This window comes from Melanerpes formicivorus, unplaced genomic scaffold (genome assembly GCF_026170545.1).
Source record: "Melanerpes formicivorus ecotype bairdi unplaced genomic scaffold, bMelFor1.0.p_v2 SCAF_4, whole genome shotgun sequence".
NCBI classification, from domain to species: domain Eukaryota; kingdom Metazoa; phylum Chordata; class Aves; order Piciformes; family Picidae; genus Melanerpes; species Melanerpes formicivorus.
Window position 1 is genome coordinate 6,173,137 of NW_027142356.1, and position 144,179 is coordinate 6,317,315.

At 44.3% G+C, this 144,179-nt stretch overlaps 1 protein-coding gene and 1 long non-coding RNA gene across 3 annotated transcripts; both read right to left on the bottom strand.

The window, feature by feature from the left end:
- Positions 1-13,289: 13,289 nt before the first annotated feature.
- EMCN (endomucin) lies at positions 13,290-80,823 on the bottom strand. Of its 2 annotated transcripts, none has more exons than XM_068136819.1 (12): positions 80,663-80,823; positions 58,680-58,736; positions 57,032-57,127; positions 56,524-56,637; positions 47,577-47,699; positions 38,799-38,831; positions 34,669-34,740; positions 32,281-32,376; positions 29,948-29,972; positions 28,900-28,961; positions 15,911-15,973; positions 13,290-14,994 (listed from the first exon to the last, which is right to left on the bottom strand). In XM_068136819.1, exons 1-11 carry the CDS (start codon positions 80,721-80,723, stop codon positions 15,915-15,917), a joined length of 798 nt encoding a protein of 265 aa, XP_067992920.1. In that variant the 5' UTR covers positions 80,724-80,823; the 3' UTR covers positions 13,290-14,994; positions 15,911-15,914. The 2 variants fall into 2 exon arrangements, with proteins under 2 accessions (XP_067992920.1, XP_067992919.1); XM_068136818.1 differs by having other exon boundaries at positions 58,680-58,739; positions 80,663-80,822.
- LOC137461256 (uncharacterized) lies at positions 22,434-25,154 on the bottom strand. The gene is made up of 3 exons (XR_010993295.1): positions 23,092-25,154; positions 22,826-22,982; positions 22,434-22,715 (listed from the first exon to the last, which is right to left on the bottom strand). It is a non-coding gene; the product is annotated as an uncharacterized lncRNA (long non-coding RNA).
- Positions 80,824-144,179: the final 63,356 nt, after the last annotated feature.

The window sequence follows — 144,179 nt, forward strand, 5'->3', positions numbered from 1 at the left end:
AGGTTGTCTGGGAGAAGAGACCCACCCCCACCTGTCTACAACCTCCTTTCAGGTAGTTGTAGACAGCAATAAGGTCTCCCCTGAGCCTCCTCTTCTCCAGGCTAAGCAACCCCAGCTCCCTCACCCTCTCCTCACAGGGCTGTGCTCCGAACCCCTCCCCAGCTTTGTTGCCCTTCTCTGGACACCTTCCAGCAACTCAACATCTTTCCTAAACTGAGGGGCCCAGAACTGGACACAGGTCTCCAGGTGTGGCCTAACCAGTTTTGTTTTGTTTTCCCTTGCCTTACAAGCAGAGAGATCTCTTAAGAGAGCACATGCAGGCTACTGTTATTTTTGATTGCAGACCCAAAGCAATGAATGTGCTTACAAATAAATAGTCCTCTGAGCAACACAGGCTAACACTCAAGTTGTGATGCTCATCACATTAGAAGCGGGTTTTCATTCCTTCACAGCTGTGCTACTGCCTGTCTAAACTTGAGGCTTTGATGCAAGTGAAGTGGTAAGGAAAAAAAACCAACCAGAAATTTCATTTTACCTGTAAAAATAAATACAGCCAGCAGCTTCCTCTCCAGGAGCACAAGCAGCAGCAGGGTAGCTGTGCTGGCATAGCGGCTCCCAGGTTCATTGCCAGCATGGCACCCTGGCATGACAAAAGCCTTTCCCATTTTGGAGCCAACTCAGGTATGGCAGTGTGATTCTAGGCTGCTCAGCATGGGAAGCAGGACTGAGAAATCATCCACTGTTGGCTGAGTGTTCAGCACACTCGGCTGGGCTGGGCTGATCACTGGTCCTTCCCACTTTGTACTACCTGTTCAAAACCATGCTTGGTCTTTGCACCCAGGCATCCTCCCAGCCTTGCAGTGGCAAACCAGGGGAGGGTTGTGTTGCCCTGCTGCTTTTCAGCAGCTGAAAAAAACTCCTTTGAGTTGTTTCTCACAATGAGAGAGCACGTGCTGGGCATCCCCATTGTTTGTATTGCAGAGTCTTTTCTAATGCTCTGCTGGAGCAGCTCACAGGCTGGAAATGCACAAACCCACTTGCTGCAACATCTGTCTCCTACAGCTAAACCAGACAGCACTGTTTTTTCAGCCCTGCACAACCTGACAGCACATCAATAGAGAGATGGCTGTCAACCTCCTCATGGTATGTGCCTGCAAAGATGGAGCACTGCCTGGCAGCAGGCACTGTGTGTACCAAAAGGCAAGGATTCTTCCTTCCCCCCCCCCCGCCCCCTTTCTTTTCTTTTTGAGCTCTCATAAAGTAATAAAACAAGAAGGATGTGAGATCACTGAAGGCCAAAGCAGTCTGGGTGCCCTCTGTGCCTTGAAGGCAGTTTGGGGAGGCTGTACAGCTGCTAGCAGGAAGCAATGCTGGGTAAAGTTGGAGCCCCAGCTGTTGTTCCCTGCAGTGTGGTGAAACAAAGGCAAGAAACTGTTAGTTTGCTGAGTATCTAGAAATCTGCTTGGGGGATTTGGTACAGGAAAGAGACCCCAAGTTAACCAGAGGTAATATTACAAAGAACATCACCCTAATGAGGTCACCTCTCAGTCTCCTCCTCTCCAAGCAAAGAGCCCCAGCACCCTCAGGCTCTCCTTGTAAGGAAGGTGTTCCACTCCTTTAATTATCTTTCTGGCTCTGCATGGGATTCACTCTTGTAGCCCCCTGTCCCTCTTGAACTGAGGGGCCCAGAACTGGACACAATACTCTGGATGAGGCCTCCCCAGGGCAGAGTAGAAGGGAAGGAGAACCTCTCTCAACCTACTAACCACATCCCTTCTAATACACTCCAGAATGGCATTGGCCTTCTTGGCCACAAGAGCACATTCCTGGCTCATGATCAACCTTCCATGACCCTCAGGTCCTTTTCCCCTCCAATGCTCTCCAGCAGGTCAGTTCCCAGCCTATACTGATCCATGGGGTCATTCTTTCCCAGGTGCAAGACTCTACATGGTTTCACTGTTTCTCTGGTATGTTTATTACAGCTTGCTGGAAATTGCAAGTCACCTATACTGAACGCAGACTGGTTTTAATTATTATGGGAGATGAATGCAAATGGCACAGGAGCTTTGTGGTATTATCCCATCTCATACTGTCTACTGCCCCAGAAAATGGGGTAGGTGTGTTTGGAGGTGGTGAGAGGCAGTTTGGGAGGGTGATGCAACAAGTTTGTCTGGCAAATATTTCTGATAAGACAGCTGCTAGCAAGTATCACAGTATCACTTAGGTTGGAAAGGACCTCGAGGATCATCGAGTCCAACCTATCAACACAGACCCCATGACTAGACCATGGCACCAAGTGCCACATCCAATCTCCCCTTGAATGCCTCCAGGGTCGATGACTCAACCACCTCCCTGGGACTCGCTCGGTGAAGAACTTCCTCCTCACCTCAAGTCTAAACCTCCCCTGGCGCAGCTTGAGACTGTGTCCTCTTGTTCTGGTGCTGGTTGCCTGGTAGCACCAGCTAAGCTGCAAACACCATGCAGAGTTGAACAAGTTGGAGGGGAAAACAAAACAAAAGGGGAACAGTTAATATTATTCCAATATAGTCCTTTAAAAAGATAACCAGCAGCAGTAACTTCCCTTGATTTCTGTTTCACTTGCAGGAGTTCAGGACTAAAATTTGTTTTCCTGGACATCAAATCTGCAAGCAAAGCAGGAGCAGGGCCTCTGTGAGCCTCAGTGAGCTACTGTCCCTGTCCCAACCACAGACTCGCAGTGTCTTGGCAACGTTTTACACTTCCACCCTCATGTTCTGCTCTGGGTAAATGGGGACAAAGTTACCCATTTTCAGTTAGTAAATACAGACTCTAAGTATTAATGTGCTCATTTGGGAAGTATCTCGTAGAATCACAAAATATTCAGGCTGGAAAAGACCCTCAGGACCACCAAGTCCAACCATTGACCCTACTCTACAAAGTTCCCCCCTAAACCATATCCCCAAGCACCATATCCAAACAACCTTCAAACATATCTAGGGTTGGTGACAACTCCACCTCCCTGGGCAGCACATTCCAATGCCTGATCACTCTTGCTGTGAATTTCCCCCCTCCCCATCCCATCCCTAATGTCCAGGAATCTCAGCCAAAAATAATTTTATCCATAGTAATTAGGGTTTCTTCTTCCCTGAGCACCACCTTCAAACACCTGGAGGGCTCGCTCCAGTAATGATGCCCATTAACTTTTCCTTGTTGTGCTCTATCAGGTATGCTGTTTGTACTCCACACTAATTCCTGCCGCTCTCACCACACATGGGCAAAATAACTGATTTTATATGTCAGACCCAGCTACAGAAAAAAAAAACACACAGAGAATCATAGAATTATCAGGGTTGGAAGGGACCTCAAGCATCATGCAGTTCCAACCCCACTGCCATGGGCAGGGACACCTGATACTAGACGAGGTTGCTCAGAGCCACATGCAGCCTGGCCTTAAAAAACCTCCAGGGATGAGGCTTCCACCATCTCCCTGGGCAACCTGTGCCAATGTCTCACCACCCTCATGGTGAACAACTTCTTCCTAATATCTAATCTGAACCTACCCATTTCTAGGTTTGCTCCATTCCCCTTAGTCCTGACACCCTAAAAAGTCCCTCCCCAGCTTTCTTGTAGGCCCCTTTCAGATACTGGAAGGCCACAATTAGGTCTCCTTGGAGTCTTCTCCAGACTGAACAGCCCCAACTCCCTCAGTCTGTCCTCACAGCACAAGAGCTCCAGCCCTCTGATCATCCTCATGGCCCTTCTCAGGACATGCTCCAGCACCTCCAGATCCCTCCTGTACTAGGGGCTCCAGAACTGGACACAGTACTCCAGGTGGGGTCTCACCAGAGTGGATTAGATGGGGAGAATCACCTCCCTCAACCCGCTGGCTACGCTTCTCTTGATGAGGCCCAGGATGTGATTTGCTTTCTGTGCCTAATGGCTAAAGTTAGTGCATTGCCTTTACAATGCAGCTGAGTCTAATGATCCTGTTCCTAAAATGGGCACAGGTGTTTTCATTTAATGAAAGGAAAAAAAAAGTCTGGAATATTTTTAATCAAGTATTTCTGGATCTAGAAGTGACCTTCATTTTACAAACCACAGTCTCAGAAAGCTGCAGTTTTCCAGACAACTTGGGGTTTTTTGCAAGAAAACAAAGATCTTCCTCCCCTCTTTCCAAACCACACCTGTGCCTTGCAATGATATCTGTTTTGCCTTCTCTCAGACAGGGCTATGATATTAGCCCTGGGTCCCTGGGTGTGGCTCCAGAAAGTACACAGGGCCACATGATTTGATTTTATTTGATCATAGGTAGAATAGCATGGCTCATAAATATATAGCTGCTTGACCCAAGGACACAGAAGCTCCACTGATACTTTGCTGGCAGAATTTATCTTCCTTATATTTTTGGGGTTTAATTTATGACCTGTGTGGGGATGGAAAACTGATGTGTGGGTAAGGCATCACTATACTTCACCCAGTCATAGAACGACTTAGGCTGGAAGAGTCATAGTCATAGTATCATTCAGGGTTGGAAGGGACCACAAGGATCATCTAGTTCCAACCCTCCTGCCATGGGCAGGGACACCCCACACTAGATCAGGCTGCCCAGAGCCTCGTCCAGCCTGGTCTTAAACACCTCCAGGGACGGGGCCTCGACCACCTCCCTGGACAACACATTCCAGGGCTTCACCACTCTCATGGTGAAGAACCTCCTCCTCACATCTAGCCTGAATCTCCCCACCTCCAGCTTCATTCCATTCCCCCTAGTCCTATCACTACCTGAGATCCTGAGAAGTCCCTCCCCAGCCTTCCTGTAGGCCCCCTTCAGATACTGGAAGGCCACAATTAGGTCACCTCGAAGCCTTCTCTTCTCCAGACTGAACAGCCCCAACTCCTTCAGTCTGTCCTCATAGGAGAGGTGCTCCAGCCCTCTGATCATCCTTGTGGCCCTTCTCTGGACACGTTCCAGCACCTCCACATCCCTCTTGTAATAGGGGCTCCAGAACTGGATGCAGTACTCCAGGTGGGGTCTCACCAGGGCTGAGTAGAGGGGGAGGATCACCTCCCTCGACCTGCTAGCCTGCAGGAGAAGTGTGGCTAGCAGGTCGAGGGAGGTGATCCTCCCCCTCGACTCAGAGATCATCTAATCCAACCTCCCTGGCATGGGCAGGGATGCCTCTCAAGTAGACCAAGTCACTCAAGGCCTTGAGCATCTCCAGGAGGTGGGCATCCATAACCTCTCTGGACAATCCATTCCAGTCCTGCCATGTCATGAGGGCCAGTGGTGAGGAAAGCTTCCCAGAGAAAAGCAAGGCTGCATTTCCAATCTAGAAATGACAGAGTTGCAAGTTTCTGTATCCTCCAAACAAGTACCTGGCACATAACCCACCAAGGGCACAATCATTGGCACAGAAAGATGGTTTTATTGAAGTTTTGTAAGGCTATTCTAGAGAGTCGGCACATTTACACTATTTGTTCATCAAAGCCACAACTTATCTTTGCTCCCAGGACACTGCTTGAAGCAGCAGACTGAACCCCATCCTTCCTGCTCAGTTCCCACTTCTGCAGCTCCTTCCATATCACTGCACCTAGGAGAAGGAAACATCTCCTTTGCCATGTCATGCTCCGGCACATGCTACTGCTTCAGGCCAGCAGTTGCAAAGAACTGCTAAATGCATTTAAAAAGAGGTTTAAAAACCAACAATGAGCTTTGAGAAAGCATTTGAAGGTGGCAAGCATCATTCCAGATCGGTGTACACTTGCAGGCCAGAAAGCCAATCACATCCTGGTCTGTATCAAGAGAAGGGTAGGCAGCAGGTGAGGGAAGTGCTTCTCCCCCTCTACTCCACTCTGGTGAGACCCTACCTGAACTGCATCCAGCTCTGGAGCCCCTAGTACAAGACAGATTCGGACATGCTGGAATGTGTCCAGAGAAGAGTCACAAAAATGATCAGAGGGCTAGAGCTCCTCTCCTATGGAGACAGACTGAGAGAGCTAGGGCTATTCAGTCTGGAGAAGAGAAGGCTTTGAGGAGACCTAATTGTGGCCTTCCAGTACCGGAAGGGTGCCTACAAGAAAGCTGGGGAGGGACTTTTTAAGGTGTCAGGTAACAACAGGACTAGAGAGAATGGAGCAAAACTAGAAATGGGTAGATTCAGAATGGATGTTAGGAAGAAGTTCTTCCCCACAAGGGTGATGAGACACTGACACAGGTTGCTCAGGGAGGTGGTTGAAGCCTCATCCCTGGAGCTTTTGAGGGCCAGGCTGGATGTGGCTCTGAGCAACTTGATGTAGTATGAGGTATCCCTGCCCATGGCAGTGGGGTTGGAACTGGATGATCCTTGAGGTCCCTTCCAACCCTGACAATTCTATGATGCTATGTTGTACTGCTTTTGAGGCTGGGCAGAGCGAACAAAGAGTCAAGCTCCAAACCTCACTGCCGAGTTTAAAACACAACTTTTAACTGTATTTCTGCACTGTAGGTGCAGAGCTCGATGGTGGCTGTGCAGAGAAGGCCAGGCGGTGCCGGTGACGAAGAGCTCGTCTCCCTAGCTGGCCGTTTTCATGGCCGTGCGAGGGCAGCAAGTGCAGCCCGGAGGGACGCGGCTGCCTTCCCCCTTGCAACACCGCGAGTTTTCAGAAGAGGGCAAAAGCAGACCGCCCGAAGGAGCGGCTGAAACCGTCACCCCTTCAAAAGAGAAGGGACACAGCTATAAGTTAACAACACATTTTCCCTATTACCTACCATAGTCATTCAGCGAGACACACCTGTTTGGTGTGCCAGGGATCAGCGACTGCCTCAAATACCCTGCAGACCTCCAGCAAACATCTCCTGGCGCCTCGGTGTCTGCTCTCCTGTGGGATGAGCTCCCAGCATCCCTCTGAGAGAGGGGAAGGTGGGTGGTGCATGGGGCCAATTTCTCTAGTGATGGCACCTGCAGGAGATAATTGGGGTGATGAAGGACACATATGCCTTGGTGCCTGCTCTCCCGTGGGGTGAGCTCCTACTTGGCCAAGCACAGTATGGCACAAGAATAGAATCATAGAATTGTTAGGGTTGGAAGGCACCTCAAGGATCATCCAGTTCCAGCCCCACTGCCTTGGGCAGGGACACCTCACACTACATAAGGTTGCTCACAGCCACATCCAGCCTGGCCTTCAAAACCTCCAGGGATGAGGCTTCAACCACCTCCCTGGGCAACCTGTGCCAGTGTCTCATCACCCTCATGGGGAAGAACTTCTTCCTAACATCCATTCTGAATCTACCCATTTCTAGTTTTGCTCCATTCTCTCTAGTCCTATCATTACCTGACACCTTAAAAAGTCCCTCCCCAGCTTTCTTATAGGCCTCCTTCAGATACTGGAAGGCAACAATAAGGTCTCCTCAGAGCCTTCTTTTCTCCAGACTGAATAGCCCAAACTCTCTCAGCCGGCCCTCACAGGAGAGGTGCTCCAGCCCTCTGATCATCCTTGTATCATCAACTTAATCAATATGAAAATATGGCCTGGTCATATCCAGGTCCCATTTTATCTCCATCTCCCAGAGGTCCACACCAAGCTCCTCATGCAGAGTGTTGAGCTTCAGAGAATAAATCACTGTAGTGCAATGGGATTATGTAATTGTTATCCATGTCTGTAATGAAGGCCTGTAGATTTTGGGATGTGAGGGAGGGACCTGAGAAGGGCATGGGAAGCAAGTCCAGGACAGATGAGCTGCCCTAGTAGTCACATAGGGTTTGCTCCCTGGAGATGCTTTTGCACCCAGTCCCACCTTTTTGCCCCCTTGCTGTAAGCAGGAGCTCTGGATAAGAAGCAGGGAGCAGTTAGAATTTTGTCTGTCTCATCTTTCAGATTTGATTTACAAGTCCAAGCAGCCTGGATGCTCAGCATTGTCTGTGCAGAGTGGCTGCAGATGCCTGCAATCATCCCTTGCTGCTCTTTGCTATGCTTCACTGAGGCAAGCCACTAAATCCCGGGGTGAGATGTTGCCCCACAGTAACTTTTTTGATAGTAGCAGCTCTTTGCTGAGCTGCCTGGTATTAAGTCTCCTTTGTAAGGGTATGCATGAGGTTCAGGTAAATAGGACTGAAAGCATTTGAGTGTGATCAGGCTGGCTGGTGTGGGGCACCTGATGTTGCATCCTGACCCACAGCAAACTGTTTATTGTAATCTGAGTCCTGAAGATCAGAGACATTTTTCTCTCTCCTGTGGATTTTTCTCAGGGTGGATGAGAGCAGCAGAGTTCAGCTCTGGCTCTGAACTCCCCCCAGCTACATGGGTTTCATTTGGCATGCTCTTTCTCTCCCTTCCTCCCTCACTTTGCCAGCTAGAGTCAGACAAGGCACTCATATGCATAAAAGCTGTCAAAAGAATAACGTAGAAGTACAGGAGCTAGGAAAGACTTGAAGTGTAGAGCTGGAAGCCCCTGGAGAGCTGTGGGGACTATCCACTCCAGCTGGTTCTCCAGGCTTTTGACTAGTTCATAACCATGGCACATGCAAAAGGCTCAATTATTGCTTCTTAGAAAAACCAAATTATCTCCTGGAGTTGGAGACTGACAGCCACACAGTCTCCGCAGCATTACGCACGGCTGATTTTCTGCTGGCTTATTCTGTGCTGTTCCACACTGCCTTTAATTGCATTGCATTTTAATTGTTCAGCATCATCTGAAATTCAGCCCCAGGGGCAGCGGAGGTGGTGAGAGCTCAACACATCCAATTACTACCCAAAGAGCAAGCAGACAAAAAGTGGAGTGGAGAGGGAAAGAGTGAGACAAATAAGGCACGTTCATTAGAAGAACAGCAATCCTGACCAGGGAAGTGTCCTACTGATGCAGTAAGAAAGCTGAAAGTTCTTAATAATAATAAAGAGCACAATAACACAGTTGCTTTTCTATCAGAAAGCACCACATCTGGTTAAAATTAATGCACCATGCAAAGCATAGATGAAAACCAGCAGAATGCCCTTTGCCTGCACAGGCTTGTCTTCCCTCCTGGTTTTATTCAGTGTTGGGTTTTGTTTTGTTTTTGTGTGGGAGTGAGTTCTGTAGTTGCACTGTTTAGAGTGGGCCCCAAAGGTGGCATTTCTGCTGCAGAAACCCTGCCATGTGAGGTAGTGAGGCATGCTGGCCCACAGGCAGGCTTGGGTTTTGTCTGTGGCCAGCCAGAGCAGCACTGCTCCTTTTATTTCCCCCAAAGATGCCACAGGTTCACATTCCCTAGGGTGGGTGTTGAAGAAAAGGGCCATTCACAGGCTGTCCCATGGCACTGGGAACAATGGCAGTGAAGGGGTGTGGTAGTTTTAGGCTATGCCTTTAAAATTTTTCACAGATCTTGAGCAGTAGAGTAGTAAAATGTAAATAAATCACAGTTGGATGTAAAAAGGAAAATAAAGATAATTCTAAACAATTCCCATTGGAAGAGATAAGGGACTAAAACTAGTTGTACCCAAACAACCTCCCCTCCCCAGCCAGGCTGCCCCCCACCACAGGCTTCAACAGGCTCAGTGGGGTAGCTGGAAATACGCTGCCAGCCAAGGCCAAGAGCAAAGCTCTCCCCCACAAACCATTAGATAACTGTGTGGGTCGTGACTGGAGAGCAGAGAGGGAGCTTTGGCTGTACACTCCCTTATGTAGAGATACACAGGAAAATGGAATAGAATTAACAGATGACGATATCCTGAGATGAGCTGCCCATCCCCCCAGAACTCTCTAGCCTCTGGAGGACTTTTCTTTATGGTTATGCCAATTAACTCTTGATTTCCCCTAACCTACAACAAGGGTCAGAGGTAGAAACTGAGGGAATGAGACAGGTGTGACGCAACCCCCTGCACTTGAATAGCTTGGGCAGAGTGCATCTTCTTTTGTTGCCTCTGGAACATCTACCTGTGGGGACCAAAAGGGGTGGATTAAAATGCTCAATTGTGTGCTGTAGGTGAAAGGAATGAGTTTTGCCACCAGTGGGTGTGCTGAAGCACATCAGAGCCCATGCTGGGGCTGCCTTGATGAGGTGCTTCAGTAGCTCTAACCTCAAATAATGGACTCAACTCTCTGCAGCAACTGGAGTTGTTTAATATCCTGACATTACAGAAGATCCTTCTAGGGAAGAAGCCTCAGCACAATGTTCCAGCCACAGTGTGACAGCCACAGGAGGAAGGGTTACTTGAAGCTGCCTGAAGAACAACTCTGGAGCTGCCTGCCATGGCAGAGGATCCCCATGTCCCAGCAGGACCTTCTTGTTGTCCCTTGGCCACCAGCAGACCGCTTGGGTGTCTTTCTCCTGGCTACCTGCTAAGCCATGGGTAGATAAGATTATAGGAAGATTTGGGTTGGAAGGAATGTTTAAAAGTCATCTTACAGCTGCATTTCAATATCTGAAGGGGACCTAGAGGAAGGCTAGGGAAGGACTGTTTAGAAGTGCTTGTAGCAATAGGACAAAGAACAATGGTTTCAAATTGGAGCAGGGTAGATTTAGGTTGGATGTAATGAAGAATGAGAATGGTAAAATACTGGAACAGGTGAAATACTGAAACAGAATGTGGTTGAGGCCCAGCCCCTGGAGACATTCAAGATCAGACTTGATGTGGCCCTGGGCATCCTGATCTAGTTAGAGGTGTCCCCATTCAGTGCATGGAGGTTGAACAGGATGACCTCTGAGGATGCCTTCCAACTGGATGCAATCTGTGAATCTAGCCCAGCCCTCAAGATGAAGGCAAATAGCTGGACACATCAACAAGCACAGCCAGCACTTTCAGCAACAAAGATGCTGGAGGAGGCAGAGAGGTTTCAGGCCCTGGCCCAGTGCAGCCTCTTCCATGGCTCAGGGGAGAGTGCAGGATGGACTCGGTGGAGCTGAGGAGATCCTTCAGCTGTCTGTGCTGAATACGTTGAACGTATTGGCATGTGATGTCAGCTGCATTCACTGGGGCTAATTAAAACCTGTGTTTTATTGATTGCTCTTGGCCATAAACTGAAAAGCTGCCTCAATTGGGAATCAATAGAGTAATCTTTAAGCTCATTTATTTTATTAGATATAGAATCCTAATTTGAAGACATTGAGGAGCCATAATTAATGGTGCCAGAGAGGCCCTGGGATGTATGCATAAAGCTTCCTGAAGAGAGAGCTTTGTCACAGGCACGGTGCTGTTAGTGCCTGCCTCACTGGAATGCTGCCACAGAGCCAGCAGATGCTTTGGTGGGCAAGGCCTGGGGACTGCTCCAGTGCTGCAGAAATCCAGCATCAACTCAATAGGCAGCACACTGCACTGCTGCCTTGTCAAAAAATTGAAGGGTAGGCTGCAAACCATAAGGCACAGCAGAAAAAGGAGAACTTGGGGTCAACAGAGAGCTGCTGGCAATCAAGGCATCCCAGAGATGCTGCAAACGCCCTCAGCACCCTGAGACAGCAAGACTTAGATTCCTTTCTGCCTTTCTCCACACCTATGTGCACCAGTGTGTGGTGAAATGGTTCATCCCTCTTCAGTGGGCTGCAGTTGCTCTGAAACTATTAAAGCTCTTGGGGGTTTTGGAGGGTGAAACAGCCAAAGGGTACCACTGCTTCCCCTCACAGAGACCTCACCAGTGGGCAATTTGGCTTTCCAACACTGAACAGAAGGCGCACAAAGAGTATTTGTTATCTAAACTCCCTTCATAAACAGCCTGTAAATCATCTTGCTTGCAGACCTTGGGGGCCAGAATGATTCCTATGATATAATAACCAGAAAAAAATGAACAAATGAGTGACTTGTTCATGAGCAGCTCACATGAGGCCCTGTCCTGTTTTCTCATTTCTGGATTTTCTCCCTGTAATTAATGGACAAAGGTTTTTTTTCCCTTTCTGGTAGTTATTCTCTTATGTGAGTCAAATAAGTTGCTTGATGCAGGATCTTAGATTAGGAAGACAATAGGCAATACACTTTTTGTTTGTTTGGTTTGTTTACTTAAGTGCCCACCTGTATTTCTTGGACTGGGTCCAAAATCCCAATGTGAAGTTTTTTCACTGACCAGGATTAGGACTCTGGGAAGAGCTCAGGAAACCTTTTCTATCCTTGAAGAGCGATTTGTCTTCTTTCCCAAGTTGAGCAAGAGATGAGCAGTGCTGAGCACACTTTTCTCCTGGCAAACCTGAGCCCCACAGACTTTCCTGATGGTGACTAACAAGATCCCAAAGAAAGCTTTTGCCAGCCAGTTATGTTCTTTAGTCTTGGGTTGTAAAACGTAGAGCAGAATCCTATGCTTGATCTGAAAACTTGTTTAACCAGTAACTCATGAGCTGAACACTGAAGTGGATGTCATTCCCTTCTGTGGCAAATTATGACACACAGGCTTGAAGAACACTCAATTTGTGTGGGACTGTGCACAGAAGACTTAATCAAATGTTAGTGGAAAGTACTTTGCAAATTAGATCCACTAGGCACCCTCATATAGATAAATCTTGCACATGGAGGACAAATTTGTACTATTGGGTTTGTTTCTTTGGCCATGCCTAGTGACTAGAAAAACTCAAGTGGATCTTTTAGACATATGCTACTCTAGAGCTGTTGAGCCAGACAACTGAAATTGATTTTTCATTTCTTTTTCTTCTACCTGAACCACTGCATGTAACTTCTTTAATAACTGAGTTGTCTCTGCAGTCAGTTCATCACTTCCCATTAATGCTGCTTCCAGCCTCTCCAGCATCACAGAAGAGTGAGGCTTCAATATTCTTCCAAATCCTTTCTCTGCTTTACAGATATCCTTTAAGAAAATCTGTCTTCTCTCCTTCATATAAACACCAGTTGCCTTGTGATGCTCCTCACAGATGGAAATTCATAAGTTTCCCATTACCACAAGCTCTGTTGCCTCAGGGGTTAAGAGGATCACATGTTCTTCATTTCTACTCTCCACTAAACCACCTATTCTGCACCACACACACTCACACAAGCCAGTTGCTCTGAGGTGTGTTTCCCAGCCTTCTGATGACAGCTTGGTCATCTGCCATGGCCCTTTATCACGAAAAGCCTAAACATCTTCCCAGTTTCAGTCTTTTACTTTTCCAGAACCAAGATTTCCAGAGAGTCCTGCTCTCTCACATCAGCCCTTGTACCAAGGAGGAGTTTTCTGTACTCCACTTGCCACCCCCAGCATGCTTTCTGCAGGGTCTCATGCTCCCCTTGCCACCACCACCCCCAGAATATCTAACCTCTGCTTCGAAGCTCACCATAAAGAGTTCAGCTCACTTTGTGCTGCAGGAAGGCAGAGTAATGAGCAACAGTTGCATTAGTTATGGGTAATAAATTGCATTTCTGCAAAAAGAAAAAGGAGAGCCACTTAATAAAGAGGATAACTTTTAATAGGCAGTAACATCCTTTTTCTTGACACTCCATGGTAGTTTCTAAACAAATACAGATATTTATTTCACACTCTCTTTCTGATTTTTTTCCTAACTCCCTTTTGGTGTGACACAACATGCTACAAATACTTTTTTTTTTTTTTCTTTAACTCAACTTGAAAATCCATAATGATTGCTTTTTGTCATAGGAAACATCAGCAAGTCAGGAATCTGAATGGTTGCTGGTGCCAACTGGTGTATTTCAGATGTCCTGACCTTTCCAAAGTAGGCAGCCAAGACTCCTCTGCTCCTGAGCAGCCCAAGTGATCCAGAAATACCTGAATCAACTATGCAAATTCAGCTGCAGCATAGAGGACGCTTGTTGGGTCCCCATCTTTTACAGAGCTTCATCAAGAGTTTCCCTTGGTGCCACTAAGACAGAAGATTCTTTGACCCATCAATGCAGAAATAACGGCGATGGTCAAGCACAATGAAAGCAACGCTCTGGTTTCACGTATAAACACCAACTAACAAACCTGCTCCATCCCTTCCCGTACTGATAGGTAAGCTTTATCACTTAAGAAAAGGAAACTGGAGGAAGAGGTTCCTCAAAACATTGTATCAATAAGTATCAAAACTTAGATCATTGTCCTGGCTCTTGGTTCTGCACTTACACCACCATTCTTTCCATTCACCCACAGAACATCTCTGGCATGCCACCAGGGTCAGTGGATTGAGACTGAGCAGATGCTCACAGTAATATCATTTTCCCAACATTTACAGTTCTAGAAAAGTAGGATACATGCAGGTAGAAGCACTACTTGATATTTCTGAATTGCCAGCTCTGTACAAATGAAGAGAGTCTATAATTAGCACTTGAAACACTCTTTAAACTTCCAGAGTAACCTGCAGGAATCCCATGTACTGCTCAGAACAGAGGGAAGACTGTTCAGCTGCAGAACTGCTTATCTTGCTGATCCCTGCTGTGTGCCCCAGGCTACACCGGAGACATTTATAGCACACCTAATGCAATTAGCCAAGGAACAGGTGAAAAAAACCTGTGTTGCCTGCTACATTACAAGGATCATATCCAGTAATTTACAGAACTTCAAAGAGCCTCAGTGCAAGGAATCTTCCTCCTTTCACAGAATAAAACACACCCGTCGGCGTTTCACCCAGGCATCCATCCCATCCTGTAAACATTTATGACAAGCAAGGTGTGTGTGCTACAGTGAGGAGTCTCGTGGAAATCACTGAATTCCTTTTCAAAGTGGCAGTTTGCCCAGTACTGTTTCAAGGGTCAGGCCCTGCTTGTGTTTTGCTACATACAATTAAGAGAACTCTATCTACCATAAGTTCAACGAAGTGTGCTAACATATTCCTTCCTCTATGTGCAGAAAACGTTTTTAGAAATCACTATTCAAGCATCACCTGATTTCTTCCCCCTTCTCTTCAACCTTCTCCAAAGTTTTCTTGCTTTTGCTATATGTGAAAATAATAAATACATGTGATATGCCAGTTATTAAGCCATCAAAAAATTACATGTCATTCCAGAAGGGCCAGGAAACACTTCAGGTTTAGAAGTCAAGAGCTGGTCATTAACACAAGTGTCCTGCCTATTAAAAAGCTTCAGCTGCTCCACATTTTCTGTGAAACCAACTTTGGTGGGACGGTCCTGCATATTGTGATGAAACAAGCTGCTCCCCATCTGAAACGACAACAGTGCCTAAAGGTTATTATTCCAGGTAAAATCGTTTGGGAACAAAAGAGTAAGCTGAGTAAATCTAATATGGGATAGATGAGAGGGAGTAAATCCATTGTCTAAGACATTGTCTTGCATCTGCACAAACAGAGCTACCTCTGGGTTTCCAGTTTGTCCTTAGTGTTAGCTCAGGAAAGCTCAGTTTGTCTGTCCTGGCAGAAATGAGAATAGGCCAGTGCCTGGTGGTGGAAGTCTGGACTCCATTTCCCCACAAATGAGAGGCAGCTCCATGGGAAGTGGAGACTGTGATGCTTGAGAAAGCTTCATACATGAAAGAAAACACAGCACCTGCATCCCCAACAGTGGGTTTCAGAGGTGCTCTGGTGGTCTCTGCCCTCTCATACAAAAAAATACTGTCCAACATCTGCCAGTTTTTCATGTTAGTCACCAAGGATTTCAAGCCATAATAAACTATCTTGATGAATCCTCATGCTTTTGCATGATGTGGAACAAACTGAGATTTTTCATGAAACAGAATACTTCTGGGTACCAAGTTCTATTTTTCCTAGGTAACTGCCTTTAAAAATCTCTTACTTCTCACACAAAGAAAATTCCCCTAGGGACTTACAAGCAGGAAATGCTGAACAGCTAAAAGCCAAACACTATACCTACAAAGGTCTACCTCTGCATGGTGGCAGCTCTTTCAGCCCCTCAGTTTGTCTGGGGCTCTGACCATGATGGTGTCCTCAAGCTGAGCATTGTTCAAGCAATTGCTCCTCAAGGCTGCTGCCCACCAAAGTCAGGGCTGCTTTTGTTTGCATTTTTAACCCTTTTGTGTAGTTACATGGCACAATACTGAGACTAGCAAGGATTACTGAAATGAACAAACAGTAATGGTACAGGACATGAGCAATAAACTTACTGTTCTATTGCTGAGGTGTGAAGAGTTGCCGAGTTTTATTCTTCACCTGAGATGAGTGCTCTCCTAAGAAAAAGAAAATGTGTCTGCATCAGTTAAACATTCAAAGACAAAAGGATAAATGAGTCTATCAGGAACACATCACCAACCGCTGTACAAACCAGGCACTCTCCTTGGCAGATTTACTTAACCAGCAAAAAGTGTCCACACAATGGACTTTTGCTACTCTCTCTGTGTTTTAAGCCTTATGTCCTGTATGATTTGCTCTCAGATGGTGGGTTATTACCAAAAAGTATTTCCAAGGCAGTTCTCAAGGGGTTAGAAAAGGCATAAGACTTTAATTAATTTGTAACTATGATTAGAACATTAAATTATAAAAAGGAAAAAAAAATACAAGGATAAAATTAATTTTTGCTGAAAACTACTGACAGCAGCTCAGCTCCTCCAAAGAGAGGAACGCTTAACGACTTCAGCCAGGGATAACAGACAAGTCTTACTCCTCCTTCCCTGGAGAAGAACAGCTGCTGCCAGCAGTTATAGGCAAACAACAAGCCTCCAGACAAGGGCATTTTTAGAGCTGTCCTATGTCCAAATGCATGTCCCAGGAACAGCAGTGGGATTGCTTTGTGTCAGAGCTTCATACATGGAGATGAAAAGGGAATGACATCCTCAGACTGGACAGAGCCCCATGGAAACAGGTATGAGGGTAGGAAAACTCAGATGCCTCCAGAAAACTGCCTTCTGCCTCCCTGCTCATCTGCAGGTGAGAAATTAATGCCTGACACATGCACAAGAGGCAAGAAGGTGAAAAGGCAGAGCATATTATAGTAACAGTGAATGTACCTGCAAAAGCTTGCATGTGATCTACACCTAGGGTTGGAAGCTGTAATACAAATTAGGATTATAACATATTCACTGATTAGCCATTTAAATAATTAGCAAATTAAATGGCTGCACCCCTGAAGGAACCAGAAAAGGCTCATCAATAGTTTTTCCTGCAGCTTTTCTTGGCAGCAGAACGGGCTCTTGAATTTAGTGCAGCTTTTTGGATATGAGCAGAACACTTGGTAGGTGAAGGGGCTCAACGGCAAGCCCTGGAAATTGTTCAAGAATCACAGAATGTTAGGGGCTGGAAGGGACCTCGAAATAATAATGTGCTGGAATTCCTGTTCACTTCCCAAGTGCTTAATGTTGGATACAATTATTTCCAAATCATCATCAGATGTCGCTAAGTAAGAGCTTCGGGAGATCTGAGGACGTTGAATTTCAGTTAAAAAAGCCTTCAGCAACTAGTTCAGTAATTCATAATACAATTTTGTAATGCACCATGCAATTTCATTACTTATTTATGTTTATTTTTAGACAAGGAGAGCACAAGCTTCTGGTAGAAAGAAACTAAGCACTTCAACAAGATTTCTACATTTTTGGTAGGTGCAAATTCTTTTTGTTCGATTACAATCTTGCTTTGAAGAAACCAAAATAAAGTGAACCAGTTCGAATATTGTCTAGCTGTGTGTTAATACAAGAATGAGGGCTTCAAGAACTCTCATTTAATATTAGAATTTAGTTTTATTTCTTCCTCTATTACTTCTTCCTTCCGCATGGCTTTTGTTTGGTTTGTTTTCCTTGTTCAATATACAGAGACAGAAGATTTAACGGGGTGTGAAAGGGAGAGATTGTTCGGCAAAGAAGGTGTGGGGGAAATTAATTGAGACACATTAATGTTCAATAATTGAGAAGTTAATATTCAATAGTTGTAATAAACATCAATACTGTGTTATCACTTCCTCTCTCAGCTGGTTGCTCTTTCTGCACTAGAAATGAGGCAGGCTTACATGAAAGACTGAGCTTTGCACATCAGGAAAACAAAATACCTAAGGAGAGGCCCTGGAGCCGGTGTAGCTGCCTGGATAACTTCGTGTTGATGTCAGTAAGTGTGTTGATGTCAGAATATGACATGGGTGAGGCAGTGCTGGCTGCAGGAGCCAGCTGCAGTGGTACCTGCTGACAGTGAAGATCAGGTAAGGAATTTGCCTCACTGCAAATACTGAGCCCACAGACATGCATGTGCCCTGTCTAGATTTCCTGGTGCTACACACATAATACCTGGAAACAATGAACTGCCACAAACTATTGCTGGAATCAATGTCTCCTCCTAATATCAGTGATTGTCTGACAAGGGCTCAATGCAGGCAGGAGTGCTCTGCAGTGCTTTGCCACTGGGATCCCACGAGGGCAGGAGCCTGCAAGAATTCTGAAACCAAATCAAGTTACCTCTATGCCATGGTTGCAAACACGTCTGAAGATATTTGCATTATAGGATCTATAATCACTAGTGACAACTAACCATTCAGGGATAGTGAGTGATTATATACTGGAGAAGAAATGGCTCTGTGTTCAAGACTAACAAGGGTAACACATGGGTTTAGATGCAGGGCTGCAGTATGCCTTGATACTTCAGAGAGGTGTCTAGAACAATTTTGGAGTCTAATGTATGGCTCAGAAGTTTGATGTGCTAAATATCCAGCTGCAACACAAAGGGCAGATTATGAAGAACATTCAGGTTTGTTGTGAGTGAGAAGACATTCCTACTGATCTCAAAATATCCTTAGTTGACAGAAACAAGTTCCAAGACTGCAAAAAACCAAACCAAATCACACCAACCAAACAAAAAAATTTTGCCCACAAACCATCACCCACCCAAACCAATGGACTGGACAGAAATGAAACCCAAACACTTGTGTTTTGTATTTTCACAGAACTGTTAGGGTTGGAAGGGACCCCAAGGATCATCTAGTTCCAACCTCTCTGCCAGGGGCAGGGAGGCCTCACGCTGGATCAGGTTGCCAGAGCCACGTCCAGCCTGGCCTTAAAAATCTCCAGGGATGGGATTTCCACCACTTCCCTGGGCAACCTGTTCCACTGTCTCACCATTTTGCTAGAACAGATGATATTTTAATCAATTATTTCCCACCAAACTGTTTTTCTGAGGAAGAAAATGTGCAGTGCTCAACCAGTCTAGATAGATTACCTGCCTGCTTTGAAGGCTGCTGTCAAGTGACAAAGGATGTAGTTATGCCAAATATACCCACAGGAGCAAAATTGCTGGACAACATGAGTGCAAAATTAGCTTAGTTATGCCTTTAGGGGAGGGTGACACACAAACTCTGGTGTTGTACACTAGGAGATGAAAGGTATCAAGACAGACTTGCACCATCAGTGTCTCACAGTACAGCATTTCACATAAAGCTATCAGCTGACTCAATTTGATAGTTACTGTAGCAATTATTTTCTGATAATGGGTTTGCACATTTGTCTACTTTGATAAGTAAGTGAGGGTTGCAGAAAGGGGGGAGGTGAAGAGAACTGGAAGTATTTGGTGCAGTTAACAAAGCACTGTCAGCTGCAAGTGCAACATGACCTCCTTTACCTGTGGTCCTGCCTTGTGACACCTCTCCTGATGGAGGAGGAGTTGTGGGCTCAGATAGGTTGGCAGAGGGCAGTGAGAAGCCAACCTCATATATATCACGCACTTCTACAAAAACTGAAAGAAATGATGCACAGTTTGAGAAAGAGGCCTTAGGCAGAATATTAGGAAAATGAAATCAGATTGATACTGACATGCAAATTCTGGCTGACATGAAAACTCTCCCATTAAAGCTTTTATTCTCCCTCTCATCCTCCGTTGGTGTGCCTGTTTGTTGATTTGTATTGAAATGGGATTATAGACACAAGGACATAGGCACCATGGAGTCTCTAAACAGTATTGCTACATAACACACACAGATCTGTAGTTTAATTGTCAAACCTACTGCTGCAGGAGGCTGCAGATGCCATGGGGGACAAGACACATTAATGGAAGAAAAAAGCCACTGTGAACTACGAAGCACCAAAGATACAACTTCTGATACAGGACATCCCCAAGCCACAAATTGCTGGACTCCTCCTCTATTTGTTATCCTTCCCTCCACATCTCATGTTAGCCACCCACAGTGACAGGATTTGGGGCTACACAAATCCAGGATCTAAACAGGTACGGCTGGCTCAGATCATAGCTGCTTCTTTGCCTCAATACTTCATAGAACCATGGAACTGTTGAGGTTGGAAGAGACCTTTGAGACCATCAAGTCCAACCACTCACCCAGAACTCACAATCCCAGCACTGCTACTATATCACTGCCACTGAACCACATACCTCAGCACCACATCCAAACCTCTTAAATGCCTCCAGGGATGGAGGCATTTACCACATCCCTGGGCAGCCTGTTCCAGTGTCTGACAATCCTTCCTGGGAAGAAATTGTTCCTAGTATCCTGAACTTCCCCTGACACAACTTAAGGACATTTCTTCTTGTCCTGTCATTTGCTGCACATGTGAAGAGACCAACCCCTACCAGGCTCCAACCACCTAAACCTAAGCAGATGCATATTAGAATTACAGAATCATAGAACTGTTAATGTTGGAAAGCATCTCAAGTATTATACAGTTCCACCCCCCCTGCCATGGGCAGGGACACCTCATACTAGATCAGGTTGCTCAGAGCCACATCTGGCCTGGCCTTAAAAACCTCCAGGGATGAGGCTTCTACCACCTCCCTGGGCAACCTGTTCCAGTGTCTCACCACCCTCATGGGGAAGAACTTCTTCCTAACATCCAATCTGAACCTACCCATTTCTAGTTTTGCTCCATTCCCCCTAGTCCTATCACTACCTGATATCCTGAGAAGTCCCTCCTCAGCTTTCTTGTAGGCCTCCAGAGTGGAATAGAGGGTGAGAATCACCTCCCTTGTCCTGCTGGCCACACTTCTCTTGATGCAGCCCAGGATCTGATTGGCTTTCTGGGCTGTGATTAAAAGAGAAGGTGCTCTAGCAACTCCCACAAGACAGCTGTGGTCTTCCATACACACAGCTTCCCACGTGGCACCCCTCAAACACTCCTGCCAGAGCTCTGTCTGCCATTTCCCCCAGGTAAATTAGCAGTCCAGGCACTGGGTCCAATCCAATCCACACTGCTTGTGTCCTCCTCTAAAGTGTGGCCATGCTTAGAAAGGATGAGGAAAAGGAAGAGGTAATAGGAAAAAGTTTGTATTCATAACTACTGATCCTTCAACATATTTGTTTTAAGTGCATGGGAAGTAGCTTGAGTACACAGATACTGAGGGCTCTGCAAATTTCAATGTTTAGTCAGGGAAGTAACAGTACTTCAGTGAAAACACAAGGCTCTCTTCCTAATTAAAATTTCACTGGTTCTGGATTTGTTTTGATTTGATTTGCCCAGGGAGGTGGTAGAAGCCCCATCCCTGGAGGTTTTTAAGGCCAGGCTGGATGTGGCTCTGAGCAACCTGCTGTAGTGTGAGGTGTCCCTGCTCATGGCAGGGGGGTTGGAACTGTATGATCCTTGAGGTCCCTTCCCTATGATCTTAAGATTTTCCATTCTCACAAATACACTTCTCTCTGACCATAAATGCTGCATCCCGATGCCAATATGTGTGAATAAGTAATGGGCACATAATCAGCTCAAATTACAGACGGTATAAAATCAATTTTGAACCTCACATGAAACATTTCTTTGCCTCATCTTGGTAGAAGACTTCTGTATCAATCTCACTGTAGTCCGTCCGTCCCCCATTTGATTCAGTATCTGAATATATCTATTTTTTTGGAACACATATACACTGCAGAACATGATGATATAAAAGAGAGTTAACACCTCATGTCACTGTGAGTACAGAAAGCCTTTCAGATGGGCAAAGCCCTCCTTGTGTTATTAGGAAGGCTGGAAGAAAAGGGGCTATAAAGAATAATCTTTGACATAAACCCCAGGTTGTACTGCATTGCAGATTGCATTCTCTGTAAGAAAAAATGAGTTGCACTGTAATTTCACTGTAATATCTGCTGCTGAGGAATTGCTCAGAGGCTGCAATCTGTTTTGGAGTGAAGAATTAAAGCAAGTTTTTCATAAAATATGGTTGCAGAAACCTATTTTTTTATGAAACTACTTCTGCAGACACAAAAACCTAAATGTCTGGTTTTACCACACTGAACTAAAAGAAAGAGGAGTGTGTGGCAGATGATGAAGAACAGTACTGAGCAGCACTCAGTTCCTGGATGCACTGCCTAGTTTTGGCGTGGGTCAAGGGGTCCAGAACCAGGGACAGTGCTCCCCTGCCATGTACTTCACCCATGCCACTGCAAACTGCTCCTTTCCACTGTCAGCAGGGCAGAAGGATCTGTACAATTCATCACAGCAGAGAAAGCAGGGAAGGAAGCATTCAGGTGGAGGGTAGGAAGGCAATTGCTGCTTCACAGCCAACAAAGGGCAGATGATGGCTCCTCCAACATAGGAACACCTCAAAAATATTTAGGCTGGAAAGTCAGACGGTGCTCCACAGATGAAAACAACACCTGATCCTCAGCAGTCTCTGACTGCAAGAAACTGCTCTAAAAACCCTTTTAAATTTGCACAGCTCACAAACTGAAACAGAAAAAACAGAAGGAAGCATAAACCATTTGTTTTTTGACTACAGTTTCCCCCAAAATTCTCAGCTGGAAGTGTGTGCAATTGGATGTTTGTGGTGTGAGTGAAGATAAACAATTCAGCCATGAGCTGCAAAAGGCTAAGGAAGTTTATTCTTCAGTTTCTGAGATGTAACTTCAGGCCATTACACAATACAAGGTTTGGGGGAAAAAAAAAAAAAGTATCAGGAAATGAGAAAAAGAAGGAAAGGTGTGGTGGGCAACCAGGTAGTTGACATATCTCTGTGCTGTGAGGAGACCCTTTTCAATGAAGCAGCTTCTAGGCTTTCTTCCTGTAGAGGGGGAAGGAAAAAAAGAAGAAGACACTGAAAGTACAGCTCATAACAGGAAAAAGAAATAATCAATATCACATCCTCACATGAGTAGGAAGACTCTCTCTTACCACTTCTAAGCATGAGGCATGCCAGCAGACTGCTCTTCGCTGACCTTCATTGATTATCTTGCAGGTGAGAGGAGGAGGGAAGAGAATTTTCAGTGACAGAGCATTTCACCTAGAGACCTGGCTTCTTCATCTGCTCCTAGAGGCATCCACCTAAATCCTAGACAAAATGAGAGAGAGATTTAATCTACTGAGGCATGTTTAGTAACCCCATGACTTGCTATATAAACATGCCACCTGGCAGGGGTAAATTCCCCAAACGTTCTTACCTCTGAATGCCACGGTCCATGCTCGGATGTGTTTATCATAGTAGAAATCGAAGATGAATAATCCTCTGCCCCAGCTCCAGGTTTGTTCCACTGTACCACAGCCACATCTACAGCTTGATGTGTGATGCAGGTTTAAACAGCCTCAGCTTTTGGAGGTTGATGGAAAGCAGTGATGGAAGATATTGTCACTCAGACACACTATTTCAATAGACCCCAGGATTTTGCAGGTGCACAGTGGGCTGTCTCATCAGGTGCTGAACTTCATATACATTCCAGTGACTGAGGCAAGATTTTGTGCTGAAATAGAACAATCTTTTTGTTTTCCTTTGTTCTGGGATGATTCTGGTGCTTGGTCACTATGTACAGTACAGCCACCAGCCTCTGATGCTGAAGGATAGGAATTCTTACAGCCTTTATGAAGGCAGGTCGGGAAATTCAGGGAGTTCAGAGGAATGATGTAGGCATATAACTAGGATCATCTTAAAAGTGACTGAAGTTATGGGGTCAAATTAATCCATGCCATGAAATCCCACAAATCTTCAAGGTAGTTAACTCATCTTGTGCAAGGGATGCATCTGAGAAATGTTATTAAAATCTACAGCCAAGTGAAGCAGCAGAAAATAGCTCCAAAGTTGTTATTACTGTTGAACAACAGCAGCTTTGGTAGAGATGTGAAGCATATGAAGAATGATGGTTGCTCTACATCCTCTGTTCACATTATTTGATACTGCATTGCCATCTGAGAGCACCTCTAGATATTTTCTGATCCCTTTTTTTTCTCCAGTGTGAGTACAATATTTCATGTGTCACTGGTTGGTATCTCCCAGGCAACCAGCACCAGAACAAGAGGACACAGTCTCAAGCTGTGCCAGGGGAAGTTTAGGCTGGAGGTGAGGAGAAAGCTCTTCACAGAGAGAGTTGTTAGCCTTTGGAAGGTGCTGCCCAGGGAGGTGGTAGAGTCGCCGTCCCTGGAGGTGTCCAAGAGGGGATTGGACATGGCACTTGGTGCCATGGTTTTGTAGTCATGAGGTCATGAGTGATAGGTTGGACTTGATGATTTTTGAGGTCTTTTCCAACCTTATTGATTCTATGATTCCTCAAACATCCATTTGTCTGGTACATTTTTTCCCAAGCTTTGTTTACTAGCAACGGGGGAATTTTCATTTTTGCCCACAGTGGCTGTCTTGAGAAGTCCTGATGCAGATATGTACTGTGGACCTTTCTCCATCCACCTTCCCTTTGAGATTTTGTTGCTCACAATTTGAGCCACATCAGCATTGACTTTTAATATCCTACCAGCAAATTCAATGCAGAACAGACAACACCCCTACAAGCTGAGTAAGTCACATCCTACCCTATCATCTCAAAAGAGCACACAGTTGTTAGAAAACATGCCCTAATGACTCATCTTATGCTTAGGTGCCAGGATTTTACCTAACAGCTCTGAAACATTATGTTACCTGCACACTCCTATGAGATCTTATATTGAACATTGAACTGGTGGGCTGATACTGTAAAGGCCCTTCATATATTTTACCTGCTCTAGGATGGGTACTCTGGGCAAGGGTCATAAAACTGTCAAGCCTTTACTCAGGCATTGATATTTCTATGGAGCATCATTCATCTGTATGCTGATACATGCCGATCTTACCTCAATTTCTATTCCTCTGCCTTTCTGTTACTGAGGAATTTCTATCCCTCAGCATTTTTCATGTCATCAATAAAGGTCATCAATACCTTTGCTAGTTTTCAGTGAAATAAACAAGAAACCTTGCAGAAAGAGTTAGGTGGGTTTTCAGGACAAGCAATACTTTGTCATTAAGGTCATGGATGATAGTATCGATCTTATAGTCAAGCAAACCCTTCCATCTTATGTTCTTGGGAAACTAATCCCCCACTGACAAGGCAAACTTGCATTTCTGTGGGCTATACTGAATACCAAACAAGAAATACTTCTGCAGGTAGATTTTCTAGAGCTCTGTGTCATCACAAGACCATTTATTCACCCTTTGAAGAGCCACCCTGTATTTGGCTATATAGTCACCATGGAATGGCTGCAGTAAGTCCTGTGTGTGCACATTAGTGTCAAACTCTGGAGATGATTCAGTATCCTGAGCATTTTTATCCAAGCTGAGTGTTCCCCTAAGATGCAAGTACAGGCAGTTATCTTGCATCAGGTGTTGCAGCTCACTGGCAAACGTGCATGGAAAGTTCAAGGTGTTTAGCTTTGTCTGCCTGGTTTTTTACATCACATGAATTGTCAATCATTTGTGCCTTAGAGCTCATAGCCATCAACAGCTCATCTTTCTGAGAAGAGTTTAAAAAATAAAATGAGAATATTAAAGCTCAGTTTACTTAGTGCTCCTGATGACACTGCTGTATTAAAACTCAACTGAACACTGTTCTTTTACTGTATTCTTTCACATTAATTGTAGGTAATTGAAAGAATACTCTTGATTAGGTTTAATTCCTCTGCACTTCTGAAAAAGAAGCCTTTCTTTTGTCCTTTCAATTTATAGTCAGAACCTCATTTTAGAATTCCTAAAATAGGATCCTTCAGAAGTCAATGGACCTCCACAGGTCAGCTCATTCCAGTTCAAGACACATGTCCAAGGCAGATGTGATAAATAGCTCTCTGGACACATACATCTCTTTCAACTATGTGCAGCCAGCTTAGCTTTTTAGGCAGATAAAATATGGTAAGATTAATCTCACCAAAACCTTTGATCAAGATGCATCATAGACAACACAGGGTTTTTCTAGGTTGCTTCCTTCAGCAGTTTATAGGTCATATCCTTTTCTGTTTTGTATATATACTTTTTTAAACACAATTTTAACATAATTATATAAAAACAAAATCTTGGGTTTGGAATAAAAAATGAAAAAGGAATCTGGTTTGTACTTATAATAAAGCCTCATTTGCATAGACATAAAAGCAGAACTTTGTGTATATGCTTTACCACAGGCAGCTGAGCAGCCCATTGATAGTGAAAGGATACTATAGGTCAATCTCTAAAGGTAAGGCTGCTCTTAAGAACTTTCTACTTCTATTCAAAACCTTTTGTAGTTCTGTTAGTATATACAAGCAGAGGCAGATACAACACACTTCCTAGCCAGCTGGACAATGAATTCACCTTTTAATTGAGCTGGGATTTATGTGTCTGAAAAGGAATAAGAAGACCACACATAAAGAAGCTTTACAAAGTGCAACCTTTTTCAGTAGCTGTAAGAAGGACCATGAGTCAGACATTGGTCAAGTTTCAATCTGTGCTGTAAGAAACATTTGTCCCTATGCCTGAGCATTTCTTGAAGCCAGTAAAGGTTATTTAAGCAGGCAGGCATCCTAACATATTCAAAAATACCTGTATGAGTGAAACATATATTTGTAAGGAAACAGGCCCTTCCTTTAACAAATGTCTCTCAAATCCTGGGGGGAAACAGGACTCCCATTTCTGTGAAAGCAGGTTTTATTTTGAAACATGTAAAGAACTCAAGAGAGAGGGGTAGCTAGTTTAAATATGAATTGTATTAATGAGAAGAGGGCAGGAATCTTGTCTTCTAAGTGATCATGACTCATATCTCACAATTATAGCATGCATACATCATACTTCAGTAAAAAAGAGCACCAGGCATCCTCTGGATGGAAGAAACTTGGATACTTGGTCAACTGGTAGCTGACTGACAGGCACCAGACCTCATCTTGAGAAATACAGCAGCGAGCCTGAGTCTCTTCTCATTTCCCTGCTGTAAAAGTACAAATAATTCTGCTGCCAAAGAGGTGACTGTTGTTGAAATCAGTATGAGGGTAAAATCGATCAATCAAAAAAAAAAAAAGTATAAAATCCAGTTTCTGTCTTCTTTCAACTTCCAAAAATACCATGATTTTAAATGAAAACATATGCACAACTCCATAGCCCTTAAGATAAAGCTTAAAGTCCATTCCCAAAGACATATGGATAAGCTAGAGAGGTGGGCCCAGGCGAACTTCATGAGGCTCAAGAAGAGCAAGTGCAGGGTTCTGCACCTGGGCCAGAACAATCCTCACTATCAATTCAGGCTGGGGGATGATGTAATAGGAAACAGCCCTATGGAAAAGGACTTGGGGGTGCTGATGGATGAGAAGCTGGACATGAGGAGGCAGTGTGAGCTTGCAGCCCAGAAGGCAAACCACATCCTGGGCTGCATCAAAAGATGCATTGCCAGCAGATCCAGAGAGGTGATTCTGTCACTTTGCTCTGGTGAGACCTCACCTGGAGTACTGCATCCAGGTCTGGAGCCTTCAATATAGGAAGGACATGGACCTGTTAGGGCTCTGGGGAGATCTAATAGCAGCCTTCCAGTACCTGAAGAGGGCCTACAAGAAGGATGGGGAGAGACTGTTTACAAAGGCCTGTGGTGATAGGACTAGGGGCAATGGCTTCAAACTAGAGAAGAGCAGATTTAGGTGGGATGTTAGGAACAAGTTCTTTGCTACAAGATGGTGGAACACTGGAACAGGTTGCCCAGGTGGGTAGGGCCCTGTCCCTGGAGATATTCAAAGTGAGGCTTGACAGGGCACTGGGCAGCCTGATCTAGTTGAGGATGCCCCTGCCATTCTATGATATGCTAAAAACCCCCATAAAAATTCCCATATCACAAAGCTCTGAAGTGCAGTCACCACAGTGCCACAGCACAGTCATTTAGAGGCCAAACTTTAGACTGCATTTGCTCAGTAGCAATGGGGCAGGATGATTCATCCTGCAAAGGAGTTGGCTTTTCTCCTGTCTTTCTAGTCTCCTAGTATGCTCCATGTGGCAAGGCTTCAGGGACCTGGCATGACTCTGGTTTGTTTGCCAGAGCTATCCCTGTGGGTCTTTTGGATTGCACAAAAGCTTCTGGGAGTTGCAGAGAAGGTTGGAGAGTGCAAATTGTGCCTCTCCAACAAGTAGAGGATGGTCAGATCAAGTTCTGTATTTAGAGGACTTTCTGAGGATTTGGAGGAAAGGGAAGAGCAGCTATCAGGCAGCCTCTGAAATGTCATTAGGGGAAAGACATAGCCAAAAGCCTTATTTGTTTTGTTACCTAAAAATGCATAAAGTTACAGGCTATTTTGCTTGGAGGAGTTCTGCATATTAGATGAGAACAAAGGTGGAACCTACATGGCTGAGGAAACAAATAGCTGGGAATCAGAACGTTCAGAACTTTTTTTCTGCCTCAGTCGTGTTTTGTGTTATTCTGTTTCTTGTACTATCTATAACTGCATTCAACTCTTTGCTTATATTGATGTGATTTTGCTTTCTTTGTTCCTTTAGGGTTTATTACCACATATTTTGTAAGAAACTGGATCAGCAAAGCACAGGTTGGAGGAATTTGCAATGAGAGCAGGATTTTGAATGTAAAGGGTGGCTGGGTTATAGGGCTGATGACACTGCCAACACCAACTCCAGCAGAGCCCTGTTTACATACAGAACTGACTCACAAACCTTTTGGGCCCTGGAATATTACCAGTCCCCAAACCTTCCTGGGTAGGAAAATCTAGCTGATAAATATCATGATCACAGCTGCTCCTGAATACACAGAGGTGTAGATCACTTACCATCAATGATATTAAAAATTGATTCTCCATAAACCAGCCATACCACACACAAAGCACCTGCACTGCATCTCTACAGGCTCCCAGTCTGGGATTTGCACTGTAGAGGAACTGTTTGCAGTGACTTTGACCTGACAGGACCTCAAGATGCTATTGCTATTGGAAATAACACCCTGAAATTGCTCTTCTCTGGGCTCAGCGAGGGAGGCAGATGTATACACAGGGGAAACACTCACCAGTCTCAGGAGAAGTTGTCTTCACAGAAAGAAGTTTGACCCCTTCTTTATCTGACTGGGTCCTGTTGAAGTCAGAAAATATTTAAGCAGTCAGCATGCACATTGGGCAGCCAAACAAAACTGGAGTAGGCATCACCTAAGCCAGTTTGCAGTGGCAGGCTTGAAATGGGCTTTGCATGAGCTCATGTGTAAGTCTTAGGTTGGAAATCACCATATACCAATATCTCTGAAATCCCCTTTCTATTATAGTATGTCATAAATCAAGTGGCATGACTCCAGGTTTGATCTAGTGCTCCACAGAACTACATCTAGAGGAACAGAAGGAGTAATTTTTTTTCTCTGTCAACACAAGGCTTTTAGCCATGTTGAATTGCAAGAAGGATCACTTCACACGTCCAGGGAGTCAGGGCTAGCAAGTAAATCAGCAGTCTAAATGTGGCTTTTGGTCATAAAAACCATAGGGGCCACAGCCACACTCAGTGACATCTAGTACATATCTTCTAATAGATCTCCTCAAACTCCTTATGGCAACACTGTTTTAGCTGAACCTCTGCACATGGACTAGTGGAGAGACCATGGGACAGGGGAAGACAAAATATTGGGGCATATGAGGAAAAGAGTGTGAAAAATAACCTAGAATAAAAACCAAAACCAACCAACCAACCAAACCAAAAATAAAGAAGTGGGAGGTGAAAGAAAAAGAAAATCAGAGAGGCAAAAAAAAAGTTTAAAAAAAAAAGATAAAAGTCTGGGCCAATAGGCCCCATGGCACAACATGAGCTGTTGATTTGTTTCAAAAGGATTCCCTGCAAACCAGTTGTGAGCTGTTGTGTTTCTGTCCATGCTGGAAGGGCTGTTTATGATGGGTAGGGGTGGTGTACAATAGTTGCAAGGGCATCACTTCTCAACAGGGCATTTCTCTTTGGGGTGCCAGCCACTTATTGTGTTTAAACAGAGAAAGATCAAAGAAATCTCATGCGTAATCTGCTGCATTGGCAAGTGCCCCGTGACAGATCTCAAAGCAAGGAAAAAACAGGGTTCAACCTACTGTTCAGTGCCGTTCTCTTGTCTCTCTGGAAGAAGAAACAAAGTTAATATCATTTTGACTGCTGGAACTCACTGAAGTAAACATTTAGACAGAGCTATTGCAGTCGCTAGCAGAAGGCTTCGTTGTGATTTTGCAGCATTGCATTAAGTACATTAACACAAATAACCAGCTTGAATGGTAATTGTTCCTTTTTCTGGCTCCTCTTCTCAAAAGCTCCTCATGACATCTATGAAAGTGAGCTGAAATTGCTGGAATTGAGAATGATATGTGACTTGCATAAGAGCACAACAGAAGCACGTTTCCCCCTGCAGTTTCTCGTTCCCTGGGTAGCTGGCACAGAGGCAAGGAGTGTGCAATAGTTCTTGAGTACATAACAACCGAGCTAAAAGGCACAGGGGTGAGGAGAGTGAGGGAACAAGCTGCCAGGCTGCATGCTCCAGGGAGTTTAACCTGGCATGACATCTGAGAGCAGGGCCTGTCATTTTAGCTGATGAGGAATAGGCTTCTGCCCCAAATGAATCATATCTCAAATGTATTTTATTCTTATGTGCAAGTGTGGGCAGATGGATGGGACCAGGAGGTTACATTGGAGACATGGAGCCAGCTCTAGCCCCATGGCACTGGGCACAGGGCTCTCTGTCCACATGGGAAGTTCACTGGATAGGCCTTAGCAGATCCCATGGGAAGTACCACAGACATCTACTCTTAATTCCAAGTGAATTTGCTAGTGCTGTGTCTGCATGGGTGAGGCTGGTGAGGCAAGGTTCTTCACCTCTTATCTTCCTCTCTTGACTCTGAATATTGAGTAACTCCTTAAGCAATATCACACCTTCCTCTGTTGGTCTGGGTCTGGTTTTTCCACGTCGTTGGCTAAATTGGTTGCGACACACTGTTTGCCTTGGTCTACAGCTTCAAAACCCTGTTGTGATTTTATATGTCCAAGGCCCAGTGATTTCACAGTTGAAGCTCTGCACAGTTCTAACCTATGCCAGCTCAAAGTGAGAGAAAAGCCACAGCCTGGATCCAGATCTGAGTTTTCACTTAGGGGCGAATTACACTTGCCTGTAGCCCACTTGGGCAACTGTTTGAAACATTGTGGCAAATGGAATTTAATGGAATTATGCCCCATTAAGTATTTCATGGGCAGCAGTGAAACAGATACTGGCCCTAGCCACCCTGTCAAAATAACTTTCTGAAAATACTGTTTGCTCAGGGATTTTGCTCCTGTTACCATTTGACAGGGGAACCTTAGCCTAGTCGCTAGACTGAGGGTGGAATGGAATTGCCATTGGGTGTAAAAGAAAAAATAATGCTAAGTTCTATATAATTCATTGGCTTGCTGATGGGGATTTAGAGAAGAGGCATAAACAGTTCTTTCTTTCTTTTCTTCTTCTGTTGCTTCTACTTGCAACTTCTCTCTCTCTTGGTGCCATGGTCATGAGGTCTTGGGGGACAGGTTGGACTTGATGATCTTTGAGGTCTTTTCTAACCTTATTGATTCTATGATTCTGTGGCCTTGACAGGAGATCTCTGCTTTGACTACTGTGTGAAGTAATGGGAAGGAGGGAGGGAGGAGGTGAACAGTCCCCCTGGATCTGTGCAGGGGGGTCTGAGGAGCTTCTGTGTTGTTTGTGAATATGTCTATAGTACATCTATTGTCCATTTTGTACCTATTAATTGCATTTCGTATTTCTAGATTTTAGTTTGCTTGTAAATAGAGCTTTCATTTGCTTCCATCCCAAATTGAGCTGCTCTGGTGATTTATTTTGGGGGTAGTCTTCCAAATTAGCTTGGGGGTGGTGGTGGTGTAATTTCAACCCACCACAGTTCCCATGTAACTGGAAAAAATTACACATCTACAATGTTTATGTGTGTCTTTGTATGCATGTATGTATATATCACTTATTTCCTATAAGAAAGCAGTGATGGGGTTTTGCCTGTGTTTGAATAGCGGTAAAATAAATACAGTCATTTTGTTTAACAATATCTCCGAACTTAGTTTTCACTCTTCCCCCCCACACACACCTGATTGATGGTGTTAGCACAGCTGTTTGTTTTGTAGCTGCAAAAGCATGAACAAAAATCTTTGCTGTGTTATACAGTCTCAAAAAATCAGAGATGTTTTAGCTCTCTCTATTCTTCCTTCCTGATTTTGAAAAATGGGGATGTTACTTTCCTACTTTAGGCAAAATACTTTGAAATACAAGAAGCTTTCCTATCAGGCTGGTGCAACATCTATGGTTAAGGCAAGCTAAAAAGATTGCAGAGATGTTTTAATTACAAAAAGCATACTGATCTTCCCCTGCCCCCATCACAGAAAGTAACCCAAATACCTGGAGTTTTCTTCTGGCACATTCTGTACAAAGCCACCAGAGAGAAGACAGAGAGGGTAATGACTATCAAGGTGATGACAACTGGCAAGATAATGCCTGCAAAAGAAGGAGAACATAATTTTGCCTGCTGCCCCTGGCTCTGTGCACAGGAACTGGCAGGCACAAAAGCAGGAGGTACCTACAGCTCCACTTTGCCAAACATTACCAGTTTCTCTGGCATGAGGTAACGTGCTGCTTCTGCTATTACTCCCACATCTCAGCCCTTCTCTGACACTCGTGCTGCCCTGTGGAGCTGGTTTTGCTCATTATTAGATAGGAGAGTGAGGTTTTAGCACCTGCCCCCATAGGACTGCCATAACCTCAATCAAGATACTCACAATTCACCCCCAGTGTTGATGGCCCCCAAAGGTTTTGTGAAAGGTTTTATGCCTGACACAGACTGTTTCAGGCATAAATTTTTAATCCATGCAATCTATTTCTTTTTCCTCTTTCTTTTTTCTTTGAAAATAAGATTCATCTGAAATTCAGCAACCGAAACGATTATTTCTCTTTTAATGTGGTACACCCAGAAAGACACCAAGGAGTTACATAATTCAGTAACATTCCCCACAGCACTTACAACCAGGGATAGAAAATGCAAGATCTCCTTTTTAAATGAGGACATTTCTTTCCTTTTATTATTTCCCACCATCTGCCATTTCCTGACAGGTGTTTCCCAGCCAAGAAGCAAAAAGGAAAGTATTATGTAACAAAGAGAAGCTTTCCCAGGGAAATATGTAAGCCCATCTTCTCCCCATTTACCTTTTTGGGGGTTTTGGTTTGTTCTGGTTTGTTTTGGTTTTGGCAGCCCCCAGCCACATTCAAATTTAACAGCGGCTCCCTTGCCTCCTGGCCTAAGCCCTGTGTGTGGGGAGGCTGCAGCTGTGTTTCTGCTGCTTTCCTCACCATCAGCCATCATGCCTGCCTGGTGTGCAGAAACAGCATCTTCGATGGCTCTTGATGCAGTTAATATTTAATATTCATGTAGATGTATGTGTGTCTATGGAGCTGGAGGGAGAACCCGAGACAGCTTTACAGTGGAAAAACATCAAACATATTTTGCCAAGCCAGTACTTTGTGTAGGAAATAGCAGATCTGCTGCAATACTCTTGCCTGAGAGTTGCATGATATTACAATAAAGGATTAAGTAATATGCATCATGAAAATATCACAGTACCACAGCTCATTAGAGGTTGAAGGGATCTGCAGAGATCAGCAAGTCCAATCTCCCTGCCAAAGCAGGATCACTCAAGTCTGGATAGGAATGCATCCAGGTGAGTTTTGAAAGTCTCCAGACAAGGAGATTCCACAACTTCTCTGGGCAGCCTGCTCCAGTGCTCTGTTACCCAATCTGTAAAGAAGTTTCTCCTCATCTTGAGGTGAAACATTCTATGTTGAAGTTTGTATTCATCGCTCCTTGTCATTATTGTCCACCACTGAGAAGAGCTTGGCCCCTTCCACTTGAAACCTAGCCCTCGTATTATAAGCATTGATCAGATGTCCTCTCAGACTTCTCAAGACTAAACAGCCCCAGGGTTCTCAGTCTTTAATGCTTTAAGAGTCTGCAGGAGTCTGCCTCCTAGTCCTCCTCTTCCATGACAATATGAACAATATATTCACATAATGCATTCACAACAATATATTCTTATACTGCTATGAGTACACATTACATGAATAACATTTTCACATGTTTCCTTGCATCTTCTCTCACAGGCTAGGACTCTGTTCACTTTGTTGTTGGTGGTTTTGTTTTGTTTTGTTAGGGTTTTTTAAATGTTTTAATTAGTTTTAAAATTATTTTTAGTTTTAGCACTTTGGGAAGAATTGTGCTGCTCTTCAGTAAGAGTGGTGTCAACTTGTTAAGCTCTGCTTGTCTTTGAGAGGAGTTGTATAACAGACAGTTAAACTGGGTTTGTAATAGGGTCTATGTCTGGCCACACTAGGAATAGAATAGAATAGAATAGAATAGAATAGAATAGAATAGAATAGAATAGAATAGAATAGAATAGAATAGAATAGAATAGAATAGAATAGAACAGAACCGAACCAGACCAGGTTGGAAGAGACCTTCAAGATCATCGTGTCCAACCCATCAACCAATCCAACCCACCTAAACAACTAACCCATGGCACCAAGCACCCCATCAAGTCTCCTCCTGAACACCTCCAATGATGGTGACTCCACCACCTCCCCAGGCAGCCCATTCCAATGGGCAATCACTCTCTCTGTATAGAATTTCTTCCTAAATACAGCTGCCCATTTCATTTCTCTGCTACTATGACCTCCTATCAGAAGCCAAACTGATCAACTGAAAGCTCAAAAGCTGGAAAATAAAGTAGGAACACTCACTGGAATAGTGGCTATCACTGCCTGCCACATTTTTGTTTCCAGAACTGCTTCCAGGAATGCCAACATCTCGAGCTGCAAAAGAAATATTGCCTTTCAGGTTAATGTGTCAAACCCAGAAGTTCCCAAACAACTCTTCCCCCAAAACAACTTTTCTGTCTCCATTCTGGAGTCATTTGGTGCTCCACAGCTATAGTTCTTCTCAACAATACTTGGCGAATATGGCAAGAGCAGGGGAAAAACTCATCTAGAGTGGCCTAGAAGAAACAGAGACTTTGCATGAGTGTAGTCTTCCCTAGAATCATCTGCTTGTCCACTTAGTGGTCATGAGCTACAAAACTTCAATTCTAGGAGGCTAAGTTACTGTTCACAATTACAAAGGAACACTTGACAGGCAAATAATCACAGAAGCACAGAATGTTAGGGGCTGGAAGGAACCTTGAAAGATCATCCAGTTCAACCCCCCTGCCAGAGCAGGATCACCTATACCAGATCATACAGGAACACATCCAGGCAGGTCTTGAGTATCTCCAGAGAGGGAGACTCCACAACGCCACTGAGAAGCCTGTTCCACCACCTTCACAGTGAAAAAATGTTTCCTCATGTTTCCATGGAACTTCCTATGCCTCGACTTCCACCCATTGGCTCTTGTCCTGTCATTGGGCATCACCCAGCAGAGTCTGGCTCCATCCTCCCAGCACTCACCATTTACATCTTTATAAACACGTATGAGGACATCCCTTAGTCTCTTATTCTCCAAGCTGAAGGGCCCCAGCTCCCTCAGTCTCTCCTTGTAAGGAAGATGTTCCACTCCCTTAATCGTGTTTGTGGTTCTGCATTGGACTCTTTCAAGCAGTTCCCTGAGGTCCTTCTTGAACCGAGGGGTCAAGAACTGCACACAATATTCCATATGTGGCATCACCAGGGCAGAGTAGAGGGGGAGGAGAACCTCTTGTGGTGGGTTGAGATTCCTCTCCCCAACATTAACTTTGCCAGACCAGATGAATCGAAAGCTCAAAACCCAGGAAAACCAGAAAACAGTTTGCTTCTTCACAGATGAGGTGAAGAAAAGGAATGGGGACTCTCAGTTGACTCATGGCTCTCAGGGTTCGTACACTGTAGATTCCTCATGGATTCTTCCTTTGGGTGCGACGTTGTATCTGTACAACACTCTCAATTTAAACTCTCTCAGCTAAAGTTAGATTTCTTTGTAGAATACACTAAATTTCACCATTTTCTTGCATTACCCAGTAAGTCTGACCAGGACCTTCACCAGAAACCACCCCTCAGACAGGTTTGGCCTCTCCTGAAGGAGAAAATACCCAAACAGTTTTGCCTAACAGATTCTTTTCTCTAACAACAGGAACTCTATCACCTTCTACCTTTTGTAGCAGATCTGAGTGTGCAGGTACAGCTTGATTCACTGAACTGCTACTATTTACCAGCCAGGCTGCTTGTACTACATGCTTCTCCCAGTTTTACAGTATCACAGTATCACAAAGGTTGGAAGAGACCTCGAGGATCATCAAGTCCAACCTGTCACCACAGACCTCATGACTAGACCATGGCACCAAGTGCCATGTCCAATCTCCTCTTGAACACCTCCAGGGAAGATGACTTCACCACCTCCCTGGGCAGCACATTCCAATGACCAATGACTCTCTCCATGAAGAACTTTGTCCTCACCTCGAGCCTAAAGTTCCCCTGGCGCAGCTTGAGACTGTGTCCCCTTGTTCTGGTGCTGGTTGCCTGGGAGAAGAGACCAACCCCTTCCTGGTAGCTGTAGAGGGCAATGAGGTCACCCCTGAGCCTCCTCTTCTCCAGGCTAAACAATCCCAGCTCCCTCAGCCTCTCCTCACAGGGCTTGTGCTCGAGGCTCATCTTGCCCATGATATTGTTTTGTGATATAAAAATGAGCAGAGCAGGGAACAGCCAGGGGCTGGTGTCTCTGCAGGTTTGCTGGATATGCCAGTGTGCTGGATTTTCCAGGTAACTGGGGCACACATGGTCCTGCTTAAAAAATTGATGCGGATTGAGTGGTAGTGCAAAGGGAAAGATTTGTGAGAGCTGTGTTTTTATTTTTGTTCTGCCCCTGTGTAGCTTTGTGAATTCGGAGCAGATTGGTTAGCTTCTCTGCTTCCTTTCCTCTTTTGTTCTTGTTGTTGGTTGGTTTTGTCTTTTTGTTTCCCCCCTCCCCTGCCTTTCATTTGTCTGGCCTGGAACTAAATCTCATGGGGAAAAATGATCACTTACTTTGTGCTTGTGTGATGTCTAAACAATATAGGCACAGCTGAGACAGCCTGATGCTATAGTGTGGGAAACAATCATTGCCTGTGACCCTTATCTCTGAAAAAAATCACTATGTTGCTTTAAAGCAGAAGTTCTCTCTCCCATGGTAACTGTCTGCTGAGGGGTGATAATGTAAGGATGGAAACTGTGAGCCATCATCAAGTGACTGAAATAATTCTTATGACTTCGTAATTCCATGTGATTGCTTTAGATTTCCCATGGAAATACTACTGCCCTTTTCTCTACTTTACCTGATATACTACATGAAATACAGGGCAAACAGGCAATTATCACACCAATGAATTATCCTGGATGCTGGCTGAAAATGTCAAGAAGCAAATTACACTGAAAACCATGACTGTGTATCACTCAGGAGAAAAACTGAGGATTCAAATCATAGAATTGTTAGGGTTGGAAAGGACCTCAAGAATAATCCAGTTCCAACCCCCCCCTCCCCCACAGACAAGGGCACCTCACACCACATCAGGTTGCTCAGAGCCACATCCAGCCTGGCCTTAAAAAACCTCCATGAATGAGGCTTCTACCACCTCCCTGGGCAACCTGTGCCAGTGTCTCACCACCTTCATGGTAAAGAACTTCTTCCTAACATCCAATCTGAATCTACCCACTTCTAGTTTTGTTCCATTCCCCCTAGTCCCATCACTACCTGACACCCTAAAAAGTCCCTCCCCAGCTTTCTTGTAGGCCTCCTTAAGATACTAGAAAGCCACAACAAGGTCTCTTTAGAGCCTTCTCTTCTCCAGACTGAACCTCAACTCTCTCAGTCTGTCCTCATAGGAGAGGTGCTCCAGCCCTCTGATCATCCTCAGGACCTTCCTCTGGACACATTCCAGCACCTCCAGATCCTTCTTGTACTAGGGGCTCCAGAACTGGATGCAGTGTCCTAGGTGGGGTCTCACCAGAGCAGAGTAGAGGGGGAGAATCACTTCTCTCGACCTGCTGGCTATGTTTCTCTTGATGCAGCCCAGGATGTGATTTGCTTTCTGGGCTGCAAGTGCACACTGGTTAATTTCCTAGTTCTCTGTTAAATGACGAAGATGTGAGTAATGTAGGAAAGAAAAGCCCATAGGTTAGCACTTTAACTTCTTGAGACCATCAGTATGAAATATATCAGCTAAAAAGAAGCACTACTGAATGAATAAAATGGATTAGTTACCCACTTCATTCATTAAAGTTTCTCATAAACCAGCGTAGACTACTTTTTCTATATCTGGAAAATGTATCTGGAATGTATTTTCCAGCTATGGAACAATCTGGGATCAGAATAACAATTAATTGGAGTAGTACATCCATGATGGTAAGAGGAGGAACAAGTTTTTGCTGGCAGCAGCAGCAAGAACTGCAGGGACCAGTACAGAAGAGCCTGTTCCCTGGTAAGCCCAGAGAAAGGAAAATAAGACAATACAGGCTCACTAGTGCAGGAAACTCTTGCCTTACTGTGGGACCTGCTGCTTCTAGGCACAGGACGAGGCATGAGAGCCAGTGACAAGAACAAGCTCCTTAGTAAACACTCAGTTTCCCATTGAATCACACAGTACTGGCTTGACCATTTTTGTTTTGTGGTTGGTTTTGTGTGTGTGCTTCCACCCTGTTTTCTTTTCAGTACCTGCTAGTCCAACACAGCATTCAACTGAAATCACAGCAGTTGCTCACTGCCACAAGTTGAGCATCAATCCTCTGCTTCTCTGAACTATGCTTCATCTTCATTCTTCCCCCAGAGTCTCCTTGGTGCCTGAATGTTGCCTTTCCTCAGGCTGCCCCTCTCCCACCCCATGCCAGACCTTTCAGTCAATATGCACCAAGCAAACTGGTGTCACTCTTACCTGTTGATTGTGTTGTAGAACTCATGTGAAGACCTACAATGGAACAAAAGGAACAAGTTTGTTAGTACCTGGTTTAGATCTGTTAGACTCTGTCCAGAATCTTCACGTCACACAGAGTGGCAGACTCTAGCAGTGTGCTCAGTAACACCATGAGAAGTGCTGCCCCCAAACTGACTCTGTTCCCAAGCCCAGAGAGTCTGAGCTGTGAAAATCTGCTGACATCCCTTACAGGTGGGAACAGAATCCAAAGCCCAGCCTATGCTAGGTTGTTACGCTGCTCAAGAAGAGAAAATCCTGAATTGATGCATTCCTAAAAAAATTCCTCCTGCCAAAACCAAATAAGTGCCTGGAAGTGAATAGCTGAAATTTCAGTGACAAAGAAGTGTTTTGATAACAGAAGCTCAAATGCCTAACTGAGCTATGTCTTCAAGTGTCACAAAACCCTTTAAAAATGAATCTTCATTAATTATCTTGGTGCTTTTGGCTAGCATATTGCTGAGCAGCAGGAGTAAGAGACATTGTTAATGAGGAAGAAATGGACCTTGCAGAGTACTGTGCACACTGTTTACTGGCCCAGTACTGTCAACTTCCTCTGCACTTCACAAGTTTTTGGTGCAGAACACCTCCTTTTTTTTTTGTTAGCTTTTTGTTAGTATGCTGCTGCTTTTGTGTGTCTAGACTGTAGCTGTCTTGGAAATTAAGGTGGCTGTGAGTACTTCACATTTGGAAGCTATCCACAGACAGCCATTGCTCCCATAGTGATTCTTATTTTGTTACATTAAATCTCTTCTGTGATCACTCTCAAGTGAAAGGGAGCCAGGCACCTAACTTGTCTGTGTCTTTGAGAAGATCCACCTGCATGAACTGGCAGCAAAACATTTATCTGTACAAGACAAACTACTTCTTGCCCAAGATGAGTGACCTCATCAATGTTTATAAAGATGTAAAGGGTGAGTGCCAAGAGGATGGAGCCAGGCTCTGCTCGGTGGTGCCCAGTGACAGGACAAGGGACAGTGGGTGGAAGTTGAGGCATAGGAAGTTCCATGGAAACATGAGGAAGAATTATTTCACTATGAGGGTGACAGAACCCTGGGACAGGCTGCCCAGGGGAGTTGTGGTGTCTCACTCTCTGGAGATATTCAAAACCCATCTGGATGTGTTCCTGTGTGATCTGGTCTAGGTGATCCTGCTCTGGCAGGGGGGATTGGACTAGATGATCTTTTGAGGTCCCTTCCAGACCCTGAAATTCTGTGGTTCTGTGAGTGACTGGCAGTTCTGCCTGCCTGCTTCTCACACTGGATTACTGATGCTACCAAGGAAAAAAATCCCCTCAGGCCCTATATCCTCAGCTATCAATTATTATTTTGAGGTATAAACAACAGTATTTGGTCACCTTCCTCTAGGCTTGAAGGCACCACTACTGTCCATTTATTGGGTCTCTTCAGTGTACACTGCTGCCACAGCATCTGTAGGAATGTGCTGCATCTGACCCTGTCCTAAGAACTCCCTAGGAGGATGTGGCCCACCAGCACATCCTCCATGTCCCAGCTGAGCCAGGCTGGTGTACAACAGAGGGAGCAGCATGATACCAGCAGTGGCTGTGGGCAGGCATTCAGCCTTTCCCTTGAGTGCCTGCAGTTGCAGCACTGCTCCTCCTCCTTCCTGGGGAATGCAAATCCACTCTCATGGCCTTGCTGCACTACCTGTGCTGAGGGTTGATGCTTTGCAGGAGGACAGCTTCTACCACCAACGCTGTAACGTGAGCGAAGCACATTATTCCACTGCTGGGAATATGCTCTTTGAAAACCATAACGGCTGCTGTTGCTTTCCCTCCTCTAGACACCCAATTAAAAACATGGATCACTTGAACCACTGGGGTGCAAATAACCACTTTTGCTAATGAGAGATATGGCAGAGCTTTAACTGCATTTTAATCACAAGCATGCATGAAAAGAACGTTCGGGTTGGAAAGCAAAGTACTTAAAGTCAGCAGTAAGAGCTTTTCTTGAATATACTGAATATTAGTAATGCCAGGTACTCTGAAGATGCACAGTTATCTCACCCTGGTTTCCTGGGATCCAGAAGAGACTTCCCCCCCCAAGATTTTTATCATCTCATCAATCCATCTGCAAAAAGCAATGTCACCTTGCTCAGAAAGGATCTCTGTGATGATTCATTAGGCAATGCCTATAGCATGTTTGGGCAACATTAACAATGACAGCCAAGCTTTTGGGAAGTTAATAACTTGCCTGCCAACGGAGATTTGGAATGGCACAGAGTACAGAACAGTAGGACACATGCCTGGTGCTAAGGAGTCTTCCAAATATGATATGATTCCTTGTTATTCAAATACTGCCTTTCCTTCAGCCTACAAAGAATAGGATCCCGTGGAGGAAATGCTGTGTGATCACACAGCTACGGTTGAACAAGCAAAGTGTGGAACCCTGTGTGTGCATATTCTTGGAGAAAGGCAGAAGACGTTGTCAAGTCTCACAAGTAGGTCATTGCTGTATAAAGCTTCAAAATTTGTCTCCCTCATTGCTCTATAAAGCTTCAAACTTTGTCTCTATAAAGCTTCAAATTTTGTCACTCAAAGTCTGAAAAGAGCTGAGCTTCCCTAAGATTATAACACAATAATACCTTTTACCTTAAATTCACTCTTGCAAAGTGAACCCCCTTGGCTTGAATTAGAGCACATAAATAAACAGGAAAAGCATGTCAAGCCTGAGACTGACATCCAAGATGTATGCAAGTGATGCTAGGTTCTGCAAACAGGAAGGGCTGGGCAACTGTGGTAGTTTTAGGCTATGCCTTTAATGATGGGGGTGGGGGGGTGGGGTGTCGAAATTTCAGCCCACCACAGCAACCTATGATTCAGTAACCCCAGGCATAAATGCAAACATGGCCAGACCTCACTGCTTTAATAAATCCAGACATCAGAAATAGTCCTAGGTAGGAAACATGACAGCAGCCCCCTGCCCTTTATTTTATGGACTGTAGGAACCTCCTGAGCTTTTGTTATTTTAAAAAAAACCCTGCATACATCTACACACAATTAAACTTCAAGCATCTTTCCCAAGGGTGTCTCACCCAGATTCTGCTAGAACATGAAAAATTAAACAGGAAAAAAAAAAATCTCATGCCCTTCTCTCTCTCTACCTTGCAAGCAAAGTACCAGCTCACCTGTGATTTATCCCTCAGAGATTGCTCAAACCTGCCACACAAACAAGACTGGGCTTATTGAAGTGCTTCAGCAGGTGCTTTCAGTTTGCATTTTCTAAGTAGCCATCCAGTGCCCTTTTAGGTGGGGTCACATTGTGCTGTTCTACAGAAGGGGAAAAGGCAGCATTGCAGTGACTAACATAGTGACTGCAGTTGTTCTAGCTGCCTGTTCAGAGCTCACCACATCCTTTGGGGCTCCTGTGAGTTAGGGGGCAGATGCTCCACATAAAGAATCTGGGAAGATTTCCAGATTCATCATGGAAAGCGAGGAGTGCAACACTGACTGTGCTGAGCCCTTGTTGGGCAGTGAGGAGGACAAGGATGAAAAAAATTGGCACGTGATGGTGGCGTGATTTGAAAATACCTGCCTGAGTCAGTTCAGTGCTGGTTAGAAGCTTGACAGATGGAGAGAGAGACCGAGAACTAACCTCTCCCCACTCTCTGCAACAACCGCTACCTAAGCAGCCCAGATACCCTGTGGTTTGCTGCTTCTGCTTTTGGAGGACAGCCACATGAAACTGTGTTCACTGGCAAAACAAATGAATAAATTCAGCTGATTACTCAGAGGGGATACCACAATATAAATCAAAGCAAAATTAAGAAGTTCTAAAAAATCTTCTTTGCCCTGACTGAGCTATAGATCTGTAATTCATAGAGTCACACAATCAACCAGCTTGGAAAAGACCTCAGAGATAATCAAGTCCAGCCTAACACCTCATGACAACTAAACCATGGCTTCAAGTGCCACATTTTGAACGTGTCCAGAGAAGGGCAACAAGGCTGGTGAGAGGCCTCAAGCACAAGCCCTACGAGGAGAGGCTGAGGGACCTGGGGTTGCTTAGCCTGGAGAGGAGGCGGCTCAGGGGAGACCTTATTGCTGTCTACAACTACCTCAAGAGTGGTTGTAGCCAGGAGGGGGTTGGTCTCTTCTCCTAGGCAACCAGCACCAGAATGAGAGGACACAGTCTCAAGCTGCACCAGGGGAAGTTTAGGCTGGAGGTGAGGAGAAAGTCCTTCACAGAGAGAGTTGTTACCCATTGGAATGTGCTGCCCAGGGAGGTGGTGGAGTCACTGTCCCTGGAGGTGTTCAAGAGGGGACTGGACGTGGCACTTGGTGCCATGGTCTAGTAGGCATGAGGTCTGTGGTGCTAGGTTGGACTTGATGATCTTTGAGGTCTTTTGCAACCTTGTTGATTCTATGATTCTATGATCCAATACTTTTTTGAACACCTCCATGGAGAGTGACTCCACCACCTCCCTGGGCAGCCCATTCCAATGGCCAATTACTCTTTCTGTGAAGAACTTTCTTCTCACCTTGAGCCTAAACTTCCCCTGGAGCAGCTTGACACTGAGCAATAAGGTCTCCCCTGAGCCCCCTGTGTTAACTGAGTCTCTTCTACATTTTCCATCCCCCAGGCAGTTCAGTTTTACTTTCTCTAAGAAGAAGCTGAAGCTATGGTGAGTAATTTTTACCTAATATCACTATCTGGAATTCCTGCACAGTTTGTGTACAAAAAGAGTCAAACCCTTCTTGTCTTACTCATAAGAAGTTTTCTTAGGGAGATGCTCCCCGTGAATCAAGTGAGTAGGATTTTTAATTGGAGGAGTGCAATAAAGATATCAATAGATGCAGCAGGTTGATTCATCTGACAATTTATTATAATAGATCATTTGATCTTAGCACCCTGCTGTTTGAACTTAAGCTCATATTGCTTCATGGGGTTTTTTCTTTGTTCTTTAAGCCACAGAATAAAAAGGCTACAATCCTTGCAATTTCTCAGATGCACTTAGCCATTAAATCTTTAATTTTTCATTAATTAAACAAAAGGAGAAAATTAAATATTAGTAAGCAATCCTCTGTGGAGGTGGAGAATGAGCAGGAGGTATACTATACATGACAACCAGAGTTACACTTAAAGAAGTGTGTGTGTGTGTGTGTGTCAGTGGCACGCATGCACGTTGCTCTCTGTGCTAAAAATGGTCCCTGTCGCTTTCTGTAGCCTGGGTGAGCACTACACAGCCTCTCCTCTGTGGCTGGTGGTTATAATACAGCAATGTTGTTCTCTGATGTTTCCCTGGGTTATTTCCTAGGCTCCCCCACTCATTTCAGTCACTCTCCAGCTCTCTGTAGCATCCTCCCACACCCCAATCTTTTGATATGGCTGATTGGAAGTTTCTCTTCAAAATGTGCCTTTTTGTTTTGCTCCTCATTTTCTGCAGCAAGAAAAGAGATTTTCACCAAAATGGCATTAGGGAGAAAAAAAAAAGAGAGAAAGGAGAAAATGGTCTCAAAACTAAACATATTTTCTTGCATTGGGGTTAGTCAGCAGAACTATTTTGGTTGAGTGTACCAAATAGGAGCATTCTGGTTTGGATCAATTTTACATGAATTAATCTTCCCCTGACCTCCCATGCAGAAGCTGTGGCTTGGGTGACTTCAGCTTGCAAGCTCTTCAAATGCCAGCCCCATTGTCCATACCAGCTTCTGCTTCAGTGAACAAAAGGTATCCAGCCTTGAGTGTGAAATTCAAAGAGCTGGGAAGAAGTAATCTAATGTCAGCAAGAAAGTTGTCATCTCTTCTAGTCTCAGCACAGAATAACAGAAACATTCAGGTTGGAAAAGACCCTCAGGATCACCAAGTCCAACCCAGTACCCTACTCTACAAGGTTCACCCCTAAACCACATCCTCAAGCACCACATCCAAACCACCTCTAAACACATCCAGGCTTGGTGACTCCACCACCTCCCTGGACTGCACATCCCAATGTCTGATCACTCTTGATGGGGAGAAGTTTTTCCTAATGTCCAGTCTAATCCTACCCAGTTGTAGCTTGAGGCCATTCCCTCTTGTTCTATCACCAATTACCTGTGAGAAGAGACCAGCACCAGCCTCTTTATTAGAATAAACCTTTATTAGAATAAACCAAACCAGGTTGGAAGAGACTTTCAAGATCATCGTGTCCAACCCATCAACCAATCCAACCCACCTAAACAGCTAACCCATGGCACCAAGCACCCCATCAAGTCTCCTTCTGAACACCTTCAATGACGGCAACTCCACCACCTCCCCGGGCAACCCATTCCATAGTGCAATCACTCTCTCTGTATAGAACTTCTTCCTAACATCCAACCTGAACCTCCCCTGGTGCAGCCTGAGACGGTGTCCTTTTGTTCTGGTACTGGCTGACTGGGAGAAGAGATCATCATCCGCCTGTCTACAACCTCCCTTCAGGTAGTTGTAGAGAGTGATAAGGTCACCCCTGAGTCTCCTCTTCTCCAGGCTAAGCAACCCCAGCTCCCTCAGCCTCTCCTCGTAGGGCTTGTGTTCCAAACCCCTCACCAACTTTGTTGCTCTTCTCTGGACTCGTTCCAGCAAGTCAACCTCCTTCCTAAACTGAGGGGCCCAGAACTGGGCACAGTACTCGAAGTGTGGCCTAATCAGTGCAGTGTACAGGGGCAGAATGACCTCCCTGCTCCTGCTGGCCACACTGTTCTTGATGCAGGCCAGGATGCCATTGGCCCTCTTGGCTGCCTGGGCACACTGCAGGCTCATGTTCAGCCTACCATCAACCAGCACCCCCAGGTCCCTCTCTGCCTGGCTGCTCTCCAGCCACTCTGACCCCAGCCTGTAGCACTGCATGGGGTTGTTGTGGCCAATGTGCAGAACACGGCACTTGGATGTGTTAAATCTCATGTCCTTTCAGGTAGTCATAGAGAGGCTTCACATTTACATTACTTTTAAAGTTATTAGAGTGCAGCATATGACTTCCCTTGACCCTGAGTGATTGTACACAGAAGAAATCTCTTTGGAGACAACCAAACCATTTTTTTCTTAAAATCTTAAGTGTGCAGAGAGAACAAGGGAACAAGGGTGGTCTAAAGGTGCTCCCCCGTTTGATATAAGCTACCTAATTCATCAGAGTGAGTAGTGGGATTCCTTGCATATTTAAGCTGCAAGAAGGAAACAAGGAGCTGGTGCTGTCAGGAGACAAGAAAGGTGTCAACGTGGAAGTCCTGGTGAGGAAGGAAGTGACTTGGAATGGCATCTTCACAGGAACTCAGAGTACCAGCTATGCCAAGCACCTAGACAGACGCCCCATGGATAGCTGGGACTTTTCTTTCTCAGACAGGCAGTTATACTCCTTGGTAGTCCCCAAGCTGAAGAAGACTTAGTGGTTTCCCAGCAAAGTGAGCTGAGTAAGATGATGACTTTCACAAACAGATCCAAAGAAGGTTGTAAAACTTTCTGGGCAAATTTTAAAGGTAAAAGGAAATCATAAAGACAATGTCAATAGGTAATTCAATACATGTGCTCCATAGCCAAATAAGCATTACAATTTCATTTTACCTGTGTGAGAGAACTTCTAATTAAAAGCTTGCAATTTACTGCCGTGTTGTAGTGTACCAACACCATGGTTTCCATGCCATGTGCATGTCTGCCAAAAGACACAAAACCTAACAGGATAATCACGAAGCTACAGCTCACAATAGAGGTGTTATGGGACACAGACCTATTGAAAGAATTTCAAAGAATCATCTCTAAATCAGTGGCCTTGGATTAAAAATGTAAGAGTCCTGATTTAATTAAAATGCTTATTATTGTCAGGCTTGGTACTATAATACCTTTTCACATGCTTGTAAGCATTTCAGTGTGTACTGGGCACACATTACTCCACTTTTATATCCTGTCCTATCCTCTATGAGGAAAAATCACAGTTCTATGTGCATGCTTATCTCCCACAACATGCTTATGTGCATCCTTATCTCCTCTAACCTCTCTGGAGGTTGTAAAAAGATTATTGTATCTCATGGGGAATGTGAGACATTAATAACAACAACTGGGGTATGCTAGCAAAGTCAGTGTCCTTATTGGATTTACATACCTGTAGCTGAAAATAAGCATTGAGTGAAGACAGAAGAGACCCTGGCAAAACCTGAATAAGTGGTTCTTCAGCCAGCTAGAAGCATAATGTATGACCATTTGTGTGGCCTGGCATCTACATTCACCACAGTGTTTCTCACTGGATAAATGCACCAAGAAAATGCACCCAGAAAAACAATAAGACTGGACTGGAGATGCTAAGGATTAATATCTTATTTGACCTAGCACATGATTGTGTTGTGCTTTGTGCAATGTCATATGGTGATATGCTTTAAGTTGCCCTTCAGATGTATTAACAACTGTTAAAATCATAGCTGTTTTCTCCTTTGTATCCATTGTTTTGCAGCCAGAGAATTTATCTTGATTTATCTTGACGTCTGCTCTGACAGCCAATGCTACACAATGACCACATACAGCATATTTAAGGATTGCTATTATCTTTTGCAATTTATATCTTCCTGTAATGACACTGAGTACCTCAACTGAATGTTTTGAAGTTCACCCATCACTCATAACTTCATAGCAGATGACATGGACACACAGTACCCTGCATGAATAAAGATGTGATCCTCATTCCAGGACAAGGCACAAGAAATGAAGAGGAGATTCAAAATGATTTGCATCTTCTTAACTGTTTGCATAGGAAAATACAGTGTATGTTTTCAAGACATACCTGAGGTTCCAGGAGCAGAAGTGGGGTTTTGTAGAGGGACTGTAGAGGAGAAAGATGGTCTCTCAGTAGATGAAGCATCCAAACTCTCATTGTATGCCAGTTGCGTTCCATTTGCTTGTGTAGCTGGAAATGAGAGAGATGACACACATAGAATTGTTAGGGCTGAAGGGATCTCAAAGATCATCTAGTTCCAACACACACCTGCATAAGCATTGTCTTAGATCCTGGGCCATCCCTCAGACAAACACTTCAACCGTTATAGAAAAGACCTAAGCACAGAAAGTACTACACCTTCTGCTGACTGCTGGTCAGATGGCAAACCATTGCTGTGTAGCTGTCACTACCAGCACAGCTGAGGCATCTTTAAAGCACATCCTGGCATCAGAAAGAGCCTCACGCCTGTGTCAGAAGGCAGCCTAGAACTCTGACTTGGGAGCTCAGGATAACTACACAGTCTTGCAACGAGAGCAATGTGAGCAGAAGAGAGAAGCTTTGTTACTGCCCTCTAACTTTAACCTTCATTAAAAAAAAAAGAAAATAAAAAAGAAAATAATAAAGCAAGCTTCAGCCACAACGATCACAGAATGTGATACCATAACAAGGTTTAGGGATTGTAATTAAGCCTGGAGTTAATTATTTCACTGTGTACACAATAAGATAACCCCCCAAGTTACTGTATGAAAAAATGAAGTGTCTTTTTTTCTGCACTCATAAAGTCAGTAGATCAAGGCTCTCTGTGTCACAAGATTTGCAGCCTAAGGTGACTCCAAGATGATGGCATGGGGGACTGCCTGAGCCCATGGAACTGAAGGGCAAGGAATGACAAGAAAGAATTTAAGCTGTTCCAGCATAGCTGATAAATCCTAGCTCTCTGCTCAAACCTCAGTGTGGCAATAGGCAAGACAGTGCTTACTGAATAAAACATGGAGGTGCCCAAGAGTAACCTTATACTTCCTTTCTGATATAAATCAAAGATGCAGCTGAGCTGTAAACAGTTTTCAGTGCCTCTTCATATGAATTTCAAACACTAGAACTAAAATACCTTTAAAATATGTTTTAGTCAAGTGCAACATGGTGCACACAAAACATATGCATCTCGAGGAATGCTTCATCATACACTTTATTCAGAAACTCTGATTACCAGTTTGGTTACTCAACCCTTTTTTTTCCTCAGGGGAAAAAAAACCCAACACAACCCAACAAAACAACCCAACAAAAACCCCCAAAGCAAAAAAGCTACAAACCAGCAGCCAAAGCTCCCTCTTCTCCAACTGCACACTATTAAGTTGGCCTTTCCCTTCCCCTTTTGTCTATTAAGTGCAATACCTGGAACAGGCAAGCTTCAAAAAATGGATGAAGAAAGAGTGAGATGAAGCCACATGAATCAGGGGATCCATAGAATCTTGGGAACTAAGAAGAGCTGGACAGCCCAGATAGTATCTTTAAAGGTCAAGGCATGGAAGGAAACTACCAAAAATTATGCAAAATATGCTTAAATGCCTAAGACTTTCTCTGAGATTCCAATGAAGAGAAGCATTATTTCACTCTCAGCTCCTTCCAGAAACTTCATCATTTTACCTCTTCAATATGCAAGCCTGCTCTGCAGTAGAGGTGAGTGTAAAAGACCCCTCTACCTCATTTTTGACTCTGCTTTAACACAAGGATCTGAGAATTTCAAAGCCTCCTTCATTCTCATTGTAAAAGCCTTGAATGAATCTTTCAAAGCAAACATTTTTCACTTTTGGTTCTTAGTGCGGTTACTTCAGATTTGAATTTTAAATGTTAAATTTTACTCTGAGATTGATTAAAAGCAAACAAAGAAACAACCAACCCCCCCTAAAAATCCAAACAAAAATCCAACCAAACAACCCCAAACCAAACAAAACCAAAAAACCACAACAAAAAAACCCAAGCAAAACCCAAAGAACCTCCCTCTTCCTTTAAGGTGCAGGGGCTTATAACAGTAACAGCAATCATCTTAAGGTTCCCTTATCACAAGTAAAAGCTTAGTGGGAGAATGTAAAGTAAGGCAGAGTAACAGTAAGTGTTCTTGTGCAGGGACATCTGGATGCAAATACAGGTTGTGAACACTGCAAAACAAGCAGATGTGTGGGAAAGAGGAGGAGGAGGAGGAAGGCAGCCAGTTGCCTTGTAACCCTGCAGAGAGCTGTTTTCCCATGGGGATCACACATCCCAGGTGTCCTATCAGTTCTGGCAGCAGCCCAGCCCCGGGTGTTCCTCTTCTGTTTGGGAGCCATGAGAACAGATTGTTCCTGGGAAGAGGGGCTGTGCACTCGATGGGGGATCAAGAGAGGAGGTATGGTAGGGTTTCCATTTAATTTCTTTAAAATTTAGCCTGGGTGAGATTCTTCCTGCAACTCAGGTAGCACCAGCTATGACTCACACTTTTACCTGGGGTTTGGTGTGAAGCTTGTTGCATTTATTTTGTCAGACTGCAGAACAGGCTCCCCACCCCCTGGTGTCAAGGGGTGAAGTAGATGTGCTATGATGCAAAAGCCTGGGTGCCAGTTTTCACTGCTTCTGAGACGAAAACCACAACCTGGCAGGGAAGGCTCCCTTAATTTCACTGTACTACTGTAAGATTAAATCCTAGCAACCCAATTCTCTGCTGACTTGTGGCTTTGAAGCAGCTTTCAAGCAGCAGCCAAACCTTATGCCTAATGCACAGCACAGGCTCTACCATCAACACATTTAGCAGATTGAACAGCTTCTGTGCCAAAAGCCTATGGGAGCAGAAGCATCCATATTCAGCCCCTGCTCGCGGACACGACGGCGGCGGCGCTGACAACACTGTACGCCCGCTAGAAATCTGCCTCTCTGGTAAATCCCACAACTCATATCCATGCAAGCTTTAATTTAATCTCAACAGGAGGAGACAGCGCAAGCCCTTGCTGTGCAGCTCCCTTGCCTGTGCTCTGCACGGGAGCAGGCGGGGGACTCTGTGCAGGCACACGGTGACTCAGTTCTGCTGTCCCCACTGACACATCGCTGCAGTAATCCATCATGCTTCAGCTCAGCCAGCTGCAGCAGAGATTTCTGCCTGCCTAGCAGGTGGAGGCCTGGGCTGGCAAAGAAAGCAGACAAAAAAACCCAACCCCAAAAACCTCCAGCACAGCAGAGAAGGGCTGCTGCTCCTGCTGCAAAAGCACTCCCATCATTGCTTAATGGGTTTGTTGTCAACAGCTGATTATGAATAAAAATGGTAAAGCAGTGAAGATTGGAAAATAGCTGTCCAAAGGGGGATGATTGCTGCAGCAGGAGCAATCTCTGGTGGTGATGCAGCTCTCCCTGCTGATATTCTGATAAGATAAATGACAGTGTGGTAACACATATTTTTCAAAGGGATAATCAACAACAGGGAACCTGAAGCTTCTCTGTAAAGCTGCTGCCGGAGCTTCAGGTATTTCCTCACTCTTTGTGCTCTGAAAACCCTTCATTTTCTTTAACCAGCTGAAATCTGACACATATCTTCACTTGATCTTAGCGTGATTTTCTACTTAACCTCCGTACAATCCAGATATATTTTGGCTTTTCCCAGGAGTGCTTTAAATTTTCTTTGCAGCAGGCTGTTACATAACTAGCTTTGACATCATAAGATGCCTTAAGTGAGTGGAAAGCACTCTGCGTATACTCTGCTCTGCAGAGAATATAGGCATCTGCTTGTGTGTCAAAACCTCACTCAAGGAAACCACCTAACGGGGCAGCAGGAACATGCACCCAAAGCGTGCTAAAACCCTAGCATGAGGGCTTTGTTGGATGGAAGACTAAGGCTTTTCCCCTGAGCTTGTATCTTTTCCACACACACCCCCCTAGAACTCACCCTGTAACCAATAGCCTGAGAAACCATTTGCATCAATGAATGCATTTGTGGATGCTTTGGAAAATCCCAGTGCAGCAAAATCCATGGAACTTCTCACCCATTCAAAGGAACAGGAGATAACCAAGCAGATCTCACATTTAGTGTTTACTTCCACAGCTGACTGCATCTGCTGGCTGCTGGCTTTACATTTCCTGGTAAGCAGAAAACCTCAAGTGTTTAAAAAACCTGTTTTAAAACACCTCTTTGCCTCACATGTCTCAGCAGCCAACTATAGTCAGTGTTTACCTATAAGATGAGGTAATGACCTGAGGACAGTTCAGGATCTGAGAGTTACTGGAGAGAGTTCAGCAGAGAGCCACTAAGGTAAAGAGAGGACTGGAACATCTACCTTATGAGAAAAGACTGAGAGAGCTGGGGCCATTTAGCCTGGAGAAGACTGAGGGGAGGTCTCATTAATGCCTAGCAAAAGAGCAAATGTATCACAGTATCACTAAGGTTGGAAGAGACCTCGAGGATCATCGAGTCCAACCTGTCTCCACAGACCTCATGACTAGAGGAATGGAGCCAGACTATTCTCAGTGGTGTCCAGTAACAGGACAAGGTGCAGTGGACTCAAACTGGAACACAGGAGGATCCATGTAAACATGAGGAAAAAATTCTTGACTTTGAGAGTGACAGAGCACTGGAACAGGCTGCCCAAAGAAGCTGTGGAGTCTCCATTTCTGGAGACATTCAAAGCCCACCTGGACATGTTCCTGTGTCATTTATTCTGGGTGATGCTGGCCTGCATCAAGAATAGTGTGGCCAGCAGCAGCAGAGAAGTCATTGTGCCCCTGTACTCAGCACTGGTTAGGCCACACCTTGAGTACTATGCTCATTTCTGGGCCACTCAATTTAAGAAGGACATTGAGAGGGGATATGATGTGGCACTTGGTGCCATGGTCCAGTAGTCATGAGGTCTTGGGTGACAGGTTGGACTTGATGATCTTTGAGGTAATTTCCATCCTTATTGATTCTATGATTCTAACAGGGTGGTTGGACTAGATGGATCCAAAGAGGTCCATTCCAACCCCTACCCTGATTCTGTAACTGAGCAATGCATGTTACCATAACCACTCTCTGGTAGCTTTACTGAAGTACAGCTTCCTTCTTAATTATCAGTCCTTTGATAAAAAGAGAAAAAAAAAACCTATCTCCTCCACTCTTTCTTTTTCTCACTTTCAAATAGTTAATGTTTCATTGCACCATGATGTATCACTGTCCAGGAGAGTGGCATGACATAAATAAGAAACACGACAGCCAAAAATCCACTCACAGCTTAGTACCTTGGGCACTGGCCTTGCATCAGATGCTTGTTCCACATCCAAGTGAAGAAGAATATCATCTTTTGTTGCACTTCATTTCATATTCTCTTTGATAACTCCAGGACATGAAATCCTGATTGCAGAAACAATTTGCTGTAGTGTGCCACTATGTAAGTTCTCATTTGGAGGCCTGGACTGCACAAGTGTGGTCAGTGACTGACTAAATGTGAGCTAGTAGGTTTGATCCCTTATATTAATAAATACGACGGTTAAGGAGACAGGTTTAATTATTGGCTTCCAATATTTTAAACAGAGTAGGAAGGCAAAGAGGCAGAGTTGGCCTGCAGAGAAAAGGAGTAGTGAAGACTTTAAAAACGAAATGATAAAATAGTTTGCATGATTTCACAGTGTATGGAACACTGGGGGCTTTTCTTGAATCTATAATAAAAGGTGACAGCAGCCACAGAAATTGCAGCAGAGACAGGAAGCCCTGTCAAATCTCTGCTGTAGGAATGAGATCATTTGCTGAAGCTTTTAGCAGGGACTGAAGCAGAGAAAGCAATGGCTTCCATTACAAGCAGCAGAGACACTTGCTCTTCATTACAAATCAGGTGAGTAAGGCACATTTTGAAGTGTCACAAAGGAACCGCTGATTTCTGCTTCAGACCCAGATGGCCAGCCCAAAGAGGGAGAGAAGTTGCTAGTGAAAGAGTAAACAGCTTTCATCTCTTGTCCATTTTGACAGCAAATGGACCCGTCCTGTGCTTGCTTTGTGAAGTTCCTCAGCCCTGCATGGCCAGTGGGGATGTTGGCAGGGGCAGGGAGGCTGCAGAGAATCTGAATGCACTTCACCATGCCAACACATGGGGTGGAAATGAAGAGATAACTGCAGCCAGAAGCCAGACAATGGTCAAGTGGTCATGGAGTTTTCTTCAGGGCTAGTCACACATCTGCACAGCCTCTGTGTCATCCCCTGCCCCACAACCACTACCTTGTGCCTCGTCCAAAATGGCAAACACTGTTCTGAGGTACATGGCCAGCAGGCTGAGGGAAGTTCTCCTCCCCATCTACTCTGCCTGGGTGAGGCCACTCCTGGAGTATGGTGTCAAACTCTGGGCTCTCCAGCTCAAGAGAGACAGGGAACTAGCAGGAGGAGTCTAACAGAGGGCCACAAAGATGACTGGGAGGACCACCGGTGTGTCTCTCTGACATGGAAAGACTGAGAGATCTGTTTAGCTGGAGAGGCTGTTTAGCTGGAAAAAGAGAAGGCTGAGAGAGGATCTTATCAATATCTGCAGGATGGGGGTCATGAGAATGGGGCTGAACTCTTTTCAGGGGTACTCAGTGATAGGACAAGGGACAATGGGTACAAACCAGAACACAGGAGGTTTCACTTAGGCATAATGAAGAACTTTACTTTCAAGGTGCCCAAGCACTGTAACAGGGCTGCCCAGAGAGGTTGTGGAGTCTCTTTCTCTGGAGACTTTCAAAACCAGCCTGGACACGTTTGTGTGCAACCTGATCAGGGTGAACCTGTGTTAGCAGGGGAGTTGGACTGGATGGTCTCTAGTGGTCCCTTCCAGCACTTACCCTTCCGTGATTCTGTCTTAGTCCTCTGTGCTGAAGCCAAAGCTATGACTTGAAAGGCAGACCAGGATTTTGTCTTTAAGCCCATTAAAACTGTTTTTCACTAGCACATTTTTCCCAAATACTACTTAGTGTTGAAAGAAAATACAAAGTCTTGTAATGCAGAGCAATTCCCAAAGTTTTCTTTAAATTTTCCTTTTTACAATAGGGAATGAGAGGTAGGTAAGCCCTGGTTTTATATTCATTTATCAACCATTTCTATCACAAGGTTTTGGGATTTTTTTTAGCTTAAAGAGAAGATTCTGGGGGGGGGGGGGAAAGCCCCAACAAACCACACCCTGAGCAACTAGGGACTGAACTCTGGATGGTGGGAAGAGAACACAAGAGGAATAGAATGGAAGCACATTGGTGAAAACTTCATGTCCAGGCCCCTTGTACCTGTAGCACCATCATACTCATTTTTTTGGGGGCATCAGTGCACAGCAGCAGCTGGAGCTAAGCTGCACTGGCAGGAATGCCTTTCCTCATTAGCTTTCCTTCCCCTGCGGGAGCTCTACCTGTCACCAATGTTTAGTTCCAGGTAGTTGTGCTGTTCTGGTACCCACAAGCCAGGAACCTCTGCCAAACTGATGCAATGCACCATGCCAGGGGCTTTTGACAGGCCCAGAGGGTCACAAATGCAAACTTGAAAAAATTCTTTGTGGCCTCCAATATCACTTCAGCTGCTTATGCATCAGCCAGGCTACATTCTGTGACTGAAAATACTGGCATTTAAAAGCCAAGACAAGCCCCAAAAGGCTTGGGGCTGGCAATCAGAAAACTCCCTCCACAATGACAGTGGGAAAGCGGCAACAGTGTAAGATGTAATCACCACTGAGTGAAAGGGTGATTACTCTTCTGGTTCATGAAGGGTGGCATAAAAGCAGCAGCATGCAGGCTGCTTCACAGAAGCCTCTTTTCAGACAAAGAAACCAAGGGAAGAGAAGTCAAGTTCCAATCATACATCACAGTTCAGTATGCTCTGCTGGGATTGTTTAGCCTGGAGAAGAGGAGGCTTAGGGGAGACCTTATTGCTCTCTACAACTACCTGAAGGGTGGTTGTGCCCAGGAGGGGGTTGGCCTCTTCTCCCAGGCAACCAGCGCCAGAACAAGAGGACACAGTCTCAAGCTGCACCAGGGGAAGTTCTTCACTGAGAGTGTCATTAGCCATTGGAATGTGCTGCCCAGGGAGGTGGTGGAGTCACCATCCCTGGAGGTGTTCAAGAGGGGACTGGACATGGCACTTGGTGCAATGGTTTAGTTGTCATGAGGTGTTGGGTGACAGATTGGACTTGATGATCTTTGATGTCTTGTCCAACCTTGTTGATTCTATGATTCTATGATAAATATCAGTTCCAGGAACACTGGTCTTCTGTTGATTGTTGAGTTACATATCTAGAGCATTTATTTTTAATTTCTTTTGGAGACAATTAAACAGAAAAATATATGGAGTATTTCAAAGCTCCAGTTCAACAAAAGACTTGCCCACTTACAGTGCCATTCATAGACAAACAAGGCAGTCTGAATTGCATCTTAAGTTTACTGAACTCCTTTAGGATGTTACTGTACTTGTTTAAATTAACCCAGCTACCAGCTGGATGTGTGGAATTTTTAATAAGAAATGATTTTCCTAAAATCAAATCTTCATGCACTGCTCCAACACACACATTGCTCTGAAGAATTATGGGGAACAAAAGTATTTTCTAGGATTTATGCACTGTAATTAGTACTATCTCTCTGCTTTTGTACTGTGACTCATAACAATACAGAGCATAATTACCTGTAGCATTGTAACATATATAAAAACTAAACACCAAAGGGGGGCTGTTCTGACACCACTCTGATCACAGACAATCATTTCTTTGTGATGAAACACTTGTTGGTAAAACCAACCCCAAACCACAGAAGACAATAAAAAAACCCCAAGCCTTTCAAATGCATGTCTCCAAGTCACAGGGAGATTAAGATCCTGTGTAATGGCTGCAGATCACCTCCACTACAAACTAAAATGACAGTACTCTTTGTGCAATATTCCAGGGCAAGATTCATTAAAGGTATGCAATATGGTAGGATGAATAGCTCTGCTTCTCCAAATCCATTACCCATTGCTCCACACTGCTTTACAGAAATGTTGCATACAAGAACTCAGGAATGGCTGAATGAAATGATCACTTACTATGTGTTGGGCTGTCACTTTTCTCTGGTGCTGTAGTTGTCACGTTTGCTGGTGGGTTTGTTGTTGTACCTTGTGTTGTTTTTTGTGTAGCATCAGGTGAAGTAGGTGTGGAGGCTAACAAAAAGAAGATTCAAATCATTTCCTCAGTTTTGTGTATATTCACATACACACACACAAACCACATCTATTTCTCTACTTGCAGCTTAGCTTTAAACTATCAAAATAATACTTAATTTAAATTGAAGATCAACAGAGGCAAGGCTCCCTTCACTGCAGGGAAAGCTGCTCCATGTCCCATAGGTGGGTTATCCTAATGAATAAAAGCTGGGCCTGGCTCAGAGCTGCCTGGAGCCTGACCAGGAGGAGCCTTCTACACACACTTACATGATTTCACCAAAGAGTTCACTCACTACAAAGCAAATTCCTCAGCCAAGAGACACTGCTGCTTAAATTCCTGGGTGTCCACTGGAAAGGCATCAACAACTAGCTCAAAGAAGTGTTCACTTACTGGTTGTGGGGGATTCAGTTGCAGCTCTGACTGTAGTTGGCAGCACCGATGTTTGCAGTGGTGCTGGTGAAGTTGCTGTGTCCACAGATTCTCCTACTGCAGGAAAGGCATTCACATCTTTGTTTAATTTTATCATGCATAAATAAACAGTACACATCTCTAGCTGCCTTCTCTCATGGAAACTTTCTGTTTCAAGTCTGACCCTTACAGAGCTTTCTTACCCACACATATTTAGAGAGCATTCAAAGTGCATATGGTTAGTATCAAGGGAAGGTTTGTAGTGTGGGCAGTCCACTAGTTACCCACTGAAAATGAGCAACTGTACCTTCCAGTCATCCCCTAGAGTTCACCTAGAACAGCAGCACCTCTGAGGTGGACTTGGGAGCTTACTCCACACTCACAGAATGCTTTAATCTCATAGTGGCCTTCTGATGCTTTTCTCATAGGCGTAAATAACAACAGTGCTTTCCCTTCTGTGACCAAAGGCTGCAAGATCATTTTCAATGAAACATTTGAAGAACTCATTCATTGTGAGGTGCATATGAAATGATGTCTTTGAAACAGACATGAAAATCAGGATTTTTGAAGCATAAACAGAACTGCAATACAATTTGAAAAGGGCTAACTATTTTGCTATAATAAAACATAACCTATGTGTACTTCACCTGGCTGCATCTTATTCACCTCCATTACTAGCCATTCGAGTGTACACATCATAATCATCTCAGTGCTTTCAGCTTCAAAACACACTCATTAGTGTCTCTAGTTATCAAAAATAGAATCTCATGTCCAAGTGGTCCTCTCTCCCATGCATCACTTACTAAGTGCAGTAGTCTTCAATATTCAAACTAATACAGGAATAAATATTTAGCTCATATGAATGAAGTATGCTCAATATCAATTTTTTCCTAACTACAAAGCTGCACAATAAAGAGAACTGAGTAAGTCAGTCAAAGATGTAAACCAGAATCACAGGCTTCTGCCATCTGAAGCAGGTATTTTCCCTGTTGAGTCTTCATAGTTTTAGGAATTTAAGTTTTTTATCTTTTATCTGCAGCTTTTGAAACTGCAGGCACTGGTACCACACCCTTATCCCTGAAAGTGAATCTTGACATCAATAGCCTCAAAAAGTTACCAGCAGCATTTCTGCAAATGACAGCATTGTCTCCTATTAACTGAGGATCAGCAATGGCCTATATTGTGTAATTCTTTACTGTCAAGGTCCATGTGCCCTTCCTTCATTCTACACCCATCAAATCAGCTGCTCCCTGCTGCTCCCTTATCCCTTAACTGCTGCTGTTTCTTACATTATTCTCAATCTGGCGACTTCCTGAGCTATGGATCTTAGTTAATTTGTTAATATCTGATCACACTTGAACCACTCCTTGAGAGTACAGAGACTCAGAGAGTTCTAGCCTTTTTCACCTGAAACAAAAAGTGCTGCCTGTTCCAATAAATTCTTTGCTAAGATCTCTCAATCTTTTCTTCTCAACAGAGTTTTATAAGAACAGCAAGGAAATACATTGCTCTACGACAACTTTACATGACAGAATTCACCTAATTTCTCCCAGAAGTTGGAAAAGCTGAAAGCTGAAAAGGCTTAATGGGAGCTTCAGTATACCAGGTAACAGTGAATTTGAACTCTTACCAGGTTTTGACGTTGATGCAAAAGTGGTTGCAGTGACACTACTGGTTGAAATGCCATCTTCTGAAATAAAACAAAGAAAGAATATTACTTCAGCCACCTTTCAGGTCTAGTTAGCACTAAATAGGCAGACAAGGCAGAGGGAAGAAAGGAGCTTGCTCTAAAATCAAATTCAGAAGCCTATTGGCAGAAGCAACCAAATCATGTAACTCTAGTAGCAAGGTTTGCAAGCCATATCCGAGATCTCTTAGTTTTGCCCTCACTGCTCCCCCTCATGGGGAGCATCTGCTACGGCCTGACCCCTTGGGCTGCAGTTCCAGCAAGTATTAGAGCCTCAGTGCCTTAAGCTGAAAAAGAAAACCAACCACAGTAATTTTTCTATCGTTCCTCCTTTCCTTGAGTACAACCACAGCTGCTTTGGGTCTTCAGGGTAGGCAATTAACTGAACTACCTGGATGCAGAGGTAAACACCCATACTCCTGCCTTAGAAGAACAAAAATTGTACTAGTTCCCTGGCTACTGCAAGCACTTCAGGAGAGGTTTTCAGCATCACCCTGATCACTGTATGTGAGGGGAAGGAGAAAACAGGAAAATCATGGCTGGGGAAGCACCAGGTTGACTAATGACGGATTTTGCTCAATGCCCTCAAGGCAGTACTCCAGCTGTTGGGAGTTTACTGCAGTAAATGATGCCACTCTTAAAAATCCTAGTTAAAGTTAGTGGGTGAAAGTCTCCAATAACATAAACCAAACAAACCATGCAAACTCCTACCCACCCGCTCCCCCCCTTCCCCCCAGCCCCTTCCCCCAAACCAAAAGCAAAATAATGTCTAAGGTTTTGGCTTCAAATAAGATTTCAGTCTTATTGCTGGAGTGTTTTTATTTTTTCCACTAAAAAGTTCCACTAAAGAAGTTAGGGTGGAGATAAAGGGGGTGAAAGAACTTCACTGCGTCAGACACAGAGGCACTTCTCAATCATTTTACAGTGCTGTGAGACAACGATGGCTATATCTGGGGAGGAAGAGTTCAGTTCTGTCACTGAATGGGAGAGCAAAATGGCACAGCCTCATCCCCAAGTGCTTTCAGGTTTGGAGTGTGACATCCTGTCATAGTGCATTAACATGCTGTAATACAGACATCACAAAACTGAGCCAGGACAGCATGTTGCTACACTTGTGTGACTCCATTCATTGTAATATCTGCAGGCATACTCTCTTTTTTGGGCTACAGGGCAGAACAGTCAGCTTTGTTCCCTTTGCTCAACGTGCTGTGCACTGATTAACATTTCACAAGCAACACCCAAGGTCTCCTAGAGTCACAGATCTAACCTGGAGAAAAGATAGTGCATAATACATAATTCAGCTGCAGGATCTCTGCAGACACATATTAAGGTCTAGTCAGATGAGCCCTGGCAACTCCTCTTCAAGCAGTGTAAGGTGTTATCAACCCTCTTGGCACATGAGCATTTCTAATGGGTCTCAGGTGTGGTGTTGCCCCTGTCCAGAGAGTTCTTGGGTATCTTTTCTAGCTGTGCTGCTGCCTTCATAATGCCTAGTCACACCACATGCTGGCCCAGTTTAGTATGGGCAGATCCCATACCAAATTAAATCAGTTCCCCACGGGCTTGCTGCTGCCCCAGCCCAACTCCCTAGGACATGTGAATAAGTTAAGCTATGCATACTGCATTTAAAATACTCTTTCTTCTTGCTATTTAGTTATCCAGTCAGAATGATGCTTCACACTTGAAATACTTTGAAAAATAACTTTATCCAAGTAGACCAAACCCCAATCCTATTTCCCTAAACAACAAGCATTTTCCCATCTCTTCATTCTCATTGTGAGCTGCTGACAAAGCTCCCCACAGAATCACACAGAATCACACAGAATCACAGTCACCAAGGTTGGAAGAGACCATCAAGTCCAGCCTGTCACCACAGACCTCATGACTAAACCAGGGCACCAATTGCCACATCAAATCCCCTCTTGAACACCTCCAGGGATGGTGGCTCTACCACCTCCCTGAGCAGCCCATTCCAATGGCTAATGACTCTCTCAGTGAAGAACTTTCTCCTCACCTCAAGCCTAAACTTCCCCTGGTGCAGCTTGATATTGTGTCCTTTTGTTGTGGTGCTGGTTGCTTGAGAGAAGAGACCAACCCCCTCCTGGCTACAACCACCCTTGAGGTAGTTGTAGACAGCAATCAGGTCTCCCCGAGCCTCCTCTTTTCCAGGCTAAACAATCCCAGCTCCCTCAGCCCCTCCTTCCACACTACAAGGCCACAGAACTAAACCACAATGTTGAGTTTTGGGGTTTTTTGTTTGTTAGTTTTTTTCTAACAGTGCCTACATTTCAAATAGTTTGTTCTAACATGTCTCAGTAAATACCATGTCTGTAACACCAGCTAAATGATGGCCAGTCAGCTTGTTCCCTAACTCGCTCTTCCCCTAACTCACCATGAGTCTATGGAAAGTCTATTGCAACCTTTATCCATCCTATGAGGGTGTTCCCTTTAATAACCATCTTGATAGACTGAGATTTCCTCAAAACTGGAAAAAACCAACCCCACAAACCACTGAGATTTTTAAGTCACAGTCTTGGTATGATTCACAATTTGCTGATGTTATCACAAGCTAGAAATAAACTACAGTAAATTTGATTAGCAAAGTAGAAGGAAGTAGAGTCTTATGAATTAATTGTCTTCTTAAAATGGTGGATAATTAAGTGTACTGTAAAGCCAAGCTGAAAGCAAAATGCAAAATTGCTAAAATGCTTAAAACTCACTAGGATTTTGTGAGGAACTGGTTGCTTAAAAGAAGTGATAGAAATGGTGGCTTATTATGCTCCTATTTGCAATGTTGGGTTGTGACTGAGGAGAATCCTGTGGGGAATGAAAGCAAGAGACCAAAACTGACTAAGAAAATAACTTTGGCCCATTAGTGACTGTTACTCGTTAGAGACAGAAAGACTCATTTTTCTGCTCTTCTCAGGTTGGCTGCAGCATCAGATGACAGAATACCAAGTGAAATTTTCATGTTTTCAGGGTTTTGGTAAATTTAGATGCACCTTTAGATGCACCCCACACAAACTTCTCCCATTTTCCATGCTTCCTGGCAATAAACTCAGCCAAAGCATCATAGGATGGGATGTAGCACCCTTGTGTTTGGAGAATACACACAGAGCTAAAAGCTTTAGAATTTTTTAGAATAAACCAAACCAGGTTGGAAGAGGCCTTCAAGATCATCGTGTCCAACCCATCAACCAATCCAACCCACCCAAACAGCTAACCCATGGCACCAAGCACCCTATCAAGTCTCCTCCTAAACACCTCCAATGACGGCGACTCCACCACCTCCTTGGGCAGCCCATTCCAATGGGCAATCACTCTTTCTGTATAGAACTTCTTCCTAACATCCAACCTGAACCTCCCCTGGTGCAGCCTGAGACTGTGTCCTCTTGTTCTGGTACTGGCTGCGTGGGAGAAGAGACCATCATCCGCCTGTCTACAACCTCCCTTCAGGTAGTCGTAGAGAGTGATAAGGTCACCCCTGAGTGTGATGTTCAGATGTGACACTGGACTGAATAAAAAGATAGTGGTAGTAGCAGCAAGATCCAAAAAGAAAGGAAAAAAACCCAACCAACCAAACAACAAAACCCCAAACATATCTGAAAGTGGATAACATGGCAAGAAGAAATCAGAAATGGGAGAAAGATAACAGGACAGGAAGAAGATGAGAGAAGAAAAGTGCACAGGAAGGCACAGAGACAGTAAGACAACAAGGGTGGCAGGGAAAAACGAGGAATTGAGAGGACCTCAAAACCCAGTTAATCCATGGCCACAAGTACAAAACAAAACAAGAGGATCTGTTGTGTTTTGGTTGGGGGGTTGGTTGGTTTGTTCGGGTTTTTTTGTTGCTCAGTTGTGGGTTTTTACAGGTTTACAGAATTTCTCTTTATTGTCTTTTCTGGGTTGAATAGAATAGAATAGAATAGAATAGAATAGAATAGAATAGAATAGAATAGAATAGAATAGAATAGACCAGGTTGGAAGAGACCTTCAAGATCATCGCGTCCAACCTATCATCCAATACCACCTAATCAACTAAACCATGCAACCAAGCACCCTGTCAAGTCTCCTCCTGAACACCTCCAGTGATGGCGACTCCACCACCTCCCTGGGCAGTCCATTCCAATGGGCAATCACTCTTTGTGTGTAAAACTTCCTCCTGACCTCCAGCCTGAACCTCCCCTGGCACAGCCTGAGACTGTGTCCTCTTGTTCTGGTGCTGGCTGCCTGGGAGAAGAGACACAATCATTTGTATTAGGTTTCCAGACATTATTACTAAATGAACAAACTGAAACACTGAACATACTTTCTTTTTTAAAATTCAGGAGTTCTTGGATTCCACCAGGGCTGACCAATGGCCACAGCCGTCCTCAAACTGCAGCTTTTGATGTAGGGTTCAGTCTCCAAGGACTGAGTTTGGAGTGCTCATAATTTCTTCTCTCTCTCATTATTTTTACTTTTACACTGGGAAGACTAAGATAAGCAGGTTCTGACCTTGTGTTAATTAGGTGCCTGCCACTGTGATAATCAAGACAGGAAAAAAGCAGAGCTGACTGCATGATATTACAGCAGTAGTTCTGTTTATACAACACGGGATACTGCAAGGCGCAAACCACTAATTTTGAAACGCCACATGAAACAGCTGATGCAAAAACAAAGGGTGGAAATTCAAAACAAAACCATTTTGAAAGACAACTAGATAGTTCAAAAATAAATACCATGGTATCCCAGTACATTAGAGGTTGGAAGGCATCTCCAGAGGTCATCAAGTCCAACCCTCCTGCCAAAAGCAGGATCGCCCAGGGTAGTCCGCACAGGAATGCACCCAGGTGGGTTTTGAAAGTCTCCAGAGAAGGAGACTCCACAACCTCCCTGGGCAGCCTGTTCCAGTGCTCTGTCACCTTCACTGTAAAGAAGTTTCTCACCATGTTGGGGTGAAATCTTCTATGTCCAAGCTTGTACTTGTTGTTTCTTGTCTCATCATTGCACACCACCAAAAGATTACCCCCCTCCACTTGACACCCACCCCTCAAATATTGATGGACATTGATCAGATCCCCTCTCAGCCTTCTCTTCTCAAGACTAAACAGCCCCAGGTCTGTCGGTTTGTCTTCACAGGGAAAATGCTAAAGTCCCTTAATCATCCTCCTGGCTCTCTGTTGGATTCTCTCCAGCAGGTCTCTGTCTCTCTCGAACTGGGCAGCCCAAAACTGGACACAGTATTCCACGTATGGTCTCCCCAGGGCAGAGCAAAGGGGGAGAAGAACCTCCCTAACCCTGCTGGGCACACTTTTCTTAATCCCATTGGCTCTCTTGGCCAGAAGGGCACATTGCTGTCCCATGCAGAATTTGCTGTCCAGCAGCACTCCAAGGTCTCTCTCTGTGGAACTGCTTTCCAGCCAGGCAGCCCCTAACCTGTGCTGGTGCCTGTATGTATTATATTCATTGCATGAATTACTCAATATAACTGTTGTTTGGTTTGGAATCAATATCTTATTTGGAAAAAACCAAATTATGGAAAAGTCACTATCATTAGAGAATACTGGGTGAGACAGCCTGCTGTTGTAGGTTTAAGAAAATCAAGAGTTAATTGGTATAGCCATAAAGAAAAGTCCTCCAGAGGCTAGAGAATCCCAAGGGGATGTGCAGTGCATCCCAGGATATTGTAATCTGTTATTCTATTCTGTTTTCCTGTATTGCTCTATTTGAGGGAGTGCGCTCTCTATCCTCTCCGGTTGGGATGCATACAAATACCTTATGGTTTGTGGGGGAGAGCTTTGCTCTTGGCCTCGGCTGGCAGTGAATTTCCAGCTATGCCACAGGGCCTATTGAAGCCTGCAGTAGGACTGGGTCTAGTGGGGGGCAGCTTGGCTGTTCTTGGGCCTGCTGAGGCTGAGTGGGGTCAGAGGTTTCTGGAAGGCTCTGGAAGGTTTTGGCCTTGTAGTCCCATTTGTATTCTTTTTACCCAAATGTAGAATAGAATAGAATAGAATAGAATAGACCTTAGAGATCATCACATCCAACCCATCATGCAGCACCACCTAATCAACTAAACCATGTCACCAAGCACCCCATCAAATCTCCTCCTAAACACCTCCAATGATGGTGACTCCACCACCTCCCTGGGCAGCACATTCCAAAGGGCAATCACTCTCTCTATGAAGAATTTCTTCCTAACATCCAGCCTAAACCTCCCCTGGTGCAGCTTGAGGCTGTGTTCTCTTGTTCTGGTGCTGGTTGCCTGGGAGAAGAGACCAACCCCCACTTGTCTACAACCTCCCCTCAGGTAGCTGTAGAGGGCAATAAGGTCTCCCCTGAGTCTCCTCTTCTCCAGGCTAAACAATCCCAACTCCCTCAGCCTCTCCTCATAGGGCTTGTGCTCCAAACCCCTCACCAGCTTTACTGCCCTCCTTTTAAATTTCCAGTCCAGCATGAAGCAGCTTTTATTTTACTCCTTGGGAAAGGGGTAAAAGATCTTTTCTGTCCTTTTGCCCTGGGTAGCTCATGGCTCAAAACCAGTACACCTGTTTGACACTTTTTTCACTTGACCTTGCACTAGGTAGGCACGAGCATATGTTCATATCAAAATCACTCAATTCAGATGAGCACTGGTTAGACCACAGCCGAAGGACTTATCCAGCTTTGGAAGGCTGTTTTGAAGGGTGTGGATGCGTGGAGGGGGGAGTTAATGCAGAATCATAACAATCATTGAGCTCTCAGGAAGGATTGCAAAAGTCACATTTGTTTAGCCCAGAGAGGGAAAGATTAATGGAAGAAATGATATAAAACACTCAAGTAGGTGAAGGGCTGCAACAAAGTGCACTTCATCTGACGTACTGTCCTGTCCGGAGAAAGTTATAGCTGTCCAGAAAAGCTGGTACTGATATTCTTAGAGTTCCCAATAAATAGCTGCTGCCTGACAATGTACACAACCTGTTTACTCATACCTGGGAGCTCTGTTGCCTGTTATGTGTTCGGTTCCATTTATTGCTGCTTCCTCTCTTCATTCTCTCACCTGATTTTTCCCCAGGCCCAGTGCAGTTCTTACACTTCTTTTATTTCAGTTTTCATTCCTCATTTATCTTTGTTTCCCAGTTCATGACCTTCTACCCTAAACCCTGAGATAAGCTGGGTTTTTTGTTTGTGTTTTTTTTTTTGTTCTCTAATATATTTTTGTGTAAATGTTCACACATCCTCCAAAGATAGAAATATGGTTTGCCTAGAGGAGTAGTTCACCCCCTATCAACTGATCGTTGCACAGTCATGCCAAGCACAGAGAGCACAAACAAGTCTTAAGCACTGCTCAAACCCTAGTCAAGCCCTTCAGACAGAATTCAAGTGTACCTGAATACATTAATGTAGGGATCAAACTCAAGGTTTAATTCCTGGTCTGGAAAAAGGCCTTCTACCTGGTCAGGTTTAACATTTAGGTGCTCCTGGGCTTTCCCTTTCAGTAATGTTTTGCAGAGGTCCATGATGCACTTCCAGCCAAAGGGGAAAAGGCAGACTGATACAGACAGAATATGGGAAACTCAGCCTCAGTTTCCTGTGCAGCTTCAGGTTAATATTCTGACAAGATACATAAAGAAGCTTTAAAGTAGCTTCCACCAATGCTTATGGCTGGTTTCTAATGATACAGTGCTGGCCAGTTCTTCAAGGATCTACCTGGCTTCCTGCATGTCTATGGCATCCACCACGTTGTGGTATTGTGCGACCATTAAACAGTGCATGAACTTGTTGCTTTACAACTCTCCTGGGTATATCATCTCAAATAAGATAAATGGCAACACCTGCAGAGTAGAAATAACTCTGTCCTCCGTGGAATGCCTATGTAGTACAATACAGTTTAATTCGTCTAGAAGGAGCTTCTTATTCAGAGGCAGACTGAAAGTACATTTAGATTAGATATTAGGAAGAAATTCTTTACTCTCAGACACCAGAACAAGCTGCCCAGAGAAGTTGTGGATGCCCCTTTCCTGAAAGTGTTCAAGGATGGGTTAAATGGGACTTTGAGCAACATGATTTAGGAGCTGGTGTCACTGCCCATGGCAGGGGCAGGGGAACGAGATGATCTTTCAGGTCCTTTTCTAACCAGACCATTTTGTGACTCTGTGCTTCAGGTCAGCTTGGGCATTTCTGTGCATTTTGCCACGCAGATGTGCCCCATGCCCCATTTTCAAATCAACAGAAGAGGAATAATGGTATGTTCTGATTTTCCAGAGGACTACCAACTGCGGCACACAATGGCACCATGCTCTAGCACTAACGGAGTTGCACAAGAAATAGAGATATTTGTGGGTCAAGATCTCAAATGCATCTGCAGTTTTTAACATTTAGACCTTCCAGAATAATAATAGGATTGACTCTGCAATGTTGACATTTACAACCAATCTCAGCTTTCAACATTGTGCTTTGTCCTGGAGCATGTGTTGAGTGCACAAGCAACCCTCTGAAGACACTGCAGAAAGTTGTTATGTAGGAAAGAGCAAGAAATGGGATTAACTTTAGGTAAGTTTTGTTGTTGTTTCAGTCCTCCCTCTGTATTTCTGCAGTTGATTTCCAATACTACAGCTTCTTCTTCTTCTTTCTTTAATTTATTCCCCCCCCCCCCCCCCCCCGCCCCGATATTCTAATTGCACATACAAGAGCTATCCAATATCAAGGGAAATACATTCCCAGAAAATCTGCATGTTGAAGACAGTGGCGTTTCTAGGAGAAGAGGGATTTATCTACAGTGTTTCAGTAAAGTCTTTAGAGCAGTTATCCCTGCAGTACTTTCAGTTTCAGCTGGAGGATTTCGTTAAGACTGAAATTGTAACATGAAGCTTCCCAAAGCACAAACAACGGTGTTGAACTGTGGTCCCAAGGTTAGCTGCTGACTGGCTAAAAATGACTAACTCACAGCATGGAAATTATCTGGAAAATCAGCAAATACTGGGGAAAAAAAAAAACCAAACAAACATACACCTCAGAGGAGGCATAGATGCTTCCAGATCACAAAAACTTTAGAATAGAATAGAACAGAACACAGCACAACATGTTGGAAGAGAACCTGAAGATCATCACATCCAACCCATCATCCAACACTACCTAATCAACTAAACCATGCAACCAAGCACCCTGTCAAGTCTCCTCCTAAATACCTCCAATGATGGTGACTCCACTACCTCCCTAGGCAGCACATTCCAATGGCCAGTCACTCTCTTTGTGTAGAATTTCTTTCTAACATCCAGTCTGAATCTCCCCTGGAGCAGCTTGAGACTGTGTCCTCTTGTTCTGGTGCTGGTTGCCTGGGAGAAGAGACCAGTCTCCATCTGGCTACAACCTCCCTTCAGGTAGCTGTAGACAGCAAGAAGGTCTCCCCTGAGCTTCCTCTTCTCCAGGCTAAGCAACCCCAGCTGTCTCAGCCTCTCCTCATAGGGCTTGTGTTCCAAACCCCTCGCCAGCTTTGTTGCCCTTCTCTGGACACATTCCAGCAAGTCAACATCTTTCCTAAACTGAGGGGCCCAGAACTGGACACAGTACTGAAGGTGTGGCCTAACCAGTGCAGTGTAGAGGGGATTTACTGTTAGAAGAGGCTTAACTGCTATTTTAACAATATTGCTCAAAATCATCAATTCCTTTCTTCCCATTCAAAAACCTCTAAGATCACAAAGAAAAAAAATAATATTAAAAATCTATACATTGGATAATCCAGAATTAAACCCAAACAAGACCTGCAGTTATTTCATTCCAAAATAATTAATTCCAAAATAATTAAAAAGTACTACCCTTTCTAGTACATTTACTCCCGAGGAACTCATAATTTGATACTTTGAATCTTTCCTCTATAGTCCTATCAGCTAGATTTTAAGTGAGAGTCAAGGTTCTGATGTAATCCAGTGAATGGCTGGAGCTGATAACAGTCTGCACTAAAGAGTGCACTATGGAGGCAGACTGAGAGAGTTGGGGCTGTTCAGTCTGGAGAGGAGAAGGCTCTGAAGAGACCTTATTGTGGCCTTCCAGTATCTGAAAGGGGCCTACAAGAAAGCTGGGGAGAGAATTTTTAGGGTGTCAGGTAGTGATAGGGGGGAATGGAGCAAAACTAGAAGTGTGTAGATTCAGACTGGATATTAGGAAGAAGCTTTTCACCATGAGAGTGGTGAGACACTGGAACAGGTTGCCCAGGGAGGTGGTTGAAGCCTCATTTGTGGAGGTTTTTAAGGCCAGGCTGGATGTGGCTCTCAGCAACCTGATGTAGTGTGAGGTGTCCCGGTCCATAGCAGGGGAGTTTGGAACTAGCTGATCCTTGAGGTCCCTTCAACCCTGACAATTCTGTGATTCTATGTTAAAAAAAGCCATTTGCAAACTTCAGGAGTTTGAAACAAAGGAAAATACACAACCTTTGTGCCTTTGTATTTCTTCAGTGTGCATGGCATGCCTCACACACACACTCAGATATGTTTGCAATAGCATCTGCACACAACTACTCATGCTGTGGGAGCACTTGGTGATAGGAAAGCTGTGTCCCTTATAACAGTCCTGTGCTGGATCACTCCTACTGCAGTATCGTCACGAGCCACAGTTGCAAAGTTTTTTTCTTAATGCAGACTCCTGGATCACAGGATGTTAGGGGCTGGAAGGCACCCCTGGAATCATCAGGTCCAACCCCCCTGCCAGAGCAGGACCATATAATCTAGTGCAGATCTAAATGGGGTTTGAAAGTCTCCTGAGGAGGAGACTCCACAGCCTCTCTGGGCAGCCTTTTCCACTGCTCCGTGACCCTCACAGTAAAGAAGTTCTTCCTCATGTTGAGGTGGAACTTTTTGTGCTGTAGTTTACATCCATTGCCCCTTGTCCTATCACACGGCACAAGTAAGCAGAGGTTGTCCCTTCCTTCCTGACACCTGATTAGATCCCCTCTCAGTCTCCTCTCCAGACTAACCAGCCCCAGGTCTCTCAGCCTTTCCTCATAAGGCAGTGCTCCTGTCCCTCAACCATCCTTGTAACCCTCCATTGGACTCTCTCAGGTATACCCTTGTCCCTCTTGAACTGGATGTGATCTTCCAGGTGGAATCCACTAGGGCAGATGCTAGGAAAGCCTTTTTTAAAATGCTGTCACACAGTAAGAACAAAGTTCCACCTGTCTCATTTAAGGTGAAAGCAAGACAGATGTAGTCAGATACCACAGCTAATGCTGAAACTCATACGGCAGGGAATGAGGCCACATTCTTTGCTGCCTGATGCCAACCAGCTGGAAGCTGGTGCCTCCTTGCTGTCTAGGGAGGTGGGAAACCACCTCCAGTTTGCCAAGCTGTCACCTTTCAGTCACGCCTTTCTTTAGCAGCAAACCAAAAACTGTACTATGCAAGTGGTACATGTCGAGATCTTACTTTTAAGTTCAACTTTCTGCTTCTCCAGAGCCTGTTTGGGAGGCTGATGTCACTAGGTAGAGATGAACTGCTATAAAAGAATGGGGAGAAACACAGGCAGGAGCATGGGGTAAGACACCAAGGCAGGAAGGAGAAGCTCCTGGGCCAGAAGTGCTGAAAGATCCTGAAAACAGGAGGAAGAGGAAGAATTTAAGGAAAGGAGAGTATAAACACAAAGCCCCATAGCTGGAAAGGGAAATAGGGACAGGGCTGCTCCTATGTGGCCTGGGAAAAAATAGCAGCTATTGGGGCAATGTGGGTCTTGGGCTTTGCAGAGGAATTGCTAACTGGGTGGGCTGGAAGCACCCAGCAGCAAGAGTTGAGGAGAGGAAGGAAAGGGAGGGAGCTGCCACAATTTGTCCAGCAGGGAACAGGAGAAGGCAGGAAACGAAGTTCTGATGCCAGCACTGCCCCAGTGCTCCTCCTGCTCCCACAGGCATATGGCTGGCACAGCCCAGCACCAAGCATGAACAGAGAGCTGATGGAAATTACTGATTCCCCAAGGAAACAGTGCTGTTTCCACAAAGCCTGCTCAAATTACCCAGCAAACAACTCCTGCATAGGGAGCCACCACACAGAATACTGGAAAAGCAGCTGAAAAGTCAATGAGGGCTCTCCCTCAACAAAAATCATAATGAGACAAGTTGGGTGAATGCTCCCATGTTTTACTGAGTGTCTGAACATCTCAAGCACAGCATGGTTTGCTCTCTGCATGTATGGACATAGAAATCTGTGCCAGTTTCATAGTTTCTTTTATTGTCTGAGGAGAAATGCAAACTCCCTACCAAGAGCTTTTAATCACAGGCTTTCTCAGTGTGTTTTCTCCTTCTGTGTGAAGTTTGGTGGATATCTTTATCACTGTGTACTACAGAGGGATGAGCACATTGTTTGCACACCATAAAATAATAAATGTGCTCAGCATGCTCATCAGCACTCCAGCCTGCCTTGGACAAAGGCTCCAGGCTCTGCACTTCACTTTATTTAAACCTGCTAAACCTAATTAATAGGTTTTAATTAAGCTCTTTAAACCACCAGATCATCACTCTCTGATGGTGATATATTTGTCTGTCCAAGTGTAAGATAAAAGGTAGGAGTTACTAAGGGTGATTTTATAGTACAAAACACAACACCACCACCCCCCTCTTGTGTTAGTCATCCTAAATCAGTTTGAAAATGTCTTCACTGGATGCAGTTTTTTTATAGAAAGAGCCTTATACATATTGTGCATTGCTGGGTAGAAAAAGATAAAGAAAGAAAGGAGAGCCCCTTCCCTTGCAACAGGAAAGAACAGGAGCGTTGGTGTAAGTCACCTCCACCCAGAAGGCAGAGAGAAAACTACATCCTTCTCCGAGTAACGCTTACAATGCTCTTTCCTTACCATGCTATTTGCAAGTCTATTTTTGTTTCCCAGGAAAGAGCATATTTGGGTAGGGCAGGTATAAAAGAGTCAGAGGGGAAGCTGAGCCCGGGTCAGTCAGTAGCTCTTCTTTGCAACGTGTTGCAGCAGTTAGTGAAATCATGGCTCTGTGTTTGTGGTCCAAACGCATCTCCAGCGACATGAGTAATTGTACCTTTCAGGAAAGGGTCACTGCAGTCTCTGCTATGATGTATTTATTTTTAGCACATCCTGGATCAGCCTAGACACCCATGTCAGCCACACCCGCCCATGCCACTCTGTTCCTGACAAAGCTCTGAAAGCCTCTGGAGCATCAAAAGCCTGTTCCTGTCCAAAAACTTCTGTGGAAACACCGTAAATTGCTTCTATAATTAATGGAATTCCATGCTCAATGCTTTCTCATGTTTTCCATGCTGCTTTAGAACAAAGGTTAAATGGTGTAGAGTATCCCAAAAGGCAAGCCCAAAGTGGAGTAAGGTCTCACTGGAGTTACATTACAGGCAAGGCTGAAGGATATACTTTGAGAAGAACTGATTTCTGTAACTAGAATACATCAAGACCTCCTCGTCTGACAGTGTCTTACCAAGCTGATTGGTATAAATTCAAAATAATGTGAGTCCTCAATCTGATACCTCTGCTAAGCTCAGACATGGAACTGAAATGCTTTTCTCACACGCTTTATGTTCCAAAATGTTCCAATAAAAACAAAAACCAAAGTAGAGCACCAGAAGCAGAGGGGAAAGAGCAAGGACCCACGCTATCAAAGAACAGTGGAACCCTATTGAGGATGCTCAGGTCCCACTCAGTGTGCTGGGAAGTCATGGTGAGCTGGGAGCTGATCATCTCATGCTAGTGAGCAGCTTATAGACATCATTTGTACCTTTACTGGCAAATAGTGTAACTTTATTCCCCATGACAATTACAACTACTGTGAATGAGTTGTTTCATCCCTACTCAAACCCTTCTGCTCTTCTTCCTCGACCATTTCTTCCATAAATAACCAGTCCTTGTTTTCCATTTTGTATCTGAAAACAGCATTTTCTGCCAGTCCTTGGGAACATGGGGTGAAAGCAATTAGAGAGGAAGCAGACAGTGCAATAAAAGAAAGTGTCACTAAGCCAATAAGACAAGTTGTGCACTGGTACATCTAAATTCAACAGCATTAAGAAGCACTAGCCACATGGCTCCATTAGCACAGGGAAATAATGGAAAGGGAAATAATGGATTCCTCTAAAACCATTTACAATAGACAGGTTAAAATGCACAGAGAACAAAAAAAAACAGGTTGTGAATCCTGTACCAGGAGCATTTAATATCTCTGCTGTGTCTTACCTTTGTAGTCACTGGCACACCTTGAAGGATTGGATTGTTTGGTGTAGATCTCCAATAAGACCTTCCTCTTGTTAGACATTGGAAACTAATGAGTTGTTGCCAGTCCAACAGTTTGATGAATGCATTTCACAGAATCACAGAATGTTAGGGGCTAGAAGGGAGCTTGAAAGATCATCCAGTTTGACTCCCCTGCCAGAGCAGGGTCACCTGTACCAGATCACACAGAAACTCACCAGGCAGGTCTTCAATATCTCCAGAGAGGGAGACTCCACAACCCCCCTGGGCAGCCTGTTCTAGTGTTCTGTCACCCTCACAGTGAAATAACTCCTCCTCCTCTTTCCATAGAACTTCCTATGCCCCAGCTTCTACCCATTGCCCCTTGTCCTGTCATTGGGCATTTGCTGACTTCTGAACTGCAGCAAATATATCAATATTTGTCTTAAAAAAACCAAACACCTCCCTAAAGAGAACCTAAAGATGTTCTACTGTAATACCCTTTCCAGGCAGCCAGCTTTTAGTGTTGGCTCTAATTTCCAAGACCTGTGTGTTTTGTGGCAAAGCAGAGTTGAATTCCACAGGCTGGCCAGAAAACTCTTGAATTCAAAGAATTCAGCACTTTTAAGAAAGAGATTTTAATAGTTCTGTGCAGAAATGTGTAACTACAACCAAATAAGAAAAGAAGGCTCTGTGGTGACCTTATTGTGGCTTTCCAGTATCTGAAGGGGGCCTACAAGAAGACTGGGGAGGGACTTCTCAGGATCTCAGGTAGTGATAGGACTAGGGGGAATGGAATGAAGCTGGGGGTGGGGAGATTCAGGCTGGATGTGAGGAGGAGGTTCTTCACCATGAGAGTGGTGAAGCCCTGGAATGGGTTGTCCAGGGAGGTGGTTGAAGCCCTGTCACTGGAGGTGTTTAAGACCAGGCTGGATGAGTCTTGGCCAGCCTGATCTAGTGAGGGCTGTGCTTGCCCATGGCAGGGGGCTTGGAACTAGATGATCCTTGTGGTCCCTTCCAACCCTGACAGTTCTGTGAAAATACTATGATTCTATGAAATAGTGTACAGACCTCAAACATTATTTTTGACATGCCACAGACAACTAATGAGATTTGGACATCTTGATAGGAGTTTCAAAGGGTCTGTAATTCCTTACCACAAAAGAAAATCCCTCTAATTTTCGCATTTGGTGACATGGCAGCAGGAGCATTAGCCATGTATCATGCTCACTCACTCCTGACTACTGGACGTGGCACGGGGAGCTTCAGTGTGAAAAACACTTGAATTCCTCCTTTCTATACAAGAGCAATACTATTTTTTTTCTTCCCTCCACCCATGTCACCTAACAATGTTTGGTGATATTTTTGCTTCCACAGCGTTCAAATGAGTTTGGAGATACTGATATTTACATCGTCTATATTGTTGTGATACATAACTCGTGCTGAGATGAGAAGGGGTAGTTAATCTGTCAAAGAAAGATGATTTCAGACTGCCCTCACACAGGGATGCATGAACATTTAGAAGGTCTTCAACACTGTATTTTAAATAAAACCCTAGACTCAATGATGAGCATGCAAGCCAGTAGGAAAACTAGTGAAAAAATGAAGGAATACATGGGGCTGTGATCACTTCAAATAATTATAATGTAGTAAGAACACATCTCAGCAAATAACTTCTTTTCCAGAGTGAAATAACACGAATCCTTGACCAGGTCCTGGCACTGTTTTCCTCAAGACTAACTAAGAGCCAAAGCTTTTGCCATTCTGATCAGTTGTCGCTTCAACAGCCAAGTCTCTCAAAACCAAATATGATATTAGTCTCCTGCTAAAGATTATGAAAGATGAAATCTGCAGGAAGCATAAACATCTCATTAATATCACCAAGGATTTAACTGATTTAAGCATAAACATTTGATTACATTGATGCTCCTCAAACAGATACTACACTGAGAAATCATGGCACTAAGACAAACTTAATGTGCTTTTTAGAATGATCTTCAAGAAATCTTCACAGAATCACAGTAACATTCAGGTTGGAAATGACCCTCAGGATCACCAAGTCCAACCCAGAAACCTACTCTACAAGGTTCATCCCTAAACCATATCCTCAAGCACCACATCCAAACCACCTCTAAACACATGCAGGCTTGGTGACTCCACCACCTCCCTGGGCAGCACATTCCAAAGCCTGACCACTCTTGATGGGGAATTTTTTTTTCCCCTAATGTCCAGTCTAAACCTACCCAGTCACAGCTTGAGACCCTTCCCTTTTGTTCTATCACTAATTATCTGGGAGAAGAGACCAGCACCAGCCTCTCCACAAAGTCCTTTCAGGTAGTTGTAGAGAGCCAGGAGGTCTCCCCTCAGCCTCCTCTCTTTCAAAGTAACCATCCCCAGCTCCCTCCTTTGCTCTCTGTCAGATTTACTCTCCAGGCCCTTCTCCAGGTTTGTTGCCCTTCTCTGCACTTGCTGCAGTACCTGGAAATGTTATTTGGAAGTAACAGCTGCTACACACACCAGTGTAACATTGTTTCTCTGTTTACAGAATTGCAGAAGAAACCCATTAAAGGGTCTTCCTTGAGTTGTCTCATCAAAGTAACCACAAACACACACCACCCTGCCTGTCCTTCACGAGGAATACAAATAATAAGGACTCTTTTTCCCCATGTGGTTTTGCTGTGGGACCTTACTCATCTTCAGGCTGTGACATTAGCCTAACTACCAAAAGGTTCCAGTTAAACATACTCCCTTCCCCTAGGCTAAAAGTTTCTTAAAGATAACATTTAATTTGTGTTTTTGCAGGTTTGCTTTTGTTTATTTTTGTTCCACACAGGATTCAGATGTGTAAACAATTGGAGATCAAACTCAAGGTCTTTTCCTATTCAGAAAACCAAAACAAGCCTCAGCTGATCTTCTTTCCTAATTTCTAAAGGAGTAAAGATGAATGAGAAATTTAGGCACTAATACAGATAAAAGGGACAGCTAAATAAAAGAGAAAACATTCTGGTAAGTGTTCAGAGGAGACAACTCTTTGCTGGGCATGTTATGCGGCATTATGTGCTCTCAACTTTCGGAGTCAAATGCCGCAGGCAACTTGCCCTTCAAATTCAGTTTCTGTTTGTTTTGGCTGCAAATCATAACGTCCTTATCAAGCAGGTATCAAGCCATCTGCTTCTGTACTCAGTAAATGCAGTACATTTGCATTTGGGGCTACAATCCATTAGGCAGAACTGGTCTGTGTATCAGAAAGCACTAATGGTGCTGTTCTGGCAGCGGGGTTGGACTCGAAGATCTCCAGAGGTGCCTTCCGACCCCTAACATCCTGTGATCCTGTAATGAATTAAAGGAATGTGGCAGCAAGGAAAAAAAGAAGTACATAAAAAAAAAAAAAAAAAGGGAAAGGAAAGGAAAAAAAAAAATCTCAACAGGAACAAAAACTTAAGTAAAGACTACAGTAAGCTCCAGCACTACAATATGATTTTTGCAACATCCAGCCTAGCAAACTGCTAGGAATGGCTGGAAAGACCAAAACACACCACTTCTTTTTTTCTTTTTTCTTTTCACAACTGGCAAACTCTCCAGACATACAAAGGTTGGGTTCCAGCAAGCTGAAGGACAGACTGAGAGAGTTGGGGCTGTTCAGTCTGGAGAAGAGAAGGCTCTGAAGAGACCTCCTTGTGGCCTTCCAGTATCTTTAAGGGGACCTACAAGAAAGCTGGGGAGGGACTTTTTAGGGTGTCAGGTAGTGACAGGACTAGGGGGAATGGAGCAAAAATAGAAATGGGTAGATTCAGATTGGATGTTAGGAAGAAGTTCTTCCCTGTGAGGGTGGTGAGACACTGGAACAGGTTACCCAGGGATGTAGTGGAAGCCTCATCCCTGGAGGTTTTTAAAGCCAGGCTGGATGTGGCTCTGAACAACCTGATGCAGTGTGAGGTGTCCCTGCCCATGGCAGGGGGGTTGGAACTGGGTGATCCTTGAGGTCCTTTCCAATTGTATGATTCTAGGAAGGTGTGAAAAAGCAGCTGGTTATCTAAAGCCTGTTTACATTTCTCAAATTTTCTGATATGAGACAGCTGTGACAGTCTGAGTCTTGCTGGTCTCTCCAAAAGCACAGCTGTAAATAATAGCCCAGAATGAGAGGAGACCATACTCAAAAGCTTTAACTGCTCAAAAGGGTTGAGTTAGTATTTTATTTAATTTAATTTTTTTAAAGACTTGAGGGCTTGTGAGGCAAGAGCACAGAAGATGTAAAAGGAAAAGCCTATCCATCTTCTTCAGTTATCAGAGCAGAATGCAAGCAAATGTATGTCATCACTACAGGAGCCCTGGTTTAGTGGTACTTCTCTGAAGCCATCAGCCTGGGTGCTGGGCTTAATCTGCTGTGTTGTATGGTTGGGATGAAGTCCCAGGCTTCATAAGATCCTTTACTGGGGAAAGGGGCTGGAAAACACATAACTTAAGGCTGACCCACAGGAACAGCTCCAGATTTCTTCAGTGGCCTTTGGACCAAGCCTCTCAATACCAAGATTTTGTCCTACCTTTCCAAAATGAAAAGCATCCTTGGGGTTTTTTTGGTAATGCTGTCACTTTTGATAAGAGCACTCTTGGAGATAGGTACTGCTAGCTGTCAACAGGGGTCACTAATCAGACATCCATAAACCCACCACTGCGCATCTACCATGCAACACAATACATTCCAGCTCCTACATTTGAGTGCACAACCTGAATGCATCCAGACTGATGACAAGACCCAACTCTTTTCTGCTGTCATTTCTGCAGGATAAAGCCTGAGTGGGAAAGAAGCTATGGTGTGATCTAAATGCTTTGTAGAGGACACTGGCTATGCTGTCTGTCCATAGTCATGCCATATCACAAGGCCAAGTCATAGGAAGGTGTAAGTACCTGCATTAGAAGCATGTGCCACTTCCTCTCCTCTCATATTTTAGATGAGCAAACTTCACCTTGACACATTTGAAAAGTAATTACATCTTAAATATAAATACTTCTGAGCCTGCATTGAGTACTACCATTTGACATTTTTTCCTTGACTCATTCCAGTGCTGTCTCTTTTTTTTGAAGCTGGAAATGCTATTAATCAACCCAGAAAGCATTTTATCTTGAGTATTGTTTTGGAGCAGGTAAGGTTAAAGGGCAGTATGCCAGAAGAACTCCTAAGTATTCAGTACTCCTAAGGTTGGAAGGGACCTCAAAGATCATCGAGTCCAACCTGTCACCACAGACCTCCTGACTAGAGTAGGGAGGACACCACTGCCCACTGCAGGCTTGAACTCACGACCTTCCCATTAAGGGTCTTGTGCACTACCACTGAACAATGTGAGATGAGGATGGAGGAATCCCTGCTTTAAGCTTGTCATTTAGCTCTCCAAGGGTTGAGAAGAGCATCGAGAGGAAGGATAAGTTGTCAGGACGCTATCAGCCTCTGTAGCTGCCCATAACTGAGCCTCCAGTAACTTACTGACAGAGTGCAGATCCCATAAAAAGCATGAGGGACTTCTGAGGATGCAGGATCCCAAGATGAATTAGAAAATAGAATAGAATCACCAAGCAAGTGCTGCCAGCACACAAGCTGAAGACAAGGCAGGAAATTTGGAAGCTCTGGAGGAGACTCAGTATGTGCTTTACTAACCACAGTAGAAACATCCTCGTCCACTTCTGCATGATTTACAAAAGATACACAGACAAGCAGCCCGTGTGTATTATGTGAAGAGGCTGCAAGCCCACACATTACTCATCTTGGTAAGCTTTGAAGATAAACTACCCCAAAACCTGGGGGAGGGAATATTAAAACTCCAGGGTTTGACCTTCTCTAAATTTTACTGGGTATAATTTTAAAGTACTAAAAGTGTTTCCAAGCAACTGGAGAAATGTCTTGCTGCTGTCTCCAATGCTCGAACAAGGGAGACTGAGCACGAGGGAGACTGATGTCAGCATCCTTACCATCTTTTCCTCTTTTCAGATCATAAAATCCTGCTGCTACAGCCCAGGTGTTCAGGACACTAGAGATCACAAGCAGTGGAAATTCAAAGTTTGGTCCAGCCTCACAGAACAGACAATGAAACTGCTTCTGTCGTAACAGGTCAATGCTTAGGGCAGCCTGAAGGAAGCTTGAGCAGATTACAGACTTTCATCAGGTAGGTAAAGACATACTTCACATTTCCCCACACACATTCTTCATTTTCTAGAAGGAATTTGCCAACAGAATTTCACTACTGTGCCTACCTTGCAATGAAGCATTAAAAGATTACTTTTACAAAGCCAAAATTGTTCAGAGCAAATGTATTTTATATAAAATCTGCTTATTCACCATCACCAGTCCTGCCCTGCTCCTATCATGCAGAGGAGGGAAACTCCTTTTTAAAGTCAAGATTGTATGAAATTGACGGAATTCCTCCCACCTTTGCATCTAGCTTTCTGGTAAGCTTTATGGACTGTTGCATTAAATATACTCCATTTGATCCAACTCCACTTTGCTTTTCAGAAGTTGCGAGATGAAAGGTTTACAATGACAGGAAGGTTATTTTTGCTGGGAGTAGCAGACAGAGAATAAATAGTACCTCAAAACAGACTTTTGGGGCTTGTACATGTTTAACATAGCTTTAAAATAGGTTTTCCTGTGGCACAGTCTTATTTTTAATCTCTTTTACTGATTTTTTTTTTTCCCCTTCCCTAACAGCAGTGAGCCCAAGCAGTCACATCAGTTACACCACAAAAGACGTGTTGAGATTTTAACACAATCTGAGCAAAAGTTGATTAGCCTTTTGTGGGGTTTTTGTTTGTTTGTTTTTTAGATCAGCTAATCCAGCATTATAATTTTTTTTAAACTTCTGATGCACAAAATTTGCTACAAGCAGCCTATGGCCATTTCTGGAAGCTTTGGTGAGAAATACTCACACCAGAGGGCCAGCAAATGAAAGTACAGGTGGAAAGCAGATTTGACTTCAACTGTTTCTTTTGAGAAAGGCGATGCTAGACAGGCCCTTGCTAGGGTTTCTCTCACCATTTCAGGTTTTACTAGTTAGTTCCACTTTAAAAGCAGGATCTTTCAAGCTGAAGAATAATGAAAACAGCACTTCAGTGACCATATGAATACCACAAAGTTTGATTAAATCTGTGCATTCAAGAATAATTTCTGAAAGACATTGCTGCAGCCAGTAACTGATACTGCCCCTAGGCATCCCTCATTATTTTATTTACTAAATGCTGCAAGCCCCTATTTCTTCAGGGGCAAAACCAGGATAATTTCTGAGAGACAGCCTTGGCCAAACTTATTGCTGGCATAGTGCCATGGAAATCCACTAGGACAGATTTGCAGGAGCAGTATTTGCAAAATCTGACAGACATTTCACTTCCCCCCCTTTAAAACCACCCCTACAAAAGATGCTTTTATTACAATGAAGAAAAACAGAACAGAAAACCTTTGTAAATACACTTCTGCTTTTAACTCCTCTCAGATTGAGATGCTTCATGACACCAAGAAAGAGAGCTGTCACGAAAGTACAATAGCAGGGAAGTTTTTTTCACAGAACACATGTAACTCAACTATGAGTTAGTACCTTCTCCTCCAACACAGAGCCTTTCAATCACTGAACTGAAAAGAAAATGAAAAAAAGGAAAAAAAAAAAAAAAGAAAAGAGGAAGATGAAGAAGAAGAAGAAAAACAGAAAAAAAAAACACCCCAAAAAGCACCTACCTACTGACAGCTAAACTTTTGCTCACAAGACACCCCAAAATGTGACAAGTCCGTCCAAAAAAGCCAAAGAACTTACCTCCCACAGTGCAAACACAGAGCACAGCTAGCAAAGAGAAGGCAATCCCCTGGAGCTTCATGCTTGGTGGTGGCAGTGGTGGTGCTGCCAGCTCTCCCGTACACAGCTGGGCAGGGAGTGCTCTCTCACTCTGAGGCAGGCCTTAATTACTCCATGGAAAAAGGTGTGTAGAAACTGTGCCTAGTCACTGCCCATTCCTGCTTATTTTGGGGACTTTGATAAAGAACAGGAGGAAATACAACATACTCCCTCTGGGAGTTCAGTACGGAGGAGATTTATTGTTTCAGTTCTTACAGGAACTCCTTTTCTTTGGCAGTGAACTGTGTTTTTGTTAATACATTATTTTGTTCTTCTTTGACCACGAGGTCAGGAAGGGTTTTGAACAGAGACAGATCTTTCTTTAGAATATACTATAGATCACCAGCATTCATACTGGAGCTGGGGATACTTTTTAAAGGGATAGTTATGAGCTGTGAAGGAACCCAGGTAGCATAGGAAAAGGCAATCAGCAGCAGAGGAGCAAAACAAACAACAGCAGCCTGCACGCAGCTCTTCCTTGTGTAAAGTGGCCTTGGTGAAAAAACCACAGCTGCTTCACATTGGCAGCAGAGAGAGTGCCTCCCTGACACAGCTGCCATTCTGCAACTGGGAGGATCCCAGGGGTCACCAGCACAGGTTGAGGAAGTGAGTCCAGCCAGGTGCCCCAGCAAAGAGAGACTCTGGGCAGCATAGTTAGGGCTAGGGGGTATGGCCTGTTTCTCTAAAGGAAAGCTGGGCTTTTAGAATGAGTTAGTTTCAAAAGATGCAGCTAGCTTTAACTGTCTGCTCTGATAGTAATGGAAATACTTTTTATTGTTCTGTACAGGTTCTTTCTGTACTTTAGGATGGGAATACAGTCCCCAGAGAGAGCATCTTACCTGTCTAATAATGCAGGGCAGATTCCTTTTCTTCTCCTCAGGAAGACATGGGAAACTTTGGTATCCCTTCCTCTCACAGCCATTTCTCTGACTTCTGTGGAAGAAACCTGAGCAGAGCTCTAGAGTTAAAGGCTCTAAACCCCTCATCTTGTAATAATCTTGTGCTGGGTGTCTGAATGATTTAAGGCAGCTGGTGGCAATTTATCACAAAACTTCAACCAAAATGAGAATGCAGTGCAGTGTTGGCTCATCTGCCTCTCTGTCAACAGCCAGGGAAATGTGGTGGGAAAATTGACCTCATAAACAGCCCAACTCATTAAACAGTCAAGCCTACTTATTCAGTAATTAAGATTATTTTTTTCTCATGACTGCATCTCACTATAAGGGGAAGTTTTGGAAAGGCTCTGCATGCAGGAACTCCCAGGAGCTCATAGTACTGTTTTATTCATGGGATGAGGAAAACAGTAGCAGCTCAGAATCACTGTCTGGAATAACTTTTGTTTAGTTAAAGAAGTTACGTTTTTGCATCTTAAGGCTATGGCACATCCTCCACCTATTGTGGGTGACAGAGGTTGATGCTCAGCAGCAATCTGATGGTAGACAACAAATCTCCAGCACTTCTTTTGGACAAAGTTAGGTATTTGCATCAATGAGAGATGAGAAGATGTAAGTTCTCCTTAGTGAGACTGTGTTTTCAGCATCACTGGAAAGAATCACAGTGTAATACAGACTTGACTGAGAGTTGAAGTCGGCCACACGACGACACTTTTGTTGAGTTGATGGGAGCATATGGCAGGGAGTTAGTGCCAGTGCTCTGTTTTTATGCTAGTTTTCTGGTGACATAGGACCTAAAGTTAGAATGGGCTACAAAAGCAGTAACTACTGCAGCAGAAAGCCTTCAAGCAAAAAGATAAATCTGAAGACAGAGAGTGAATTCATCCCAGGTGAGTGTTGTTACTGGTGAAACAAGAGGGACTCTAACATTTTATTTACTGCAAACCACCACCTGAAATGTTAATTTTGAAGAGGAATACAGAAAGGAATGTTATTTTATTGCATGAAATAAACCCACTGAAAAAATAAAAAAGGCCTCAGGACAAGAGCGCTGCCTTGGGGTTTGAGACCAAGAGAATCTATCCAAGTGCCTGAGAGTACTGATTTGGTTCAGTGCTATTCATCTGACTAGGAGCATCCCAAGGAGTCCTCAGTGTGCTGCTGCTGAAGATGGTAATTGTGGTGGTTATATGCAAATCACTGAAGGCAGAAAGGAGATAGTCTTGTCACTCTGCAGTAGCTACTGACATCACAGGTACGAGTGTGGAAAAGTCTCCCCAGTCTCACACAAGAGGTTGGGAGACAATGAGAAATGGCCAAGTGGTTTTTGACTTACACTGTGTCACACAACTTGAGCTGTACTTCAGGAGTCCTAAGACAACTTAAAGCCTCCCTGAAGCATCAAGAGAACTGCCTCTCTGAGATACTAAATTCAACAGCAAAGGCAGCTAATTTTGCTAGATCAAACTTAGAATAGAATAGAATAGAATTAACCAGGTTGGAAGAGAGCTTTGAGATCGAGTCCATCATCCAACACTAGCTAATCAACTAAACTATGGCACCAAGCACCCCATCAAGTCTCTTCCTAGACACCTCCAGTGATGGTGACTCCACCACCTCCCTGGGCAGCCTATTCCAATGGAAAATCTCTCTTTCTATGAAGAACTTGTTCCTAGAATCCAGCCTAAACCTCCTCTGGTGCAACTTGAGACTGCGTCTTCTTATTCTGGTGCTGGTTGCCTGGGAGAAGAGACCAACCCTCACCTGGCTACAACCTCCATTCATGTAGTTGTAGAGAGCAAGAAGGTCTCCCCTGAGCCTCCTCTTCTCCAGGCTAAGCAACCCCAGCTCCCTCAGCCTCTCTGCATAGGGCTTGTGCTTGAAACCCCTCCCCAGCTTTGTTGCTCTTCTCTGGCCGCATTCAAGCAACTCAACATCTTTCCTAAACTGAGGGGCCCAGAACTGGATACAGGACTCAAGGTGTGGCCTAACCAGTGCTGAGTACAGGGGTAGAATGACCTCCCTGCTCCTGCTGGCCACACTGTTCCTGGTACAAGCCAGGATGCCACTTGGTATGGACAGCAGCAGTACACACAGTAAGCAATAAAAGGGGAGCAGCTTGAAAAACTCACTGAAAGAGCAACTCTGGCCAAAGATGACCTGTAGTTCCTGGCTTGGAATATCTGAGCTGCAAAAGAGAGATTCTCACCACTCTTGTCAATGGAAACTGGGGGGTTTTGTTTGTTTGTTTGGTTGGTTGGTTTGGTTTCCATTAAAACGAAATCACTCAAGGGTTTGAAAACTGCCACTGATCTTTGGGGCAAAATATTAGTCCTCTGTATGTTCACTGAACAGAAATCTCTTTTCCTCCCCACTGGCAAGTAGGTTTTCCTTCATGTTTTTCTTTCTGTCCTCAAGTCAAGACACTTAAATTCGGTGCCAGTGTATGCTTTGCTTTAGAAAGAGACATTTGGTCATCAGTACAGCTGCCAACTGCCTTATGACTGCCAGTGCTGGAATATGTGGAGTCCCACTCTGAGCCCCAGATCTAGTGACTCTGTGACAGTCTTAGTTTCCACATATTTTCAAGATTTTAGCTTTCCTGGTTGCAGAAGAAAATCTGACACGTGCCCTAAGAGCACGCTAGAGAATGAAAGGATTCTCTGTTTCAAAATACTGTTATTTTGCAGTCCAAAAATGGTTGGGGTAGCCTGAGTTATAAATTTGTTTTTGCCAGTGTGGTATTTCAATATTCAATATTTTCTGCCACAATGGATCTGCAGTTACAGATTTATTGGTCTCAGGCTATATTTATATATTCTTTCTTAGTTTACATTGCTTAGAGCAAAACATTGCCTTTTAATGCATGATGCTTCTATGAGGCTCAAATAACACCCTTTAGATTTAAAGAACGTGAAGATTTTACATATCCTTCAATATTCTTGAAGCACCAGGGCATGAGACAGGAAATAACATGGACAGCCCTGCTGCCTTGCTCTGGGCTACTGGCCATGTCCAGCGTGGGTGCAAAGAGTACAGTTTGACAGAGTCTTTACAAAAGCCAAAATAAGAAAGATACCAAAGATACACAGTCTTTGATGATTCAAAGAAGCAAACACACTGGCTAAATGTGCTGGCCTTCCCCACTGATGCTTGCCATCCCTTCCATTGATGGTTATTTTAACTCTTACAACAGAAAGATAGAAGTAGAGCAAGAGAAACTCTTCAGCATTTCAGCAAATATATCTAAAGTGGTATTTTATCAGAAACTACCTATGACTTACTTGTACACATCTCAGAATCACAGAATTGTCAGGGTTGAAAGGGACCTCAAGGATCATCTAGTTTCACACTCCTCCCTCCTAGCCTCTCCCTCCCCTACCCCCCACCCCCCCCCCACCCCCACCCCCCCCCGGGCTTGGACACCTCACACTATAGCAGGTTGCTCAGAGCCACATCCAGCCTGGCTTTAAAAAAACCTACAGGGATGAGGCTTCCACCACCTCCCTGGGCAACCTGTTCCCGTGTCTCACCACCCTCATGGTGAATTTCTTCCTAACATCCAATCTGAATCTACACACTTCTAGTTTTGCTGCATTCCCCCTAGTCCTATCACTACCTGACACCCTAAGAAGTCCCTCACCAGCTTTCTTGTAGCTCCCTTCAGATACTGGAAGGCCACAATAAGGTCTCTTCAGAGTCTTCTCTTCTCCAGACTGAACAGCCCCAACCCTCCCAGTCTGTCTCCATAGGAGAGGAGCTGCAGCCCTCTGATCATCCTCATGGCCCTTCTCTGGACATGTTCCAGCACGTCCAGATCCTTTCTGTAAAATGGACTCCAGAACTCGATGCAGTAGTCCAGGTAGGGTCTCCCCAGAGTGGAGTAAAGGAGGAGAATCACCTTCCTTGCCCTGCTGGCCACACTTCTCTTGATGCAGCCCAGGTTCTGGCTGGCTTTCTGGGCTGCAAGTGCACACTGGTGGCTCATGTTGAGCCTCTCATCCACCAGCACCCCCAAGCCCTTTTCTTCAGGGTTGCTCTCGAGCCAGTCCCTGCCCAGCCTATATCGGCGCCTGGTTATGCTCCCATAAACAGTGTAAATTTACAGTGAATAATGCATCTGTAACAGTGCAGAAATACATGTAGTTATACTTTCTGTTCTTAATATTGTTTTTAAACATACTTGTTTTACTCTGTTATATATAGAAACATTTTATATATAAAGTAGAACTGCAAAGAACTTGAATATAGGAGTATAAAACCAAGACATTTTTATAGTTGTGGACACAAGGTACACTTAATTTTCCTGCTGAATATTTAAAAGGTTGATAATTTGTTCTGAATTTTTGAAGGAAGCATCAGAACATCTCAGGCAACAGAAAATGTTAGTACCCAAATTCCTCTGCACACCATAATGGTAAAAGTATCAAAGATCCAACTCACAAATGCATTTAAATGCTTTCAAAAAGGCAGGTAAGCGCCCTTTGTTTGTAGCAGGGAAATGCTCAAATCTCATTGATTTGATTCAGAGCCAGCTGCTAATGTGAAAAATTCCACTAAATCTCTAAGTGCCTCACTGCCTTCATGTGGGCACTAAAGACCAAAATGCATTTAGTCTGTACTCAGTACTCTTTCTATGAATGATATTTTCAAGGCCAGATCTGATAGGATTACTGCAACTGGCTTGAATATTGTTGATTTGCAATGCCAGCAGACTCTGTAAGAATATCCATTACTGCAGAGCCATGTTTTTCCCACTCTTTCATACCTGGAACAGTACTGATGGAAGTGTAAATAGGTTTGAAGGACCTGGCTCAATGTTTGGTTAGAATCATAGAATCAGCCAGGTTGGAAGACACCTCCAAGATCATCCAGTCCAACCTATCACCCAGCCCTATCCAAACAACTAGACCGTGGCACTAAGTGCCTCATTCAGTCTTTTCTTGAAGCTCTCCAAGGACGGTGACTCCACCACCTCCCTGGACAGCACATTCCAATGGCTAATGACTCTCTCTGTGAAGAACTTCCTAATATCCAGCCTGAACCTCCCCTGGCACAGCTTGAGACTGTGTCCTCTTGTTCTGGTGCCGATTGAATTGAGGGGCCCAGAACTGGACACAATACTCTAGGTGTGGCCTAACCAGTGCTGAGTGCAGGGCCAGAATGACCTCCCTGCTCCTCCTGGCCACACTGTTCCTGATACAGGCTAGGATGCCATTGGCCTTCTTGGCCACATGGGAACACTGCTGGCTCATGTTCAGCCTACTATCTACCAGCACCCCCAGGTCCCTTTCTGCCTGGCTGCTCTCCAGCCACTGTGTCCCCAGCCTATAGCGCTGCTTGGGGTTGTTGTGGCCAAAGTGTAGAACCCTGCACTGAGCCTTATTAAATCTCATCCCATTGACATCTGCCACCCATCCAGCTTGTCAAGGATGCTCTGCAGGGCCCTCCTACCCTCCAACAGATTGACACCTGCTCCTACCTTGGTATCATCTGCAAACTTACTGATGATGGACTCAATCCCCTCATCCAGATCATCAATAAGGATATTGAACAGGATGGGGCCCAGCACTGATCCCTGGGGGACACCACTAGTGACTGGCTGCCAGCTGGATGTGGCACCATTCACCACCATTCTTTGGGCCCAGCCCTCCAGCCAGTTTCTTCACTTGCAATTGATACAAGCCAGGACCATCTTTGTATAAATGTACTTGCCTCTCTGTTAGAGTGACAGATTCCAAAGGATGTTGTGTGTTTGAGGTATTCAGCAGCTATGTGTCACTACCAAAAGGATATGGCCAATTTAGGCTCCCAATCTACCTCTGACCATCTTTCTCCTACTGTGTGCTCCCATTACTGCCACTAGTGAAAGAGGAGGAAGGAAGAGGGAGCTGCACCTACACATTTCAGGTTCTGGTTCCCAAAACTGTATTTCCATGCTGAGTCACAGCTTATTTCACCGTCTCATGAGTCCTGTGTACCAAAAAAGACAGTGTTGCTTTTTCCTCAGTCCTTACATTCTTAACACAATACACAATATATATTTAAATACATTTAATATAAGGACACTTATTTATGCTATACCTGATGCCCTGGTTTGTTACTCAGGTCTGCATTATGTACTTCAAAAGCTGTACTTGTCTGGTTTTGTTGACTAGTCCCCCTGCGTTTGCTCTTGGACTTGTGAGCTCCTCCTTTGGAGTTGCAATGTGCTACTCAACAGCTGTGCTCCTTCTAAGGACATCGTTCTAGGTCCGTTCTTTCTCTGTTGGTGAGTTACTGATGCATAGATGTTTTGACTTCACAGGGGCAGAGAGAAGAAAGCTACAGAGTAAAAGGTATTGCTGGCCCAAATCATATTTCATGCTTGTGTATGGGGAGTCAGGAGAGCTGGAAGAGAGTCATTCCAGGGTTATAAAAAAACAGTGGGCCTGCAAACTCAAAGCAAGGAATTTCATGTCATGTAAAGACTCACACAGAATGTGTTTATAGGCTTTGCATCCTGTCCTGAGCTAATGAAATGGGAAAGAGTGAGTCAGTCTCAGTTTCTTCTGTTATTTGAAAGGCATGGAATGATTATACAGTTGGATGTCTTGGAGGAAACAAAACAGAAGTATGTGCTTGAACCATGCCTTAATTTTCCAAAAGGCTGAATACATCCAACCACTATCTCTCCAGGCGTATATCTCATCTTTGTCGTGGTAAACGGCAATGAGCTCATTCTTCTTGGGCCTGGTTGAAAAATGGGCAGCACTGTGACAGTGCAGTGGACCTCAGTACTGAAAAGCAAGAGGAACTTGCTGTTCCAACTATGCTTGTCAGTTTTCCTGGACAAGATGCTGTTGCACATTTAGCTTCTCCTGAGCTGAGTTTCTGTGGCTTCTCTTTTCCATTTGGTTTCCTCTGCACAAGCAGTGGAAAAATGTATCAGGTTTCTTGTCAGGCCCATGATGGGATACTCTCTGTATTGGTCTGTCCAAGCTATAGCTTTTAACAGTGTCAGCTTTGTTTTCAGACCACTAGTGCCAGGAAAGAACATCTTAGACTATTATAAAATATTTGATTATAAAGACCCTATTATACTTAAATGCAAATATAAAGCTTTCCCAGCAGCCAACGCTGGGGCTATGCTAGCATCCCAGCATCTATTATAAACCCTCAGTTTCATCCACTCAAAAAAGGAGTCACTGAAAATAATGCATCCAGGTTCCTCATTGCCCAGTTTTGTTTCTGTTTGTCAACACTGTGAGACCTGAGGGGTTTGGGCTACTTCTTAGAGGATCCCTTCTGAGCTGCAGGACATGGGGCTGGAGAGTTAGAGCAGATTTGGCAGCCACACAGCATTTAAAGTTGGGCAGATAGAGAGTGTGCAGGAACTGCTGGGCCAGCTCACTCATTTCCTGCATCTCTCACTCCCTCAAGAAAAGTGAGGTAAAGAGACAGTTGATAATGAATAGGGTTGGGAGGTTTTTTGGGTGTTTGGTTTGTTTTTTTTCTTTTTCTGGAACTCACAACAAGAAGCCAGAATTCACTTATTTTGAATTTGAGACTTTATCATGCTCCTAGACAATGCCTAGGAGACATCTTGTTGCACAGAACCTCTCTCTAACTTAAGATAGCTGCTCTTGGCTTGGCATTTTCCCTTGTGCTTTTTTTCCCCCCAGCTATCTGTCACCTCCTCCAATCCACCTTCCAGCATTGATAGGCTTGAACTCTTTGTGGGTTAACTTCCTTATCCAGAATAGCTATTGCTGCTGCTCCTCAGTGTCTGGCTTCCCAAGCCCTCATTCCTTTGGTGTATTTCAGACTTCCTGTTGTCGCTATCAGAACGAGTCCTGCTGGCCAGCACTTTTTGACACATGCAAAATACAATGCATGTCCGGCCTGATAAGGAAACAACATTGCCAAGAAAAGGGGGTAAAATCCCTGTGCCAAAATATACCCCCAGCATTTCAGCTTCCTAGCAGACTGCCTATCTGCCCCTTCACAGATATCATGAATGTTTTCCTGTTCCCTGCATTCCTGCTTTCCAATTTATTCAGGAATACAGAGGCACCAAATGCTTTCCACAGCATGTAATAGTTGGGCAGTAAGTAGCCAATCCAAAAGCATCTTGTGTACCTGGTAAAAGCAGGTATTTCGGATCACAGAGTCACAGAACATTAGGGGCTGGAAGGGACTGCAAAAGATCATCTAGTCCAACCCCCCTGCCAGAGCAGGATCACCTAGACCAGATCACACAGGAACACATCCAGGCAGGTTTTGAATGTCTCCGGAGAGGGAGATTCCACAACCCCCCATGGCAGCCTGTTCCAGTGTTCTCTCACAGTGAAAAGATTTTTCCTCCTCTTTCCATGGAACTTCCTATGCCTCAACTTCCACCCATTGCCCTTTGTCCTGTCATTGGGCATCACTGAGCAGAGCCTGACTCCATTCTCTTGGCACTCACCCTTCACATCTTTATAAACATGAATGAGGTCACCTCTCAGTCTCCTCCTCTCCAAGCTACAGAGCCCTCAGCTCCCTCAGTCTCTTCCCATAAGGGAGATGTTCCAGTCCCTTAATCTTCTTTGTGGCTCTGTGCTGGACTTTTTCAAGCAGCTCCCTAAGATCTTTCTTGAACAGAGGGGTCCAGAACTAGACACAATAATCCAGATGCAGCCTCACCAGGAGGAGAGGGGGAGGAAAACCTCTCTTGACCTACTAACCACAGCCCTTCTAATCCACCCCAGAATGGCATTGGCCTTCTTGGCCACAAGAGCACATTGCTGGTTCATGGTCAACCTTCCCTCCACTAGGACCCCCAGGTCCTTTTCCCCTTCACTGCTCTCCAACAGGTCGGTCCCCAACTTACACTGATCCATGGGGCTGTTCTTTCCCAGGTGCAAGACTCTGCACTTGCCCTTATTGAATTTCATTCCATTTCTCCCTGCCCAACTCTCCAGCCTGTCTAAGTCTGAAAAATGAAGGACAATGATTACACAATGCATGCTTTTGGTAATTTGTTATACTGTCACCAGGAAAGCACTGATTCACATTCATCTCTGCTTACACTAACTTAAATTTTCTTCCAGGCAGCTAGGATTAGACTAAAGCTTTTTTAAGGGATCAACCAACCAAACCAAAACAACAAACAACAGACAAAAATGGACTGCCAGCATTCTGTGCTGCCACATCTTGTACTTAGAATTGCTTAGTAGCAATGGAAAATGCTTGTAATAACAAAAAGCTGTTAATAAACTACCACATACTGTGCCAATCACCTTCTTAAATCACCTTCATGATGTATGCTGTCAAGTATTTCAAGTTGTAAAACTGGGCTCAGGGACATCAGCACCCTGGGCATTTGCACCTGCCACACCATACCTCCATTTAACATTAAAAAAATGCTGGAGTCCAAGGCCTGTGCAAGGAAGTTTGGGGTACCATGAGAAGATGAATAGGCAAAGAATAGTTTTTAAAGAATTACTTCTCTCCTACATCTGTCCATGAAGAACAGGACCACATACAACCTGCACATTATGCTCTGACAAGTTAAGACAATTTTCCTTTCCAGCTGGATCAGTGTAGCAGACTGTTAATCCCCGTGGCTGAAAAAAAACCCAACCCCAGTCAGCTCCAGTAAAGCAGCTGGAGTTACACTCTGAAATTCAGTACTTCAGACACTGAAGTTAATAATTGCTTTCATTTTTTGTTCAGTGCTGGGAATAACAGGTGGCCATCAATTGCTTCCACAGACTATTTACTTCTGTTTCTCGAGGGAAGGGAAAAGAAGAGAGGAACAATGGCAGGGCTAAGACAATACAGTCCACACAACTGAGAGTTTCAGGATGAGTACCCTAACAACATTCATAAAACTATGGAATCATGTTTTCATCTGACTTTTGACTGTCTGAATAGTTTGGCTGAAGTCAGGGTGTATCCAATCACCAGGAGCATATAAACAGGTGAAGTATCTGTCAGTGCACTGTGGTTTGTGGCAGAGGTTTGACTCCAATTTCTCTAGGGCCCTTGCTCTCCTGAGAGTCTACATGGTAGAATTTCAGTCTGGAAAATGCATCTTTGATCAATTTATTAAGCTACCAGTTAGCTAATTTCTGTCATCAGCCACAGATATGGAGGCCCATTTTCAGCCTGTGTGTGCAGACCACAGCTAGGGAGCTTGAGGATTAGTCCTTTAGAACAACCACATGAAATGCAAAGTCTATCAAGGGCTAGCGGAGGTAGCAATTCCTCATACACAGCCTATCAAATCTATCTGTTAACAACAGATGAGCAGAAACAGGCTGAGCCTGTGCCATGGCATGTTGTATCATTGCATTTACTGGTGACCCTCATGAGGTTCAATGAGAACAATCCTTCCCATCAATACAGACTAGAGGATGAGGTGATAGAAAGCAGCCCTGAGGAAAAGGTCTTGGGGGTGCTGATGGATAAGAAGCTGGACATGAGCAGACAGTGTGAGCTTGCAGCCCAGAAGGCAAATCACATCCTGGGCTGCTTCAAAAGATGCATTGCCAGAAGATCCAGAGAAGTGATTCTGCCACTTTGCTCTGGTGAGACCTCACCTGGAGTACTGTGTACAGGTCTGGAGCCCTCAATACAGGAAGGACATGGACCTGATGGAGCAGATCCAGAGGAGGGCCATGAAAATGATCAGGGGGTTGGAGCACCTCTGCTACAAGGTCAGGCTGAGGGAGCTGGGGGGCTTCAGCCTGGAGAAGAGAAAGCTCTGGGCAGACCTAATAGCAGCCTTCCAGTACCTGAAGGGGGTCTACAAAAAAGATGGGGAGTCTGTTTTCAAAGGCCTGCAGTGACAGGACAAGGGGCAATGGCTTCAAACTATAGAAGGGCATCAGGAAGTTCTTCATTATGAGGGTGGTGAAACACTGGAACGGGTTGCCCAGGGTGCTGGCCCTGGAAATATTCATAGTGAGGCTCCATGAGGCCCTGGGCAACCTGAGCTAGCTGGGAGTGTCCCTGCTGACTGTGGGGATGTTGGACTGGATGAGCTTTGGAGGTCCCTTCCAGCCTGGACCATTCCATGATTCTGTGAAGCAGGTGCAATGATAGCACAACACTCCTTTGTAGGGATGTTACTGCCCTGACAAGAAAGTTCAGCTTTGTCAAACAGCTTTACCAACATCAGGAGAAATGTAAAATGTTGGCAATTGTTCAAGTGCTCATTGAGGAAACATAACATTTTTTATTTAATTTAGTTGGCATAATCCTTTTATGTCATCTACACTGCAGAACAGAGCTTTACAAGAAGCGAATGATTCAACACAGCACACAGCTGCTGGAAACCACTACATAACCCCATGCTTGGATCTGCTGTACAGCTAAGATGGCATCAGCTCAGTACTTGAAATAAAAAAGCATCAGAAAGTGTGCATGATTTTCAGGAAGTAATATCTAGACATTAGTGCTGCTCTAGCAGAATCCCAAAGAACAAGGGACAAGAGGAGGAATACTTCACTGACAACCCACAGCCAGCCCCTTCTCCCTGGTCTCTCTGCTTTGATGGAGTTAGTTTATAGCAACCACTCCTTGTTTTTTGAGGGTGAGGGGATGAGAGGAAGGAGGACTCCTGCACTTCAGTCCCTTGGTAGCAACTGGTGTTAGAAAGACTTTCATTTCCCTGGGATCCTGTTGTTTGGCTGGGAGGCCCTGGGGTGAGTCACTGAGCCACCCACCACAAAACAACAGGAAGAGTCACAAAATCCTTCAAGAATAACAATGACTGGGAGGTGTCTTCATCCAGGCTGGGTTGCTGGTTACTGACAACATTTGCAATTGCACTGGAAATACGCTTCTTTCAGGCCATATTTTTATTTTATTCCCTCTTCTAAGATGGATTTCTGCCCCCCCCCCCCCCCCCAAAAAAATAATCTTTCAAACAGTAGAGCTGACAGAACACTATTTATCAAGCTGACTATTTACTGAGTTTCTCTACTCTTTGTTGAAAGATCTATTTGATGAAGATTTTTAAAAACATTTGTTCATCTTCAGAGCTGGTGATATATATCCTCTGAGTACATGTTTTGGAGAGTAAATAGCAGTATTTTTGGTGAGAAGTTTAAGTGAGAATAATGTTTTCTACTGTTCAGCCAGACCTGCTCATCTGCTCTGTAGCCAAAGTTACAGGACAGACTGTTCAAACCCTTCTAGAGCAGCCTAACTGTGCTTCCAGAGAAGTCAGTTAAAAAACTTTTACCAATTTCAGTGAGAAGCATTAGGGCTGATCTCTCTGCAGAAATCTGCTCACACCTGTTCTACACTTACTACAGAGACAGGTTAACAAAGCTGTGCTTTGAGTGCATAATGACTGTTCAAATTAAATTCAGCTGGACATCTTAACATACAAAGTCTTCAAAGAATCAAGCCTTGGAGAAGGAGCTGTGACTCATAAATACAAGTCCCATATTTCTACTTTCTGAAAATCTCCTGCATCCTGTTCCAGCCTCATACTGCATTCCCATATGTGTTAGTATGCTGGTCTTGTTCAGAGGGGGAACTACATGGAACAGGGATTATCTTTGTTTCTATTGGGCATTAGCCAAGTTTATGGCCCAGAACAGAACTGGCAAGTTACAAACAATACCACCAAGAACAAGAATTTCCCATCAGATCTAGGACTGAGGCAGTAAAAAAAGGCTGGATGAGGCATTTAGTGCCATGGCCTAGCTGATTAGGCAGGGTTGGATGATTGGTTGATGATCTCTTCCAGCCTGGTTGATTCTGTGTAACTCACTGAACCACTGGCATGTGACATCACTGTACATGAAAAGGAGCAGGTATAGGCACTACTGAGGGGCAGGGCATGGAACAAGCACACATCATGTTTTCTTTAAAAGGCAAGACAGCTGCCATCTGCCTGCAAGCAAAGGAGCTGATTAGTGCCCTTCCGCAACTCAGCTGCTCCTTTTTACAGGAATCAGCTGTCACTTGTAGCCACACATAACTTTGCTAAGGCAGAAACCTGAGGTAGAACTGTTAGAATAATAAAATAAATAATGAGAATAATAAAATGTATTGCATAAACACTTGTCCTGCCAATTAACACAGTAATTTCACTGGTGGGGACAGTTCTTACTGGTTTGTGCAACCTACCATAATACCACAGAGCTAAAGACTCGGTGGACTGCTTTCTGTCTTTCTCTCAGCAATGCAGACATTTAACATTTTATTTCCTAGTTCTCAGCAGTTTTGACATGCCTTCCATTTCCTTGCAATGAGCTGGTGAAGAGCCTGGAGAATAAATCTTATGAAAAGAACTGAAGGAGCTGGGGCTGTTTAGTCTGGAAAAGAGGAGGCTGAGGGGAGACCTCATTGCTCTCTACAACTATCTGAAAGGACCTTGTGGAGAGGCTGGTGCTGGTCTCTTCTCAGAGGTAATTAGTGATAGAACAAGAGGGAATGGCCTCAAGTTGCAACTGGGTAGGGCTTAGACTGGACATTAGGAAGAATTTTTTCACAGCAAGAGTGGTCAGGCATTGGAATATGCTGCCCAGAGAGGTGGTTGAGTCACCAGTCCTAGATGTGTTTAAGGGTTGTTTGGTTGTGGTGCTTGGGCATACAGTTTAGGGGTGAATCTAAACCATTGGTTTGACTTGGTGATCCTGAGGGTCTTTTCCAACCTGAACGTTTCTGTGATTCTGTGTGAGTCTGTTTGTTTTTCCTCTCTCTGTGGCATCTTCATACACTCAGATTTAATTTCTCCTCTTTGTACCTGCACTGATAACAAGTAAGATTTTTTTCCTCATTTATACAACAGGCAATGCAGTATATACTCAGCTGGAGTGGGTTCTGACCATATGACTACCTGGCAAACCTACATAACTAAGGTCTCACTAGCCAAATTATCCTCTTGGAGATCATAAAAGCAGGAGAAATTATTGGCCAGGAGGAAATAAAAAAAAAATGAAGATAGTGCTCAGAGTTCTGTAGCTGGCTGATATTCTTTCTCAAGTTAGTATGGAAAATTATTTCAGATGTGGAAAAGCTGGGGCTTTTTTACTGCTAAAGTCCTACATTTTACCAGTTATTGGCTTTTGCCAAATGCATTTCCTTGGTCAGTAAAAGCAGGGCGAGCTGCTGCCAGCCTTCAGCCGATGGTTCTGAACTTGTGCAATGTTTGACAATGACTTGTAGAATAGGTGAGGGCAAGTGTTTTGCAAACACTACCTACTAACACGAGACATCAAGAGGAGTCTCAAGTTTGCATTGGGAAAAAAGTACTTTTAAAAAAAGTAATTCAAAAGAACCCCCCAAAAATCTGGAATGGACTAAAGCTCATTGTCAGCATGCTTCAAAACTGGGTGTCTAATGTTAGGTTCCTAAATCCTTTTTAGCCTCTGAGATTAGTAGTGTGATCTTTGCTACTAGCAATCACCCTGCAGGTTCTGGGAAAGTAGCTTATTTAGGCACCTAAATGTGGGGTTTAGGAGCCTAATTTAGTCTCTCAAGTCTGAAGCCTTGGCCATGTATTCTTAACAAAGGATAAATAAATGCATGAGGATTTTCAGTTACTAGAGTTACTTCAGTTACTTCCAGGTCAAATACTAAAGTCAGAAGGGCTTTAATTTTCTAGTTCCATTTTAGATGCAATCCCAAACTTGGGTGGAGGAGAGGAAGGATAGCAGGGTCAATGACAGAGCCCACAGCACCAGACCAATTCCAGGGCTGCACCCTTGCTTCATCCTCCTCCCAGCTTCTTGTGAAATTGTCTCTGGTCTTGCAGCATCTCAGCCAGTTCCTTCCTTCCTTCCTCGCCTGTTGTCTGTGCAAAAGCCTGTGTGCCTCCAGCAGGGCTCCACAGCTTCCATCTAGCTTTCAGCCCATGCAGTTGCACCATTCCTACCTCCTGCAAGACAAGGGACTCCTGAGGCCCCAGGGAGCTCATATGTTCCAGCAGCTGAAACTCTCTGCCTTTTTCTGCTGCAGAAGTAAACTTGTCTCTGCTGTGTAACTGGATGCCCTATAGGGAGTTGGAAGATAAAAATAAAAATAAGCAATTTTAATTGGCTACTTTTAAAGAGGCTCTGTTTTCCTTGTCAAGACCCTCTAGAACACAGAAAGTATAACTCCAGGCTGTAGCTCCACTTGAAACCAAAACCTAGGCTGAATCTTAAGCAGAAGCCAACACCAAAGTCAAACCAGAAGCACAAATTAAAACCAAATGTGTAGCACTCTTCCTAGAAAGTCCTCTTTTCAAATAAAAATGTAATTATGCTCTTATTTTCTCAAGCCTTGGCTATGCACAAAAGCTGTAACCACTCTACTAACTGCTTTGAGAAGCTGATTTTTATTTTAATTAGGACAACATTTTTTACATCCTTTCTGGCTATTCTCAGAACACCTTCCACTGATTTCTCTTAATTCATTCCTTACAGACCAGGGCAGCTTTTGTCTCTTGATTCCTGAGAGTGAACATATTATATATATTCTTTCTATCCAGACTCCTTTATTAGTGACTACATTTGAATAATTTTATAAAGAGTAAGACTTCCTCTGAATTCCTTAGTTGGATTTACTGTAAGACTTGTCTGTCTGCAGAAATTCATGGAAGTTACCCTCTACAGGACTGCAACACAAACTGTGTGATAATAGTGCAGACTGGTCATAGAGAGGTAAGGAATTAACTCAAAAGGGCACTAAAAATAGTCTGAGGAAGAAGCTTTCTTGAGACCATAGCCACCCTACTCAGAGAGTAAAGCAAGGTGGCAAATGTTTTTTGCTGACAGATCTGAGAAAGATTAGAAATCAAAGATTAAAAGCCAACTGATGTGAGTTTAAACACTTAAATATCCCTTACATAAAAGGAGAAGACATTTTCACAGGGGAGTGGAGCTCCTGCTTTGTAGAAGGGCTTGGATTTATCTTCTGAAAGCAGCAGAGCTAGTAGGGTGATGAAGAAAACAAAATGAGGACAACAGTGTGAGACAACATAGATTAAGTGAACAGATGGAGTGTGCTATTGAAGCTGTATTTTCAAGAGCTCACCCTACAGATTTTAGTGCATGCTTGTGCCCAGATGCAAAAAAACTTTGCAGATCAGTTTCCAAGGCCTCCCCCTTGGAGGATTGCCATGCACGCAAGACTCAGATTGTGAGTTCAGGGATGACCACATCCTGGCTTTAGTTTCACCACACTTGCTGGTAAAATGAAGTTAGTAAACGGAAAAGAACTGCTTAGTGGAGGATAAGTGCAATGGCTGCAATGCAAGACAAGCTTGTTCTTTGCTAATGTGGCTGATCTGGTGGAGATTAAAGAGTGGTTTAATATGGCAGCAAGGAAAGCCATAAGAGCAAACATTATTACAATTGTGCAAACATCCGACCTATCAGTTGCTTAAAGCAGAGCCTCATAGTCATTACCAGGCCCTTATGTGTGTTTTTTGGTTGTTTTGTCAGTCAGAGGCTTAACAAAACATCTCAAAAAAAATCAGGAAGGGCTGTGGACTGATCTCAGTGATTCATTGATTTCCTTCCTTCCATCCCCAGCTAGAGGTTTACTGGATGAGTCTGCACGGTTGTGTTCATTGAGCTGCAGTCAAGCAATGCCCAGCAGTAGATGGATCTATCAGTCTGTTGCCCATCCTGTAGAAACACAAAACTGTTTCTGCTGGAAAAGACTTCTGAAATCAATTCTGACCATCAGTGTAACACCACAACAGGCATTAAACCAGGTCCTGAAGTACAAAAGCAGTGGCAACACCAGCACTGTCCTCCACAAACCTTCTCAGTGTACTTCCTGGTGAACCACAGGGCTCTCTGAGGAATATCTTTAATTTTAAGTGTTAATCTGCATTCCCCTCCAACAAGCTCTGCAGCAGACAAGTATGCTACAACCGTGTGGTTGCCGGCCTTGTCCTGCTTTCATGGCCTGATGGACCTCTTTATTCAGTGTGCCTGAGAAACAAAGTGATGGATTACCAGCTCAGGCTACCTACTAGGAAATCAAGATGCAAAATAAGACAATCTAAGTTTTAAATATACCTGAAGCTTTTATTTTCTCTATACTGTCATACAGGACTTCTCTGAGGTGTCTTTTAGCTGTACTAGTTCAGATAAACTCAGCCAATTACTTCCACTGAGACCTGGATTCCAAAGAGCTTTCCCATATTATAGAATCATGGAATTGTTACGGTTGGAAGGGACCTCAAAGATCATCTAGTTCCAATGCCCCCCTGCCATGGCCAGGGACACCTCACACTAGAGCAGGTTGCTCAGAGCCACATCCAGCCTGGCCTTAAAAACCCCTAGGGATGGGGCTTTTACTACCTCCCTGGGCAACCTGTTCCAGTGTCTCACCAGACAGTTGAATCAGATATACCTGTTAGGGTGTTGCCATTTATAAGTTCATCTTCCAAGCAGCTGTTAAGTCCTGGTTCAAAACAAAACAAACCAATACATTAAATAAGTCAGCCTAGGAGAACTCAAACCCGTACATGGCTTAAATGAGCGTGTGATGCCTGCAAGAGTACAAAGGAAACAGCATTCCAGACTGTCCTGGAAAAGTCCTGCAATAAGCTGGCTTCTCTAAGTGTACCCCAATGCCTTCTCAGAAGAAAAATCAGCCATGATTATGTTCACAACAAGTTTTATGACTGTGAAACATGTCAGGATCCTGAGGTCCCAGCTGAAGGGTTGCTTGACAGTCCAGCTGTGTACCTGGAATTGAACTGTGCTTTGACCTGTGTCTTTGGAAGCCTGTGATTATCTATGGGATAATTTTAACCAACAAGATCAAGAACTACTCACAGAATCACAGAATCACCAAGGTTGGACGAGACCTCAAAGATCATCAAGTCCAACCTGTCACCACAGACCTCATGACTAAACCATGGCACCATTCAAGGTGACAGGAATGATTTTTTTTCAAGCTTCTTGTGCACTAAGCTATAAACATCAGTGTGTTTTTATTACTGGTCAGAGTAAGATCAGTACTTAGATGTATCACTACAGTCAGTCATAGGAAAAACTGCAGAAATGGTGACCTTCTTCAAATGTTTTGTCTGAAGCATTTTACACTGGGGAAGCACCCCCACTGGACTGTGGGTCATAACTGGGCTGTAGTTTGGATTACACTCTCTCTATGGCACTTCCCTGACCTGCCAGCATGGAAATCCATTAGACTTGAGAAGAAACAGGGATAAATCTTTGCTGAAAATGCCACCACTAGTCTTCTTTTTATCTTCAAACAGCCCATGTAAGCTCAGTGAGACTATTTTGAAAGAAATTTGTAACATCTGAATACTAAAAGCAGCTCCTGAATTGCTTTTTCAACTCTCTGTTACTTCTACACCTTGGCTCTTCTCTTGTAGCAGTTTTAACACGAACCAAGCAGGCTAACCATTATTGCTATGTTACAAAGTGAGTGGCACTGCTCCTCACTATCTAGGCTGACTGTGACTCTCTAGGCTAACAGGCTGATTGTGACATTCACCCTGTCAGGAGCCATGGCAAAACAGCTGCTGAGTTTAATGGCAGCTAGAACTGCCCTTAGGTTCTTACATCCTTTATCTGCATTGCAAGAATGATTCAACTATTTTGTTGTAATTTCCCTGTCTTGAAAAGGATCCCATCACCTGTTCCTGTTTACACTTGTCCTTACATCTGAAGTTGTCTATATTCAGTTTCAGCCTTATCACTCTGTTTGGAGTGGCATAATGGCATCCTAGCTAGTAAAGGGACATGGCTCAGCTCTCCTCAAAATCAGTAAAATAATTTCCGTTGAGATCCCAGCAATGTGAACCAGACACAGATCCATAACTCTGAGCCTTCTTCCATGGTTCCTCTGCATTTCAGCCTTGAATTCCCACAGGAATTCTCTTTGCTTTTTCTTCCAAAGCTTTCAAAACAAAACTGATTAAATGGGTTTTGTCTCTGCAGCTCTTCAAGGTTCTTTAGACAGAGCAAGCAAACAGTGAATGAAAAAAACCCACATTTGGCACAGTGTTCTGTAAACAGAGGTTTCAGGAATCATGTTCTGAATAAGATAGGAGCTGCTAAGCAGCATATGTGAGTGGTGTCTCTGCTCCTCTGTAATTCTGTGGATTACAGATCATGCCTAATTGGCAAGCATTATTTCCACATATTTTCCTACAAATCTGGCTGAGATACTGGAACTAGCTATGCACGAGGTAGTTTTTGTGCAGTGGTGAAAGTGAAGGGTAGCTATAGCCCTGGCCTGAGCAGAAGGGCAGGACCCATGGAAGAATCATAGAGTGGTCTGGATGGGAAGGGACCTCCAAAGGTCATCCAGTCCACCCCCCTCTGCAGTCAGCAGGGGCATCCTCAACTAGATCAGGCTGTCCAGAGCCCTGTCAAGCCTCACCTTGACTATCTCCACAGATGGGGCCGCAGCCACCTCCCTGGGCAACTGTTTCCAGTGTGCCACCACCCTCATAGTAAAGAATTGGTTCCTAAAATACCCATGGGCTTTACACAACTGGCACAGGACATTGGAGCCAATTCACAACTGACTTCTCATCCATCACAGGTCCAGCAGAGCAGCAGGGATTAAGACAATACTATAGGAGTTGTTGAACAGACCTGACTGCACTGTGTGTAACTGTGTGTCTTTGTACTTTGCAGCTCCTCACTCTTCGGAAGCAATGCTTGCTCTGTTGTTATTTTGGACTGATACAGACTGAATTAAAGGACTTAGTAAAGTTTGTTCTCCTTCAATTCCATCACTTAGATATTTTGTTGAGAGGAGAAAATTGGCTACTTTTTCTTCTGAACAGAATGAGAAGCTCCTCTCTTATTTAAGTTGGCTGTTTGATATCACCCTTGATATCACCATGTTTAACGTAGCAGTAGCAACAACATTTATCCCTAAAGATGAAAATACTGAGTCACACTGCAGTTCTTCCTCACTTCCAAATCCCTTTTTCCTTCCCTCACTGCACATGGCTTGGGATGCAATAGCACACCTATAGGTGTTGTGCATCATTATTGTGATAATATTTATGTCAGTATCACAGAATCACAGAATGTTAGGGGTTGGAAGGGACCTCAAAAGATCATCCAGTCCAACCCCTTGCCAGAGCAGGATCACCTAGACCAGATCACACAGGAACACATCCAGGTGGGGTTTTAATATCCCCAGAGAGGAAGACTCCACAACCCCCCTGGGCAGCCTGTTCCAGAGTTCGGTCACCCTTACAGGGAAAAAAAAATTCCTCATGTTTCCATGGAACTTCCTATGCCTCAACTTCCACCCATTGCCCTTTGTCCTGTCATTGGGCATCACTGAGCAGAGCCTGGCTCCAGCTTCTTGTCACTCACCCTTTACATCTTTATAAACATGAATGAGTTTCTCAGTCTCCTTCTCTCTAAGTACAGAGCTCCAGCTGCCTCAGCCTCTCCCCACAAGGGAGATGTTCCACTCCCTTCATTTTTGTGGCTCTGCACTGGACCTTTTCAAGCAGTTCCCTGAGGTGCTTCTTGAACTGAGGGGCCCAGAACCCCTCTTGAGCTACTAACCACAGCCCTTCTAATACACCTCAGGATACCAGTGGCCATCTTGGCCACAAGAACACATAACTGGCTCATGGTCAGCCTTCCATCCACTAGGACCCCCAGGTCTTTTTCCCTTTCACTGCTCTCCAGCAGCTCAGTCCCCAGCCTATACTGATCCATGGCATTGTTCTTTCCCAGGTAGAAGACTCCAGACTATCTTTTAAACTCACTTTTCAGTGCACAGTACTGCCAGTTTTCAGGTTTTCTAGTTAAAACAGTGGTTAAGCTTCATTCTTTCCTTTTCTTCTTCTTTTTCTGTTGCAACCCTTCTTTTCTGAAATCAGAGGTGTCAAGCTTCGTCCTGAAGGAATTTCTCTAGCAGAATTGCATCCCAAATACTAATAGTGTTAGCATGATCCAAGCTGGATAATTGGCAATCCCAAAAGAAGCAATAGAATCCGTTGCCTGTATATTACTATCTCAAGGCTATGTAATGGCCAGCACTAATTGATTTTCTTTCTTTCAGGTCACACAAGTATAAATCACAGTTAATAATATGTTGAAGCAATTTCTAAGATTGTGTCTATAGTAAGCATCCTGCCACCACAAGCAATACCTTTGATATGCTTTCTTCCTGGGGTAGACAGAAAGCCATCCGTCTTCATCCTGCCATTAAGCAGAGATTAGGGATTTAAACATTTTAAGACAAGGCTCAGACAGTGGTTCCTGATGTATGGTAGAAGGGACTACCTGTACGTGACTTCCATAAAAAATAAAGCCACAAAAAGCCAGACACTACTAAAATATGATGATCAAAATGCAGCCTCCCTGGCTAGCACTGCACTCAACTGCACTTAATAATTTCTAACAACACAGTAAGAGCTACCCTTTACAAAGTGTTGTATAGAAACTGTGGCAAAACTGAATTGTGGAGTTCCAGGACTTCTAAAGCTGGTTCATTGGACCTTTAAAATGTATTAAATGTCTGTTGAAATGCAGGCTGTGATAGCTGCTGAAGGAGAAGAGCTTTCACAGCGCTATGTATTTATGTGTATAGGTGGATATATGTAGTAAATACATAGCAGAAGTACAAGTTAAGAACATAAGTTAAATAAGCACAGGATGAAACCCATTTTTTACAGAAACATAAATAAGTGAAAGCAAGAGCAACATGGGTGAGTGCAAGGTGCAAGAGGGCAGCAGATTGTTCTGCACAAAGACTCAAGAAACAAAAGGTCAAAGCTTTTTAGAATCACAGAATCAGCCAAGTTGGAAAAGACCTCAGAGATCATCAAGTCCAACCTATTACCTAATACCTAACACCTCCTGACAACTAAACCATGGCTCCAAGTGCCACATCCAAGCCTTTTTGAACACTTCCAGTGATGGTGACTCCACCACCTCCCTGGGCAGCACATTCCAATAGCCGATTACTCTTTCTGTGAAGAACTTTCTCCTCACCTCAAGCCTAAACTTCCCCTGGTGCAGCTTGAGACTGTGTCCTCTTGTTCTGGTGCTGGTTGCCTGGGAGAAGAGACCAACCCTCACCTGGCTACAACCTCCTTTCAGGCATTTGTAGAAAGCAATAAGGTCTCCCCTGAGTCTCCTCTTCTCCAGGCTAAACACGCCCAGCTCCCTTGGCTGCTACCCACATGGCTTGTGCTTGAGACTTCTCACCAGCCTTGTTGTCCTTCTCTGGACATGCTCAAGAGTCTCAATGTCCTTCTTTAATTGAGGAGCCCAGAACTGGACACAGGACTCAAGGTGTGGCCTGACTAGTGCTGAGTACAGGACAGAATTACTTCCCTGCTGCTGCTGGCCATACTGTTCCTGATGCAGGCCAGGATGAAATTTGATCTCTTGGCCACCTGGGCACACTGCTGGCTCATGATCAGACAGCTGTCAACCAGTACCCAATAGTTTTGAAGTCTTTGTTTGAAGAATGTTCTGCAACCAGCCCAAATAGGGGTGACCTTATTGCTGTCTACAACTACCTGAAGAGGGGTTGTAGACAGGCAGAGGTTGGTCTCTTCTCCCAGGCAGCCGGTACCAGAACAAGAGAACACAGTCTCAGGCTGTGCCAGGAGAGGTTCAGGCTGGAGGTCAGGAGGAAGTTTTACACAGAGAGAGTGATTGCCCATTGGAATGAGCTGCCTGGGGAGGTGGTGGAGTCACCATCGCTGGAGGTGTTCAGGAGGAGACTTGACAGGGTGCTTGGTTGCATGGGTTAGTTGGTTGGGTGGTGTTGGATGATAGGTTGGACGCGATGATCTTGAAGGTCTCTTCCAACCTGGTCTATTCTATTCTATTCTATTCTATTCTATTCTATTCTATTCTATTCTATTCTATTCTATTCTATTCTATTCTATTCAAATAGGATATAAACACTGTCGTAGCCACAATGAAACTATCTCCTCAGATAAACAAATTATGTTAGTTAAAAATTGTAAGAGACCACTAGAATTTGAAATAAGGTCCCAGATCTTTTAGAGAGGTTGAACTGTGCTGGGTGCATATCACAGTCAGAAAAGCAAGTAAATCTGGCACTAAACCAGTTTCCTCTTAGAGCTGGCTGGTAGCAGCTGGAGTGATTCTGATGGTATTCTGCATTGTGCTGAATGCCCACTGCCCTCCTGACCCAGAACAGCAGTGAAAAGCACCCTTAGAAAGCCTCTTTCTCTTCTCCAGGTGCTAACAAAGGAGCTCTTGGCTGCTGCAGCCAAGATCTGGTCCATTTGGACCAATGAACCAAATACATCCCACAGCATCCACATGGGTGCATATAACCAGAATGCTGCTCTGCACTACCCTCTTTCTGCAGTTAAACAAAAGTGTTTATGGCAGCTGAGGCAGGTGGACCAAAGCATGGATACATCCAGAACATGTAGTCTCAGACTAGGCATGTATCCAGCAAAGCTGTTATTGGTATGACTGCAGCAGTGTATTACCTTCCAGAAGAGTTTTCTTCTTTCCTTTTCTTTCTCATTCATTGCTCAGGCAAAGCTAATGGGAGTTTCTCTCAGAGCAAGAACTGGGAGGAGTGCTAAGCAAGTTGAACATTTCTTTGTTGCAGGTAGCGTTCATTTTAAGAGATGTTATATCAAATGTATATTCCTTTTGCATTAATCATAGAATCATAGAATTGTCAGGGTTGGAAGGGACCTCAAGAATCATCTAGTTCCAACCCCCCTGCCATGGGCAGGGACACCTCACACTACATCAGGTTGTTCAGAGCCACATCCAGCCTGGCCTAAAAACCCTCCAGGGATGAGGCTTCTACCACCTCCCTGGGCAACCTGTTCCAGTGCCTCACCACCCTCATGGGGAAGAACTTCTTCCTAACATCCAATCTGCATCTACCCATTTCTACTTTTGCTCCATTCTCTCTACTCCTATCATTACCTGACACTCTAAAAAATCCCTCACCAGTTTTTCAGATACTGGAAAGCCACAATAAGGTCTCCTTGGAGTCTTCTCTTCTCCAGACTGAACAGCCCCAACTCTCTCAGTCTGTCTCCATAGGAGAGGTGATCCAGCCCTCTGATCATCCTCATGACCCTTCTTTAGACATGTTCCAGCACCTCCAGATCTTTCTTGTAATAAGGGCTCCAGAACTGGATGCAGTACTCCAGATGGGTTCTCACCAGAGTGGAATAGAGGAGAATCACCTCCCTTGATCTGCTGACCACACTTCTCTTGATGCAGCCCAGGATATAGTTGGCTTTCTGGGCTGCATCATCATGAGCTTCCCACCTACCAGCACCTCCAATAATAATATCTACACTGCATTCACATGCAGGTACATTTGTATGTAAAAGTTTCAAGCCTCTTTGTCATAGTTCATCAGGAGGAAAGCCAGAAGACAGACATTGCTACTACACAAAGCAATGTGTGGCTCGCAGTCCCAGTCACTGTTTCCACAAAATCAGTGCCTTTCATAGAAATTCAGGTAACTTATCACAAAAAAATGTGACAATGGAGATTTTCAGGGTGGTGAGCTCTGGCCTGCCTCAAATTGGTGAAATCTGAATTAATATAATTCTGAAAATTGCCTCTCATTCAGGCCAGTCACCCCAAGATGGTTGCTAAATTGCATCACACTTCCAAATGAACCATGAAGTCTCTGGAAGGGGTTACTGCTAGAGAGGGATAGAGTCCCATTTCCCAAACTCAAATGACAAGAAAAGTGGTCTTGTGTACTTCTGAAACTTCCTTTTGCTTCTGAACATCAGGGTACAGAGGTTCAAATGGGTGAATAGATGAAGCATAAACAATGACCTCTGCTTTCGTATTTACTTAGGAATGCTATGCTTGGCAGCACATTTTCAGGAGCAGAAACCTCACTTCCTGATGTCAGTGACATATTTGGCACTTAACACACACACCCCCAAAGAAAACCATGGCACAGTTTGAATGCAGCATGCAGGGGTCTACAACTGACTCACACCAAAATGTGCAGTACAAAAGAAAGAAGGCTCAGGCATACAACCCAAGCAGCTTACAGGCTGTTGCTCCAAAAGCCCTGACAGCAGCTATTGGAATATTTGCTCTGCACACAAATGAATTGCAGTAATCCCTGCATGAGGGCAGGCTTTTGGCTGTTTTGTGAAGTAAATGTTTTCCTTGTATAACATTGCCCAGTGGATCAAAAAGCAAATGAAGTACAAACCTGTGTGTACGTTATCTAAAGCTCCAGCATCCCAAGAACCACTGTCTTCCACAGGACACATGTGCACAGCATCACTAAGAAATGTCAAGGCCATATTTTACTCTACTCCCTTTGTCTGCACAAGAGAAGAAGGACTTTAGTCAGAAAAACATCTCCCTATTATACCCAAAAAGCACGCAGTCTCCTTGGGAAAAATAATGAATCCTGATTTGTTTTTGAAGGAAGTGAATTTTTCTTTTCCCTTGGTAGATCTGATAAAACAACCACCCATGATTACCTAATCTGAAGGTCATGTCACACTCAAATAACCTATCTGCATCATAGATGGAAACTTTGCTGTCACCACCCCTCATGACAACTGTCGGCAAATGAACTCAATGCTGCTGCCTGCTTTCCTGGTACATCCCACATGGTCTGGGTGGTAAAAATAATTTCTAAGAACAAAGGAAAAATCTGTAATATGTGGATATGTCTGGGAACTTTCAGGCAGGAGAGAAACAGAGGTCAAGAGGAAGAGAAGGTTCAGCAATAACTCTATCTGTACAACGGCAGGAATTCAGCCATGCTCTGTTTCGGAAAGCAAAAGGGGAAGGTGGTGTAAGTTAAAGGCAAGTGTAAAGTCCTGCACCTGGAAAGGAAAAGCCCCATGCACCAGAACAGGCTAGGGGTTGACTTGCTGGAAAGCAGAACAAAGAAGGACCCTTAAGTCCTGGTGGACAAGTTAACTAAGAGGCAGAAGTGTGCTCTTGTGGCCAAGAAGGCAAACGGTATCTTGGGGCACACTAAGAGTGCGACCACTTGGTCCAAGGTATGCTTTCCTCTGCCCTTGTGTCCAGTTCTGGGCTCCCTAGCTCAAGAGAGACAAGGAACTACTGGAGAGGATCCAATAGAGGACTACAAAGACCATTAGAGGACTGAAGCATCTCTCTTATGAGGAGAGACTGAGAAACCTGTGGCTGTTTAGCATGAAGAAGAGAAGACTGAGAGGGGATCATACCAATGGTTACCAACATCTAAAGGGCAGGTGTCAAGAGGATGGGACTGGGCCCTTTTTAGTGGTACCCAGTAATAGGACAAGGGGCAACAGGCACAAACAAGAATACAGGAAGTTCCACCAAAATGTAAGGAAAAACTTACTCTGAGCATGATGGAGCACTGGAACAGGCTGCCTACAGAGGTTGTGGAGTGTCCTTCTCCAGGGACTTTCAAAACCTGCCTGGAGGCATTTCTGTGCAACCTGATCTAGGCAATCCTTCTCCAGCAGGGGAGTTGGACTAGATGATTTCAGATGTCCCTTCCAACCTCCACCATTCCGTATGTATGTAGCTCTGAGAAACCCACAGATCACACTGTGAGCAGATGCATTAGGGAAGCTGGGCCTTCCATGGGTTTCAGTTGCTCCCCTCTCTCCCTGTCCACCTCTCATGTTCTTCCCCAGCCCCAGCAATGCTTTTGTTTCTCCTACACCAATCCCTCTCCTTGCAATGTGCAGGGAACCAAAATCAGCAGCTGTCTGCAGCTGACTGATTTTAGGCTTCATTTTCTCTCAATCTATTGTTTAGATTGCTTAGGTCCCTCTTGCTTGAGGAGTGATTGTTATGGCATTGATTTTCTGCAAAATGAAGGGGAAGACCTGATTCACTCAAAATTTCCCAGAGCAAACCCAAGCAATACAATTAGTATTTAAATAACCTGAACTAATTAAACTTCTTTTTAAAAGTTAAAGAAGTGGAAAGGAAGTTAGAAAGAGAAAACTCCCTTTGTGTTGCTTCACTGAAGTGCACACCTGAAATCATAGAAGTACCTTCCTCATCTGAGCTTTTGCCAGTTTAAGCACAATGTTTCTCCAGGTCTTTTGTCTTTATACCTGCAAACCTGGTAAGGAAAGGGCAAAGTAGAAAGAAAAGCTTCTCACCAAGAATGTTTCTGTAAACAGCAAGTGTTTGTCATATAGCTGCAGCAGTCTGGTGTTGTGCAAAGGCTCAGTAAGTGGAAATAGAATAGAAGAATAGAATAGAATAGAATAGAATAGAATAGAATAGAATAGAATAGAATAGAATAGAATAGAATAGAATAGAATAGAATAGAATAGAATATCACAGTATCACTTAGGCTGGAAAGGACCTCGAGGATCATGGAGTCCAACCTATCAACACAGACCCCATGACTAGACCATGGCACCAAGTGCCACGTCCAATCTCCCCTTGAACGCCTCCAGGATCGATGACTCAACCACCTCCCTGGGCAGCCTGTTCCAATGACGAATGACTCGCTCGGTGAAGAACTTCCTCCTCACCTCGAGTCTAAACTTCCCCTGGAGCAGCTTGAGACTGTGTCCCCTTGTTCTGGTGCTGGTTGCCTGGGAGAAGAGGCCAACCCCTTCCTGGCTACAACCACCTTTCAGGTAGTTGTAGAGGGCAATGAGGTCACCCCTGAGCCTCCTCTTCCCCAGGCTAAACAATCCCAGCTCCCTCAGCCTCTCCTCATAGGGCTTGTGTTCAAGGCCTCTCCCCAGCCTTGTTGCCCTTCTCTGGACACGTTCAAGTGTTTCGATGTCCTTCTTAAACTGAGGGGCCCAGAACTGGACACAGTACTCAAGGTGCAGCCTAACTAATGCAGAGTACAGGGGCACTCTGACCTCCCTGCTCCTGCTGGCCACACTATTCCTAATGCAGGCCAGAATGCTATTGGCCCTCCTGGCCACCTGAGCACACTGTTGGCTCATATTCAGGTGGCTGTCGATCAGCACACCCAGGTCCCTCTCTGTTTGGGAGCTCTCCAGCTACTCTGACCCCAGCCTATAGCTCTGCATGGGATTGCCGTAGCCAAAGTGCAGCACCTGGCACTTGGACTTGTTGAATGCCATCCCATTAGACTCTGCCCATCTGTCCAGTCAGTCGAGGTCCCTCTGCAGAGCCTTTCTACCCTCTAACTGACTAACATCTGCCCCTAACTTTGTGTCATCTACAAACTTGCTGATGACTGACTCTACCCCTTCATCCAGATCATCAACGAATATGTTGAAGAGGACAGGGCCCAGCACTGATCCCTGGGGCACACCACTGGTGACTGGCCGCCAGCTGGATGTGGCACCGTTCACTACCACTCTCTGGGCCCGGCCCTCCAGCCAGTTCCTAACCCAGCACAGAGCGTAATGGTCCAATCCACAGGCTGACAGCTTAGCCAGCAGTTTGCTGTGGGGGACGGTGTCAAAGGCCTTGCTGAAGTCCAGGTAGACCACATCCACAGAATAGAATAGAATAGAATCACAGTGCAGAATAGAATAAACCAGGTTGGAAGAGACCCTCAAGATCATCATGTGCAACCTATCATCCAACACCATCTAACCAACTAAACCATGGCACAAAGCACCCCATCAAGTCTCCTCCTAAACACCTCCAATGATAGTGACTCCACCGCCTCCCCAGGCAGACTATTCCAATGGCAAATCACTCTCTCTATGAAGAACTTCTTCCTAACATCAAGTCTAAACCTCCTCCGGTGCAGCTTGAGACTGTGTCCTCTTGTTCTGGTGCTGGCTGCCTGGGAGAAGAGACCAGCCCCCACCTGGCTACAACCACTCTTCAGGTAGTTGTAGAGAGCAAGAAGGTCTCCCCTTAGCCTCCTCTTCTCCAGGCTAAGCAACTCCAGCTCCCTCAGCCTCTCCTCATAGGGTTTGTGTTCCAAACCCCTTGCCAGCTTTGTTGCCCTTCTCTGGACAGGTTCCAGCAAGTCAACATCTTTCCTAAACTGAGGGGCCCAGAACTGGACACAGGACTCAAGGTGTGGCCTAACCAGTGCAGTGTACAGGGGCTGTATAGGTCCAGCACTGTGCCTGGAAGTGTGCTAGAAAACAAATTTTCTTTCTATTACAGCAAAGATTTTGTGAGAAATACAGAGAGGAAGTAAGGCAGAAAAGTTTTACTTACAAACATTACTTGATCCTCCCTTAGGTCCTTCTGCCAGGTTGCTCTTGGACTTGAGGAAACTGAATGCAAGCCCCTGACCAGGGAGATAGAAAGGAGAGGAGTGCTTTCAAGTGGCTTCATTTTAGCTGAAAGCTACTGATGTTCCCCAGGCCACTTTGTTGATCAAACCTTGTGTACTGGCTATCAGAGCAGTGGTTTACATTTAAGCAGTGTCTTTATACACAGGGGGTCCACATGTCTACTCAGTCTTTTTATCTAAATTACATCACCTCCTGCTGAAATTCGAGCAGATCTATTTGATATGCAAAATAGCTGTCGTCTAATTAAAAGCACTGCAGCTAATTTGCCACACTTGTCACCAAAGATGTTTTTATCTTGTATATTTTTATGAGTTAAACAGCAGCTGCATGTGAGGATACCGACATCATAATGCAAAGCAGAAAGAATGCAAGGCAGAAAGAAAGATCATGAAATAATAATAGCAGTAATAACACCACCACCACAACTACTAGTATTACTACTACTACTACTACTGATAATAATATTAATAATAATTAATAATAAATATTACAGTCTTTGTGAATGTGTGATTAATTGTAATGTCACTTTCAGACTGAGACCACAACAAGATGTCAGAGGAGGAGAAACCAAAGTAAAATCACTACGTAGCAAGCTTTGAGGCACTCAGTAGAGCAGCCCAGTGCTATTATGGGTCATCATTACTTCACAGAGTCAGGAGCCACTCAGGGCAGATGAACCCTATCTTCAAGTACCCAAACCCATCCAATTCGGTATGGATAGGAAAAGAATTGTGGTTACTCCTTGCAAGGGCAGGGTCACAGAAGAAGCAGGATTGTGCACATAGCTGGGATTTTCTTCCATTTGCAGCTGCTGCAGAGAGGCTTTTTCCACTTCAACTTGCCCACACATGAGCTAAATAAATGTGTGCAATGGCAGTCCTTATCCTACAGGTAGCACACTACAAAATATATTTGTTCAAAAAACACACTGAGTAGAACAAGAACCCCCATATTTAACTCACAGTTAAGGGGATACAGAGTTCAGCCACATCTGACCAACTCACTGCATGCTGACTCAAGACTGCCAAACATATCTGAACAAGAAAACAGTTTAAGTCACATAAAATAAAACTCTTTCTTGGAGGGTAAGTTCAGCTCTGGTCTGGTGATAATATTTGCTCATCCACTGATGTCCCAGCAGTAAGGTATAAGGTGTCTGGCTCTAAAGATGTGTAAGGAAGCAGGTCACGGTTCAGAACGGGCTGAATTTGAGATTGTCTCTTACCTTGCAGGTGAGGAAAGGAATGAGGGAGAAACACAGTTCCCTCCATTTTCTTATAAACATCCCTGCACAGAGGGAACAGACAATCAGAACTTTTCTGTGTTAAGGCTATCATGTCCCTTCCTTCACAGCTATGCAAATGCTGGGCTGGTTTCATCTGCAGTGTGAACCTGATCACCTGGATGAGGCCATCTGCACACACCAGTGGCAGACATGGCTCTCTCTTCCTCCATTAATGAATGAGTGGTGTGGAAGAGAATTAAGGCAGAAATTGTCACTTCTCATCATCTCGCTCTGTGACCTGTCCCCCTCCTGGCATGCACTATTACCTACTGCCTCACAGGGCACAGCAAATGTGCGCCCTCCAACTGGGCACTAAAATGAAGGTGGGGAAAGAGGTGACACCTCAGGCCTGGAGCTGGTGGATTGCCATCCCTTACAGCCATTCCCCATTGGAATGGAATGGAATGGAATAGAATGGAATGGAATGGAATAGAATAGAATAGAATAGAATAGAATAGAATAGAATAGAATAGAATAGAATAGAATAGAATAGAATAGAATAGAATAGAATAGAATAGAATAGAATAGAATAGAATAGAATAGAATAGAATTAACCAGGTTGGAAAAGACCTTTGAGATGATTGAGTCCAAGCTATCATCCAACACCATCTAATCAACTACACCATGGCAGCAAGCACCCCATCCAGTCTCTTCTTAAACACCTCCAGCGATGGTGACTCCACCACTCCCTGATCAGCCCATTCCAATGGCCAATCTCTCTATAAAGAACTTCTTCCTAACATCCAGCCTAAACCTCCCTGGGGGAGAGAGGGAAACATGGGGTTTATGATATTGACCTGAATGCCTTTGAGAAGCACTATTTCCATGGCAGTCCTAGATGTCTCTGTCAACTTGTGCAGCACTGGCAATCACAGACTTAACTTGGCAGAAGCCAGAAATCTGTGTTTGATTTGTCTGTAGGCTTGCACAGCGTTTTTAACTAGACACAAATGCATTCAGATGTTATCTCTACTTGTTTTGACGAGCAAGGGAGAAGGGACAACTGGGAAGAGCCTTGCAGCTCCCACTGTTACTGCACTTATCCGGTTTTCTGCTGCAATATCCTGTTTTTAGATGCTTACAGTGTAGCCAAGCATTAACCATTTAGGACAAAGCTGATCATACTGGGATGGCACAGACCAGTCCATGTGAAATATAAATAAAAATAAACCAATGTTTGGTACTTTTTTTTTCCCCCCCAGATCAAAGCCAAGCTGGTGGGGGAGAGGATATTTCATTCTCTATTAAAAGATCACTGCAATCTCTGCCTTGGGATTTGGCGTGGTGGTAGCAGTTAGGTCACAGTGCTGTTTGCTGAACATATGGCAAACCAAAGACATTTAGTCAAAATAAAAAATAGTAACAATAAGCCCTTAAAGCACAAACAGAGCACGCTTGTATTCAGCATACTCATGACTGTATTGCTCCAGGATTTTCTCCTGCCAGATGTGCCCTTCAGGTTCCCCCCTGGCTTGCAGCTATGCAGGGTGTGGATTCCCTCCCCATGAACCTGTTGTGGTGGGTTGAAAATTGGCCCCCAACATTAAATTTGCCAGACCAGTTCATTTGGAAGCAACCAAAAGCTGCATTTACAAGCAAGACTACAATCTACAATGGAATGCAATGAATATGTACAAAATATGCAGGAGTTACAATATTTACAGATATTTACAATTAATAAACAGCTCAAGGATTCAAGCACCTTTGACCAGGGGAAGCTACTAGCTTCTCCCTCTCTGCCCCTCCGTATCCCCCTGTATAAAAGGGAGAAGAGACAGAAGCAGAGAAGCTAATACCAAAACAATGCAGCCAAGGTCAAGCAGAAGCGAGTTAGTATCTCTCCCAGAGCAAAGAAGTAAGAGGGCAAGAGAGGAGAGGAGAGGTTCGGAGAGGAGAGGTTCGGAGAGGAGAGGTTCGGAGAGGTTCGGAGAGGTTCGGAGAGGAGAGGTTCGGAGAGGAGAGGAGAGGAGAGGTTCGGAGAGGAGAGGTTCGGAGAGGAGAGGAGAGGTTCGGAGAGGAGAGGTTCGGAGAGGAGAGGTTCGGGGAGGGGAGGGGAGGGGAGGAGAGGGGAGGAGAGGGGAGGAGAGGGGAGGAGAGGGGAGGAGAGGGGAGGAGAGGGGAGGAGAGAAGAGAAGAGAAGAGAAGAGAAGAGAAGAGAAGAGAAGAGAAGAGAAGAGAAGAGAAGAGAAGAGAAGAGAAGAGAAGAGAAGAGAAGAGAAGAGAAGAGAAGAGAAGAGAAGAGAAGAGAAGAGAAGAGAAGAGAAGAGAAGAGAAGAGAAGAGAAGAGAAGAGAAGAGAAGAAACTAAACTATTTTGGAACAATTAGTTTTAGTCCCTTATCTCTTACAATGGGATGGTTTAAAATGATTTTATTTTCCTTTTTACACCCAGTAGTGATTTGTTTACATTTTACTACTTTTCTGCTCAAGATCTGTGAAAAAATAATTTAAAGGCATAGCCTAAAACTCTCATACCTGTCCACTGAGCCTTGTCTGTGGTGCAGGAGGCACCTCTCAATTACACACAGAGGTAAAGCTGAAGGGTGGATAATGGAGGAGGGGCTGGGAGCCCCAGCAATCTCCACTAAAGCTAAAATAAACCTCCCAGCTCTGCTAACTAGTGATGCTTTCTCTGGGCCTTGGGCTGCCTGCAATGGGATGACATAATGCAAAGCGACACAGCCAGCACATTACACCGGGCAACCTGGAGTGGGAGGTTTGAGGAACAATCTGTTTGATGAGAAAAGAAGGGGAGGCAAGGAAGAGGGGGGGCGTTGGGGGAAGATGATCAAGGTGACAAAGGAGATTTTGAGAGAAGGGAGAAATTCATTGGCTAAACTCTGAAGTCACAGAACCACAGAAATGTTCACGTTGGAAAAGACCCTCAGGATCACCAAGTCCAACTGATAACCCAACTCTAAAATGTTCATCCCTAAACCATATCCCCAAGCACCACATCCAAACAACCTTTGAACACATCCAGGGAACATTGTGAAAACCAGGAACTCTGAAGAAGGGTCCAAAATGGCATGCTAAAATAGGTCTGTGGCACAGGAGCAGTGACTACAAGTAGACAGTGAAGCAACAACATCAAGAAATTAATAGGACAGGAAACAAAAACCAGGAGAGTTTCTTCCTCCTCCTTCTACTTTTATAGCAAATGCTTATTTTCCTTTTCTTGAGTGGTGTAGTTCCTACCCAAGGGTGATTCAAGAGGTTAGTTAAAGCTCAGTGTGAAGTCTTCTTCAGCTTTTTTGAGCACAAGAGTGACTCTCTTTCTTGGACTGCCATCTTTGTGGCATTGGTGACTTCTTTTTAGAAATGGTGATAAGGAGGTAGCTATAAAGCTCCTACTTTGCACTGCCTATCATAGGCCAGCATCATGCAGCTGCTGGTGAAAGCTGTACCCACGCCATTACTCAGCTTCAGAGAGTTCCCAGTGTTGTGAAGGGCAGTGCTTCAGGCTGTGGAGTCTCCTTCTCTGAAGATATTCAAAGCCCACCTGGATGAGTTCCTGTATGATCTGGCCTAGGTGATCCTGCTCTAGCAGGGGGGTTGGACTGGATGATCTTTCAAGGTCCCTTCCAGCCCCTGGCATTCTGTGACCTGCCTTTGCATTGCTTTTGACTGCTTCTATGCCAAACCTCAGCATGTCCAGGGTCATGCACACTTTTTCCTTGCTTTAAAATAAGGAAAGGATCCCATGTTTTCCAGAAGAGTTATGGGGACAAATCAAAAAAAGATAAACAAAAAGGAGGTCAGAGAAACTGTTGTAATAAGGCACATGTCTTCCTGAAAGGGAGAAACAGCAAAGGAGGGAAGAGGTAAGAACACTAACGTGGGATGTGTTCATCCTATTAGCCTAGCAACGAAACACACTAGAAGGCAACAGTGCTTTTGGCGCTAAACACACTGCAAGCCCTCACATCAACAAAACAAAACAAAAATGCATTTGTGATGGGGAAATTTCACCTTCACTTGATGTGTGTAATTTTGTCAGTAGCACCACTAGGGAAATAAATCCTGCACTACCCATTTTGTGTGAGGCTCTGTTTACCATAACAAGATAGATTTGTTCTGGAAAATTTTTTTGTCAATACATCCTTTGTTAGGCAGTACCCTTCATCTCCTAGCAACAGTGTGGGGAAATCCATCAGACATGGAATTTAACTGCAAAATAGGATGGCTCACTGTAGCTTGTATGCTTTTGGAAATCTTCACTGACATGCAAATACTTTTATGCACTTGTGGTGCCTGTGTCCACTGACAGACTGATAAATCAGGCCAGAGGATGGAAATGGGGTGCATCAAGAAAAGTGTGGCCAGCAGGGCTAGGGAGGTTCTTCTTCCCCTCTATTCTGCCTTGCTGAGACCACACCTGCAATATTGTGTCCAGTTTTGGGCTCCCCAGTTCAACAGAGACAGAGACCTGCTGGAGAGAGTCCAACAGAGAGCCACGAGGGTGATTAGGGGACTTGAGCATCTCCCCTATGAAGAGAGACTGACAGACCGGGGGCTGTTTAGTCTTGAGAAGACTGAGAGGGGATCTGATCAATGTCTATCAATATCTGAGGGATGGGTGTCAAGAGGAGGGGGCCAAGCTCTTTTCAGAGGTGTGCAATAACAAGACAAAGAACAATGGATACAAACTTGTACACAGAAGGCTTCACCTCAACATGAGGAGAAACTTTACAGTGAGGGTAACAGAGCCCTGGAGCAGGCTGCCTACAGAGGTTGTGGAGTCTCCTTCCCTGGAGACTTTCAAAACCCACCTGGATGCATTCCTGTGCAGACTACCCTGGGTGATCCTGCTTTAGGGTTGGACTTGATCTCTTGAGATCCCTTCCAAACTCTAATGTACTGTGATACTGTGAACTGAAAAAGAAAACAAACAACACTCTTGCTCTCATTAAAAACACCTTGATAAAAGGACATGGAATGCTGAAATAACTACTCTGCCTCTTGCTCTTGAGGAGGCTCTTTCACCCCCATACAGATTGCCCATACCTAGTGGGAAATTGGATACATCCATGCCACATTTAAAATGTTTAAATGTCATCACAGACCTGTTTTTTTTGAAGCCACAGAGATCTGCAGTGTCATGTTTCAAAAGGTACAACAGCTATAATAAACTACTGGTAAGCAACACAGATTCCCTGAGCAGGAAGGGCTGCAGGAAATGGCAATGCTCCTCAGGTGCCCATGATTTTCAAGGCATGCCTCAACCTCTACTTTTATCTTATTTTTCTCTGTACCCAGAGAATACCTGTGCTGCATTTGAAGGAAGCTAAGGGTGAACTAAAAGGCTTCCAGAAGTCTCTAAGGAATCTCTTTCAGCTGAACTCTACAATACCCCTCTGATCTGCATGCCATTCTCATGCTTGTTTTTCAAGGTTGAATTTGTCCCTCAGGCTGGTCCCAGCTTCCCAAGAGGCTCACCTGGCTTGAAGCTGCCCTTGCTACAGCTCAGCCCTTACAAGAACAGAAAAGGGAAGGATGGCACTACAGCCTTGTGGCCTGTCTGTGGCACATGGAAATAGGAATTCTCCATCTGTCTGGTCCTGGTCACATCTGGAGCCTTGCTGCTGATTAAGGTCATCTATGTCTTGGGCCACTCCACAAGTGTACAGACCCCATGGCTTCATTGGTTGTGTGGGTCCAGAAAGAGACAGGCTGCAAGAATAGGTCTACTATGTGGAAGTAGACAGAAGGGACATTACCAGAGACTTTAGAGGAATAAGCTTGTGGCTTTTTGACTAATGGTGTCCCCCAGCTACACATGCTTTGGCCCCGGCTCCCTGTATACATTACAGAGTCACAAAAAATGTCCATTTGGAAAAGACCTCAAAGATCATCTAGTCCAACCTTTGAACCAACACTTAGGGGTCAAGACTAAACCATATCCCTAAGTAGCACTTCCACACACTGCTTAAACACCTCCAGCAATGGAGACTCCAGTACTGCCCTGGGCAGACCATCCCAATGTTTGATAACCCTCTCTGCAAAGAAATGTTTCCTAGCATCCAGCCTGAACCTCCCCTGGCACAGCTTGAAACCATTTCCTCTGGTCCTGTTGCTTGACATCAAGGAGAAGAGGCTGCCCCCTCCTTGCTCCAACCTCCCTTTAGGTGGTTGTAAAGTGTGATGAGGTCTCCACTCAGCCTCCTCTTCTCCAGACTGAACAACCCCAGGCCCCTCAAATGCTCGTTGTAGGCCATGTGCTCCAGGCCCTTCACCAGCCTCACTGCCCTTCACAGAATCATGGAATCAACAAGGTTGGAAAAGACCTCAAAGATCATCAAGTCCAACCTGTCACCCAAGACCTCATGACTACTAGACCATGGCACCGAGTGCCACGTTCTCTGGACATACTCCAGAACCTCAATGTCCCTCTTGTAGTGAGTGGCCCAGAACTGAACACAAACATTCCTACACACAATAGCCTTTGTGCAAACGTTGGTGGGAGATTCATCCCAGTGCTCCCTATGGAACAGCACTGTTTGAACCAGTTCCTCACCAGTGACAGATTCTTATGGCCAAAGTGAAAGCCCAGTAAGACTCTTGCAGTATTCATAGGCCCATGCCCACACCACATGGGAAACCTGACTGAAAAGGGAAATCAACAGTTTAATCTCCCACATTACTGTAGAACCAATTTGTTAGTTGCCAGTCAGAGAAAAGGAATATTTCTGTGCCCCTTTACCACATGTTCACAGAGGAGGAGGCAAAACAGTAGCTCAGATTGCCTTTATATGGGCAGCAAAATGTCCCTCAGGATTGGAAATCTTCCAACATACACTGGGAAAGGTTTTCTTAAGGAAACAAAAGGTGACCAAGAGGTACAGTCAAGCTTTCCTGAGGGACTGAGGTAGTGTCATGTTGTTGTCACAGATCCTAATTATTTCAGCTGGGGAGAGAGGAGCCAGCTGAAGGGGGGTACAGCAACACCACTGAGCCAGCCTGAGACAGGGGCTGTTCCTAGGAAGATGCTAACAGCATCAACAAATCAAAGAGAGTTTTCTTTATTTATTTATGCTTCACAGACATGCAAGGACTGTCGGGGAGGGCTAATTGGCAACAAAGTAAATAAATAGCTCCCTATAGAAAAGTCTGCTGAACTCCAAAAAGGCAACTAGAGAGACAGGTTGGGGACAAAGCCAGTGTTTGTTGAAAGCCTGTGCTTAGGAGAAAATTAACACCCAATAATTTGGTATCACTGCTGTATGGAGATCTGAGCAGGGTCTCATCTCACTTGGAGTCTCATGGCCATCCCTGGAATGAAAAAGCTTTTCCTGCAAGGAAATAAGAAGACCTTCTGTTTGCACTGCCTGAGCCTCAAGCATTTGCAGAGGATACGGGAACCAACCCAAGCAAACCTCCTGCTTTATAAAGGCATTTAAATGGATGTTTCACTTGTCATCTACCCTTGATTAAATTAGCTTTCTGACTTGGGCATAATGATTTCAGTCACTGTGAATTTATTTCCGTCCAAGCTGTATTTGCTCTTGAACTTTTTTGCTATTGACTCGCACACATGTTCGGTATATAGAGCAAACACTTTGGTGTGAAACAACATCATACACAATGAGTCATCCGTGCTCTGGTCCACAGCCATCCCACAGAGAGCTTGTGCTGTCAGTCGCTCTGTCATTTGCAAACATAGCTACAAACACTCAAAAGCAGACAGTTATCTTGTATAACACCTTATGGAGAATCTGCCTGAAGCAAACAGGAGCCATGTCAATGTATTTTTGGAAGCGCTAGAACAGAACGATAGATCTTTTGGTATGGAATCAGGGTTTTGGGCAAGTTGTCTCTAAACTGGTGCACCTGAGAGAGATGATTTTAAAAACAATGATAAATTAACCTTTGACTTACAGCTGAACCTGTCCTGGTTTCTATGGCAACGTGCACCTACCATCAAGTATTATTAGCTTTTAGCAGGCAGGGGAAAAAAATATGCATTTACTCATCCTGGGGAATTGCACTAAATAAATGAACAGTACTGACTCCAGGCTACATCCTGATGCCACTGTATTATTGACTGATAAACCTTAAATCCCTTTGTCATGTACATACATTCACACCAGAGCTAAGACCAGTCAAAAATGCAGCCCAGTATTGGAGAACTAAGACATTTGTGGAACTTGAGTGTGATCATTTTGTCAATTCTTTGATTAAGTAGTAGCCACAGATTGGTACAAAAATATCAGAGAAGAACACAAGTGAAAAAACCCAAAACCATAAGGCCTATATTCTCCTTTAAAGTACTTGGAAATTGAAGTAACATGTTGTTTGCATGCTCTCAGCACCAGGGCAGGCATCAGTGTCAGCAAATACTTTGCTTGGCACATCACTGCAAAATTTGGCAGGTCTTATTCCCTGAATAAGCAGCTTGCCACTGGCATAATTCTGCAGGAAAAATAAGCACAAGAGTTATTGCTACAATTATGTTAATGATACTAAAATATTTGATAATATATTGCTGCAATGTGAGTGAAGATAATACAGTAGGAAGCTCATTTCCACAAAATCCAGTCCAAAGAGCTTTCACTCCAGGATCATCTCTCAGTGAGAGGAAAGAGGAATCCAAATGCACACACACTGAAGTATAGCCCCACAGCTAGATGCCTCCTTCTCACGGTAGATATACCCCCCAAAAGCATCTCAGATTTGATGGTGGAGATCTAGTTTAAAAAGATGGCACAAAACCTGCTCCGTTTTGTCCACTTGAGCCAGATTTGGCCTTTGAGAGTTCCTTGACTCTTTACAGCTACATTTCACCAGATGCTGTGATTAAATAAGGTTAGAAATAGCCATAGCAGTGCATATAATCCTCTTTAAAAACATGATTGCCCACACAGATACAAATACAAGCTGGTGTGCAATGATGCCACTCCCCCCAGAAAGAGGGATACACACTCCAAGCTGCTGTTTCTCCCCTTGCTCTAAGTGGCAAGGGAAGCAGTATGAGGTATTTCCTACCGCAAGCCCTGCCAAACAAAGCTCTGAGTTCTGCTGGCTGCCCTAAACTAAGGCACTCAGCCCTCACCCCTCAATTCCCTGCCTCTGAAACTGCTATTTTCCCCCACAGGTGCACTACTGGAGGACTTAGGACCATTCTGCCTTGAACCATAAGCCCAAAATGCGGCTGCACACTACCCCAGTTCTACCAGCTGAGCCTACAGAGCCTACAGGCTGTCAATTTTAACCTGTAGTTGGTTTTTTTTCCCCCTTTTCTATTAGCACATACTCTAGCTGCAGGGATAAAATCTGAAGCATTGCAAAGCGCAGATGGCCCAGCTTCTGCTGGGGAAACATGGCTTTTCATTCCTGCACAGCCAGAAACAAAAGCTTCTCTTCTCTTTGGAGAGCAGGCATTGCTTCACAACATTTATAGCTTCTCGACTCAGTAACCAGTTCCTCCCTGAGGGACCTTCATGTCAGGAAAGACAGAGCGGAAATGGTTTAAAACTTCACACTTAAGTCCATATTGACATACAAAGCCCATCTGCAGCGTCTTGTGCTGTCTCCAAGGGGAGAGAGCTGCTGCCTCCCCTGCAAATGAATTCATTTGAGTGTGTGAAGACTGGCCTAGAACAAAAGTAAAATCCAAAAATCATTGCTGGCAAGACTTTACTCTCAGATCTCCCTGCAAAGGAGGCAGCTTCGAATTCTGCCCACAGAGGTCTGAATAAACAGAGTAGACACAATCAGCTGGCATCAGAATCTGACTCAGTGCAGTTTTCTTGGTCTTGCTGTTGCTCATTTATATCACTTAAAATTGCAAGAGTTAAAAACTTGAAGATCATATATAAGCTCCCCCAATTTTGGCACTAAGGATGTACTAAGGAAATTCATCTTGCCATTGATCAGAGTTGCTTAAGGTTCTGTGTAAAGCTCATTTCCCTCATTTTTTATCTATCTATCTATATGCAGGCACACAGATATATATACACACACACACATACATATGCATCTATCAATCTGAAGGGGAAACGTGGGAGTTTTGTTTTCCTCTTTCCCTACTCCACCCCTTTTCCGTTTGGGAGCAGAGAATTCAAATTCCATTTAGCCCTGTCACAGCAAACAATTTCCAAACCATTTGCTATCTAATAAAACAACCCGTCTAGACAAACCCCAAGCCAGGCAGCAAAGCTGATATTGTACTTGAAGTCATCATATTAACAACCTCCCATTGCTAAGCTGTCAAGCTTCTTCACTGGGAAAAGCACTCGGTCACAGTGAGTAAAACTGGGTATGAATTCTCCCCCACCCCCGACACTGTTAGATAAAGAAAAGCTGCTTAGAAGATGGGACCAGGATCTGGTCAGCCCATCTTGGGCACCATTTACTCCCACACAGTTGCTGCCTAAGAAAGCAGTGAGCAGCAAAGAGAGGTAGGTGCCCGTTAAAGGGACTCATCTGTTCTCATCAGTGCTCCCAAAGCAGGTCCAGTATTAAAGTCAAGCAGCTCAAATCCCATCAGCCTTGCCTATTTCAATAGGAAGGACAGCCCCCATATACTCAGGATTTGCTGGCAACCTGCTTTGGATTCGCTTCCTCTGAGACAGAGGAAAAGGATCCCAGGTTCATTGACTCAGAGCTGCTTGTGAGAAATGGATTAAAAATATTTTCTCAACAACAAACTCAGTGATGAGCTTTGTGCTGCATGAGCTGAGAGCTTGTCTTTACCCCTCCTCTTGGTCTTTTATTTTTTGGTGGTTTTGTTTGTTTGTTTGTTTTTCCCTAAGTGAGTTGATTTGAAAAGAAAGCTGTCATCTCTTCTTGATGAAAGAACACTTAAATACCCAGAAGCACCAACAAAACAAGACTCCAGTTTCTAGGCATTTCACTGTGCAACTCGGAGATGCAGTCAAAGGGCAGCAGTCTTTCCAGGAAAAGGTCACAAGGCTAAGAAATAATTTTAGTTCCAGCTGTATCAGGGAAGAGGTTTTGAAGCTCCTTTTTTGTTCAGAAATCTCCAAAACTACATTATGAAAGGCTGTTAAAAGGCCTTCCTGGTTCTGATTTTACTCTGTTCATAAAGAGTCAGTTATGGGATAAAATGGGAAGCAAATGACAAGCATTGTGATATAACACTTGGATGTGCTTTGCCTACATGTAAGCTCTTTTCCCTCAGTCGGTAGCAGTCTGGTCCACTGGAGGTACATCAAGAAAGAAGCTGGCTCTGACAGGGTCTGACCCAGCACCTCCTTCAAAGCTTCCAGCATTATGGAGCCCAGCAGCCACAGAAATTAAATCAAAGGGAATTAGGCATCTATTTTCAGTGAGATCTTTTACATAGCCTACAAAATGCTAGTCCACCTCAGGATGCCATATTACATCTGATTAGCGGATCAGTGTTTGTCTACTCAAAGTTTTGCTGAAGCATGCAGGACCAAATTCCCTCTCCCATGATGGTTGTGAAGTCAGCAGGGAGGGTTAGTGAGAGGGAGAGAAGCTGACTGACTCTTTTTTGGCACATTTAGTCTGAGCAGTGTCCAAGTCTCAAGATATGCCCAGTAAATGCCTGGTTGTTTGGATCAGCAACTGGTTGAAAAAATTGTCCTGGTCCCCTGCTGGAATTTATTCCAACAAGTGGGGAAAGAGGGAGATATTGGGTAGGGACTGGTACTCTCTGACATGGGAGCAGAGTGTGCCTGAGGTACACTTAGAAACATGCCAGTCCTCAGTTGAAACATAGCCAAAACACTGACCAAAATAATTGTTCAAGGTGCAGACCACTACAATGTTCCAAGTTGTGCATCCTGCCCCAGCTGGAAATCAAGCATAAATGCCTGAATCATGAACTTGGATCACAAGTACTACTTAAGGCTTCTTGTATATAATTGGTGAGGTCAGAGCATCAACTTTGCCACCCTGAGAAAACTGTGATCTTCAGTTTCAGGACTGAGCTGAGTCTGAGCTGCAGCTGTTCCCAGTGAAAATTGTGCTCAATTTTGAGATAACAAGACTTGGTAGAAGCAAATCTGTAACAGAGAAACTTATCTGGACAGTGGACTGGAGTGAGTAGTTGTACTCATCCAAAAGGGATGATAAGATGGGATAAGAGAAAGTTAATGACCCTCAGAGGTTAAAGGAGCAGTCAGGCAGCTGTACCCAGTAGCATCATCTCCTCTACAGCAGGCATGGACATCTTATGATGATGGATTCCATCATTAGATAGTTCAAGATTGGTTTTCATGATATGTCACCGCTCATTAAACCAAATCCAGGAAGTGGGAAGGGGGGAAAAAGAGCCTGTAAATAAATCTTGCTGGTTTTGATAACTGCAAGTAGAATGAAGCAAGTGTTTGGAAATGGATTCTGCAGTAGCTGGATGACAAACCACAGGACAGCCATGTCACCTTTATCAGTACAGGAAGGACCACTTAAAAAACCCTATTTAAATTCCAAGAATTATAGCTATATTGATTAGGAATTATAGTCAATTTAGTGCTGTACTTGTAGTAAAGTAAAAGTAAGCTGTTAATCTAAACTGCAGTAAGTGTCATAAACACATCCAATTTTGATTGAACTGTTACCAATGTAAACATGTCATTATGATGAAATTAAAGTAGCAACAAGAATTATGGCATGATGTTCTAGCCAGATCTCAGTGACATTAAGATAATAGGTGGAAGTGCAGAAAGTATTGATCTTATGTGACTAACAGTCTGTTTAATAATGGGAGAAAGGCTGAAGTTAAAAAACATTAATACCAGACCCAAAGTGCTGCTTCAGTGCATGCACAAAATATCACAAGAGGCTGGGAAAGCTCAGTTACAAAATAACATTCCTTTCACGTTCACAAAGCAGTGTAACTGCTATTGCCACATGGAACACTGAAAAAAGTATAAATAGGACATAACTGTATCTGAGGGCTATATACTTATATCTGACCAAAAAGGAAGAATGTAGGTCTGTTTAGAGAGAGGGTAAAAGATGTTTTTCTTTCCTTCTCACTTATCATCACAAGTTTATTTCCTTTCCCTTTTTCCATTTGTAAGTTGGAGCTAATATTGCTGTGGCATTTAAAAGGACTGTTCTGAGCAGAGAGTCATAAAGATAAGGGGGAATTCAGCTACTGAAGTACTGATTACCATCTTAATTATGTATTTCTTCTGATTATGTCTGATCGCATGCAAGCGCTTGCTAGTTATTTTCCATCTAACAAAGCTATGCCCAGTTCGAATTCAGATTTCTGCTGTGAGGATAACTCTGGAAGAAATGTTTCCAGCCTCCACATCCAGCATGGGAGAAGTGAGAAGACCCCTACCCACTGGTAAATCCTAGCCAAAGCTGCTCCAGGTATTGTGATGCTGAGTATGGCCAAGCTGCAAGTCACTCAGTCCCAGCAAGACAATAACTGTGCTCAGAGGAAGCCATCAAAGACTTCCAAAAGAAACCTGCTCTGAGATGAAAGAGAAAATTATTATGGTAATCAGCTTTGCTAAGAGAAAAGGAAAGCTATTTCTCTTTGGGAAAATTTCCAGTGTTGAAGAAAGGGGGAGAAGGCAGGGAGAGAACATGATAAGGTCTCACACGTTCAACTGATTGTTCACATCTAACAAAAATAGCCCCAGCCTGATCCCATTGTCCTGCAGCTGCTGGCTTCATCACGCTCATTGTGTGCTTCCTCACGGCTGAGCAGCACAGTTGCCCAGTTTCCTCTCCTTCATTTCCTAACAAGATCTGTGATGAACTGTAGGAAAAGCCAGCAGCACTTCAAAACAACGCCTTTCAAGTTTCACTGGGACCATCCAAAAACCCAGGCTAGCATCTCATGGCAGAGCAAAACAACTTCAGGCAAGCACCAGTGCAGGTAGCTGGGTCCTGTCCTGAATCAGGATCCAATCTCTTGCATGTTGGTTGTTTTAGGTGTTGGTTTTTTTCAGTTCCTAGAGCATGTTTGCATTTATGTGTGCTTCAGGCTTGCTCATTAGGTGACAGGAGAAGCTTCCTGCACTCAAGGCCAAAAGATCTTAATCTTGGGAAAAGAATGTGCACAAAAACACGTGAACATTGTATTTAAAAGGTCTTCCTCATCTCTATGGATTCCATGGCAAGTGTTAATCCACTAAGGAATCATCCCTCTTTATGCAAGCAGGTTTTGGATAAAAAAGCAAAGTGTGGGGAAGTGTCCTTCCTCATTCCTTCACTGGTTCTAGAGATTAACCATCAAGCTGACTTGGTGTGGTGTGATTGCTCAAATGAGGAACCTGCCCAGCCCTCATGGAAGTAAGCCATAGAAATCACAGAATTGCCAGGGTTGGAAGGGACCTCAAATATCATCTAGTTCAAATCCCCCTGCAATGGACAGGGACACCTCACACTAGATCAGCTTGCTCATAGCCACATCCAGCCTGGCCTTAAAAAATTCCAGGGATGGGGATTCCACTACCTCCCTGGGCAACCTGTTCCAGTGTCTCACCACCCTCACGGTGAACAACTTCTTCCTAACATCCAATCTGAATCTACCCATTTCTAGTTTTGCTCTATTCTCCCTAGTCCTATCACTACCTGACATCCTAAAAAGTCCCTCCCCAGCTTTCTTTTAGGTCCCTTTCAGATACTAGAAAGCCACAATAAGGTCTCCTCAAAGCCTTCTCTTCTCCAGACAGAACATCCCAAACCCTCTCAGCCTGTCTTCATAGGAGAGGAGCTTCAGCCCTCTGATCATCCTCGTGGCCCTTCTCCAGACACATTCCAGCACATCCAGATCTTTCCTGTGATAGGGACTCCAGAACTGGATGGAGTACTCAGAGTGGATTCTCACCTTGAGCACTGTGTCCAGTTCCCAAGAATTATATTTTCTGCATAGAGAAGCCAAACATCACAGCATCAAAATGGAGCACTGTAAGATGATCCAGAAAATTCCTATGAATATTTTTAAGTCTGTTGAACTCTCTTTAGCTGAATTTCCCTATCTTATATTCCCTCTCCAGGAAACTACAGAACACTTTTCTGCAGGGGATGTACAGAGTCCAGCATTTTGCTTCTATACCCTTCTTCCATCAAGGATTCAAGATACATGCTCTTTCTCACACCCCATGGCCCTTCGTTTTCTTTAAGATACATTTTCTTCTCCATTTATGCAGAAATTATTTCAGATAAAACCAGCTGAGGGAAATATTTGCTCTTTCCATCGGTGTTTTGTTGTTTGTTTCTTTTTTTCCCCACTATTTGCCAATACCTTAACTGCTCCACTGCATAAAATCAGTTCAAACAAAACAAAATCCTGTAAGTGAAACAGAATTAACTTCTAGGGAGAAGAGCTGGATAAGAAGTCCAGACAGCTATGGAGCAATCTCCAGGTTGTTGTGAAGCCCCATGCCCTGATACTTCATCATGAAGTGGCTCTTCAAGAGTGAATTGCTGGTACCCAGACATAGGTGAGCTTTACACAAAGATGAAGAAAAAAAAGCTGTTTGAGAATAACCAGCCAAAGGGATGGCCACCTATGAAAGCATCCTCAGTAAATAAATATTTTCCCAGCCCCAGTTCTGCCTCAGCAATCAGTCTGCTTCCTAGACAAGGGATTTGTTAGCCCTGGAAATCCAGCCAAATTGATAAGCTACACTTCAGTTCACCTTATTTGCTGCCAGATATTCAGTCTCAAAAACACTTGGTGCTCAACAACTTTTAATTCAAATGTCAGCATTCTCCTCTCTCCTCTGAGTGGATTGAGAAAAATCTTTGCAGGTGATTTCAGAGCTGCCCACAGCCCTTACCACAGACCTTTCCTGTTCCCGGTCTTTACTGATGCACTCAACTCTTGAAACATTTATTTAGACTTCTAAATAGCAATTTAATGATGCACCAAGCCTTCTAAGAAAAAAAAAAAATAAATGAGAGGGTGAATAAAGTCTTTTAACAAAACAAGGAGAAGGGATAATATAAAGTAATGACCACTCCATGAATTATCCATCAATTTTGGCAACACCTCACACAAAGCTCATGCAAGTACCTGGAACTCACAAAATAATCAGGCTCTTAAAATTGCAGATAGGTTCCCTTCAGAGTTGCTTTTTACTGTAGCTTGACCAAATTCTCTAATAGTCACAAAAATACTCCCCACATTTGAGCAGAGAGAACATAAATAAGCTCACTTTCAAATGCTGCTACTACTGCTCTGGCATGGATTTCAGCAGCTTTTCTAATATTTTGGCTCCACACCATAACCATGCAACCATTCCCCCTGTATCAAGACCCTGGATTTTGTAATTCCAAAATAAAGCTGAAACTAGAAAAAAAACCGTGTTAATTAGATAGGAAAGAAAATAAAGCTGAAATTAGAGAAATATTTATTATTAATATTAATAATATTAATGTTAATTAGATAAGAAAGAAAAACAAACAACAAAGTCATTGTGATCTCTACCTCATCAACTGTGTAATTGTTTTGAACATGCAATACTGCCTTAAGTTGAATTAAGAACAATAGAGATCAATTTATATTGATCAAATGGGGGGTGGGGAGGTGGAAGGTGCCATTAAATAAATGGCAGATCAGTCCCCACTGCATAAGAAGTGAACTGTGCTGACTGTTTAGGGAAGGCATTTTCTTTTCAGTTTGTCAAAGCCTAGTTCAAGAAGCAAACAAATTTGTTCTATAAGCAAAGCCTGTTGATCTTGGGAGATGTGGATAAGAGCAAAGATCAGGTGTACAAACGGATAGGGCCTGTGCTCAAGTCCTGATGTGCATGGAGAGCTATGTCCAAAGAACTAATCCAGCACAGTCTCCCCCTAATCACTTCTTTCTTGGATATTCCTTGAGCAAAACTGTGCATTTGTTTTCCTTTTTCTTTAAATCCTTACAGATAGTTTTCATTACTATGGTAACTGTTTTGAGAAGAGCTGGTGATAGAGTCAGACAACCACCCCTAGACAAAGCAAATCAATCATTACGGTATTAGTTTTATTAGCTCCTTCCTACTGACACAGAACTGAAATGGGGAAAGAAAGAGCCTGCTTACTCACACAGCTGTAGTCATACTTGTATCAACAGAGAGGTTTTACCAACCAATTTTCTGTTTAGGTCTGCTGTGGATCCCTGTGATTATCAGTGCCACCTCCTGGCCCAGAAACATACTAAGATCCAGCCATGTAAGAATGGAAGGATAAAGAAAGGCAAAATATCCTTGCTTCCTGCTCAGTTTTACTTGTTCTCTACAGCCTTTCATAAATAGCTGTTTGTTTGGCAGAGAATCAAAAAGTTAAGTATTCTTGCAGCTGTAACTGAATCAAAGGGCAGGGTTTGTTGTCAAAGGCAAGAGGTTCTGTGGGTTTTCCTTTCCAGGGCATCCAGAACAAAGCCAAACCCCATACAGATATGTGCTCATCAAAGCCAGCTGAAGCTCAACAAGAGAAAGTTTGGGAGTTTGAAGCATTATTCAGAAATGCCTGCGTTCAGAGTGAGGGAATTATTCTTGCAGCATTTATGAACCTTGGATACAAACTCTGAGATATTGATTGAAGATTTGAAACTGGGGGGGTTTCCATATCTCCACAACTCAGATAATACAATTTACACTGATTTATCAAGGTTAATGAAAGGGAGAGCACCAAAGCTACAGGGTAGAACACAGCTGTTAACAGGAGGAAAAAGAATGGGACTCTGCTCAGGTTCTGACGATTTTCTTTCAGAAAGCAACCAAACATATGCCATTTCTTCCTGTACCAGCCTATTTATAAGGAATCAACTCCCAAAATGCAGGTAAGGGGGAAACTGATACGCATCCAATGAAAGCAAACAATCTCAAAATCTGAAGCACAGGATCTATTTTTCCTGGGATACCTTCCTATGTCTTCTCTATCACAGAACTGTTATGGTTGGAAGGGACCTTAAGGATCATCTATTTCCAACCCCGCTGCCATGGGCAGGGAAACCTCACGCTACATCAGGTTGCTCAGAGCCACATCCAGCCTGGCCTTAAAAACCTCCAGGGATGAGACTTCTACCACCTCCCTGGGCAGCCTGTTCCAGTGTTTCACCACCCTCATGGGGTGAATCTACCCATTTCTAGTTTTGCTCCATTCCTCCTAGGTTCTATCACTATCTGACACCCTAAAAAGTCCCTCACCCACTTTCTTTTAGGCCCCCTTCACGTGGGAGCTTTCTCTTCTCCAGACTGAATAGTCCAAACTCTCTCAGTCTGTCCTCACAGGAGAGCAGCTCCAGCCCTCTGATCATCCTTGTGGCCCTTCTCTGGACATGTTCCAGCACCTCCAGATCCTTCCTGTAATAGGGGCTGCAAAACTGGAGACAGTACTCTAGGTGGGGTCTCCCCAGTCTCATGCAGAGCTTCACAGTAAGAGAAATCACAGCCTCAGGTCTGAAAAAGCAGCTGTCCTCTCCTTGTGCCCCCATATTTATTCAATATTTTTGCTAGCACTGGGGTACCAAAAGGGCCTAAAAGACAAGAAAGCAGGCAGCCTTTTACTCCAGGAGAGGGCAGTGAAACACGGCTGAACTTGGCCAGGAAAGGGCAGATGCACCTTGACCTGTTCATTAACTACACCTGCTCAGTCAACCCAAACATCGACCTTGGTGGCACAAATCTGGGCAGATTCAACAGGAGGAGCTGTGAGTAGGGTTTCACATGTCTCAAGCCCCCATAAACTGCTGTGGGTCACTATTTCCTAGGAAAAATAATTATGCAAAGCATTTGCTTGCATTCTGTCCGGGGAGAGGAAAAAGAAATGTCATTAGGAGGCGGTGTTTGCTTGTACTTAGGTTAATAGGTCTCATTTGTTCTACCAGTGTGGAGGGAGGCAGAACCAGTGGCAGAACTTGTAATTCTCCTTTATAATTAAGCTAATGTGCCACTCCAGCCCTCAATCATACTTTGGGATGCTGCAGTGTCCATGACACGTCTTGGAGAGACCGCAGCTGTGATTAAACATTTTGGATAACCCATAAATATAGCATTAGTTGCTACGGTTAGGCTTCTGATAACATCATTCATTTCAGATCATTCAATTAGTGCAGACAAAGGGGCTCTATCCAGGAGATATAATGTCATTGTCTCTGGAAAGGAGCATCCTTCCCAATGACTGTTTATCACTCTGTAATTACAGTGCTGTAGCAGCCATGCTCTATATTACAAGGAGTCCCTTTTTTGGTGTGTGCCCAAGGATCCAGCAGTTCTTTGTTTTAATTTATCTTCCTCTTAAACACCTCCCGCTATTTAAGCAATAATTCCCTGTAAATCAATTGTTAGCAGCAGTTAATGACTGGTTGGTTAATTAATAGCTGAAAGCAAACCTAAGGGCGTTCGCCGCTCTAGCAAACCGGCAGACATGAACTGTGGGATCGTTGCTAACATACCCTATAATCAATGACTTCTCACAGCAGTGGGGTAGACTACTTATCATTTACAAAAAGGAACTGTCTGGGGTTGTAATAGGTGGTGGCAACAGGATAAAAAAGAGTCACCAACCTGTGGGTTGAGCCTAAGCAGGCAGTAGGGTAACAGTGTTGGTGCCAGCACAGTTCAGCTGTAGGCTCTGGGCCCAAAGCCCCCATTAGGTTGGGGGAGATGCTTGCTTGTGCAAACTTCTCTTCTATAAGGCCACAGTCTGACATGAGGTGGGAAGGACAGTCTCCCTCTCTGGAGATACTTAAAACCTGCTTGGATGCATCCCCTGTGTTATCTGGTATAGGTGATCCTCCTCTGTCAAGGGGGTTGGACTGGATGATCTTTTGAAGTCCCTTCCAACCCCTAACATTCTGGGATTCTGTATGGGAGCATGCATCAGGGGCCACGGGTGAAGCTTGTACAGACTGTGCTTTCCTCACAGCAAAGCAAAGGACAGTCTGCACAGGCACTGTGAAATCCTGCATGGGATGATGAAAAGACAAGGCTGGCCCTGTGCTCCTGTGGCTGCCTCTGCTGGAGTGGTTTTGGCTCAGAGTCTTGCAGACCCTTCAGACTCACACAGAGATCGGCGGGACCCTAAATACTGAAGTCAGGATCTGCACCCTTGCCAGCAACATAAGAAAAAAGCCTTGAGTTTTTTGCCTGTGACCGGATCTGATTATTCAGAGCATTTAGGGACATCTGTGTTCTGCTGGAGAGCTGCATTAAGATGTTTTTAATGCAACGGTCTGCTCTGCTGCTCTCTCTAAGGGACAGATCCTTAGATAATCTCTTTTCACAACATTCTCAATTAAAATTTATATAAGCCTGTTTTGTCTCTTATCTTCCATGAAATAAGGTTTGGAGTGATGCTGCCATGGAGAAAGAAGAGTCTAAAGCAGGCAGTAATTGATGTTCACAAAGAGAGTATGTGTAATGGACCAGCTGGCTTATTATGAACTAAAATACTGCAGGATCTTCAATACAGAGGATGGTAACGGAGAATAAATGTTGACATTTTCATGATGAGCAATGCAACATCATCAAATCAAACAATTTCTGGCATACAGTCAAAGCAACATTTAGATGGAAACTTGAGCAATAAGAACATTTTCACATATTTCTTTCCCCCCACCCAGAGTAGAAATGTGAGGCTGCAGGAAACCTCATGGCACGAGTTCCCCGCACTGACACAGAGCCAGGGCTTCCCAACAGGCACTGTTCTACTTCTCTTAAGGAAACAAACCCAACAAAACAAACAGCAAGGAGCATCCTTGCATGACTGCACCAGCTCTTCTCACCCTGCCATTAAGTGGTAAATCAAGAAAATGTCTGCTTGCTGTCCTCTCCATGACCACAGAGAACAATGAGTCACTGTCTTGTTCACGGCACCCATCTCCACACTCGATACCTGTTGCCACATTGCTCTCTCAACCTTTGCTTTTCTCAAGTGAACAAACCCAGTTCCCTCAGCATCTCCTCAAAGTTCATGCTCCATGACTCCCTGAATACTGACTGCTTTCCCTGGATTGTCTCTGTTTTCTCTTCATCTGCAGGAAAAGGTGGCACCTGCAAGTGGATGGAGCACGGAGGGTGAAGCTCAGAAAGTCAACTAGTTGTGGGCTATGTCTCAAGGACGATGCTCCTGTCCCTACAACTCAGGACATTCAATTCGTGATTCAGTGTAATCCTCAAGTCTTTACAAGCAAGCTGCTGCCTGATTAATTCTCCCCTCCACCATACAAAATCTCTGCAGGTCTCACAGGCACAGAACTTTGGAATTTCATTTAAATATTTGGGATTTGTTGAAGGTAATTTCAAATTCAGATCCTGCCCTCCTAGGACTCACAGCATCTCCTAATCGTGTCGTGCACAGGTTGGGTATGTTTGCTTGTTGTTCACTTGTAATTAGAAACTGCTAAACAGAGCCAAGTATAAGACAAACTGCTGAATGACCTACTTGAAATATCCTCTCTGACAGTGATCTGGTGCTAGCTGTTGCTGTGGAGCTATTTTTCAACAAGCTATGCATCTACCCCATTGTAATTATAGCTGCACCATGCTCTTTACCCTGCCATATACATCCAAAATCAAGCACTATTGCATTTGCTGCTTCCTCTTTATTCACTAGACATGCAACTGTGACAAAGAAGGAAATTAGAATGATGTGACATCAATTGTTCTTGACAAGCCTATGTTTTCCTTTCTTCCCCCCTTCCTCCCCCCATCATCATATCAGCTGGCTACTTGCAAATTGATTGTTTAATGATTTGTTCCTGAATCTTTTAAGGACCTAAAGTTAGACTGACAGGTCTGTAATTCCCTGGGTCCTCTTTTCCCCCACTTTAATACACTGTGTTCGCCCTTCTCTTGTCTTCAGGGACCTCCTTTCTCCTCTGTGAGTTCTTAAAGATAATCACTAATGGCTCAATGATTGCTTCAGACAGCGCCTAAAGTACTCCGGGGTGAATTCCATCAGGCCCTGCTGACTAGAGTACATCCATCTTATCTAAATATTCTTTAATTCATTCATCTCCCCTTCTGTTTGTACTTCTGCCTCCTTGTAAAAATTAAGCTTAAACAACTGGGTGTGGTCCCTGATGACTGATACTCTCCATAATTCAAAGCAATTAAACATTCTTCAATATATCCTTTAATATAGGCTTGTATACCCATACTCCATGTTACAATTCTAAAAAATCCCAAGCTCAGCAGCCTCTATTCACTGTCTGCTAAACTGAGACATCTCTCTTGAGGATAGTTTCATAGAATCATAGAATTTTTTAGGCTGGAAAATACTTTTAAGGTCATTGAGTCCAATCATTAACCTAATAGAGTGAGGTATACTGCTAAACCGTGCCCCTAAGCACCACACCTACAGGTCTTTTAAATACCTTTAGGAGTGGTGACTCAACCACTTCCCTTGGAAGTCTGGTTTGGTACTTGACCTGTTCTTACCTGACCATTCTCATATTCTTGCATGGTGTCTAACACACTCATAACCCTTGTGTCTTGGCTGCCACGTGGCTCTCCATTCCTAACCTCTGCTAAGATGTGTGGCAGTTTGGGCTAGGTGTCTCCTGCTGCTGCCATGCAGGGTGCACTTCTGGTGCCCCAGGTGTCCAGCCCAGTGGGTGGACACAGGAAGCTGTGTATTTCATACCCATAATGTCCTGCTCCCTATAAATCCATCTGCAAGGTCTCACACTTCCTCTTTCTTCATTTGCTGCTCCTGTGGGAGATGCTCCCTATCTGGTAATGGAGGGGGAGTTATCTCAAGGTCTCTTGGACCTGGCTAGGCCTAATGCCAGGAGGAGAAGGGGGAAGTGCAATCTCAGGTCTGGCCAGCTGAGATTAGCCTAACAGTGGAGGCGGGGAAGAAAGAGCCCGGAGGGTTTTGGGTGTACCCTCAGGTAGTGAGAAGGGGAGTGCTGGGAGGCTTCTGGATATGCTTTGGGATCTCTTTTGTCACTGTGCTTGTAGTGCTCTGTGAAACACTCACTGCTTTTCCATTTAAACTTTCCATCACTTCTGCAATCCATTTGTTTGAGTCTCATTTTTCTGCCACGGTGGGAGGCAAGGGAGGATCTACCTTCAAACTGGGGCAAGATGGCACACTGATGTAATTGTCCCCTGTACTCTAAATCAACACATTTGACCAGGCAGAGAGACGATAGGGAGTCCTCTATATAATGTGCCATGTTGAGCCCTAGGAAAGGTAGGGTGAGAGTCCAGTGATCCATTTCTTTTTCACACTCCCTGATAATCCTAAACCTACTGACCTCCTCCCAGAGCTCCATCACGAAACAGAAGAGTTCCTACTGGGGCACACCTCCCACAGGTGTGCTCACTATCGCCTTCCAATAGTGGCATAAGAGCGGGGCACACCCTGCAGCCTGATACCTGGGTGGCAGCATGTTCCCATGAGAGCTCCACATGGGAAGCCGCATCAGCCCTGGTGGGTGCAGAGCTTAAGGAAGCCATGGCTTTCTGCTGGCTGGATACCATGGTACTCTGAATTTGGGAAACTGCTGGGGCTGTTGTGCAGATGTGCTCTAGATTACAACATAGAATCAATAAGGTTGGAAGAGACCTCAAAGATCATTAAGTCCAACCTGTCACCCAACACCTCATGGGTGCCACATCCAAGCCCCTCTTGAACACCTCCAGGGATGGTGACTCCACCACCTCCCTGGGCAGCACATTCCAATGACTATCAACTACTTCTATGAAGAACTTTCTCCTCACCTTGAGCCTAAACCTTCCCTGACACAGCTTGAGACTGTGTCCTCCTGTTCTGGTGCTGGTTGCCTGGGAGAAGAGACCAACCCCCACCTGTCTACAACCTCCCTTCGGGCAGTTGTAGACAGCAATAAGGTCTCCCTTGAGCCTTCTCTTCTCCAGGCTAAGCAACCCCAGCTCCCTCAGCCTCTCCTCATAGGGCTTGTGCTCAAGGCCTCTCCCCAGCCTCGTTGCCCTTCTCTGGACATGTTCAAGTGTCTCAATGTCCTTCTTAAACTGAGGGGCCCAGAACTGGACACAGTACTCAAAGTGTGGCCTAACCAGTGCTGAACATATTAAGTCAATATACCATTGGGTGTGGTTTTCTTGTTTTTAAACAAAATATCAAGTTCCATCAAAAGCCAAGGTGGGTTTTCCATGTAAGTACTATACAGAGATACCCTTCTTTTGCTTTATCAGCCACCTGATGCTGCAGTATTAAGTAGGAAGATAACTTGGCTTTCCACCTAGCTGTACAGAACAATCTTTACTGCTGTCTTTATTGAAGTCTTTTTTTGTCCACCTTTCTCTTCATTAGTTCACAACCATTTCAGAGCTGAGTGACAGCTCTTGTATACCAAGGCTTTCCCTAAAGCAAGGTGTTTTCATTATCATTATTCTGCCAGAATAAAAGATATTTTGTAACAGCAATTATTTTGCAGAGGTCTGGAGGTTTTAGCCCCGGCCCAATCCTGAGAAGTCAAAATGATTGCAAGATATCAGCTTCTAAAGGAAGATAATTTGGCTCAGGTATATTTGATTAAAAGCTGGCAAGAAGCAGGAGAAAGCTGGAGAATCAGTGAAGATGCTCTGCTGTCCTTCTTTGTCTCCACCACACACCCATCTCACAATGCACATTCTCTGTTTGACCTAGATAAGCCTGGATGACCACCTAGCGTTGTTCTTGGCTCACAACTTCTCAGGAGAACTGCTCACATTCTCACATGAGAATGTACCCAGAGTGATTCCCATATGTGTGACTCCTCTGCAAGCATCCTCTTTACCTGATTATGGATACAGAGAAGTACAAGTTAGGATAGGGTCCAAGGTTGCTCATTTCCTAGACTTTTGTGTGTCTACAGGAATATTTAAGGTTTGTCCTCAAGCCCTTCTACTTCTTAGTTTCATGTGTGTAGTTTAGGCTTTAACCTTGAGGTCCAGCTATGCTGAAGTCTGAATTTCAGTGTATCACCTCAGGCAATCACTACACATTTCTGAAACAGCAGCCCAAAAAATATAGGATAAAGCTTGTGATGGCTCAGAATAAATGTTCCTTGCAGGGATCTCTCTCTCTGGAAACACACATTGGGAGGACACAGGTGAAAACGAAATCTGAGTATCTTTTTCCAAAAATCTTTTCCTCTCCAGAAAGAATGACACTGACATTTCCAGTGAGAGCTGGCTCGAAAATTGTCTATTTTTTTCATCCAAAAGTATGATGACCCAGAACTGACCCTTCTGCAATAATGTACTGATTTTGATGAAACTCTTCCTGGCAGCATTGCTTGAGGCCTAGCACAGAAATCCCATGGAATTCAAGAAGGAGAGAGGCACACCACAGAGCTGGCATTTGCACTTGGAAGGACATTTACCCAGTACACAAGTAACTTCCATTTCTGCTTATAATGATCACATCCCTCGTGAATACAATGACCATCAGACCTATCTTCAGACAGAGAGAAGATTCTCAAAATCCCCACAACAGACTCACTGCCACTTAAATCAAAATAGACTGGAAATTGTCCTAGGAAAAACTCTGCACTGGAGCACTGTTTGAAAAAATTACCTGCCAGGTACAAGTTTTCCATAGCTCCCCAGGCTTGCCTTTTTCATTTCCTTCTTGGTCTGGAAACAGCACTGTTGGGTTCCTCAGCTGGGACAGTTGGCTGACATCTGTTCTCTGCTGCTTGCATGGAACAGTTACTATGCTCATCTGTGTTTTCTGAATTTGGAAAAAAAATCATATAAAAGGACTCATTTTCATCTCATGACTCTTCTGTTCCTCGTCTGATATACAAACATACGAATCTCTGAGATTCACTGCCATTCTCCTTTCTCAACCCATGCTTATTTTTTCCACCTTCCCCCCCTCCCTCCCCTCAGAAATTTTACAATGAAGGACCCTCATCAATCTAAAAATGTTCAATTTTTTTTTAGATTGAAGAATCTGTCCAACCTACACTTAGGTTATTATCTCTAGATTTCGCATTTTTATAATCTATTAGAGGATGACTGCATTTTCATGCCTAATTTTACACTCCTACATATAATTTTGTCTTCTGTTATGAAACTCCCTTCATAACTCCTTGAGTGAGAAGGTGATAAACAATATGCTCTCCCACTGCTCTCCCAAAGTTCAGTAACTCAGCGGGGCAGATCCAGCAGAAAGCTTCAGCTTGTGAATTTTCCAGCCCTCAAAGCACTGGAGGAGCCAAGACTATAAATCAGTTTAAGAACCACTTGATAACGACCTATCAAGCTGACAGGTTGGCCTTAACCAAATGTTGAGTCAGTTTAGAAGCATTTGTGATATTTCCCCTCCTTGTCCAGAATTGCACTAAATCTTTGAATAGAGATTTTCACTGTATTAGCAATAAAATCAAATATATCTCACCAGAATAAGGAGCTTCTCCCTGTTTATTAATACCTTTAGAGGTCACTGATATTTCTGAAAAAGTAGAGTGGCTTGTGGAGTTTTGATCCTCACCAAAGGCTCCCTAGACAGGCCCCTCTCTGCATGAGTTTGCTCTTCAGCAAGAGAGGGTAGAACTTGATTGTTCTCGTTGTCTTGGGTAAACAGTGCTGCTTTAGTGATTTTTAATGCTACGCTTCCAATCCTTAGGAACGATAAATCTTCCAGTAGAACAAATTCCCTACTACTGCATGAAGGATTCAGAGCTTCCCACTGACCTGCTCAAAAACTGTATTAAAAAAATAAAAGGGGGTTGGGGAGGAGTCACTGTTCACAGAAATCACAGAAATATTCAGGTGGGCAAAGACCCTCAGGATCACCAAGTCCCACCCAGAACCCTACCCTACAAGGTTAACCCCTAAACCGTATCTCCAAGCACCACATCCAAATGGCCTTTAAACACACCCAGGGCTGGTTACTCAACCACCTCCATGGGCAGCACATTCCAATACCTGACCACTCTTCCTGTGAAAAATTTTCTCCTAATGTCCAAATGTTATCTTTACTGGGAGGAAGAACCCTTGGATGAAGCAGCTGTCTATGGCATCTGATTGTTTTCACTGCACAAAAGGGAAAAATAAAACACAGAACAAACAGAGTAAAAGAAAATTAGCTACATCAATTCATGCACTGATTGCTGGCTAGGGTTTCATTTTGGGTTGCCCCTGGGACTGCAGCATCATCAGGAGCAGTCAGTCATGAGCACACTACACAGCAAGTAAGTGAAGGGCTCCATGGGAAGAGCATGGCTTTCCTCTGGTCTCTCAGCTGTGCATGCAGGAAACCCAGCTCCCTTAATCACAGTCTGCCACCACAGAGTACACATAACTCCTTCCTGCATCACATGAGCTACTAAAGCCTTTATTATATGGTGCCCCAAAATGTAAAGGGTCTGTAGATCCTGGCTGTGTGGTCTTGGAAATTAACATGATCCATAATACAGTTCTAGCAAATCATAGCTTATTGGAAAAAATCCCCATCTATCAATAATGGGGTTGTTATAATATCATAGTATATTGAAACTGCCATCATGTTCAGCTTCCTCTTGTGCCAGAAGCCCTATAATGGAGAGCTAGTTCCCTTCCTCAAGTAGTAGCTGTATAAAAATTAACTAAAAATGTACAGTCTAATAAGTTGTTGGAAGGAAAGGAACAATTTTGGGTCAAGTCAGAACAAAATATTACAGCAGGCCAGAAAGCCAGAGTTAGATTGTACACTGGTTGCTGTTTTCAGCTAAAAAAAAAACCCCAACACTAAACAACATCTCCTTATTTAAAAGTTATTCCTCCAGAATTCACAGAAATCACAGAAACATTCAGGTTGGAAAAGACCTTTAAGATCATCAAGTCCAACAGATCACCCAACACCATCTAATCAACTAAACCATGGCACTAAGTGCGTCATCCAGACTCCACCACCTCCCTGGGCAGCACATTCCAATGGCCAATCTCTCTTTCTGGGAAGAATTTCTTCCTAACATCCAGCCTGAACCTTCCCTGGTGCAGCTGGAGACTGTGTCCTCCTGTTCTGATGCTGGTTGCCTGGGAGAAGAGACCAACCCCCACCTGGCTACAACCTCCCTTCAGGTAGCTGTAGACAGCAATAAGGTCTCCCCTGAGCTTCCCCTTCTCCAGGCTTAAGGCAGAAACCATTTTGTCCCCAGTCAGCAGAGCACAGCCCAGCTTGTGGTCTCACTGCAGCTGATCTGGGGTACCCCACAGCCCCTGACTCCCACTCCAGTACCCAGCTGAGCCCACACTGAGCCATCAAAAAGAAAACCAGGCTCCTTCTTCCCACAGGATGCCAGTTTCACACAAACCTTGGTGCCAGAGGCAGTGTAGGAGCAAACACACCAACTGCAGGGGTGAGAACAGAGGAAAGACCGGGGTGGCAGTAAGCAGCAGCTCAGCTGGTTTCACAGCAGACACAGACACAACTGAGAGCAGCCCTGCTTGGGACACAGCTCTGAGTTTTTCAGAATTACACCAGATCAGCTTCAGGGCTGATCTAAAATAAAAAAATATAATGCAAAGTTGATACTTTTTCAACACATGGATCTTGAATGAAACAAAACATTTCAGTTGTGTATGTTAAGGCAGATAAAAATGGACTGCTTTAGATACTTCCAAAGTAAAATAGTAGTTCCCTGTGGCCTAACAGTGCCTCCCTGAGCTGTGGTTTCCATCTGCTCCATGTTCTCTCCCACAGCCGAGTTTCCCATGCAAAATGTATTTCCTGTGGTACAACTTAGGCCTCAGATAAAGACATTTATGGTGGGTTAGTAGTCACCAGAAGGCTACACAAAAAAAGAGGGCACTCATGAGAGTGCTGATACAGCATGGACATGCTGCATGCCTTTCAAGATGGACACGTACAGCGTGGTGCAAACATAAACAGAAAGTGTGCTGTTTGTGCTAACCCCAGGACAAAGGAAAGATTTCCTTTATGTTTTCCTTTCTGGGAAATCAGAACTCTACCTTCATAAGTAGTTTGATCATGGAAGAGCCACATTGCTACACGAAATTCCCAATGAACAATGTATTACAACAAAACAATAGGACTTCATGAGCCTAACAGCTGCTACTCAGATGTTAAAACCTCTAGAAAGAGATAAGCAATTTTTCATAATCAGAACCATAATATCAAGCACAAGAAGGATAAACTGATGGCAGACAGTGAAGCAAGGTGACACTGGCTCATAATTCCTTACACTGCCTCTTCTTCACAAGATAGAGGTGGGCCTTTTTTGCTCCAGGTGAACTCCTTTCCCTGCAAATACTCACACTCTTTAAGACCTTCTCTGGCTTCCCTAGTGTTGCACTGCTCTTACAGAAGACCTCTCAGCTGGTGTGCTGAACCAAAATAACACCATGATCTTTTCCAAGGGACCTCCACCATGGAGTCTGAAGCTGTACTTTTCCACCTCCTGAGCTGCACAGGGTGCATTGTCTACAGCAGCTTGTTTGAACAGAGAGATGGAGATGCTTGGAGGGTAGCTCCTTGTGCCACTCCATTTGTTCCTTCTATGCTGAGTGGAGTCAAGGGACTGCCACAGCAAAACGGGGGGGATGGGGGGGGCTGTGGTGTAGGCGTAGTACCCATACCTCAGCACCACATTATAATCCAGATTGAAAGGAAAATAGACAAGAGTAGCACAGCACATCTTAATCTTCACTTCTGGTAGTGACAGCTTTACTCAATTTTAGTCAGCTATTAAGTAATCAGAATGAGTTAAGCAGCAGAAGGAAGAAATGTGCCAGGACTCCAATAAAGCAGTGGGTACTGGAATGCTTCAAGTAGTCACTCACATCTCCCTATTTTCATTATCCCCCCCAAGGTTCCCCACTGCTGCCATCAGACTGCATCTTTGGGCAGCTCCAGTCTGTCAGGGAACTAGCTACTCCTGCCACACCTATCACCAGGTTTCAGAAACATCTATCAGTCCAGCTTGTCTCCATGGGGTGATTATGCATGCATGCATGCCTACCTGTCTTTATTTGTTTTGAAGATACTAATAGAAGGCTTGAAATTGTTATTAACTCCCAGCAAGTCCCTCTCACACCTTTAACTGAGAGCAGCACTTGTGCTTGGTCAGTCTTCACAGAAACACAGAACATTAGGGGTTGTAAGGAACATCGAAAGATCATCTTATCCAACCCTCCGGACAGAGCAGGATCACACAGGAATGCATCCAGGCAGGTCTTGAATATCTCCAGAGCGGGAGACTCCACAACCCCCCTGGGCAGCCTGTTCCAGTCTTCTGTCACCCTCACAGGGAAAAAAAATTTCTTCACGTTTCCATGGAACTTCCTATGCCCCAGCTTCCACTCATTGCCCCTTGTGCTGTCATTGGGCGTCACTGAGGAGAGTCTGGCTCCATCCTCTTGGCACTCACCCTTTACATCTTTATAAACATGAATGAGGTCACCTCTCAGTCTCTTCTTCTCCAAGCTAAATAGCCCCAGCTCCCTCAGGCTCTCCTCAAAGGGAAAATATTCCACTTCCTTAATCTTCTTTGTGGTTCCGTGATGGCCTCTTTCAAGCAGTCCCCTGAGGTCCTTCTTAAACTGGAGGAGCCCAGAACTGGGCACAATATTTGACATTTAGCTTCATAAGGGCAGAACAGAGGGGGAGGATAACCTCTCTTGACCTCTCCATTTAATATACCCCACTGATCACTCCTGTGCTCCACCAGCTGTGATGGCCATGGTGGGATGTATGATTCTATTCAGAAATAGTATGGCCAGCAGGAGCAGGGAAGTCATTCTGCCCCTGTACTCAGCACTGGTTAGGCCACACCTTGAGTCCTGTGTCCAGTTCTGGGCCCCTCAATTTAAGAAGGACTTTGAGACTCTTGAACACGTCCAGAGAAGGGCAACAAGGCTGGCGAGAGGTCTCAAGCACAAGCCCTATGAGGGGAGGCCGAGAGAGCTGGAGTTGTTTAGCCTGGAGAAGAGGAGGCTCAGGGGAGACCTTATTGCTGTCTACAACTACCTGAAGGGAGGTTGTAGCCAGGTGGGGGTTGGTCCCTTCTCCCAGGCAACCAGCATTAGAACAGGAGGACACAGTCTCAAGCTGTGCCAGGGGAGGTTTAGGCTGGAGGTGAGGAGAAAATTCTTCACAGAGAGAGTTGTTAGCCATTGGAATGTGCTGCCCAGGGAAGTGGTGGAGTCACTGTCCCTGGAGGTGTTCAAGAGAGGACTGGATGTGGCACTTGGTGCCATGGTTTAGTTGGTTAGGTGGTGTTGGGTGACAGGTTGCACTTGATGATCTTTGAGGTCTTTTCCAAGCTGGTTGATTCTATGATTCTTTGAAAGGCCGAAGGCAACTTCTCCTTTATGTGTAGCAGAGGAAAGGAGCAACCTCAGAAATATTTCACTCCATGCTTCCACTCCTCAAAAAATTTGGGATTGGCACAGATCAATGCTGAACTCACTCAAAACACAGTATTAGTTTCTCTGCTACAAACATGAAGTTTTCTGTTCATGCTAAGCTCATAACAAAGGAAAGATTTCCTTGGTGTTTTCCTTTCTGGAAAATCAGAACTGCACCTCACTAGCTTCTTTCACAGGACTTCAGTCTTGAAGGTCATCTCAGTTGCAGCCTTCAGGTATGAAGGGATTGGGTATTGTTTGCTGCAACAAGGAAGGGCTTTTTGTTAATGCCTAGGACCTCCTTATGGTCAGAGATCAACTTTCAGCCCCCAGCTCCACGTTTTGCACATTGTGCAAGCCATGAGGATGTTTACAAATGTGAATTTCCAAACTTGTCATTAGGGCACGAATCAGGAATTAGGACAGCTCTTATGAAATCTCTAACTTAACTGCAGTTTTACCTCTGCCATTAAACTGTCACACAGGGGCTGTAATTTGCAGTAATTCCATCTAACTGCACGTACAAGGCAAATGGTTAATGGCTCCTTCATAAATCCTGACAGCAGAGTGGTAAGCAGGCTACGGAGGCAGACTCCGCTAATTGCCGACCACAAACCTTCTCTTTACAGCACTAATAAATAACTATTTCCCTGGGAACAGGACTGAAAACAAACAATGGAAAAGGTCCGTGGTAAGCTGGAAGAGGACGTGTAAAACAAAGCAAGGTTTGGCACGAGGCAGTTGCTCCTCATGGCTGTGGTATCCCGCCCGATGCAGGGCAATTCTGACCCGTGTTAGAATATAGATTTAGCCAGATAATGGTCAAATTTATCCTGCAAGGGATGGAAAAATCCTTCAAAAAACTCAATCCTGAAGCACATATAAACAGCCTTTGATCA

Excerpts from the sequence above, each read along its gene's own strand:
- EMCN (XM_068136818.1), bottom strand. The coding sequence starts at position 80,723 with ATGAAGCTCCAGGGGATTGCCTTCTCTTTGCTAGCTGTGCTCTGTGTT. Across the intron at positions 38,832-47,576 it reads TTCTGCTCCTGGAACCTCAG|GTCTTCACATGAGTTCTACA; the intron begins GTATGTCTTGAA and ends GTTCCATTGTAG. Across the intron at positions 32,377-34,668 it reads CAGTGATAGCCACTATTCCA|GCATTATCTTGCCAGTTGTC; the intron begins GTGAGTGTTCCT and ends CTTCTTTTGCAG.